Genomic DNA, 131,236 nt, shown 5'->3' with positions numbered 1-131,236 from the left:
AAATATGCTCCCCGGCCGTATAGATACTGTTACATATAAAATCACCTATATGTTTTTGTAGTCTCTGTATACATTTGTAAAATTGTGGAGATTCAAATAAATGATTGATCCGAAATCGAATAAGCAGAGAACATTGCAAGCTAGTAAGGCCAGCATTTTTTTATTTTTAGGTTTACAAACCCGCCGCTCAGGTTTTTGAATTTTCAGAAAAAAAATAAAATTGAGAAAAACAGAATTTTTTCTTTCCGATGTCAAATTTGAGTCGGGATCGAGATTTCAAATTTACGAACTCGTACTTCCGGTTTTAAAAGAACATGGCGGGTAATGAAGGGAGATTTGTGTCAAGTCCATAGCAGCACTAAAGCTTGGTTTAATGTAAATATTTATCGATATGAGTGCCATTCAAAACGTTTCACCCATTCAGAGAACAATAAAATGCTGACGACTTTGTTGCCAAGTGACATGTTGGTGAGATAATTATGTATCCGTATTCAAAAGTAACTGTCTTTAATTGTAAATTATTTTCCTCCCACAGGTTTAAAACTGCCCATGGTAGCTATTGTCAGAAACATTGTTTAGGTTTCTGTCATAACTTACAGTCTTAGCATCATTCTTCAGAAAAGGGTCGCTTATGCATCAGATGTAATGAATAAAACTATGAGAGAAGTGAAGTCCATTTGAGGAAGAAATAAACAATAGCCTAAAGAAATAAAATATTTCAACTATTTAAAAACAAGAATATACAAATATATACAGGCATGTAGTATCGTTTATGGCAGCCAGAAAAAATTATTTTACACTTAATTGAAAAAAATTCCACCCTACTCCCCAATACTCCTTGGGAATACTCCCTGTCTGTTTTATGAAAGGAATTATTACTTTTATAGGTCTCGAGTATATTAATATTTTAGAATAATTTCTACCTAACACACATTAAAAACAAAAATGAAGATATATCAAAAAAGATTTTAAAAAATTATTTTTTTTTTAAAAATCTGTATTTTGTCCAACATCAAAAGATTTATATCACTGCCCCCAACTGGTAGATGATGAAATAAACAATTAAAGGTTGTATTTTCCCCTTTGTAACCCTTATGTGTCCAGTGGCAAGAAGCCTGTTAGAAGAGCATAAAAAAAGAAGCAAAAATTAATGTAGAAAAGTCGATAATGTATCCAAAATATAAATTTTTTTTTTTTTATTTCCTCCTCCTACGGGACTTTTTCATTCTGATGTTCGTAAACCTAAAAATAAAAAAATGCTGGCCTAATTAACATAATGATTAATGGTCCTGATATTAATGACTTTGATTTTAATGAGGCTCTTGATGTGTGGAGAAAAATAAAAACAAGGGTTCTTTTTCATTAGAAGAAAATCCATGACTTCTTTTGAAAAAGAACTCCAATATTGGAATCCTGAATTAATAAATGAATTGAAAATGTCATTTTGTTTTTTGCTTTTAGCCTCTCAGTTGATTTTTGAGTTTATAAAAATTTAAGTCTTTATTTTGCTTGTAATTTTCATACAAAACCCCTCAGGAATGGCCAGAAAATCCTGCTGAAAAAGCCTAAAATCCATATTTTCACGGGGGGCTTCACCCCCCCAACCCCCCACCAGGGCGTTGGACCCAATGGGGGCCTAGGGCGGCCCCCATACCCCCGGCCCATTATGTTTGGGGTTGTTGGGCCATTGGCCCAACAACCCCAATTTCCAGATATATCCCTGTTCTCTGGTAGTGTATGACCCCTTGGGGAAGGGTAGGGCCACAATGGGGTTAACGTTTCGAAGTTAAACATAGGAATACATATGAATACTGTGTAGGGGGAAAATAACTCGCGGTGTTAATATTCGCTATATTCACGGTGTTAATAAATCCGTGAATTCAAGAAACTGTGAATAAATTTTCAATAATCTTGATGTTTTATTTGGAAATTTGAGAATAGATAACGATAGGGCTACATACATGTACGTGAAGTACATGGTCATTTCGGCCGGTAATTACGAGTAGTACTCGTCATTCAATTAATTTAATTATCACGTTTAACTTAAATTCAAATCAGCAGATAATAACCCGTATTTGTTAAACAAGCTGTTTCAATAGCCATGTTTAATAAATCGTCAATTTTTTTTATATCAAATCTAATTATTTTATTTAAACTTAGCCAGTTGTTCGTGAAATAAAGTCGTAACACTGATTATTAATATCATTTACATGTAGCTAGGATATAGACAAGGGAGGTAACTTTTATTATGTACCAATTCCGCGAATTCAAGAAACTGCGATCGTGTCAGATGAGAGAAAAACGTGAAAATTACAACCCATGAAATTAATCCCCTATACAGTAATCTTTTAAAATCTCTTACTGAAGAACAGCAAAGCCATGATTGGTGTAAGTTATATGGAAGCATCCTCTGATACTGTAGATTCAAGTTTAGCATATGAATACATATAAAAAAATCTGTTAAAATCTCCTACTGAAGAACAGCAAAGCCATGTTTGGTGTAAGTTATATGGAAGCATCTTCTGGTACTGTAGATTCAAGTTTGTTTAAAACATGACCCGGGGGGGGGGGGGGGGCACAATGGGGTTTCAAAGTTTAGCATAGGAATACATATAAAAAATCTTTAAAAAATCTTCTCAAGAACAGCAAAGCCATGATGGGTCTAAGTTTTATGGAACCATCCTCTAGTAGTGTACTTTTAAGTTTGTTCAAATCATAACCCCTTGGGCAAGGATATGGGTTAATATCAAAGTTTTAAGGTGACACTAAAAAACATCTTTAAAATTCTTCCCAAGAACAGTAAAGCAGTGATTGGTCTTATTTATATGGAAGCATCCATGGGAAGTGTAGATTCAAGTTTGTTCAAGTCATGACCCCCGGGGGTAGAGTGGGGCCAAGATGGGTGATCAAGGTTTTATGTAGGAATACATGGGAAAAACTGTTAAAATTCTTCACAAGAACAACATAGCCATAATTGATCATCAATATAAAAGCCTCAAAAAGGGAATGTAGATTTTAATTTGTTCAAATCATGACCAATCAGGAGAATAGAGGAGCCATTAGAGTGGATCATAGCTATACAGAGGAATACAACTTCTATATCAATAAAATTTATCATCTGATAAACAGCAAAGCCATGTGTCATATTAATTCAAAAGCATCCTTAGGAAGTGTAGATTTAAGTTTGTTCAAATGGAAACGTGCTTTTCAGTAAGGGGCGAAACGTTTGCACCTGTAAACGGCGACATTTCAATTAAATGCTCTAAACGTTTACAAACTGAGTAAACGTTTACACGAAGGTAAATATCAACGTCTATCTGGAAAAAAAAAATTCATCCAAACAGGTTGTTTTATTTCATATTTACCGAAGAAAACACACTCTCTGTCTGATACAAACATTTTTTCTGATATACCGGTAATACCGGTAGATACCGGAAAAGTAATATTAAACAAAACTATCTAGAAACCAATATGGTCTAACATATTTAATTCCGATTTCCGAGTAGTGAAAACTAGAGATGTATTATTTCATTTTTCCAAGTACTGTAAACCAACTATTATTCATGTCATCTTTTATACGTGGTTCGTCAGTTTCTTCAAATATTTTGCAAAATGAATGGCTCGCGGCAATTAATATTCGCGAGTTAAAGGAGGTCGCGGAAAACGCGGATATTTCTTGCACGCGAATAAAAGTTGGTTTACAGTATAATTATGTTCTAAAATGAATAACCTCTGTTGTTGCTTTTTATTGATTAATACAAAATAAAAAGTATCATGCTTATAACTTTATAATGTTGAATTACCTGAAAATAAAGCTTTGAAAAATTGAACTTAAACCGGAACCCTCAATGTTATCGTATTATTAGCTCACCTGAGCCAAAGGCTCAAGTGAGCTTTTCTGATCAAAATTTGTCAGTTGTCTGTTGTTGTCGTCGTCGTTGTTGTAAACTTTTCACATTTTCGACTTCTTCTCAAGAACCACTGGGCCAATTTCAACCAAACTTGCTACAAAGTATCCTTGGGTAAAGGGGATTCAAATTTGTTCATATGAATGGCAACGCCCTTTGCCAAGGGGAGATAATTATGAATTAGAGAAAAATTAATGGCATTTTTAGCTCTTCTGAGCCAAAGGCTCAAAGAGCTAATGCTATGGCCATTTGTGCGGTGTGCGTCGTGCGGTGTGCGTTAACTTTTTAGAATATGGGCCATAACTCAAGAACCCCTTGGCCAATTATTGTCAAATTTGTCACAGGGTATCCTTGGCCCAAGGGCTACCATTTATACTAAAACTAGGGATGGGACCCTAAAACAAGGGGAGATAATCATAAAAATAAAACAAAAAGTACTGGTTGCTAAAAAATCTTCTTCTCCAGAACCACCGGGCAGATTTTCACCAAACTTACATACAAGGGTAGGGATATGTTGAAGATTAAAAATTGTTCAAGGCATGACCCTGGGGCAAAGGACGTGGTCTCAAGATCACTTCAAAGTTGAACAAAATTTACACTTATTAAAAACGTTGATATTTTGCTTACTATAAAGACTAGGATCATCAAATCTTGTAAGTTGATGCATTTCAGAACTTGACATCATGTTAATACAAAAGTAGGTCATGGTGACCTACTTTTAAAATTTTACGGACTTTCTTTTTCAATTTGATTTGGAAGCATATTTTGGACACTTTAAGGCATATGATCATGACATTTTGTCAGTTGGTGCATCTTGGGTCCACAAAGAACATCAACGTGACCTACTTTTTGAATTTGATGGCTAATCTTTTCTAAAACATTTTATCCCATTATTTCAGACACCCAGAGGTATAGAATCACCAAATCTTGCAAGTTGATGCATCTTAGGGCCTTAAAACATATTTATTAAAAAGTAGGTCACTGTGACCTACTTTTTAAACTTTGCTGGCATTTGTTTTCAAATTGTTTAAAAGGCATATTTTGAATACTATTAGACCTATGATCATCACATTTTTGTGTGATTTTCTAAAACATGTCTGGTGTAAAAGTTGAAAACACATGCTTTTTAAATAATTGGAATTCAATGCAGAAAAATCATACAAGTCATTTTTCTCACATGTGTTTTATATGCTAATTAATGTCATTAAAATTTGCCATTGTTGCAGAAGACACCAATTTTCAATGGAATTTTCTTTCAGATAACATTGTCACAGGCATCGCCCTTTTGAAGATTTTATGTGATTTGTTATTGAATTTTGCACAAAATATCAAAAAATTAACGTACGGCTTATTGGCTTTTTCGAGAAAATCACCCTTGAAATGTGCCATTTTGAGGCTTTTCAGTTGAAAATAGAGAAATGCTTCACATTAATGACCTCATATTTGCAGAATGGTAAACTTCATGCCATATTCTTTCCTGATTTATCAGAGTCAATTTAACTAATATTTAAGCCAGTTTCAAAACTTTTTAATGTTTTTACATTTTTGCGCAGTAAAGCTAAAATCATACCTTATTCTTTTGTCAGTTGATGCATCTTTGGTCCTCAGCAAAAATGTTGACCAAAAAGTAGGTCATTGTGACCTACTTTTGACATTTTATGGCTAGATTTATATCTCAGGTACTTATTGGCTTAGAATCATCAAAATTTGTGAGTTGATGCATCTTGGGTTTTTGGAGATTAACCACCAAAAAGTAGGTCACGGTGACCTACTTTTGACATTTTATGGCTATATTTAAGCATCTCAGGTACTTATTGGCTTAGAATCATCAAACTTTGTCAGTAGATGCATCTTGGGTTTTTGGAGAATGTCAACCAAACAGTAGGTCATGGTGACCTACTTTTGACATTTTATGGAAATTTTTATGTATCTCAGTTACTATTTGGTTTAGAATCATCAAACTTTATCATTTGATGCATCTTAGGTTTTCGGAGCATGTTGACCAAAAAGTAGGTCACTGTGACCCCCTTTTGAATATCTCAAGTACTTATTGGCTTAGAATCACCAATCTTTGTAAATTAATGCATCTTGTGCTCTTAGAAAATTTCAATCAAAAAGTAGGTCACCATGACCTACTTATAGTATTTTATAGTTACATTTAAATATCTTCAGCCCTAACTGGCTAAGAATCATCAAACTTTGTCAGTTGTTGTATCTTAGGTCTTAGGATAGATTGTATAATTTATCAGAAGAGCGATTCAAGGCCCTTGGGCCTCTTGTTATGTTTAATATCAATTACCTTAATCTTAACATTAATATGGCAATTGCCAATATATTGATATTACAAAATTGTATTACGATTCAATATTTTTTGTCATTGTATCGCAATATAATGAAATATCAATATTTTTGCCCAGCCCTCTAATTTAGTGCATCAGTTTTTAGCTCACCTGAGCCGAAAGCTCAAGTGAGCTTTTCTGATCAAAATTTGTCCGTCGTCTGTCGTCATTGTAGTCGTTGTTGTCGTCGTTGTCGTAAACTTTTCACATTTCCATCTTCTCCTAAAGAACCACTGGGCCAATTAAACCAAATTTGGCACAAAGTATCCTTGGGTAAAGGGGATTCAAGTTTGTTCGAATGAAGGACCACGCCCTTTTCCAAGGGGAGATAATCATGATTTAGAGAAAAATTATTGGCATTTTTAAAATATCTTCTCCCCAAGAACCACTGGGCCAGGAAAGATGAAACACATGTGGAATCAACCTCAGGTAGTGTAAATACAAGTTTGTTCAAGTCATGACCTCCAGCATTTTTACATAAGAATATATAGGAAAAATCTTTTAAAATCTTCTTCTCAAGAACCATTGAAACAGGAAAGATGAAACTCATGTGGTATCATCCTCAGGTAGTGTAGATTCAAGTTTGTTCAAGTCATGACCCCCGGGGGTAGGGCGGGGTCAAAATGGCCGATCAAAGTTTTACATAGGAATATATAAGAAAAATCTTTATAAATCTTCTTCTCAAGAACCACTGGGCCAGGAAAGATGAAACTCATGTGGAATCATCCTCAGGTAGTGTAGATTCAAGTATGTACAAGTCATGACCCCGGGGTAAGGGTGTGGCCAAAATGGCCGATCAAAGTTTTACATAGAAATATATAGGGAAACCTATTTAAATCTTCTTTTCAAGTACTTCAACGCCAGGATTAGTTATATTTGTATGGAATCATCCTCAGGTAATGTAGATTCTAATTCGTTCAAATTATGATCCCCCTGGGGGTTAAAATTCAACCCCCCCAACTTAAATTAACTTTCAGTTCTGATCTGATATGTGTTTTTCCTAGCTGATGTGCTCAGGTGAGCGCTGTGGCCCTTGGGCCTCTTGTTTTAATTTTGATGATCGGTGTTGCCATGGTTACTAAAAATCAAAATTTTGGTGAAATTCCTTTAAAACGAACTCCTTCAATTTTGGTTTGATTTCAATATAATTTGGCACACAACATGCACAAGTACACTATACAAAGATACATAATTCTATTTATTTCTGCCTGTTGAAAAGTCAAACCCAAGTGCCACTTTTCCTTTTATATATACACAGACCAGTAGAGCTACAGTCTTATCAGAAACTTCTAGATTTTAAAAAAAAAAATTGATAAAAAAGCATGGCCAAATTGTAATATTTATACAAACCTGCACATTTTTGATAATATGTTATAAATAAAAAGTTATTCATGAAATCAACATTGAAATTTTGACTTAAGTTTGTGATGGTCTCCAGGCATGAAGTGAGCTTTTCTGATCACCTCTTGTTTGTTCGTCTCTCCATTCCTCTGTATGTAAACTTTTTCACATTCAACTTCTTCTTAAAAGATTCACTGAGCCAATTTTAACAAAACATCCTTGTGTAAAATGAAGTTAAAATTGTTGAACTAAAGGGCCAAGTACCCTTACAGGGAGAAATTATAAAAAAAAAAAAAAAAATTAAAAAAAAGACACGAATAGGGTGGGGTCATAAATAAAACCTTCTTTTCAAGAACCACTAAGCCAGACAAGCTGAAACTTATGTGAAAGAACTCTTGTGAAATCATGAACCCTGGGAAAAGGGCAGGGCCACAATAGGTATACTCTGTTGTGGAAATCTGATAAAGAACAGCTTCTTTGGGCCTCATTGATATCCATTGTTAGTCTGTTTCAGTATTCATAACCACTGTTTGATATAAAACGCTATTAATTTTAGCGATATTCAACTTTAGTGATATCAGCATTTCTGATGATTATTCCACAACTAAATACTTGATAAAGATTTTGCTTATACGGTATAACATATGAATAAATTCTGAATTCTTCATATAATGGTAACCAGGTGTAGCATATCCATAGAAGGGGATAAAACTTTTTCATGGGGAGACGGGGAATTTTTTTTTTAAGATCAAAGGTGCCAGTATTTAAAGTCTTTCTGAAAAAAAAAACAAAGATTTTCATCAAAATATTGCGCCGAGAAGATGATGAGGCTTAAAAAAAAAAGTCAGTTTCTAGTGGATTAATTGATTATTCCACAATGGGGAAAATACAGTAGTTTTACATAATTGCGAAATATATATAGGATCCCCACAAATTTCATGAGTTTTATATATGGTTATAACGGATATAGCGAAGTAATTTCATAGTTCCCAACAACCATGTTATGAACGAGTTTTGCTGTATGTGTTAGGACACATTTGGTAATGAAGTAAGATCAAATTTTTAAATAGGAATGAAAAAAGATAATGCCCAAGTATATATTTTTTTTTCTGAAGAAACTCATGCGAGCTTTGTGGCCCATGACATTTGCATTTTGAATGTGTATTATGTATATCTACCGGTATTCAAATCATTTTTATTTTCTTGGCATAAATAATGTAAATTAAAAATATTTTACTATTATTCTTCTCTCATTTTTTTTGTTTAGCTCTTTTGAGCGAAGTCTGTGGCCATTTGTGCTGTGTGCATAAACTTTTGGAATAAGAGCCATATCTCAAGGAACACTATATTGTCAAATTTGGCACAACATGCACAGATCTAGAGGGGTGTCTGGAAGTATATACTATACCAATTACAAGTGACCTTGGACCCCCGACCCCTAGAAATCACGAATCACTACTCGAAAACAGATCTACTAGAAATTGGAATAATTAGCCACTGATATGAAGTTATAAAAGGCAAATATGAATGCCCTGTCATATGTCTTTTAAAAGTTATCACCAATTGAAAGAGACCTAATTTAAAAATTAGGTCAATTTTTAAGGTCATGTGGTCAGAAATCATAGCGTACTCAGAAATACATTGTCACAAGTAGTGTCCATGTTAAATATGAAAGCCAGTTTTGATATCCCTTTTAACAATCATATGATTGAGTGTATATTTGTTTTATTGTTCCTCTCAAGAATTTTTCACTTATATGGAGATACCACAAGTTGCCAGTGGAGAGCTGCAAATTTTGTACAATACTGGGCAATCAGGGCTAGTGTGCAAGGACGGATCTTTATTGTGCCAGCACCTACTGCGACACAGGACCTGGGTTAATGCATAAGGTCTCTTCCTAAGGACAGGCACAGCATATGAAAACTAACTATTAATGCATTAAGAAAATTTGTATTTGACTAGTATATGAAGATGACAAAAAATATTTTGAAATGTTTTAATAAACTGACTTTAATATGCAGTAGATAATACACTTATATTCAAAGGACACTTGAAAGGTTAAGGTAAAAAAATGGACACAGTTGAAAATGTGTGCTTGCTTCAGCTTAAATAGGAAAAAAAGACAACCTGAAAGAGTTTCTTTGAATCTACACTATAACAAATATGAGAAATATGAGTTCAAAAAAGGTCAAGATAAAAAATAATTATGCAATATACATCAGCATAAAATTTTTGAAAAATATATATTGATTAAAAAAAATTAAAACTAACTAGAACTGTCCAATCATGACAAAATAACCCCCGCTGGGTTTTTCAGAAGTAAGTTTTTGCATAATAAAGAAATATATCAAACACGAATTAAAAAATTTTTCTTGTGACCTTGAACTTCCCCAAATGACCTTGGGTCAAGGTCATGACACACCCTTGGGTCATGGGCAATCTTTGAGTGAAATAAGAACCTACCAAGTTTATCAATAAGAAAGATATGGACCAGACACGAATTATGAAATTTTTCTTCCAGTGACCTTGAACTTCCCCAAATGACCTTGGGTCAAGGTCATGACACACCCTTGGGTCATGGGCAATCTTTGTGTGAAATGAGAACCTATCAAGTTTATCCATAAAAGATATGTGTCAAACATGAATTTTGAAATTTTTCTACCAGTGACCTTCAACTTCCCCAAATGACCTTGGGTCAAGGTCATGACACACCCTTATGGTTTTATGTGAAATGAGAACCTAATTTATCTAAGTGATCATGGACCGGACACAAATGATGAAATTTTTCTTCCAGTGACCTTGAACTTCCCCAAATGACCTTGGGTCTCTCTGTAAGAAAGATATGGACCGGACACGATTGCACAGACAGACGGACAGACAGCTAGACGGACAGACAGACAGACGGACAAGGTGATTCCTATATACTCCCCAAACATCGTTTGCGGGGGGTATAATTAAACTCAGATTGTTCTTCCAAGGCAATCCCTTGTTTTAATATGCAAGTGAATACTACAGTCTACAAAATGTCATCATTGCATTGCATCAAGCACCCAAGGCCATCCTTAAAAAATTGTTTGTTTGGAATTGCCGCCTGAAGGGTTTCAGACACAGGAGGGAGAGAGGTAAATTATTTTTTTTTAATTGAAAACCTAATTTTACATAGATCTGTCACTATATTTCAGTGTTTTGTATGGTGCATGTCATACATGTAATGGGCACAAAAATTGATTTTAAAAAAATCTTTCTACTTTTGGTAAATAAAATTTTTTCAGGAGGGGGCAATTTCAATGAGGCGGGAGGCAATTCCAAACAATCTATAATTTTATTTTGGCCCAATGGCCATCAATGTCCACATAATATCCACAGGAAATGAAATCACTGGCATTGCTAAACATCCAGGCTTCCACATCAATCCTGTAAAATATAAAAATTATCTTTTAGTGTAGTTAGCATTTCAAATGAAGGCTCTTGATAGCCTTTTATAGAATATGTACATATACATGTAATTATTGAAAAATAACATGAGGCCCATGGATCTTATAGGTCACCTGAGAATCTGCAACAATTTTCCAACAATTGAATTTGGTTCGTGTTTTAAACCAGAGGCAATGAAATTAACAATTTTGAAAGAGGCACCATTTCTTATCATAACTCTACACTTAGCATGCTTACTTTGGTTACTTAATACCCAGAGGAATATCAGAGTAACAAATAAAAATGCATCTCCACTTTATAACCAGTTGTGCATCCCACCCCACAGGAACCACTGATCCTGGGGCCACATGTTTTAAAATCTTTTAAAAGACATATCTTCACTCATCATAAATGGTTGATTAATACCAAAGAGCAGATTTTAAAGCATTGATTTATTTTCAGAATATGTACCCCCCTCCCCTCCTCCATTACCCCTAACATAAGGATTCTGACTTTTGGAAGAAACATCATTCTTCATCTAAAATATCTACTTAGATCACTTAGATTCCCAGGAGCAAAGGAATAGATTTTCAAAGAATTCATGCATTTATGTATATAATCATTAGACCCCCCCCCCCCTACACCAGCAAGCTTGACCCAGAGGCCATGAAGAGGCATCCTTCCTCATATCATAACAACATTATTGGTTTAATACCCAGGAGCAAAGGAATATTGTTTACAGAATTAGTGTTTTCTCATATATAATCAATAGAGCCAACCCCCTATTATACACCAGAACCCTTGCCCTGGGGCCATGAAATTCACATTTTTGGGAGACACGTTCTTGCTCATCATAACTTTGTGTTTGGTTAGTTTATTCAATATATGTGCCAAAGTGCAGGGAAGAAGATTTTCAATTGCAATTTCGCTATATAATCAATAGAGCCCTGCCATAACACCAGAACCCCTGACCCAGGGGCAATGAAATTTGCAATTTTGGAAGAGAAATCCCTATTCAACATAACAACTTACTTGTTTAGTTATTTAAAGATTTTTTAAAGAAATAAACGTTTTACTATGTAATCTATTTAGTTCTAGCATTAGAATCCCTGACCCTGGGGCCATGAATTTTTCAATTTTGGTATACTGATTCAATGCTCAGATTACAATCATGATAAGAGTTTGACTGCTTAATGTCTAGAAGTAAAGAAGAAGATTTTTAAAGATTGCATTAATTTTAGTGGCTTTGGCTCCACTCTTCAGGCCCCAAGGGGCAGGGATCATGAAATTCAGAATTTTTGTTTCCTTTTACCCATAGATACTTTGTGCCAAATGTGGTTGAAATTGGTGGAGTGGTTGCAGAGAAGAAGAAGCTGAAAATGTTTAAATGTTAACGCACAGCGCACGACAACGGACAAAAAAGAATAGCAATATATCACCTGAGTTTACTCAGGTGACCTAACAATGCAAGTTGTCAATTTATTACTAACCTTTGAACTTGAAACTGGTGCATTGATTAAATATCTTGCAAATCCAATACACAATGTGGTATCTTTCCAGCTGACATCAGTTCTGGCCTTTGATCTTTGACCTTGACATTGGAAACAAAATATATTTGTATTTTCACTATAAATGATTGTTTGTTTTGAATGTAGATAGACAAGTTGTAGATATGAAATGCTTATAAATGAATAGTTAATTGCATCTTCTCGAGCCTTTGTCAAGCTCGGAAAAACACCTTGAATGTACATGTATTAACATCACCGAGTGTGTGTAAATTAAAAATTACAAAAATGAAAAAAATCACTTATAAGCTAATAAAAAAGAGTATATTAAAATACAGTGTACGCTGAACTAGGACCTGGGGTCCCCCGCAAATAGTTCGTCATTTTGCGTAGAAATAAAACATTCTAGGAACTCTCCAGGCATTAAAGGCACAAAAGTAAATTCATCGGTATCAATACGGAGACCTCAGGTCACCTTATATATTAATTGAATTTTATATGATAGACAATTTTCTTTGTCTTACTCCAAAATAATCATATTTATAACTTTATATAGATCAACTTTCTTATATATATATATATATATTAGCAGAAACATGAAAGTAATGAAGGGTGACCAGAGGTAACCTCATATTTTACATCAATACGGGGACCAAAGATCACCTTACATTGTACATCAGTAGGGGGACCAGAGGCCACCTTATTTTTAACATCATTAGGGAGACCAGTGGTCACCTTATATTGTACATCATCAGAGGGATCATAGGTCACCTTACATTTTAAATCAATAAGGGTCCAAAGGTAATCTTTTATGGCACATAATAGGGGGACCTGGGGATACCTTATATCGTACATCATTTGGGGGACCAGAGGTCACCCTATATTGTACATCAGTAGGGGGACTACAGGTAACCTAATATTGTACTGTACATCAGTAGAGGGACCAGAGGAAACCTTATATTGTACATCAGTAGGGAGACCAGAGGGCACCTTATATTGTGCATCAGTGGTGGGGGGGGGGGGGGGGAGGACACCTTATACTATACATCTGTAGGGGGACCAGTGGACACCTTATATTATACATCAGTAGGATGACAGAGTTCACCTTATATTGTACATCAGTAGGGGGACGAGATGACACCTTATATTGTACATCAGTACGGGGACCAGAGGTCACCCGATATTTTACATTAGTACGGGGACTAGTGGTCACCTAATATTGTACTGTACATCAGTAGAGAGACCAGAGGTCACCTTATATTGTACATCAGTAGTAGGACCAGAAGTCATCGTATATTGTACATCAGCAGAAGGACCAGAGGTCACTTTATATTGTACGGGGACTAGTGGTCACCTTATTGTACTGTACATCTGTAGGGGACCAGAGGACACCTTATATTTTACATTAGTAGTAGGACCAGAGGTCATCTTATATTGTACATGAGTAGGGGGACCAGAGGACACGTTATATTGTACATCAGTAGGGAGAGTTGGGGTCACCTTATATTGTACATCAGTAGGGGGACCAGGGGTCACCTTATACTGTACATCAGTAGGGGGACCAGAGGACACCTTATTTTATACATCAGTACGGGGACCAGAGGTCACCCGGTATTAACATTAATACGGGGACTAGTGGTCACCTTATATTGTACTGTTGATCAGTAGAGGGGCAAGAGGTCACCTTATATTGTACACCAATAAAGGGACCAGAGGACACCTTCTACTATACATCTGTAGGGGACCAGAGGACACCTTATATTGTACATCAGTAGGAGGAACAGAGTTCACCTTATATTGTACATCAGTAGGAGGAACAGAGTTCACCTTATATTGAACATCAGTAGGGGGACCAGAGGTCACTTTATATTGTACATCAGTAGGGGGACCAGAGGTCACCTTATATTAAACATCAGAAGGATAACCAGAGGTCACATATGTACATCAGCAGGGGGACCAGAGGTCACCTTATATTGTGCAAAAGAAGGGGGACCAGAGGTCACCTTATATTTAACATCAGAAGGATGACCAGAGGTCACCTTATATTGTACGGGGACTAGTGGTCACCTAATATTGTACTGTACATCTCTAGCGGGACCAGAGGACACCTTATATTTAACACCAGTAAGGGGACTAGAGGTCACCTTATATTGTACATCAGTAAGGGGATGAGAGGTCACTTTATATTGATCATCATCAGCAGTTGTACCAGGGGTCACCTTATATTGTACATCAGTAGGGTGACCAGAGGACACCTTATATTGTACATCAGTAAGGGGACCAGGGGTCACCTTATATTGTACATCAGTGGGGGGACCAGAGGTCACCCGATATTTTACATTGATACAGGGACTAGTGGTCACCTAATATTGTACTGTACATCAGTAGAGGGACCAGAGGGTCACCTTATATTGTGCATCAGTAAGGGGACCAGAGGTCACCTTATATTGTACATCAGTAGGGGGACCAGAGGTCACCTAATATTGTACATCAGTAGTTGCCAGGGTCACCTTATATTGTACATCAGTAGGGGGACCAATTTTTACATCAGTTTATATTGTACATCAGTAGGGGGACATATTGTACATCATTATACATCAGTACAGAGGTCCCCCGATATTTTTCATAGGAGGGGGACCAGAGGTCACCTTATATTGTACATCAGTAGGGGGACCAGAGGTCACCTTATATTGTACATCAATAAGGAGACCAGAGGACACATATTTGTACATCAGTAGTAAGACCAGAGGTCACCTTATATTGTAACATCAGCAGGGGACCAGAGGTCACCTTATATTGTACATCAGTAGGGGGACCATCACCTTATATTGTACATCAGTAGGGGGACCAGAGGTCACCATATTTAATATCAGTAGGTCACCTTATATTGTACATCAGCAGGGGGACCAGAGGTCACCTTTAATTGAACATCAGAAGGGGGACCAGAGGTCACCTTATATTGTACATCAGTAGGGGGACCAGAGGTCACCTTATATTGTACATCAGTAGGGGGACCAGAGGTCACCTTATATTTAACATCAGTAGGGGGACAAGAGGTCATCTTATATTGTACATCAGTAGGGGGACCAGAGGTCATCAGTAGGGGGACCAGAGGTCACCTTAAACTGTACATCAGTTGGGGGACCAGAGGCAACCTTATATTGTACATCAGCAGGGGGACCAGGAGTCACCTTTTATTTTTCATCAGTAGGGGACCAGAGGTCACCTTATATTGTACATCAGTAGGGGGACCAGAGGTCACCTTATATTTTTAGATCAATAAGGGGGACCAGAGGTCACCTTATATTGTACATCAGTAACATCAGAATTGGGACTACTAGTATATCAGTAGTAGGGGGACCAGAGTTCACTTTATATTGTACATCAGTAGGGGGACCAGAGGTCATCTTATATTGTACATCAGAGGTCACCTTATATTGTACATCAAAAGGGGGACCAGAGGTCACCTTATATTGTACATCAGTAGGGGGACCAGAGGTCACCTTATATTGTACATCAGTAGGGGGACCAGAGGTCACCTTATATACATCAGTAGGGGACCAGAGGTCACTTTATATTGTACATCAGTAGGGGGACCAGAGGTCACCTTATATTTAACACCATCAAGGGGGACCAGAGGTCACCTTATATTGTACATCAGTAAGGGGATGAGAGGTCACTTATATTGTATCATCAGCAGGGGGACCAGGGGTCACCTTATATTGTACATCAGTAGGGGGACCAGAGGTCACCTTATTGTACATTGGTAGGGGACCAGGGGTCACCTTATATTGTACATCAGTAGGGGGACCTGAGGCCACTTTTTATTGTATATCAGTAGGGGGACCAGAGGTCACCTTTAATTGAACATCAGAAGGGGGACCAGAGGTCACCTTATATTGCACATCAGTAAGGAGATCAAAGGACACTTTATATTGTACATCAGCAGGGGGACCAGGGGTCACCTTATATTGTGAATCAGTAGGACCAGAGGCCACCTTATATTGTACACCAGTAGGGGGACCAGAGGTCACCTCATATTGTACATCAGTAGGGGACCAGTAAGGGGACCAGAGGTCACCTTATATTATACATCAGTAGGAGGACTAGTGGTCACCTCATATTGTACATCAGAAGGGGGACCAGATGTCACCTTGTATTGTACATCAGTAAGGGGATCAGAGGCCACTTTATATTGCACATCAGTAGGGGGACCAAAGGTCACCGTATATTGTACATCAGTAGGGGGACTAGAGGTCACCTCATATTGTACATCAGTAGGGGGACCAGAGGACACCTGATATTGTACATCGGTAGGTCACCTTATACAAGGGTCGTTTAATAATGTCTTCGGTGCTCGGAAAGAAACAAAAGTCGCTTTTCAATAATTTAGTTATAATGATTTAACCTAAAATTATCTTTTCATTAAAACACATGTAAGTAACATTTTTATCCAATTTCTGATTCATTTTCAATTGTTTTTCGAACTCATTTTCTGGTATGAACCTTTGTATACTGGATTATTGCAGATCCTATGATTTCCTGGACTTGTTTCTTCCTTCTGAAAGGCGTTTTCTCAAGTTTGGCAAATGGAACAAGTCAAAAGGCGAAAGATCTGGCGAATATTGTTAACGTGAATGAACATTAACTTTTGTTTATCCCCAAGACTCCTTTACTCTTCAGGGCTTTCGGGTTTGGACGCTGTCATGGAAAAAATCTTATGTTGTGGATTCCTTATTCTCATTAACCTTTTGATTTTTTTGCCAAAAAATTGCTTTCTAGATTCCTCCAGAAATTAAACTGCATCCCCGAATACGAATTTGAACAATAAGACCACTAATATTTAAGAAAATTGCCTATAAATCTATCTTTGTGCTCTTGCAATTCTCTGCTCTTCTCAGACCTTTGCTTTTTTTGTCAAGTACATCTTATTGTAAATTTTGTTTTGAGGGTTTTAAGCAATAGATTCAAGTTTCATTATCTGTTTGAAATTCAAATAAACGTGGATAACTACAATTACTGATATTTTTAATAATTGTTCATATATTCTTATACGCAGTCGTTTTCACTCATTTTTTTAAAGGGTTACTTTTGAGTAATAAGCTTTTTTTCTGTCAAACGTTTTTAAAACAGTGTGAACTACTCCCGAAATGATGTGTATTTTGAAAGAGGGCGTATAAGGCGTGTACAATCCCCCGCTCTGAGACAAAATGTTTTTCAATTTTCAAAATCCACAAAAAAAGCTATATTTTTCTAAAATCATGTTCTCAGTAATGTCATCTTCAAAATATTTTATCATTTTATTTTTCTGAACGACTTATCATTTGATAATATTTATTTCAAAGTTGACAGTTAAGCATATTTAGTGGAAAATGGGTTTAATAGAGCTATAAAAACGAATTTTGAACATGAATGGGTCAAGTCTCCATTCTTCGTGAACGCTTAAATGATGGAAATGTTACAAACCCGTCCATTTAAATCACACTGAAAGACGTCAATAGTGCATATACTTCGTAGCGTACCGGTAGTGGTTAAAGCGGTTGGTCTTGGACTAAACCTGAGCTATGAAGAGAGTTCGAATCATACATGAAGCTTTTTCTTTTTTTTTTTTTTTTTTTTTTTCAAATGTCATAAAAACATGAATAAAAAATAAATTATTCATAAATTATTAAAACAATGAAATACAGAATTTGATATGTAAAAGATGATATAAACCATAAAATTTTGAAAAAATACTACTTTTCGAATTGAGAAATATCTTTTTTCAGAGCGGGGGATTGTCCTCGCCTTGTACGCCTCCATTCTTTGCTATGTGTCGTATAGTCAATCATACACCATCAGTGATTATTTGTTGAAATTTGGCAAACAGTACATTATTTGTTTAATTTTTGTTTGCAAGTACGGTATCCATTTTTGATGCCCATTACTCAGTATATATATTTTATAAGTGAAATCCACCTGCTCAATTGTCTATAAAACAAACATTGATTGCAGTAAATTTTTACATATTTCAGTGAGTATTTCTTTGGGATTCTTAACAAATTTTACAGCAGCTTTAATGGACGGTTTAATTTTACTTTAGTTTACTGATTCTTTACAATTCATTTTTAATGCAGTGTCTCGAATACCCTTGTTTTCCAGCTTCTCACAGTTAAACTATGTGATGAAAAGTAGTCACATCAATTGTTATAAATTCATTAAAGATGCAATAATGCGAAAAATTCAAGCTTAGTATTGTATGTCATACAGTTCAGGACATTATTTATTGAACAGCCCTCGTAATTTGTACATCAGTAGGGGGACAAGAGGTCACATTATATTGTACATCATTAAAAACTAATGATAACACTATTTTGAACGACAATGAAGAAACCGGAAGACACTTTATATTTTACATCAATAAGAAGACCAGAGGTCATCTTATAATATTATATTGTAAGTCAACAGGGAGACCAAAAGACACCTAATATTTTATATAAATATTGAGACCAAAGGACTCCTTATTTGGTCACCTGAATCAACGCATGTGACTTATTGCTATCAGTTTTTTTTCTGGCGTCGTGCGCTGTGCATTGTGCGTTAACATTTGAACATTTTCAGCTTTTCTCTGTAATCCCTCAACCATTTACAACCAATTTTGGCATAAAGCATCTATGGGTGAAAGGGAGATTTTTTATTTCATGGTCCCTGCCCTCCACCCCTAAGGCAAGAATGTTTGGGCGAAATTACTACAATTGATGAAATCTTTAAAAATCTTCTTTACTCATTAACATCAAGCCGTCGAACTGTTGGCATAATTATTATAAGCATTGACTCCATACCAAAATTGTGAAATTCATTGTCCCAGGGTCAGGGGCCCTGGGGTTAGGACAGGGCTATAAAATTTATATTAATTTATAATCTCTCTCACTTCGTTTGTCCGAATATAAATTAATTATACTTTTTATTCTGTATTGAAAGAATAATCAACTCATATGTATGGAATGCTGCTCGTCAGAACGTTTATTACAAATTTAACACATTTGTATTCATTTCAACACACGTTATTTTTAATCATTAAATAATACTTATATACATACATATATATGTGTGTGTGTGTGTGTGCCTAATTTACTGGTTTCCATTCCTTACACGTTCTGTACGAGCGGTAGAGTAACTTTTTAAGCACGCACCTGCTATTTATATGACCATGTCACGTGACATAAAAAACCACACAGATCCACCACTCTGTTCACACAGGAAATACCCATAACGACAATAATAATAATTATGAAATGCATTTATTCTTTGAAAATATTTCCCTCTGCCCCTGGATATTAAACAAACTAACTACATGCAAAGTTGTGATGAGGAAGGGTATTCTCTCCAAAGTTTTGAAATTCGTGACCCAAAGGTCAGGGGTTCCGGTGTTACGGTGGGGCTATATAAACTGTAAAGTTTATATTCATTAAAGAGGCTGAGGGGTGGCAGCCATTTTCAGACTATTTTGATCTCCTTTAAAAGAAGAGCTCCATATAAAGATATACAAAAATGATCAAATTTTAAAACTAAAATGTATGAATTTTTTCTTTGCCAAATGATAGTTGACAGCTTATGATACCGTATCTAAAAAAATAAGTTAAAACTGATGGTTAATTTGTGGTTAATTTGTTGTCCCCCAGCCTCCTTAATTCTTTAAAAAAAATCTTCCTCTCTGCTCCTGGATATTAATTAAACTAACTACATATAGTTATGATAAGCAAGGGAGTGTCTTCCAGAATTATAAATTTCAAGGCCCCTGGCTCATGAGTACCATGTTATTTGTAGACAATACTGTAATTGAATTAATGCTTTGAAATTTGTTCTTTGGTATAAACCAATTTTTTTTTCAAAATGTGACAATGGTCCTTTTTTTGAAAATTGTGAAATGATGACCTAATTATTAAAAATTAGAGTTACCTTTTGATCTACAACATAAATTGACCTCTGACTAATTATGTATAATTGACCTCCGTTTCTTGATCTTATGATGTACTAATATAATCTGACGTTAAATTTTAAAGTTTTACAAAATAAAGATGACCAAAAGTCTATAAGATCCATAGGCCTCTTGTCGTGTTCTTATTAGTTTACCTCTAGCCATCTCGTTAATGAACAAGGCTCTGTCCCCCTACTTTACTCCCCTTGGTCCGCAAGTTGTTATCTCTAATTGTACAATATAAGGTTATTTGGTCCTCCTAATGTTGTAAAATTGACCCCTGGCCCCCTACTTTTGTACATATAAGACCCCTGGTCTTAATATCTGTAAAATATAAGGTGACCCCTGGTCCCAAATGTACATGTGTTATGGGGAAACTGTTCCCCCTACTGATGTACATAAAAATGACCTATGGTCCCACTGTGTGATGTAATATTATGAATATAAGGTGACCTCTGGTCACCATACTGTACAAATATAAGAAACCCCAGGTCCCCTTAGTACATCCTGGTCCCCCTTACTGATGTACAATAAAATTATGACGTCAATATGGGTGACCTCTGGTCCCCCTTTGATGTATATAAGGTGAGGTTGGTCAATGATCTACAATATAAGGTGACCTCTGGTCCCCCTATGAATATAGAACATCCCCAACTGATGTACAATATAAGGTGACCACAGGTCCCAATAAAATACTGATGATGTAAATATAAAGGTGATGTACTATAAGGTGACCTCTGGTCCCCCTACTGTAAGTATCTCCTGCATGATGTACAATATAAGGTGACCTTCTGGTCCACCCTAATGATGTACAATAAGGTTACCCCTGGTCCCCCTATATTGTAACTATTAAGGTGTCCTCTGGTCCCCCTACTGATGTAAAATATAAGGTGACCTCTGGTCCCCCTACTATCTCCTCTGCATGTACAATATAAGGTGAATCTTTTTACTGATGTACAAAATAAGGTGTCCTTTCCCCCTAAATGTACAATATAAGGTGACCTCTGGTCCCCTATATGATGTACAATATACGGTGACCTCTGGTCCCCCTACTGATGTACAATATAACATAACCTCTGGTCCCCCTACTGATGTACAATATAAGGTGACCTCTGGTCCCCCTATGATGTACAATATAAATGTGTCCTTTGGTCCCCCTACTGATGTACAATATAAATGTGTCCTTTGGTCTCCCTACTGATGTACAATATAAGATGACCCCTGGTCCCCCTGCTGATGTATAATATAAGGTGACCTCTGGTCTCCCTACTGATGTACAATATACGGTGACCCCTGGTCCCCCTACTGATGTACAATATAACCTGACCTCTGGTCCCCCACAGCATGTCCCCTACTGATGTACAATATAAGGTGTCCTCTAGTCCCCCTACTGATGTGCAATATAAGGTGACCTCTGGTCCCCCTACTGATGTACAATATAAGTGACCTCTGGCCCCCTACTGATGTACAATATAAGGTGTCCTCTGGTCCCCCTATTGATGTATAATATAAGGTGACCCCTGGTCGGTCCCCCTACTGATGTCCCCTACTTATGTACAATATAAGTGTCCTCTGGTCCCCCTACTGATGTACAATATAAGGTGTCCTCTGGTCCCCCTACTGATGTACAATATAAGGTGTCCTCTGGTCCCCCTACTGATGTACAATATAAGGTGACCTCTGGTCCCCCTACTGATGTACAATATAAGGTGACCTCTGGTCCCCCTACTGATGTACAATATAAGGTGACCCCTGGTCCCCCTACTGATGTACAATATAAGGTGTCCTCTGGTCCCGCTATTGATGCACAATATAAGGTGTCCTCTGGTCCCCCTACTAATGTACAATATAAGGTGACCTCTGGTCCCCCTTCTGATGTACAATATAAGGTGTCCTCTGGTCCCCCTACTGATGTACAATATAAGGTGACCTCTGGTCCCCTACTTATGTACAAGACAGGGTAACCTCTGGTCCCCCTATTGATGTAAAGTGTAAGGTGTCCCCTGGTCCCCCTACTGATGTACAATATAAGGTGTCCCTTGGTCCCCCTACTGATGTACAATATAAGGTGACCTCTGGTCCCCCTACTGATGTACCCCTACTACTGATGTACAATATAAGGTGACCCCTGGTCCCCCTACTGTACATATGTATATATGTCCCCCCCTACTGATGTACAATATAAGGTGACCTCTGGTCCCCCTATTGATGTACAATATAAGGTGACCCTAGTCCCCCTGATGTCCCCTACTGATGTACAATATAAGATGCCTTCTGGTCCCCCTATTGATCTAAAGTGTAGTATTAGGTGTCCTCTGGACCCCCTACTGATGTACAATGTAAGGTGCCCTCTGGTTCCCCTACTGATGTACAATATAAGGTGTCCTCTAGTCCCCCTACTGATGTACAATATAAGGTGACCTCTGGTCTCCCTACAGATTTGCAATACAGGGTTACCTCTGGTACCCCTATTGATGTAAAGTGTAATATTAAGTGTCCTCAGGTCCCCTACTGATGTTCAATATAAGGTGACCACAGGTCCCCTACTGATGTACAATAAAAGGTGACCTCTGGTCCCCCTACTGAAGTCCCCTACTGATGTTAAATATAAGGTGTCCTCTGGGTCCCCTACTGATGTCCCCCTACTGATGTACAATATAAGGTGACCCCTAGTCCCCCTACCAATGTACGATATATGGTGTCCTCTGGTCCCCCTACTGATGTACAATATAAGGTTACCTCTGGTCCTCTCTATTGATATACAATATAAGGTGACCTCTAGTCCCCCTACTGATGTCCCCTACTGATGTACAATATAAGGTGCCTTCTGGTCCCCCTACTGATGTACAATATAAGGTGTCCTCTGGTCCCCCTACTGATGTACAATATAAGGTGTCCTCTGGTCCCCCTACTGATGTACAATATAAGGTGTCCTCTGGTCCCCCTACTGATGTACAATATAAGGTGACCTCTGGTCCCCCTACTGATGTACAATATAAGGTGACCTCTATTGATGTATAAGGTGTCCTCTGGTCCTAAGATGTACAATATAAGGTGTCCTCTGGTCCCCTACTGATGTTCAATATAAGGTGACCACAAGTCCCCTACTGATGTACAAAAAAGGTGACCTCTGGTCCCCCTACTGAAGTCCCCTACTGATGTACAATATAAGGTGTCCTCTGGTCCCCCTACTGATGTACCCCCTGGTACAACTGATGTATCAATATAAGGTGACCTCTAGTCCCCTACTGATGTACAATATAAGGTGATCTAGTCCCCTTTCTCGTGTTATATAAGGTGTCCTCTGGTCCCCTACAGATGTACAGTACAATATTAGATGTACAATATAAGGTGACCTCTGGTCATCCTTCTGATGTTAAATATAAGGTTACCTCTGGTCCCCCTATTGATATACAATATAAGGTGACCTCTAGTCCCCCTACTGATGTCTCCTACTGATGTACAATATAAGGTGCCCTCTGGTCCCCCTATTGATCTAAAGTGTAATATTAGGTGTCCTCTGGTCCCCCTACTGATGTACAATATAAGGTGACCTCTGGTCCCCCTACTGATGTACAATACAGGGTTACCTCTGGTCCCCCTATTGATGTAAAGTGTAATATTAAGTGTCCTCTGGTCCCCTACTGATGTTCAATATAAGGTGACCACAGGTCCCCTACTGATGAACAATATAAGGTGACCTCTGGTCCCCCTACTGATGTCTCCTACTGATTTTAAATATAAGGTGTCTTCTGGGTCTCCTACTGATGTCCCCTCCTGATGTACAAATTAAGGTGCCCTCTGGTCCCCCTATTGATCTAAAGTATAATATTAGGTGTCCTCCGGTCCCCCACTGATGTTCAATATAAGATGACCACAGGTCCCCCTACTGATGTACAATATAAGGTGACCTCTGGTCCCCCTACTGATGTACAATATAAGGTGTCCTCTGGGCCCCCTACTGATGTACAAATAAGATGATTACTGGTCTCCCTACTGATTTAGAGTATAAGATAACTTTTGTTCCCCCTTCTTATATAAAGTGCATTATAAGGTTTCCTCTGGTCCCCCTACTGTTATTCAATTTAAGGTGACCTCTGGTCCCCCTACTTATGTACAATATAAGGTGATCCCTGGTCCCCCTACTGATGTACAATATAAGGTATCCTATGGTCCCCCTACTGATATACAATATAAGGTTACCTCTGGTCCCCCTACTGATGTACAAAATAAGGTGGCCTCTGGTCCCCCATATGATGTAGAACGGAAGATGACATCTGGTCTCCCTTTTGATGTACAATATAAGGTGACCTATGGTCGCCCTAAAGATGTGCGATATAAAGTGACTTCTGGTCTCATTAACTTTTTATTACCTGTGGTATTCGCATAAAGATTATGGAAACAAGCGGAAGTCTTATATTGTCCATCAATAAGGATTTCATACTTCACAAATTGTAGTATATGAATGAGACAAAGGTAATCTTATGTTGTACATTATTACGATGTTATTGAAAGTTGTAAGTAGGCAATAATTTAAAATCATGGTATGTGTAGAATTATTTTTCAAATCCTCTCAAAAAAAGAATTGCGACCCTAATTTTTTGACCGAGGAAAAAGTGCACAATTTCTCCGAATTCTCTAAATGTACATGTATGTAATTGGAATTTGGAGGATTAGTCAACTTGCTTGTCTTCAAATACAGTATATGTATCCCAAAGTCCAATAACAATTGGTGCATTTTTTAAATTTTATTTCCTTTTTTTAATGTAGTTTTGACGGGTTTGTGAATTTGATGTGTTAATTCCAGGGAAAGGGGAGGAGAACTCCACACAGCCCCAAACTTTGTAATACAGGGTGTACATCTTCTTTGTAAGATAAATAAAAATCAGGGATTTCCGGCAAAGAGTGTTAAAGTGATGATGTCGCCTATTTAAGCATGACCTCATAAGGAAGACAAAAGAGACATTAAATAATTTATTAACAAATAATTATTCCATTATGTTAAAGGATTGGTGAAAAGTCCGAGCGAAATGAAAAGGGGGTGGTAGGGGGCAAAATCTTCACCCCCCCCTTCGCTTGTTAGAGATCTGCGAATGCAGAGACTGGATGTACGTCGTTTACTCTGAGTCGCTCACTATTAGTAAGGAGATCAGAGGTTAGGCACTGTGTTATATAGATACTATAACCTTACATGGAATAATAAAACCATAGGGGAGACCACAGGTCACCCAACATAATCCATAAATGTTAAACTCTAATATATCATACATCTTATAATATTGAAGTTAATGTTGCTCAGCAACCCCCCTCCCCCTCTTTGTTTTCTAATACCCATCACAGATGGTTATTCCCGTGACAAAAATAAATTTTCTGTTTTTTTTACACTGAAAAGGCTTCACAGTATTACGATTTATTCTATTTTCACTTTACGTTTGCAACGCACTACATTTTGTAGCGGAGTAAACAGACCCGAGAGACGTGAACTGCGCGGGGGACCTAAGGTCCTAGTTCAGCAGTTTATTTGTTTATGTCTGACTTTTCAGATAGATATTTACTAAATTTATCCAAAACAATTAATTTAAATTGAAACAATCCTCCAACTATTACTTTTTATACGTTATGTCAAAAATCTTGACGTGAGCCCATTGCAGAGGTGTCTGAGAGAGGAACGAACGACAACTCTGCATAGGAGATTGCCTGACTTGGCCAGGATTGACGCTTGAAGAAATCTTGACTGCGTTTGGAAGTAATATATCCTGGCGCAATGCAATCATGACCGACCAAGATAGATGGTCATGTTGTCAATCCTGACTCGGTCAACATTGAATCATGACCCGGCCAAGATTGGATGGTCATGTTATCAATCTTGACTTGGCCATGTTCAATCTTGACTGAGCCATGTTATCAATCTTGACTTGGCCATGTTATCAATCTTGACTGAGCCATGTTATCAATCTTGACTGCGCCATGTTATCAATCCTGACCTGGCCAAGATAGCATGGCCATGTTGTCAATCTTGACTTGGCCATGTTATTAATCCTGACTACGCCATGTTATCAATCCTGACTTGGTCAAGATTGAATCATGACCTTGCCAAGATAGGATGGCCATGTTGTCAATCCTGACTTGGTCAGGATCTTGACTTGGTCAAGATTGAAACATGACTTGGTCAGGATAGGATGGTCATGTTATCAATCTTGACCTGGTCATGTTATCAATCCTGACCTGGTCAAGATGGTAAAAATCCTGACCTGGTCATGTTTAAATCTTGACATGGTCAGGATTGATAACATGACCAGGTCAAGATCGTTTTTCAATGAAATATATAGAACATGACATGGGGGTCCCCTGCTTTCCATACAACACACGTTTCGGTCGAACACGTGTTTACTCGGTGTTTATTTAGACCGTCAATTTCATTTATCAATTTCCAAAGAAATAAGTGTGTCATAAGATGACAATAAACGTTCTAAAGATTGCTCAAAACGTTCTATTCGAACGAAAAATTTTACCACTTCAATACGCTTCATTGAATTTGCATATTTTGGATCAGAGGTTGTGCTCTATATTGAAATATTGAAAAAAAAATCTTCAATTTTATGCCATTTTCGAAGGAGTTTACAGATTATGGGGGAAATTACGCATTTTACGACGTCATAATGCATTGCCTAAAGGGGAAATTACATCATGTTCAATAGATACATGGTCACCAAGAGTCCAAGTGAAAAATACTGCATTTTCAGCCTAAACTAAGCAGTCTTAAGCTATCAGATATTCTAAGGGCCAAAAAACCCAAGTGGCTCTTGCTTTTTATAGGAAAAATCTAAGTTCTTGACTTTTTACATTGTCCTTTTTAACTGTAGGCATAAGCAACAAATCGTCATTTTCATTCAGCAAGTGTCGCCCGCGTGGCGCAGTGGTTAAAGCGTCTGCTCTAGAGTGGCGAAGTAAGGAGTCAATCCTTATGTCGCGGGTTCGAATCCCACTGTGGGACGTGGACACCGGTCCCATGTCGCAGTAGGTGCTGGCACGAAAAACATCCCTCCCTGCTCAATGGGCCTGAGTGCCAAGTATACTAGGACAAAATTAGCAGCTCTCAACCGGCAAGTGGTGGCGTCTTCATATAAGTAAAAACTTCTAGAGAGGGACGATACACAATATACAATCAATCAATCACATTCAGCAAGCAATTTCCAAAGCACATATACCTGTCATTACCTTGGAGTATTCGTGACCCACTTTTACACAAAAATTCCAAAGTTTTACTTTGGCCATATCTTTTGAACAGTAGATAGGGCTTTCATACTTCAAATATGGCATCCTTGTAAGAAGATGCTTCATTGCATACCAGGCACTTTGACTCTTTGACAATGACCATGTATTTGGCCTACTTTTAAGAAGCAAACCTTGACCATAACTTTTTAAGGGTTAGGGCTAGTGCTTTCATACTTTATTTAATCCTTGTGATAAAGTCTTTCATTTGATAGCAAGACCTTTAACCTTGACTTTGAAGTTTGACCTACATTTTAAAATTTTGAACCTTGGCCATAACTCAGAACAGTAAGGCTAAGGCTTCCATACTTTACATATGTATTTTTTGTGGTTAGGCCTTTTCTTGGATACTAATGACTTTTACCTTGAAGATTTCCGTTCCTATGAAAAAACTACATTGGCCTACTTTCATATTTTATAATCGTATTTCCGGTGAGAATATCCTACTTTTGGAACCGATATATTAAATTGCATGTAAGAAAAGTTTAATCTTTGCTACTTGCCATACGGGGGCATCAGTTTTTCATAAACACATCTTGTTCTACGTGTATGACTTCGTAAAATTCAATGAATATATTTTTTTTTTTTACTTTTGAATATTTCTTACCGTAGTAACATGTATAATTATATTGATTTATCACACATGTTTATCAATAATTCAAGACACCAGGCCTTCAACGTTAGAAAACAATCATTACCAATTGTTTGCTTCGTTGCAATTGTAAACTATTGGGCTCTAAACGTGAAAACTTTAAAGAAAAAGTGCATTCTTCTAAATTTTAGGCATGTTGCCATGGTAACCCTAATACATAGCACAAATTTTTATCCGATTTTAGTTAAATGTATCAAAGACATTCACCATAAAGAGTTTGGAGGGTTTGGAGAAGTTCTGGCAGAGCTCTTTTACAAAAGTTCAAGTCATTACAGAGAATGGCTCTTAAGATTCATAACTGCATGGACAAAAATGACATTTCAACCTGGCAAATCTTGAAAGGAATAATAGACATTTACGTCATTAAGAGTTATCTCTCTTATCAGAGTATCGATCGATGAACCTTAAATATCAACAGATAAATAGCAAAAACATGTACGTGTACGTCTAATTATCTTTACACGTAAATGTACAGTGCTGTAATTCTTTCTGTTCAATATGCATGATGTTTCTTTTCCCTATAAGGGATAAATTTTAGTCTTCCATCTTCTATCTTTTTCTATGGATTAGTAATTATTCTTTGTTTAAACTTTTCGACATTTTTGAAGCAGAACCCTTTTCGCCTTTTTCTCTTCTCCCAGAAAACATTTTGAATATTTTGAGAATTCTCTAACAAATAACAAATTCATAATGGCATCAATAACTCTATTACCGGGTTATGAAATAGACAGGAAGGAAAAGGCTCTTTAGTATTATAATTCACATACATATGGTTGATTTAGTTAGAAACCTACAATTCATATGTTAATGAAACGATATGGAGCTTATTTCTTTTTTCTTTGTATTGACCTTGCAAGTTAGCTTTTCATTGACAACTGGGTTAATTAATGGACTTGGGATTTGCTTGTACAACGCGTAAGTAGATATATCAAGTGAATTTATTTAGTATATTAACTGTAACAGTCTATTGCATATTTGATGTTCAACTGCAGGAAAACACGAGGATGTTGCAAAAATTATAAAGAAGTGGATGGCTCTTGTGAGAGTAAGTTGAATTTTCTTTTTAAAATACAAGAAATATAAATATTATATTCATGTGAATTATTTCCATTATAGTATAGACATAATTTAAGAAAGGTAGGCAAGATTTGACTATAACTTTGCTTGTTTGTTTAACGTCCCTTCCAGAAGTGTTTACTCATATCTCGGCGCCAACACTTTTCGATGGAGGGTTGCAAAGTTTTAACCCGCACTCGGCTTTTACGGCTCTTTAGCAGTGAGAGATTTCTTTTGGAGCCAGCAACAATTGCAACACAAGTTCTCGGTTTATATAGTCTCAGATGCTGTCCTTCCCTTTCGACTCTGGAGCAACTGCTTTTGCCACTACGCTATGTGGGTTAATGCCATAAAATTGGATAATGTTTTCGGAATGAATAAATACCGAAATAAATACAATCCCATTTTCGTCTACATACATGTACCTCTGAATTTTAATAAATGTTATCAGAATTTTAATTTGAGTTTTATTAGGAATGCTGAATATAATACGAACGAGCAAGTATATGCTGACATCCGTCAATACCCTCACACATAAAAAATAATCTTCCAAGTAACATGATTAACATAATTTTAATTTAAGGGCGTATCAATGATCCAGTGATTGCGTTCGTTCAGCAGAGAGGTGGTGTTTAAGTCGACTCATCGTTGTGAACAACAATTTAAAGTTACTGATGTTATTAATTTATTAACCAATGAGAATCTATTCGCCATTTGAGAGATGTTAATTACGTAGTGTCAAGAAAGTCACGCCCCACTGAAAGTACAACGTTAACTGAGAATCGTACGAAGTTTTTGTTGCATAAAATAAGACTTCAAACAAAACTTCCTAGACCGATTGACTCAAACACACACTTACTAATATGAGCATGCATGTATTTGATCCATAATCTGGTTATGTACACCCTTATACAATATCATATAGTTATGGTGCCAGCAGAAATCGAAATATTTTATTATAATATCGAATCACATGCTTTAAACGGAAACTTACTATGAAAATAAAGGCCATACAAATGGATTGAATAATTATATTTTCCTGTTTATTTTAATTCACACGACTTTCATTAAAATGTCTTGACTATCCTGATACATGTATATGATCCATAATTCACGGAAAGAAGAGTTTTGCATTTAATTTTTTTTGGGGGGGGAGGGGTCTTCATCTGCTTATTTCTTTAAAAAGGTTTCACTAGCAGTTGCTAAAAGGTTGTTTTGTTTGCACATGGTTGGTAAATATATGAAGTTATAATCCATTATTAGTACATGCATGTTCTCTCTTTATTTCAGTAAATTGAATAAAAATTTGAATTGTTAAGTATTACACGGACCAAAAACAAAGGTGGTTCAATTTTCGTAGAACATTTTTAAATGGACACATTGGGTTCGAAAAGATATTGTCTGGAAAGCTTGATTTTACCACAATGAATATGATTCATGTGTGTGTATTTGCAATTCAGTTTGTTTTGCAGGGGAAACTGGACTCTATGATGGACAAGGAGTTTGCAAGGATTTCAGGTAATTGTGTTATACATACATCGGTGTTCCAAAATGACAGAAGTGAATAATATTAAATGAACGTAGTTACTTGTTTCATTTTATATTCATCTGAAGTGGAAATATGAGATGTTGCACAAACTATCAAGAAAAGGAAAATCACTGCAAACGTAAGTGGATTTTAGTTTTTGTAGTTAATGAAAAAGAAATAAAAAGTATTCTAAGTATTCCTATTATTTTTGTATGTTACTGATTTTTTAAACATAAAATCGAATTCAAAATGAAATCTTAAATTTAAGAGGTAAAATCAATGGATCTCGGCCAAATATTATTACTCATAAGACATTGTAAATTAAGTCACTGTTCATGCGTTTTCGTACATGCGTTTGCTTACAAAATTTAAAATCATACCAGGACACGTTAAATAATTTGACAATACATAATCCTCTAAAGGCCCAGTATTTCATTTTTGTACCATTTTTTAAATACAATTAGTGAGTTAGAACATTCTAATATCTAGTTATTGATTGCTCCCATGCATATGTCATTTTGTGAATAGTAAAATAAAGTAGTTCTCCAAAGGAAAAAAATCTGTCCATAAGTCCATGCATAAACACCACAATACAAGAAACACTGCTTTTACAAGTGGGAACATTAATCTGTTCCTTCTACCCTAGCAATACAATATCAGTAATACATTTGAAAGCAAAGAGCAAATGCTCTCTAAACGTTAAATGCTAATTTTACATTTTTAGAAAGAAGACATGTATTTAGTTCTACGGCAATATTTATACTCCAGAATTTTGAAGAAACACTTACGAAGGATGATCAAAAATTAAAGTTCGCGAACTAATTGAATAACTGCTATATAAGAAATGATATAGAGTTTCAACGTTGAATTTTTAGACTGGGTCACATGACCTCGTCAATTAGTTTACTTTCAGTTGAGGCCTCAAAACGGAAGCCATAGGGAGAACACACGAATTGAATCTACGCTAAGAAAAAGAGTGCAGAAATTGTTTCGATCAAAATACAAACACGCTAAATTAAACAAAAGCCAATGATTCGAAGATTGACGGACGGACAAACCGATTAAAGTATACTCTCCCATATATATTAACAAAGGCAATACAATATAATCCGCACAAATACGGGTCTCCATTTTACGCCAATACCCCGGACAATGATGCAGTCAGATGTAATAAATGCAAAGTGTAAAAATTATCTGGCATCTTCTTAGAATTTGAAAAGTCATATTTTCGTCTATAAATAAATAAAACGGAACCAAAGCCAACTTGGATTTTAGCCTATCAAGATAGACTCACCAAAATCAGGGGTGCGTTCAACAGCGTAGCTACTAACCTAGCAGCTAGGTTCTAGATATCTACCTCTATTGAACGGATAGCTAAATTTAGAGCTAAACAAACATGGCCGACAAAATGCGTATGGTTGTCTTTTACGTTTAATTTATTTATGGGAAATGGATTTTAATGTGCATTATGAATCCGGAAATTTCTGAATTTCAGTTCTGAATTTTTCAGACTAGGATAATATCCGGTTATACTCAGACGATAGAGATTCCTGCGTTACGGAAAAATCCACCGATAACATTGACTAAGAGTGAGATTTTATGTATCTGATATGCATTTCTGTTATATACACTAACATCTTAAGTGCTTTCAGATATGATAATTTCCACTTTTCTTAATTTTCTACAAACGGAAAGAGTTGTATAGTCTGCAAGGTAATAATTATACGTTACACACTGATCATGGCAAATGAACAATCTGCTAAGATGCTGGCACTCATACCATGCTTATTTGAAGCCTTAGACGACCCCCCTGAATTATTACATTTGTTAGGCTCCGACAGTCATGTCAGTGGAGCGTCTGGAGATGTGGTTTTAGCTGCTTCTTTACACCAGCCTGCATTAGAATTGTTCAATCACCGATTGATGGGTTTTGTAGAGCATGATGTGCCTCTGTATAATGACTTAACATTCAAAGCCCATTTTCGAATGGTCAGAAGCACATTTCAGGTGTGTATCTTAATCATTGCAATGTACATTAATTATTTTTAGTATTGCAGGACTCAACATCCATCCACCTGCCATCGACATGGTCTGAACTGCCTTTAGTTATCGCTAAACGGTGTCTAAGAATCAATGAAAATGATGGTCGCTGGAAAAGAGACAGACTACAATACTCCCAAAATACTTTTCATGTCAATCTCATTGAGATGTTATGTAAATTAGAACTATGTCATTGACAATAATATTATGTATTTATTATTAAAAGCTTTGAGAACTGTATAACATGTGTGTTTACTTAATCTATAAATTATATGTTCAACTATATATATGGTGACATTTTATGACCATGTTGAAGAAATATTAGATAATTTTGTTCCATAAAGCAAAATTGAAAAATGTTATATGACAGTGCTGTAGCTGAGGAAAAAAAGCAAAAATCAGTTCAGTATTAAGAGCTTAAGTGTTCCTGCCTATCCCTAACAAAAAAATACTATAGTTAACTATAGTTAACTATAGTTTACTATACTTAACTATAGTGATAATTTTGAGACTTTGAAAACTGATTTACTATAGTGATAACTTTGACACTTTGAAAAACTTTGACAAAAACTTTGACACTTTGAAAAACTTTGACAAAAACTTTGACACTTTGAAAAACTTTGACACTTTGAAAAACTTTGGCGAAAACTTTGATACTTTGAAAAACTTTGGCGAAAACTTTGACACTTTGAAAAACTTTGGCGAAAACTTTGACACTTTGAAAAAACTTTGGCGAAAACTTTTACACTTTGATAAACTTTGGCGAAAACTTTGACACTTTGAAAAACTTTGGCGAAAACTTTGACACTTTGAAAAACTTTGGCGAAAACTTTGACACTTTGAAAAACTTTGACGAAAACTTTGACACTTTGAAAAACTTTGGCGAAAACTTTGACACTTTGAAAAACTTTGATGAAAACTTTGACACTTTGAAAAACTTTGGCGAAAACTTTGATTTACTATAGTTAACTATAGTAAACTATATTTAACTATAGTATTTTTTTGTTAGGGATATCCCTAAAAGGAGGGGTGAGGGTATGATCTAACAATCTTCAATGATTCTACACTCTTCTAATGACTATCTGAGAATGATTCAAAACGAGTTTTATCTTTCCCTGTCTAAGGGTTCTTAAAAAGAAGACTTAAAAAATGCTATTATTTTTTCGCTAACTTGTTTAAATTATTTCCCCTTAGAAGAGGATGTGGACATTAATTTGAAAGGAATAAAAAAGCTTGAAACCCCTTTAGCCAATACTTTGTAATAATCTTGGTTTAAATTAGCTCCTTTGTTCTGGAGGAGAAAGTGTGTGAAAAACAATATAAAAAGACAAGTACAGTGTAGATGCATACTCTGATAAACAGAAAAAAATGGTTAAAAAAACCATCTAAATTGAGCCTTCCAGCCATGTGCTCTGAAAACTTTTCTTAATATATGGATAAAGATTGGAGGTCTTTAAATACAGATATACAAATCGTTATTTTACAGATTGCGAGGCATTTGGACAGTACCAAAATTGCAAAAAATTTATGCTTTGAAATATCTTTTTTAAGAAGAAGTCTCATATTTGCAATGATGTGTGAACACAAATTTTCATAACAATTTCTGACTCAATTTGTTTGCACATTAGAATATTGACATTTTGGCTCCTCCCTACCATGGCGGTCATTACTTAAAAAACACTTGAACATACACTATATGAGGATCCTTCTATATGAGTTATAAAAAATATTTTTCATATAACCATATAGAAGGATCCTCATATAGTAGTCACATACACTTTACTTGACTTTTTATATTGTTGTTCACGTTTAATTAAACTTTCACAAAGGAGCTAATTTATTAACCCCGGTATATTATATATAGCGTTATGGTTTTATATATTTGTCTTTGACCATAACGCTAAAGATCCAGTAATGCAAAAAAGTTGCAATTTACAGCGCATTTAGACCCCCTAATTCTAGTGACATTTTGTAGCCAATTAATATAAATTATCCACCTCTCAAGCATTTATAGTTCTCTCTACAGACAAACAAGATGCCCATGGGCCACATCACTTACCTGAGCACTGTGGCTAGGAAAAAGTAGAAACTGGTTTATTATTGAAAAGTTTAAATCCAAAAGTAGTCCCATGACCAATCATAGCTTTGCAATTCTTGAAGAGATAATTTTTAAAGAATTTTCTTATATATGTCTATGTAAAACTTTGATCAGCCATTGTGGCCCCGACCTACCCCTGGGGGTCATGATTTGAACAAACTTGAATCTACACTACCTGATGCTTCCGTATAAATATGATCAACTATGACTTTGTTATTCTTGAGAATAAGATTTTTAAAACAGGCCACCAAATTTTCATTAATTCCCAATTATCTCCCCTTGAATGAGGGCATGACCCTTCATTTGAACAAACTTTAATCCCCTTCACCCAAGGATGCTTTGTGGCAAGTTTGGTTGTAATTGGCCCAACGGTTCTTGAGAAGAAGTCAAAAATGTGAAAAGTTTACAGACAGACAGACAGACGCGTAAAAAATTTGATCAGATCACGATTAAATTTTTTTTTGTTAGAATGCTGAAAATTCACTTCAAGTGAGTTTTTAGATCACCTGAGCCGAAGGTTCATGTGAGCTAAAAAATCACTTGAAGTGAATTTTCAGCAATCTAACAAAAAAAAATTTAATTACGCGAGTTTTTCACTTGAAGAGACGACTATAAAGAATGTGCTTAGAATTAGGGTGGTTGATTAACCTTTTTTTGAATTACGGGATCTGTAGCGTTATGGTCTGCAGCTATAAATGAACAGCTGTATGCATTTCTCCATCAAATTATAATTAAGATACATGTGTATAACTTGAAAGAATATATGCAAAAAAGAAATACATATATAGTTGAAAAATATATGCTTAAAATGACTTTACATGCAGATCACGAGTCATGAAACAGTTATATAACTACACAAAATCCAATTTTTCAGAGCTTGCTTGAGGCTGTGGCTCCATATTTGGATTGCAGATCCAACACACTGGAAACAAAAGTTCTCTCTACCGTGTGGCTCCTCAGCAATGCCGAGTCCTTCCGTGGTGTAGCTGACCGCTTCGGACTGTCAAAAGGAAGCCTGCTCCACATTTTTCTTTCCGTCTGTGAAGCCATGAGACATTTGGATAGTGTTGAGTGGCCAAGTGAGCAACTGATGAAGGTCTCAGCTGGCACTTTTCTGGCAAGGCATGGCTTTCCAGGAGCGATCGACTGCATCGACGGATGCCACATTCCTATCAAAGGACGCTCCGAGGATCGCTCCAGTTTTATCAATAGAAAAGGTTACAGTTCCATTGTTCTCCAGGGAATTTGTAACGAGAACATGCAGTTCATTGACGCCTTTGCTGGTTGGCCAGGATCAGTCCATGATTCTAGAGTTCTCAGGAACAGCCCTATTACTGCTGAGTTGGAGAAGATGCCTGGTAATCTCCATATCCTGGGTGACTCAGCTTACCCCCTTTCTACCTTTCTGATGACCCCATTCAAGGAGACAGGCAACCTGGGTGACCAAGAAAGAAGGTTTAATGTCCTACACAGCACCACCAGATCAATCATCGAACGATCATTTGCGCTTCTGAAAGGGAAACTCAGAAGACTCAAATCCCTAGACATGAGCCTTGAACAGGAGATCCCAGGTGTTGTTATGTCTTGTGTGTACTTGCATAACTTTATCATCAGCAAAGAGAGGGAGGATAATGAGATCATCCCAATCAGAGACATGAACTTCAACTTCAGTACGGCATCCCAGAAACGTGCAGCCATTGCAGCCTGGATTTAAGTCCTACATAGAAAGAGTAAAGAGCCCATATATAGCTTCAGATTTGAAATTAATTTTAAAATTGTGAATTAAGCATTCATTTTCAAGTTCTCATTATTGATATCACCAAAATTATGATAAACAAAACTTCTATGATGAAAATGTTCTCATAAAAAATTGTTGTTTTATAATAAAAAATGGTATTCATTGGGTTCGAACCCTAGCAATAAAAATTCTGAGTAACATTTTTTTTTGAGATAAACACAATAACCACTAGACTACACAAGTCCTAATGATTAAAGCAAAACATATGGAGATAATGAGCAGTATTCAAATGGTATTTAAATCATGTTTGTTATATGACCCTTATTTTAGTAGACTTCAAGTATTTCTGGAAAAGAGAATTTTATGTGATTAAAGTATATGTTTAAGGTACATGGGTCTCTGCTCCAAATTTGGTAATTAAAAAATATATATTTATGAAGATTAACTTTCAAAGAAAAAATGGAGCAAAAACCCACTTATCAAAAAATAGAGTTTATACTGTTATAGTGTGAGAAAATGACTGTTTTTGCCTTCTTTTGTGTGTGTGTATAATATTTCATAGGCATATAACTTCATGAGATTTTTTCAAGTTGTAGATTTTACATAAAGTATACTTTCATGTTAAAGAAATATTTAATATGTAGAATTAAATTTTGGTGTATCTGAGATTTGATTTTTTACCTTCATTTTGTCACGCAAAAGGCTCTATGATCTTCGTGTTCACCCATCCCTTTTATTGGAAAAGTTTTAAATGAAATTTCTTTTACTCTGCAAAGACAAAAAGCTCAACTTATTAAAGAAATATCAAAAAGGCAAACATTTGTTGTACATGAATGAATGAAAAGATTTAAACTTACCAGTGAATTATAATGCATTGTACAGTAAATTCAGTTTAGCAGCCCAGAAATGAACAGCAATTGCAGCTTGGTTATAAATCCTAATAAATAGAAAGAGTAATTTGTTGGAAAAAGAAATCTCCAGTACATGTACATTGCAAAGATAAAGAGCTCAACTTATTTCAGAAATATAAAAAAGACAAACATTTGTTGTACCTGAATGAATGAAAAAGGTTAGAACTGAAAAAGGTTAGAACTTACCAGTGAATAATATGACAGTAAATTTAGTTTTGAGTAAATCAGCTGTTTGCAAGATATTTCTCTAGGAAATGATTATTTTCTTTCTGAATGAAATGAGCTAAGTTCTAAATTGGCAGAAGAGGTAGCTAGCATATCAGTGTTTTGATGTTTACATAGTTTAATAAACCAGAGAAATTAAATTTAAAAGGGCTACTCGATTGCGTGTTTGAGATATTACAAGGTATAACTCATATGTGTGATTTAGATTTACATTCATCGAAATTTCATTTTCTCAATGGGACCAAGAAAACAAGGAAGTGATATCTGAGGGTTCAAGATACTAAATTAGAGGTCACAGTTAACCTGCTGTAAAAGCCACCACACCTGCCCATGTAATTGTTTAACTGATAAACAAAATTTAATAAAACTAAAAAAAAATTATGCCCAAGTAATCAAAGACTTGGGGGCATATAGTTTTTATCCCTGTCTGTCGGACTGTCTGTCTGTTTGTCTGCAGAAAGTTTAACCTTGTCTTTAACTTTTGAGTGGGTAGGGCTATGGATTTTATGTATTTCACATACATATAACTTTTGTCAAGACCTTCCTTTTGATACCAAAAATTTTCCCTTTTGACCATGAGCTTGGAGTAAATCTGACCCTTGCCATAAGCTTGCCATAAGCTGCCCTACATGGGCATCAGCGTTTCTTAAACACATCCTGTCTTCACTGTAAAATCATCAACATTAGAGAGCAAGATCAATTTTTATCAGACAGACAAGTAAACAATTAGGAATGTTTCATTTCAAAGTGCATTACTAGTAGATCTATGTTAATTGATTAAGAGTCAAAGTTTACATAGCTCTAAAGTTGAAATGATTTAAATCATCATCTAATTATTTCAGAGATTTTGATAAGATTTCTGTAAGATTTCTTAGAATTGAATTTTTTTCTCCCATGTTTTTCACAATGTCCTCTCGAAATTTCCTCATTTCCTCCCGCTCCTTATCCCGGTCCTCCTTCTGTTCCTTCAGATAATCTTCAAACCAACCCGGCATCTGCTTGTTTGTCTTCTTCTGTTTCTTGGTGCAGGTTTCTGTTTGTGATTTGTCCTCCTTTCTCTTAGGAGTAGCTGATTGACCATTATTATCTGAATAGAGTAAACAATAAGTGGCATGTTCTCTACTACATGTGTAATTTAACTAATATAACTTTTTAGAGTTTCATTGGGATAGGATATGACATGGAGTTGGTCACATGATCAAATATTATAATGTCTAAAGTACTCTGTAAAACAGTAGGAAAAACAATTAAATCCTTGACAAAATGATAAAACAAAGTTTTCACATGAACTGCTGGTAGCTGCAGGTTCGGTAGATCTGTCCTGGTGGAGAATTTCATTCATTTTGTCGAAGTAAACCCAGGTTGTCCTGCCCGCCCCAGATTTCCCCATGTTGTCCTTGATAGACCTGTAGCTAAAACACAATAGCTTTTATGATAACAAATAAGGAGTAAAAGTAACTTTACAGCATTTCAAAAATTTCTTTTAAAACTGGATATAAAGCTTAGTATACATGTATATACATATTAACAATTGTGTTAAATTTGCATAACTGTATTTAATTGTTCTAGCTTTTACATGCTTTAATTGAAACCTTAAAATTATGTTACATTTTTAAATTATCTCTATATGCACAACTTTAGCAAAAAAAATCTTGATTTATATTAGACATTACTTTCTTTTGTTCATTTTCATTTAAATGCCAATACATGAAGTAACTTTAAAATCAATGTTCCGCCACCAGAAAATCATAAGAAAAGGAAAAAAAAAAGAGAAACCACCACCAGGATTACAATCATTTGGGTAGTGATGGGAATCGAACCCATGTCACTGACTATCCTTACACTACCTACTTGGATTTTTAAGCTATATTAGTATTATATGTAGAATGAAAATGTGGATCTGCATGGGATATTTTCCCATTCAACATAAATTAAAATAAAAAAAAAATCTCTTCCTTCCTGGGAAGACTTTTTTAAAAATATCATCTAAGCAATCAAATGACTCTGAAAAAAACTTAGATACAGTATAAAGAAATTAATACAATATTTAAATAAATAACTATCATTTAGGCAGGATCCTCAAAACAGTGAACCTAAATCTAAGAAATCCAATAGAAGTGTTATGTTCTTCATAGTGACAAAATGTTATTTAAACTTCAGTATTTATCAGTTAGATAGCATGTGTAACCATCAAAATACATGTAGTTATAACATATTTCAAAAATGATATTATGTTTATAGTTATTGACTTAATACATGTAAATGTAAAATGAATTATGGCCATAATCATTAAATGTTTATAATGAATGCCTCAATATAATGCATATACATGCCCAGTGTACATGAAATTGCACCTAGACTTTCAACAACCTATATCTTAACTAATTATAATACTGAGTATACCGAATTTTCAAGTTGTTCCACTTCTTTTGGCATGCAGTGGGCGATTTGTTATATCCAGCAGCGCTCATCTCCTCCCCAACCTTCCCCCAGATCTCATACTTCCTCACAATTGGATTGTCAAAATCCTCCTTTCTCACTTGTACCTCTGAGAGAAGAGCCAAGATCTCCGCTTGGCTCCACTGCAACTGAACTTCTGAAAACATATAAAACACTCAAAACAAAATAAATAAGAGTTTATGATTTTGGTTAAAGACACTTACTTGATTTTTCCTCCGCTATGTCTGCTTTTTCTGGAAAACTGCTGCTGCTTTTAACTAGATTAAAAAGAATTTAATATTCTAAGTTTTCCATACTTAATAAGTTACCTTTGATGTTTCATGTGCCGTAGTAAAGAGATACTTGCCTGTGCTTTCCTTTTCTCCAGAGGGTGTCTCATCTATGTTTTAACAAAATCAAGCATATTATTATTATTTAATCTACATCTTTTTTCAGAGCTCACTTTATATCAAAAAGAATCAATTATTATCTTTATTGGTATGAATCAAAATATATATGTGACAATTTTAGATAAAAAATACATGAGTAAAAGGACTGTTTTAAATTCTATACTAAGGATAAAAAAACTAAAAAGTAATGTATGAAAAATCCCCCCCACCCACCCCCCGGTTTTATTTTGTCCATTTTCTTAAACATAACTATCTATGACTGGGCAAATCATAAATGGAGCAAAAGTTTGCGAGCGTGAAAGGGCAAAAATAACACAGGACGAAAATTAACCCTGTATAAATAGTTTTAAATAAGAGGATACCTTAAATGTAAAATGGAACAAACAATAAACCTCGAACTTATAATGCACTACAAGTAAATACATGTATACCCATCCTGATATATACTTTCTCATAACAATAATAAATCATATGCAGATAATGACTTAACACATGAAAGGACTGAAAACTATAAAGAGATGAAGTGAATTTAAGTAATCATCTAATGTGAATTTCACATAGCTTAGCATTAAACAATGAAATTTTTATTTGAATTTTAATCTGTTTATAATATTTAAAAATTCACACAAATAAATATTACCCGGTATCTCAGTCTCTTCGATGACTTTGGCCTCTATAAGCGAGTCCCTAATTTTATCAATGAATTCCTGATCTGAAACATCAGTTAATATCATGATTACATAAAAACATAATGGAAGCAAAGTGAACTAAAAAATATTAAATAAATGGTGCTTATATAGAAGGTTAGGTAATAATTGAAATTGACACCCCAAGGAAAAACAGCCGATGTGTCAGATGTCAGATGTGACCAGTAAAAAATAAGACTATACAAGTTCAACACAAATACATAGATCTACAGGCTCTGTAAAATAGGAGCAATATAAATTTTGAAACCTCCTGCCCTTATCCTCTCAGCATCATATTTATTCACGACAATCTTTTCATCTTGGTGTTTCCCATCTATAAACTGAACTGTAAACTCCTCATAGAATCTGAAATAGGTGCAAGAAGGTAGCCAGTGCAGTGGCTTTCAATTATCAAAATCACACATCGCATTCAAACATTAATATAAAATATGTATATCGATTAAACATTTAAATAGATTAAACATATTAAAGTTAAGTCTATTCCTTTATCAAGACTACAATCAGAAATTGGGATGTATTATTCCTTCAAATTGGAAACTTCTTTGAAACAGACAACATGGACATGGCCCGGCCCTGGGACAAACGTGTAAATGTTTGTCCAAATATTGAGAATTAGGCCTAATGCACTTCATTTTAAAATTATCAGTATAGAAAACCCTTTATACCTAATATGTATGTACAACACTTAAACAGTATCATACTGAAATAGGTACATATGGTGATAACTGTACAGGAGGACACTGCCCTTACGGTTCCTATGGATTTGGCTGTTTAGAAAAATGTCACTGTACCACTGACCAGTTCTGTGACAGGAAGACAGGATGTAGATACAATTCCACTTCTAGATCAACAAACGGTAAGAATTTCCGAAAATAGTAGGATAAGAGTTAATGTTTTAAAGATAGCTGACAAAAGGTCATGCATGGAAATCATAACATGAACTTTCTACTTTTCTTGAACGCAAATATATATTTATTGATATATATTTTATTTATATACGGTTCTTTATTTCTGTTAAAATGAAGCATCATTACTTAAAAATAGTGTTGGCAAATCGGACGATTTTTAGTAACCGGTTACTCGCTTAATCTTCCGATCGAGTACCCGGTTACTCGGATGATTTTTTGCCATAGTTTCCGTACTTATTATTAATCTCATCCTTTTACTTATTGGTAAAAATAAACCACAAATGCAACATATATAAATTTTAATTTATTTACAAATACAAACTCTAAAAAACACACAACATTTTCGAAGAATATTGATTTTAAATGTCACCTGAAACGATCTGTTTGTTTTCATTTAAGAAAAAAAATCAACACATGAAGAAGATACGTGTCGTGATCGAGGAGAATCAACATAAGTCACTGGATTCCGAATTTTGTTTCAATCTAAGGTGATTTAGCATATTTATATTTCCACCCGTATATGACAACTCCGATTCAGTTCACATAATTTGCATTTGACAGATTCAGTCTTTCTTTTAAAATATATCCACGCTTTAGATGTTTGCGGCGGCATTTTGTAAAAGTATGTTCCTCTGACTATCATTGGTCTAAATTAGGTAATTATAAATCAGGTCTTCAAAGCATGTATCCCTCCTGGTAATCAAAACCCTTAATTATATACGCTGTTAAAACTTATCAAAACAAATCGATCCCAATTTTGCACCAGTAGAGAAAGCCTAACGGTAATTAATTTAGGGAAATGTGTCAATATACAATTACAAATAGCATAAAAATCATTTTATACGTATTTACTATGAAAAATGTATTTTTATCCGAGTAACCGAATAGCAGTTTTACTAACCGATACTCGCATCGTTCGACGGTTAACCGGTTAACCGGGTGCTCGTTGCCAACACTACTTAAAAAATATAATGGAAGCTTTTTTTCAAGCATCATTATCATTGTCATTTCTTATAGAATTTGCAACTTGGAATTTAAATTTACTTATGTGTATAAGTCCCGATTTTTTTGGTTAAAAATGCGAAGAGGGAGAGTCATCAAAAAGAGAAAGCCAAAGGGAGAAAAGGGAAAAAAAGTGAGAGACGGCGAAAGTGATAGAATCATATCTTTGCAGCTTTAGTTTCACTTTCACAGACGGCGGTCAATCGTATAAAATCGCATGCTACCGAGTATATAGACAGCAGCATATCATCCAACGTACAATGTAGATTTGTGTGAGAAGTTTGCCAAGATAATGAATTTTCTTTAAAATTACGGTACCTGCAAAATGCATGGTCGATTTTATAACTAACAGTTACGAAGTCTTACTGACTTCACAAGTTCTTTTTCGCTGTCAAGTAATTTTGATCAACTCTACTGTAATAGCCATTTACATAAAAAAAATCCAAAATGTAATTTTAGAGCTTAATAAAGTAGTTCAGAAGAACTCAGTTCCGTATTCAATGCTTAGGGCATTGATTCATTTGATCCTTTAGACATAACATTGTGTTAAGGGGGGACCTATATCGATCTACGTCAAAGCAGCGTTATGTGACGTCACAATAGCGACGTTTGTGTTTTTTTTCCTGTTGACTATTGCAACTGTGATTATAGCCATAACACTGCTATAAATCAATAACGTACACAATTTACAAAAAGAAAATTATTTCATCATTTAATAACAGTTTATTTGATTTATGGAGTTTGTTAATATTAGAATTCTCTTCCTTTAGTTGATAATTCATTGCAATTTCAGTTGTGAAGAAATACCTCAATGATATATATGCTGATATAAAAATTCAAAAATTATAAGTTAAAATTCAGCAAAGACAGCGGCTTTAATCAGGAAAATATGTTTAATTTTATGATTACCATTACTTTTATTTTCTGGATAAAACTAAGAAAAAATTAAGAAATGTACTTGTACCTATATTTACTTGTTGATTTATAGTGTATGTCGATTTTATTGTATAAAGTCATTCATAGGTTCTATTAGGTGTTGGTTGTTGACGGGGAAAGGGGGGGCAGAATGATTAGAATGAAGAAGAAAAGAATTTATCTATTCAAATTATTTCTAATCAAAACAAAATACTCGTTTTTTTTTTTACAAAATAGTTTTATATACAGATGTTTGTCAGTGCTAACTTACCTTTTTTAGTGCAGAAAGGTCAATATTTATGACAAAAGAGTACGAAAATAAAAGAAAACGTCATATTTCTCGTTTATTTTATCATAAAGGTATACTTTTTTCTTTGTTAAAATAAGGAAAGGGGTCATTTCTTTCAAAAATTAAAAATTACAACATTTTCACACAAAGACTTCTTAAGATATTATTTGTTATGCATGTCGGAATTGTAAAAAATACGACAAGAAAAACGGGGTGATACTTACATTGTGCTCCTTTATAATTTTTCATGGGAGATGAATTACAATGAATTTGCCTTCATTTTAAAGATACAAGTCATATAAATCAAATACATGTTGATTTCGAATGTGATTTGACATTTTTGGTTCTTTTTAGCGCATATTTGGAGTAAAACAATAATGTCTGAAAATAATCTATTTTTAGCATTTTACACTGTTTTTGCACGTGCTCCTGTGTAAAGATAAGCATATAAAGGTATTGTTTTTAATACCTAAAAATTAAGAGCAAGTGGTCAGGAAAGAAATGTCAAAGTTTTGAAAATTTCACACAAAGACTTTTCGGACATAGGTCCCCCTTAACATTTAACTGCTTTATTTAAGGGGTGTTAAGAAAGTTCGTTCCATCATATTTTTTTTTTTCGAAAATAAAAGAAAAATTTAGAACGAACTTTCTTAACACCCTTTAGATCTTTTGAAACAAACGGTACATGTTTGTGTTTTTCATTGGTATGAATATGTTTGGTAACAAGAGTAATAAAACTGGAAATAAAAATAAACAGTTCTATTTGTTTTTCTTGCAATAACTCTTCCAAAGTAAGGTGAGTTGATTTCTTGATAATTTAACCTGAATGTAAATTTTGCCAAATGTTCAAGTCCCTTATATATACATGGCAATTTCATGCAGTTGTCTTTATGTGAAACATTTAAGGAATGAAGCTTATTTCAACTTATGTTATACGATATAACATAACTTGGGGCAATTTACGCTTTATAAACCGCGAAGCGGTTTATAAAAAAGCTACCTCAAGTTATGTTATATCGTATAACATAAGTTGAAATAAGTTTAATTCCTTATAATTTAATTTCAGTGTAGACAATGAGACAATTTTCTCCGGAAAAAAGCTTCAAATATAGCATATACTTTAAAAGTAACGTCAAGCGGAGTGATACGTTTTTAACGTAACTCATTGTGACGTAGGCAAGTTATGTTATACAAAATATTAAGTTCCTCCGAATGATTCAGCCAATGAAATTACTTGATACAAGTGAAATTAAATTATATGGAGATAACGAACAGTATTCAAGCTCAAAAGTCAATTCAAACAATACAAAACAGGAGCAGAGCAAACACGGACCTCTGAAACATCAGAGGTGGGATCAGGTGCCATGGAGGATTTTCTAAAGACTGTGGGCGGAAATCTATCGGAATGGACAGAGGATACCTTGTGTATTTAAGTCGTAATATTTACATTTCCAATGTCTTTGTTCAAGATAAAATTACAACTAATTAATGTACTTTATTTCTACATAAATGTAATGGTTCATCAATAGGCGCGGCTAAAAAAAATCACGTGCGGAGCGGGCCAAATAGAGACAGAATCGGGCCTTAGAGCGCTTGGATTATCGGAATCAAGAGCATGTAAATATAAAGAATAATTGTCAGATTTTTTTTATTTCATGACGATGATATGTTATTAGTGACTATCTTGTTATATTTCGTTTTTATTTAGTTTGACAATCATTATATAGACAGGACCAAGGAAAAAGTATATACAATGAATTCAAGTCAGTTGATCGCCATTGCTATTGATGTTTGCTTTGATTTGATATTATAAACGTGATTCTTAGGAAGGAAACCTAAGCGGACCCAATTGATAATTATTTGTACTTTGTAAGAACATTACAGAAGGAATCACTGTCTCCTTTGTTGGGTGTGTGCCAGGGACATCATTGATACCGCTAGTTAGAAACGCGGGATATTTTAATCCATTAATATACATAAAAGGCTTGAAAATAAATGCTATTTTTGCTAGTTTTTCACATTTCTGTGCTCTTCAAAATACCAAAGCCAAGTGGTATGTAGCAGAAATTTATTTCTGTACACGTTCAAATAAGAGAGCTTTCAACGTGTTGTGAACTTGAGATATTTACAATATAAACTAAGGTTCACCAACAGAAATATTTATATTTTTTAATAGAGTTCTCATTTCTTTTGCAAGTGTTAAAAACGGAATTCAGTTCGTTCAATACTTCGTATGATTTTATAAATGTTTTGTTCCCAGGTACAGAGAGTTTCGACAGAGATGAGCAGTCATACATTATAAGTACGGTTAGCGCTGTTGCTATTGCAGTATTTCTTGGTGTTGGGTTTATCCTTGTCATTATTGTCTTTCTTTACAATGAAAGGTAAGTTTCAAAGTCACTTATAAATGTGCAAGCATGATCTTAGCAAATACACATTTCTTAAGGCGGACAGAAACTGTATGATGTGATCTGTTAATAAAGGCAAAATTAAATAAGGTTAATTGATGAATGTCATCATTTTAACTTACTGTATTGGTTATATACATGTATGCATCTTTTTTTTAAAAAAGAAAAATGTATTTTACGTCAGATAAAATAAGTTATTATTTTTAAGTGAATTTATGTGCTTTAATAAAATAAAGATTGTCTCCTTCTGAATCTTGATATATCTGACATTACAGATTGAAGTTTCTACGCCAGTATTTGACAAGTAAGTAAATGTTCGCTTAGGAATAAAACTAAGCAAATAGGTGTTGGTTTTTAGGTCACCTGAGTCACTCAGGTGACCTATTGTTATCTGTTTTCGTCCGTCATTGTACGTCGTTCGTAAACTTTTGAACATTTTCAGCTTTCAATTTCAACCAAATTTGGTATACAACATGCCAGGCTTGGGGCGAATTACATTATAAAGTAATGCATTACATTACCATTACTTCAACAACTTGGGCATTAAATTACCATTGCCTTTACACTATTTTCTTAAAGTAATGCATTACATTACCATTACTTCAGTAAAGTAATGCATTACCATTACCATTACTTTTGGGTGTTTTTAAACATAGAGATTTATACAAAACTTTGTGGGTTTTCTTTTTCATAAGAATGTATCCACCCCCTTCAAAACTAAACATGATAAATAAAAATTCAAATTTGATTTCAATTAAGTTTTTGCATAAATTACATTGTTGATAACTTACTTTCACAGAAAGTTCAAACTTTTAAAAATAAATATATAAAGTTTTTGCATAAATTACATTGTTGATAACTTACTTTCACAGAAAGTTCAAACTTTTAAATTGTCAGTTATATAACATATGTACAATATCCACTTTTAACTTTTAACTATTGATGTCATGAAGCAATTTAACTTTTGGGGCACTTTAAACCCTAGCTGCCTAAAATATCTAATAATAAAGCTTATAGCTATTTTGATTAGTGCCTTTATTAATTATGAAAAAAATAAATGCAATGACAAACTTTTTGAAAAAGTAGACAGGATGTATATTTTGATCTGCTAATCATATAATGCCTGCATGTCTTCTATTTTCTTTGGTACAATGGATTTTTCATGGTCAGTACAAGCTAGACCAGCTTAAATAATGGTTAATAAACACAGTCAGGGGAAAGGGACTGGTGATTTGGAGCATTCGTCCAAACAATGTTACATAAGCCAGAGGCGTAGTGTGTTTTGATGGCACTCTAGCTATTCAAAAGGTGGCAATTATCAGTTTACACTGTACATTAATTAGTGTACCTCATATGTGAATTAAAAGAAAAAAGATCTTTTAAAACTATTTATATAATTATTTGAAAGCAATTCTTATCTGAAATAAGTTTGAAAACTTAAATTTAAGGTAAGTGTTCTTTTAACAGAATTAAAAGAGTATTTAAATAGGTAGTGAAATTTTATTTAAATAGGTTAACTTTTTATTCAATTTTATCATTTGCAAAAAAAATAAAAAAAAAAAAAAATAATAATAATCTGAACACTAATTTCGATCATCCATGTCCATTTTAATTTCTTAAAATAGGTACATACAAAATAATGCTTTGTAATGCTATGTAATGCAAGCATTACACTTGATTTTATGAAGTAATGCATTACCATTACCATTATATGTAATGCAAAATTTTGGGCATTACACATTAGTAGCATTACTTTGAGATCATGTAATGCATTGCAATGCATTACCATTACAATTAGCATTACCCCAAGCCTGCAACATGCATGGGTGCAGGAGAACAAAAATTGTGAAATTCATGGCCCCTGCCCCCCTCCCCCCCCCATTTGCAAATCTTTAAAAAAAATTCTTTTTTACTCCTGGACAACTAGCAGTCAAACTGTTGGCATGATGATTATCAGCATTAAGTCCTCTACCAAAATCGTGAAATTCATGGCCCCAGGGACAGGGGTTCTGGGGTTAGGGTGGGGCTATAGATCATATAGTTAAAGTGCATTATTTGTTTGAAAATCTTCTTCTCTGCTCCTGTGTATTAAATAAACTAACTTAGTATATAGTTATGATTAGCAAGATTGCCTCTTCAAAAAATTGTGAATTTTATTACCTCAGGGTCAGGGGTTCTGGGGTTAGGGCGGGACTCTATTGATTATATAGTGAAAATACATTAATTGTTTGCAAATCTTCTTCTCTGCTCCTGGATATTAAATAAACTAACTAAGAACATAGCTACATGTATAATGAGCAAGAGTGCCTCAACTAAATTTGTGAATTTCATGCCCCCTGTGTCAGGGGTTTTGCCATTTGCCATTTGCACGGAGGGGGGATCTTTTGATTATAATGTGAAAACAAATTAATTCTTTGAAAATCTTTTCCTCTGCTCCAGAATATTATGCCAATTATGCAAATGTATATAATTTTGATGGAAAGAATGTACATCTAGCAAAATGGTTAATTTCATACTCCTGGGTCAGGGGGTATTCGGGGGGGGGGGGGGGTGTACATATTTGAAAATATATCAATGCTTTGAAATCTGCTCTTTAGTATTAATTTACCATTTATGATAAAATAAAATTTACGATAAAATTTCGAAAATATTGAAATAAGTGGCCCAAGGGTCAGTGGTTCCTTTGGGTTGGGGTGCATAACTGGTTTAAAAGTGGAAGTGCATTTTCTCTTTATTAATCTGATCTAGCCTCGTTATTATATAAGTAACTATAGTAAGCATACAAAGTGTATAATTATGATAAACAATGGTGCCTCTTTCAAAATTGTGAATTTCAGGCCCTCTGGTTTAAAAACACGAACCAAATTCAATTGTTCGAAAGTTGTTGCATGATACTCAGGTGATCTATAAGGCCCGTGGGCCTCTTTTTATAAATGAATATAAACAAAAATTTATGTTTTCTTGAGAATTGAAAATAAATTTTCTCCAAATTCAGTTTTGTTATGCCACTCATGATTTTTTATCTAAAAGATACAATCTTTTAAAAGTGCTTTAGATGGATTAATATTGTTTAGACTTTACATTCGAAACATTTCCGCCTATGATTATGTATTAACAATAAAAAAAAATATCTAAAATAACATGATTTAAATGTTATATCCTCAAAAAAATGTTTGATTAGATATAATATTTTTTATTTTAATGCAATAAGTATTTTGATACCCCGGTTACCCATCAACTGGTTAATTTCTTTCCATAATCCTTTCAAAGCTAGAACACCTTATCTTATCCTCCTTCAATGAGTAAAAAGTCTGTAAAACAGTTTGTCGTGTGTTGCCACCTTTGTGACGTTTAATAATTTGTTTGAAATTCTCAAAAGTATTATTAATAATGACATATAATTTTTAGCAGACACAAGATATCAAGATGAGAAATAAAACCAATTTTGTAAAGGGAGATAATCCAAATTTACAGTAATTACCACTTAGATTTAACAGAAAAATCATGAAAATGGGTCTGAAAACGCTAAAACATAAATTTAAACAACAAAGAAATGGCGGAGGCGGGGCGGGGCGGCAGGAGGTAAATAACAAACTTTGAAACAACGTCCGTCCTCCAAGGATGTAGATGGGAGAAAAGGCAGAGTAACGCACCGCATGGTCAGAATTTCATTTGTTAGATTTTAATTGGTCAGATTTTGATTGGTCAATCTCTGCCTCTCCTACCACGGTAAGACATGGAACAAAATTAACATTACAAAGCACAGCTATACAGTATTTCAGACTTTCACATTCAAGGAGGACACTTATTGATTACAATAAAAATTTTTAAGTAAACTTAAATTTATTTATTTTAATGCAATAAGTATTTTGATACCCCGGTTACCCATCAACTGGTTAATTTCTTTCCATAATCCTTTCAAAGCTAGAACACCTTATCTTATCCTCCTTCAATGAGTAAAAAGTCTGTAAAACAGTTTGTCGTGTGTTGCCACCTTTGTGACGTTTAATAATTTGTTTGAAATTCTCAAAAGTATTATTAATAATGACATATAATTTTTAGCAGACACAAGATATCAAGATGAGAAATAAAACCAATTTTGTAAAGGGAGATAATCCAAATTTACAGTAATTACCACTTAGATTTAACAGAAAAATCATGAAAATGGGTCTGAAAACGCCACTGACTTGACCGAATTAGGGAAAGTTCAGACCCATAAAGGAAAAATAAATGGCAACACACCTCAAACATAAATCATACCAAAAGTGAGTAAAATTTACAAACATGGGAATAAACATATGTCCCGTAATGCAATAAAACAACAATTTGAATTCACAAGTGTCTTATGAGGGATAAACATATGCCCCCATCACAACCAAATGAGTTTACTATTCCTAGTGTATTATGTCTGTGGGTCCCAAGTATTAACGAATCACTATGTAGAATGTCCGATAAGGGATAAACATATAGCCCTTATAGTCGCAAATCATCATCTTATTCGCTGTTTTTTACTAAGTTCACATGTATGTGGTATTCATTTAAGGACTGTCTCGAGCAATGTTTTAGATGAGGGATAGACATATGCCCCCATATTGGAAAATATTTCACACTGTAAGCTTCCGCACCATTTTAAATGTTTATATGCACGCGATCTTGTCACCTACCAGCCTAAGTATTAACAAATGACTTAGGCACTATTGTTCTGGATGAGGGATAAACATATGCCCCCATACGTTAATACTCTTGAAAATCACTTCAAAGTCGAGATCCTACACAAATAACAAAACAAATCTGCTCCGAGGATCCACTTCAACTCAAGCATATATCAACATGGTGTCACATGTCCTATGTAATATTTAAATGCATCCGATTTCCATCTACCCAGGAATCTAATCTGACTATCGCTCATCCCTCGTGATGCACAGTAAGAGGCCATTCCGATTCGAAAGGAATGTTCTTTGAATCTATTGACATCCAAATTACAAAACATGAGGCTTTGCTTTAATATGTTTGAAAATTCTTGCCTTGTGACTGCAGTGTTTTGGGGGTAGCAAAAAAGGGGCCCATCGGTCCTCCCTCTCATCTTAATGTAGTGTTCTAATGCCCCCACTGGACAATATTTTAAAGAGTTGCAAGAATTAATTGTAAGAGTAAAAACTTTACCATCAGAATGTTTATAATTTTGAAAGTGAATCAAAACTTTACTTTTTTGAAAAGTAATCTGTGAAACTTGTAAAACCTTATTAGCAGTGCCAACTGATGTTATCTCTCCTATTCTGAGGAAGCCATGAAAAGCCAATAAAAACATTGTTTGAAATAATGCCCTTTTATATATGTTCGATATTGTATGTTCTAAAGCATCACAAATTTTAGGCAGAACTACTATGGTTATGGGTAAACGAATATCCATTGAAGGTCTTGATTTGCGACAGGAACTTAATAGTTTCTGAATGAGAAAGCATGATGTATTGTCAGGCAAATTATTAATTTTATGTATATATGCTATTGATGAAATAAATGACACGATAGAGGAGGCTGCATAACCTTCAGCAAATAAATAAGAGATAAACAAAGCCAAAGTTTCCTGAGACAACGGAAGATCATTACTCATATCAAATTTGTTTGCAAAATTTCTATAAATAGACCATGCCCGTTTATATGCTTGAGTGGAAGCTGGTGCCAATGTTGAAGTCAACAGGTTCCTCAAGACTGGTTCTAAGGAGGTAATGTTGGCAGATTGGGAATCACCGTTGGTTCTTTGTCCATCCAAGGAGCAAGTTGATGGAACTGCTGCACCTTCAAACGAGACAAGCAGTCACATAGAATATTTTCCTTGGTACCCAGATGCCTAGCTTTAAACAAAATGTTAGACTGCAAACAAATTAGCACTAACTCTCTAACCAAATACATTATACTTTTTATAGGTACACCTATGTCGGCGCAAACTGTTAAAAATGCCACAAGTTTTTTGTGGCACTCTGTCGCAGATTTGTCAACAATTAGAAAATCATCTAATACATGAGTCATAAATTTAATTCCTAATTTTTCTTGTGCAATCCACTGAAGTGCTGTACTAAACCTTTCAAATATACAACAGGAAGAACTGCAACCCATCTGAAGACATGTGTCAAAATACCAATGACCTTGCCAAGTGAAACCAAAGTATTCAAACTGTGATGCATGTAAGTTGATAATTCGAAATGCATTAGAAATATCTGTTTTGCAACAATATGATCCTTTCCCACACTGCTTAATGTTTTGAATAGCATCCTCTACAGAAGAGTATTGAACAAATGACTCTTCCTCGGGTATGCCATCATTGACAGACTCACCTTCCGGATATGACAAATGATGGATCATACGGTACTCACCCTCTGTTTTCTTACTAACTAGACCTAAAGGGGAACAATTTAAAATTGGCAGTGGTTTCTCTTTGAAAGGACCCATAATTCTACCCAAATTTATCTCCTTTTCTAACTTTTTGCTAATAACTTCTGGTAAGTCCAGTGCCGATTTTAAATTTTTTGAAAGAGTATTTCTACTTTCCCCTGTGTAACCAATGTGGAACCCATATCAAAAAACCATTAACTAAAAATTCTGTTTCTACCTTGTCATACCCCACCAACCAGTACTCTAATCTACTGGGATTTACTGGAGTTGGACCCTTTTGTGGGATAGGTTGGCTTTGAGAATTTAGCATTACCTGTGTTGGTTGATGTGCCATTTCCTTGAAATGGTTTTTGGGTTCTGGATTTGTCCAAGAAACGAAATGGCCGTTGAATTGGTTTTTTACATATGTAGATTGGATGGAAGCCACCACAGTTATAACATCTGTGCTGGAATTTGCATGATGAACCAAGCCTACAATACCTTCCAGCTTTGTGATAGGCAAAGCATGACCCCTGAGGGACTTCCTCATACGCACCAAATGACGAACGGTCTGGTGTTATTTTGCTTGACTTCTTTTCTGATTGTTTGAGGCGAGCATTAACATATATCTCCATATGGACATCACCCCATTCTACCTCACCTTGTTCTATGAGTTCCCTGAACTCCTTATCATATTTTCTCCAGTCCCCCTTTTCCTCTGCAATTTGCCTTACTGATTCCATGTGTTTTGCAAGCTTTGGCTGTGCAAGTGTATCTTTAATGCAATATATTGTCACATACCTATTCCACGCAGTTACCAGAGTTTCCGAAAAGCAAATTTTTCTATCAGTCATTCGGACTGATGCAGTGTTCTATCAGTCCATCCCTACAGTGTATTTCTCATGTCAGATGTAATTCAAAGAAAATGTTGAATATGTATTGTGGCACAAACACTGATTGTGATACCAGAATATAAAATGCCTATAATTAATTCAAACATGGCACCAGGTCACACAGGCTTGTGGCTAAAGTCACTAGCCCCAAGTCAACTAATTACAAAAAGTTAATTCTTGAAAAAGAAAACTCTCAAGGTTTCCTTTTTAAAATCTAAAGTTTAATCTCAATTGTGCCTTACTTACTTTTCCCACCTCTTGACCTATATACTTTTGCAAGTAGAACTGCAAAATGGATAAGATAATGGATATTTACGAAGAATAGGAGCTTGCTGCATAAATTTTTCATTTATGAAGATATTGCAAAAGATTATATCATCGGTCACACGGACCGATACTGTAGTCACAATTTCATCGGACATTTCGATTTTCTATCGGTTTTGCCGGTAGGACCGATAGTTTTCGGAAACTCTGAGTTACCCAGTCATGCAGGGATAACGAACCATCCCTAACTTCGTCGTCATCTGTGGATCGCATATTGTGGATTACCACCTTACCTGTCTGATCCTGTTCCTCTACCTTGATAGAATACTTACTTTTCCCCTTTTCCTTTTTTAACAACAGAGCCATATCAACATATTGTTTTGACCAAATTTTAGATTTTATTTTGTCAGAAACAGTTGCCTCTATCGGTACTGATGAGCTTACAAAACCTGATTTCTTACCGACATTTGCTGCAGGTGGAAGTTCAGTACCTACAATCTGTGAACTGTGTTCGATTACAGCGCCTGATACCAATCCTGAGATACTTGCATCTACTGACTTATTTGTTATTTGACAAACTGACCCAGAAGGACCTGCTGTTAAGCTATTGCTTGATGTAGTGGAAGCATTATTTCCCCTTTCTCCCCCCATATTATGAACAGAGATACTCCCCTGATGTTGCAGTAATGGTTTTATCTCTGCTAACACCTTCTCCGTGACTGCCTTTGTTATGGTTTGGGTTAATGCAGCCAAGGTTTCAGGAGGAACATCAAGGGGTTGAGTGCTTGTATCGACAGCCACAGCATCATTGGTAGTGGACTCTCCAGTTCCGTTATGTGCACGTCGTGGTCTTTTCACCTGACTTGTTTTGGACTGTTGGGCTTTATTCCTTTTGCCTGGCATAATGCTGGTAAATATATACCTATATAAATTTAAAATTAAGGAAGAAGTATGTGTCCAATATATTATGTTATGTATAAATATAAACTGTAAAAGGCTTCGGCCTTAATTGACAATGAACAAGAATTGTAAGACCTCACTGTAGCCAGTGTAGGCCCCAACGTCAGAGTCAGTTAGCCTACATGACAACGTATTTGAGCATATTGATATTTAACATTACATTATATAACCACTTTCATCGCTCAGTACAATGTGTAAATCTAATACAACAAACTAGAAAGTGATGAACCTTTTCTTACAATTAATTTTTTACTTCATTGATTCTGCCGCTTTTCGATAAAACACCCTGTATCACCTACAGTTGTTGACAAAAATTTTCCGGAAATAGAGTAAATAGTAGAACCAAAAGTGTTTTGGAACAGATCTGTATTTCCCGAATTGCCGTAAGCCAATAAAAGCACCCATTGTGCGACTGCAAAAGCCATTAGTCAACATCACTAAGCCGATGCTGATCAGTAAGAACTATCAGCCACATAAAACGAAAAGTTGACATAAGTTATAAATCACCACCTTTGAAGCCGACAACCCTCGCACCGTGTCAAATTCCCAAGAAGGCTGTAGTGCCTTTCCCACAGATAACAACCTGTTCGGCTGTTGTTAATTGTTTTCATCACTACTACAAACGAGGTACTTGAAGGGCTTGTAATGTATCTAAGCGCAGTTGCAGAACAATAAAACCTTAATAAATGAATAATGAAAAACAACTATTTGTACAAGACTCAATATCATATAAAGGGGATAGCAAATACAAACAGTAAACTTGTACCTTCAAAAATGAAATGCGGATTTTTTTTTTTTTTTTTTTTTTTATTTTTTTTTTTTTTTTTTTTATTTTTTTTTTTTTTTTTAATTCTTTCATAATCTGGACCATTGAATCGAACATGATTAGGTAAATCAACTTGAAGTGAAATCGATATAAAAATCATCAAGGTAAAAGTGGGCCTAACATGAATTAAAAAACCAAAACGGCTAAATGTCAAGTACAAAATACTGCCTGAAACTTGTACCTAGGACTTGCCTAAAGTACTGTAAAAATTCACAATATTTTAGTAATCAACTAATACCAAAACAAACAAATTGGCAGATATTTTTCCAACAAATTGTTTTCTTTTTATACAGAAAAAGGATAAATCTGGAAGGCATCAACATGCACTTCTAGACTTATCAAATAAACAAGCGATGGAAAATAAATCGCCGGGGTAAAAGTTGAAACTAAAATGAAAAGACCCGCATGGGTACAAACTTGGCAAGTACAAAAGACTGCCTGAAACTTGTACTTAGGACTTGCCTAAAGTACTGTAGAATTTCACAATATTTTAGTAATCAACTCATACCGAAACAAACGAATTGGCAGACAATTTCCAACGATTTTCCTTCACAGAAAAAGGATAAGTCAATCTGGAATGCATTGAAATACATTCATAGACATCAAATAAAAACCGATGGAAAAAATCGCCATATGCATGGTAAAAGCTGAAACTAAAATGAAAAAACCCGAAAGGGTTTAAACTTGGCAAGTACAAAAGACTGCCTGAAACTTGTACTTAGGACTTGAATTGCCTAAAGTACTGTAAAAATTCACAATATTTTAGTAATCAACTAATACCGAAACAAACGAATTGGCAGACAATTTCGAACGATTTTCCTTCACAGAAAAAGGATAAGTCGATCTGGAATGCATTGAAATACATTCATAGACATCAAATAAAAACCGATGGAAAAAATCGCCATATGCATGGTAAAAGCTGAAACTAAAATGAAAAAACCCGAAAGGGTTTAAACTTGGCAAGTACAAAAGACTGCCTGAAACTTGTACTTAGGACTTGAATTGCCTAAAGTACTGTAAAAATTCACAATATTTTAGTAATCAACGAATACCGAAACAAACGAATTGGCAGACAATTTCCAACGATTTTCCTTCACAGAAAAAGGATAAGTCGATCTGGAATGCATTGAAATACATTCATAGACATCAAATAAAAACCGATGGAAAAAATCGCCATATGCATGGTAAAAGCTGAAACTAAAATGAAAAAACCCGAAAGGGTTTAAACTTGGCAAGTACAAAAGACTGCCTGAAACTTGTACTTAGGACTTGCCTAAAGTACTGTAAAAATTCACAATATTTTAGTAATCAACTAATACCGAAACAAACTAATTGGCAGACATTCTTCCAACGAATTTACTTCACAGAAAAAGGATAAATCTGGAATGCTTTAAAATACATTCCTAGATATCAAATAGAAAAACGATGGAAAAAATCGCCATCTGCATGGTAAAAGCCGAAACCAAAATGAAAAAACCCAAATGGGTTGAAACTTGGCAAGTACCAAAAAACTGCCTGAAACTTGTACTTAGTATCTGCCTAAAGTACTGTAAAAATTAAACCAACAACGAAACAATCAAATTTGCTGATACTTTTTCCAACCGAATTTTCTTCACAGAAAAAGGATAAATCCGTTTTACATTATTAGACATCCTAAATGCCTATCGTACTGTTAAAATAACAAAATGTTGTATAATTTCAAAGAATATCTATCTGAAAAATTGACGAACAATAAAAGTAACAAAATGGTGACAAACTTTTATGACTTAGATGTATATCTATTTTCTCGCTGAAATTAAAGCTCCCCTTATACTCCTATATAAATGAACATTCCCCTGACTGTTCAGATGAACTCCGTCGTGAACAAATTTACGACTGCAGTCTCCTTCACGGGGAGAAACGAAATAATTCCCATGTTCCCAAAATACTCAGTAACCCAGTGCTGGCAATGCATCTCTCAATATTGCGTTTACTTTGTCTGCAATATTATTGTACCCAAAACGAACACCAAATCGTGGCAATAATTTACAAACAATTATTTTTGCAACTTTATAGCGGCGATGCATTACCGATACCACAGATTCAATTTCTGCAGCTAACAAAGTAGCGTCGGTACTAGGACTAATATCGTTCTCCCCAATCATTAGAACAACTACATCTGGACCTAAAGCAAATACGCTCTCCATATCCTTAGATATTACATCACGAACCTTTCTTCCACCCACACCCCTGTACAGAACGGAATGCGTCTCTCCCAGACCAAGGCTCGCAGAATACCTAATGTCACCATATTTCAAGAATTCATGAAAACGACGCACAATTGAGTGTCCAAGAATGACAACTGAAGTTTTACTCATAGAAGACATAATGAAATAAATTTACTCACCAAAATCTTGATAAAATAAATAACAAACTTTGAAACAACGTCCGTCCTCCAAGGATGTAGATGGGAGAAAAGGCAGAGTAACGCACCGCATGGTCAGAATTTCATTTGTTAGATTTTAATTGGTCAGATTTTGATTGGTCAATCTCTGCCTCTCCTACCACGGTAAGACATGGAACAAAATTAACATTACAAAGCACAGCTATACAGTATTTCAGACTTTCACATTCAAGGAGGACACTTATTGATTACAATAAAAATTTTTAAGTAAACTTAAATTTATAAAAAGAATTAGGAACAAATCGAGTTGATAGCAATGATGCAAGACATGATTCAGAGGAGGATCAAGAAGACTACTCTCAGATGAAAAGGGCCTCAAACAACTACAACATACTGAGTTTCAACAGATTTAATGCTGTCTCCAGAGTCAATGTCACAGAGGAAGAAGAAATCTACGATCAAGGTGGCGCTGTTATCCCTAGCCAGGCGAAAGACTCTCAGGACAGTTACGTGTCCTTAGCTCTCAGACAAAACCACGTGATTCCTTCATCTAATGGTATCAAGGAAGTTATTTGCGATGTAGAGGAAGAGGGTGTATCTGATAAGACGTATGCTCCTAGAGATAGCTACATTACACTTGCACTTAATCCAAGCGCTTCTCCAAAAACTACAGGAAACACTAAAGGAAACACCGGAATGTGTTCAAAACAAAAGACACAGGCAGGATATTCAAATAAAAACGATCAGGATATATATGCAAATACTCTACCAAGATTTCCTTTAAACTATTACGTACTTGAAAATGACAAAATTGGTTCAAAGGGAAAAAAGAGAAATATGAATGATAAATTATGATCAAAGAATTGAAAGTAATCATTAGTAAATCTTATACAGAGAGGGAGTGGTTGAGATGGGGGGGGGGGGTGTAATTACATAAAAAAAATTAATCATTAAATCATCAATTTCATTACTGTTTTAATATACGAGTAATACTTATTTTAAATGATGTTCCTTTTGTGTGTTAAAGAAGGCTAGTGATAAGAAATCATTATTTCTTTGGGATGAATATGTTTATGTTAAACTGGCAGACCAAGGCAACATAGCTGTTCTATTTGTTCCCAAACTTCAAAACAGAAGACATGTTAAGTGTAAAAATCTCCAATTGCCAACAAAATCAATTGATAAAATAACGCGAAATGTGTAAGGAAATTCGTATTCCTTACTAGAATTGAAGCTTTCATAATTATAATTCTTGAAATATATAGAAATTGAGTTTTCTTTGATGTCCAGATATGCAATTTTGTGCAATTTTCTTTATAGATACGGCATTTTATGCATACAATTATAAGCATTTATACAAAATATTACAACTCCAAGACTTACTTTCTTTGGCCAATACTATATGTTAAATTATCTACATATATGAATTGTCAAATAAAACAGGGAAGTCAATGTGATTGGTCCTTGTTTACTAATTCCATTCAGGAAAAAACCAAGTCACTGTAGTTTTTTTCTTATAACAAGATGAAAACTATCAGAGTTAATCGACAGAATTTTCTAGAAAGTTAATATGGGGAAGGGTTACATGTAACTACATTCTGTCAAGATTTCTATATTTGGAGGAAAGAGGAAAAGACCCATATTGAAAAAAAGTAGTCAGACTAAACAAATAACACATTTCGGGGAAAATACTGCTAATGTGAATGAATAGTATGCAGGCTTTAAACTACTGTTCAATTACAGGTGAAACGGATGTACTGGGATAAATATTTATATATAATGGTTCCGAATTAAATGAAATTCCGAATAAAAGTTTTGCTATATAATCCTATCTTCTATTGCAGATTGGGTTTCTTCGCCGATCAAGCATTTTGATACAAATTCGGCATACATGTAGAACATGTAAATTAAAACATACTTGATTAAGCTTCCAGAAAATGACAGATTTACACAAAGAAAGAATATTTTAATAAGGCACATTTGAAATGGACATCAAGTACAGATAAGATAAGATAAGATAAGATTTATTAATACCAATTTGGGGCACATCAGGGCATACAAGTAATAAGAAAAATATACACAAAATTCAAAATTGATAATAGCAACTTGAAGTTTCTTTCAGCATTTTTATTTAATGATACAATCCTACAAGAAATGAAGGTTTCCTGGCATGTTCTTTCAAATTCAGGTTAAATTCGTCGACACTAGGGTTCTATCACATTGTGGCATCCCATGTCGTCATCAAAATCTGAGCTTAGCAAAGACCTTCTTCAGAACTACACAAAGGAGTTGCCACGTAACGATAAGTTGTCTGTTGTCAACGTATCTTTCAGTGCCTTTCATTTAATAGGCTTTAGTGACATTGAAGGTAAATTTATAATTAATGGATGTTTCAAAATATCTTGGATAGATCCAAGAATCGCCATAAATTGGGCTTCCTCAAATGTCTCTTCCCATACGAAATTATACCATGTATTTTAAAGATTCAGAGGTTTGGACTCCTGAAATTCGTCAGTTGAATCATTATAATAGGCCAGATTTCGAAATTATGATCGAAGAAGCAGTAGCATTTATAGAGAGGGTTCGGCTTTGATGATGAAAATGGATATTTTTACATCTGAATGCAAAGCATATGTTCCCCCTTTTTCATTTGATTTGCAGAATTGTTCCATTGACGTAGTGGTGTGGGGTTTCTTAAATGAAGAAATTGCCTTACAAGCACCTAAAAACGAAGTCAATATGAACTTGTATGAAGAAGGCAACATTTGGTTGATAACAGACACTAGAATCATCGTTGACAGTGTTGTTGGTCTTGGTAAGAACGAAACCTCTGCAATTCCACGGACAAGGATTGAGTTTCTCCTAGTACGTAGCCAATCTTATTTTGTATGTTTTATGATAATCCTTCTGATGCTGATGCAGTTCCTTCAACTGTTTGTTTTATGGATGTCATGGGATTGTGGGGAAAGACCCAGTTTCTCTATTACAGTTTTTCTAGCAAATAGCTGTATATCTCACTCTAGTCGTTGAAAACATCCCAAGATCAATAGGTACTGAATTCGCATATTTTGGAATAAAGGTCACAATGGACCTTTGCATAGCAGTTTTCATCCAAATATGCGTAATCCAACTCCATCGTATCTACAGTAAAAGTAGTCACCCAGATCTTAACGTTTGTAGAGTTTGTAATACCTTTAGCATCTGTGGGGCCTTTGAAGCTACTAAAAACTCTGAGGATATTTACCCAAGTCCAGATAGGGATATTGATATTCAACAATACACTTTTTGGATAGATCGCGGACAGAAAATGGACAAATTTTTTTTTTTTTGATGTCATTTCTGTTAACATTCATGTCTGGTTTGTTTACCCTCCAGGTGTTTGTTGAAGCAAGAGCATCAAAAAATTTCCTTTAAAGTCGGCTCCCAAAAACACGCTGCTTTATGAGTACATGTATATTAAATGAGCTTTAGAATTAATTTCTATATATTTGTTTAATGTAATGCAATCTGTTGGAATTCGACTACTGCTCTGAGAGGGCCATTTTTTCTATGAATTAAGTATGGAAAATCGCAGATACTCTATGGCTTCAAAATTTAATTTTCCTACATATATCCTGAACATCAAACATCCTGGAAACGGGTGTTTTCCAGCAAGGAAAATCGATTTTATTTAATTAAATTTAAAAATAGTTTTAGATAACGTTTAAAGCTAACTGAGATCAAAGAGTATTTTATCAAATTTTTGTTCTGGAATGGACCTTGTAAAAGATACCGAATTTCAATTTTTTTGTTTTAATTTTGATTTATTCAATTGTTTTATATTTACTAAAATTGGTTCTTAAAATTATTCAGGGACATTCATGACAGTGAGATAATGCAAACAGTAGTCTCATGGTTATATAAATGATATTATTTAATCCCAGACATGTAATTACTGTGGATCTTCATTTATCCAAACTATTCATGTATTATTGTTTTTTAGCATTCAAAATGCTTCGTTAATACAAACAGATTTCATGGAATACAAAGAGACGGATTTACTCGACTGTACATCATAAAAATCAAAACATAATGAATGAAAATTTCATTTTGAAAACGTTTGAAATCGTAATTTTTAATTCAAAATAAAAAGAATAAAATATTATATAAATATTGCATGTAGTTGAATGTAACATTAAAAATTTTCACCCCAAGAAAACTATTGTCAACCAAGGCGCAACCGAGGTTGACAATGGTTTTCGAGGGGTGAAAATTTTAAATGTTACACTCAACTACATGCAATATTTATCATATTATACTGAATTTTTATACGAATACATATAACAGTGAACCGTGTGCGCATAAATTCTGCGCAGTCGCTATTTTTTGGAATACTACCCGTCCTCAAGCAATGTTGACTGTTGCTACGCAGCAAAGCGTGGCTTCATTATCCAGCGGGTAATAGTGCTTTTTAACAAATGTTTCTCGACGAATCAGATTCAAGTAATTTACATGAAAGTATAATATATATACTTATTCCCTGATTTCAGGAAATACATGTATCCTTTATTTGTAAAACTCTGTTCAAATTTGGCAGTGAATACTTATTTCCTGATTTCGGCTTTATCAGTGTGAAAGCATTGAATTTTTAATGGTATATTTAACATATTCAGCATAAAGTAAAAATTACTATGCCGTATATATTTTCATTTTTCTTTAAATGTTGACTATTGAAAAAAAAGTGGGGGGGGGGGGTATTATTATATTTTGGTTTCATTTATTGCTCTTAAAATTAGATTTTTATCTAATTTTTGGAAGCACAAATTGAGATCACATATCAATATTGTTAGTTGTGTCATACCCATAGCTCTAATAATCTATCTAGAAGAATATGGAGATACCGAACAGTATTCAATATCAAAGTCCATAAAACAATTTAAAATAGGAGCAGAGCAAACACGGATCTCTGAAACATCAGAGGTGGAATCAGGTGCCATGGAGGAGTGAGCATCCCCTGCTGACCGGTCTCACCCCCGTGTGCTCCTTCTCATAATCGGGAAATAACGGAAAAAATCTGTCGTCAATTTAGTGTATAAATAATAGACTGACAATCAGTATAAAAAACGTTAGTCAGCATCTGACTGCATGATAAATTGTATTTGCTGACAAGGACATTGTACCTCCAGAACAAAGGTAAGAAATCATTATCTCTATTCATACAGGCAACCTAAGAATACAGCATTGTTTTTCAAAGCTTATTCTGTCTTTGGATTTGAAGGTATGTTCAAAATATTAAACTCGAACTCAAAGAAAGGAGTCTTAGCATGATGCCAGATTACGCTGGCAAAAATAGCCACTTATCGTCAACTTCCCTTATTTTGTAGCAGTATAATCTTATTTTCTGCATATGGGGTTTACGTTTCTCAGCAAATTCAATGCGCAAGAGTATGGCCTACGAACGGACAATTTCTAAAACGAAACAAGATACTGACAATTAAGCTGATTAAGCAAAGATATCAATAATTCCGTTTTAAATCATCATTTTGCAAGTTTTAGGTCGATACAATGACTTAATCAGTAAACACAAGACTGAAGTTGTACATTTAAAATTGTTGGGCCATTACTTAAACATTGGATTGTCTTCTGTTTTTTCCCGTTTATGAAAAGTGGCACGCGTTTAATAGTATTGGTATTGTCAATTATACTATGTGTTGACCACCATAGGAGGTATCCGTAGAGGCTTTATCTAATGAAATCTCAATATTGTCAAAATATAACTACACATTTCAGAGAATATTCTTTGTTTCTGGCAATTTTCCATACAATGTGCATATTGGGACAATTTAGTTAATTTTAAACATAGGTATCTGACTTTTTCCGCCAGGAACATGTTCAAAGACAATAGACTATTCGTGAGCAGAAATCAGTGTGGATTTTTGTGGAAATTAGATAGAAAAAAAATCATTTACTTATTCTTGGTCGCGCACACACATCGAGTATCGTCCTGACCAGTTTCAAAATATACCATTAATCTCCGTGTACTAGATTTTAAGTTTACAATATATTTCAATAAAATAATTATATATTTTCAAATCCCCGAACCCCGAGGGAATCCGGGTTAGAATAGGTCCTCAGTACCCCTTTGTTTGTCGTTAAAGGCGACTAAATGGGGCGGTCCTTCGGATTAGACCGTATAAACTGAGGCCCCGTGTCACAGCAGGTGTGGCACGATAAAGATCCCTCCCTGCTCAAAGGCCGTAAGTGCCGAGCATAGGCCTAAATTTGCAGCCCTTCACCGGCAATGGTGACGTCTCAATATCAGTGAAATATTCTGGACAGGGACGTTAAACAGTATACAATCAATCAATCAAATCCCCGAATTTCACACCCATATTACGAAACAGGAAAAAACTATTAACTTAATCAAACAGATCAAGCTGACAATCCAAATATAGATATCGATTATATAAACAAAGTTTGCTTATCAAGTCTCAAAAGTTTCATTTCACTCACCAAATCTATCCATTGCAGTTAGATGGTTTTTATACCCCTCGCTTCAGAAGTGGCAGGGTTTTAAGTAATCGGACAGTCTGTCCCTCTGTCCGCTACGTTTTGGGTTACCAATGTTTATCTGCAACTACTTTTATACCAAATGATGCTTTCCAGATTCTTTATTACATTGTGTCACATAATGTCAATTTGCACTTCCTATTTTACTTCTTGATCTGAAACATATTTCGGGTCTTCAAGAGATGGATTTTTCAATTATAATCTTAGGGGAGGCGGGGATGGGGATTATATAAATAAATACATTTATTTTTTATTTCATTTAAAATTTGAAAGAACGTATTCTAACGAAAATGTGCATTAGATGTAGCATTCTTTTTAGCACGGTAGAAAAGTACATTAAGGTCAGACGACACGTTCCTCAAAAATATATATTTTTCCTAATAATTTGCCATTGAAGTAATGGTACTTAAGCAAGTTTCCTCACAAAAAATAGGGTACCTTACCAGGCATTTGGCCATGATACCATAGGGATATATTTATGGGTAATGTTCTAAATGACTTATAATATAATTTTTTGTGTATTATATTTAAAAACATTTTTTAAAAAACAATGTAGAAATCAGAAGAGAATAACAACTATGAATTATTTTTCATATATATAATACCAAGAGATACCAAGAGATACAAAACATATATTTGAGGAACGTGTCATCTGACCTTAAAAGGATTCAAAGTATTGTGCAATGCTTTGTATTATAAATCTTGAAATTATAATGATATTAAATAACTAAAACGTGGACCTTTTACCCTTTGATGACTTTTAAAAGTGAATGACAAACTCTCTTAAAAACCTGTCCAACGATGTGTATCAAACCTTGAAGAGTTTTGTGGTAATGTTACATGTATCAAGAACATTAGGGCAATTTATTATTTTTAAATTGGAGAATTGTATGAAAAGGTCTAGAAAAGGTAAGCATTTTATATCCATACACATCCCGATGAAAAGAAGTATGTAAAAAAGGGAATTGGTGATTTGTCGAAAAATTAGTGTCTTGATTTTAAAGCAAATGGGAAATAATATTAGTTTTGAAAAGAACTTTCAAAATCTATTTCAATGTTTATAACTTTTTAATAAATATTCATTAATTTATATAAAATATTTAGGACAATAATACGAATTACCAACCGTGTTTTGATTTTTTTTTCTATTAACAACTTTATCTGACATGTAAACATACAATATATTCGGTTCTTTTTTCAGCTAATAAAATGTGTTATCAACTCTTGCTATCTATTGTCGTGATGGCATTGTGTGATGTTACATTTTCATCGAGATACGAACTTCGGAAAGATCTCCTTAATAATTACGAAAAAGGCTTACTTCCTAATGACACCGCTACAGTTGTGACAGTTAACTTCAATGCATTTCGCTTAATAGAATTTGACGATAAAAATGGAAAGTTTACTATAAGCGGGTATCTTGAGGTGCATTGGATAGATTTACGGATCGCCGAAAACTGGAACCTCTCTTCACATCAGTCACCAGATATTCTATCGATGTACTTCAAAGAATCGGAAGTCTGGACACCAAATGTTCTCCAGATTAATCCGTACAGCAGATCTGATTCCGAAAAACTGAAAGATGAATCCATCATGTTTTTCCCGACAGGATCAGCATTAATGTTGAAGGGGGACATCTTCTCCTCAGAATGCAAAGCAGATTTCACCTATTTTCCACATGACACACAAAATTGCTCGATTTACCTTGTTGTATGGGGATACTATATGGAGGAAGTTATCCTAAATCCTTACCACAACAAGGTTAATATGGATAATTATGAGAAAAACAACCTTTGGGATATGGGAGACACAAGAATAAGTATAAATATCCTTAACGAAAAGAAGGATTCATCGAAAATCCGAGTACTTAAAATTGAGTTTGAAATCAACCGCCGTTCAACATATTATGTACTATTTTTAATTATGCCAATTGTCCTAATGGAAATTCTCCAGGTTTTTGTTTTCATGTTACCATGGGATTGTGGTGAAAGAGCGAGTTATTCTATCACTGTTCTTCTATCAATAGCTGTATATTTGACAATCATCACCGAACAAATTCCAAAATCGTCCGAACCCAACATCTCTGTCGTAGCCAAGAAACTTTTCACAGATCTTTGCATTGGGTGTGTTGTTCAAATATTTGTTATCATCAGTCTGCATATATACAATTTTAGTCAACTGAAACATCAAGCAATTACACAAACATGTTGTCGGGATATATTGATCTGGGCACAGAAGAAAGATTGGATAGCTATTGGACATCGCTTGGATATAATATTTGTTGTCATAACGTTTGCTGCAATATTTGCTACCAATGCTTACCTGTTGTCAAACATAGTAATAATGAAAAACCTTTCCTTGTAGGAAACAAAACACAAACCCTGAAGTGGAAATAAAGTAGCTGTATAAATTTATCAGACTTTGAAAGCTTTTGAAATTCCAGAAATGTTACAAAATTTAATTTTGAACAATTTACTTTTATACAAGTTAAACTCTAATTTCATTGCTATTTTGTTAACAGGTAATAAATCAAAATATTTAAAAAAAAAACAAATTTCAGCATGATATTCATTAAAACAAGGTTGACTGATCAAGACAAATAAACTATGCTTTTTATGTGTGGGCCGCAAGTGTTAATGTGTGTTATGCCGAAATGATTGATACAACCAAATATTTACTTTTTTAAAAATATTTTTCCTACATGGATGAACCTTATTATTGAAGAGAAAATATGTTCCATTCTGTATGAATAAGGAGGGGATCAGAGGTCATAACATGACTGATTCACATGGCGGGAAGATTTTTTTTCTGTCACTGAAACTGCTTTCGAAAAGTTGTTCTAACTTTGTGGCAACGAAAAAGATAAAATAATTCAAAAATTTGAATTCTTTTTAATCACCAGATGTCCATTAATTCTTTTTTCGGTGTGAAGAATGTTTTAAATAACATTATTAGTCTAAAATCGCGCTTACCTTTTTTAAACCCGAAATTCCTTTGAAAGCATGTTAACGGAAACAGATGATACCATCGCTTTTGATATACCATATATGAAGAACTAGTATAATATTAAGATCATTCTCAGAAGCGATCATTGTTCTTTTTTTCTGTACAGAGATTTCCTATACTGGATTCTGAACATCAGTGTAAATAAATATTCAAATGTTGAAGCGATTAGAATTTTCAAGACCAATCAATTTCTACCTAGGCTTTAAATCCTCACAGGATTTGATCACATAACCAACCAAATTCATTTACTTTCTTAAATACATGTACATGTTAAAATATTTTAGAATGTTCGAATTGACTATGTTCGCTTAACGTGAGGTATAGGAAAACTCAGCTAATCGGGGTGGGGAGTGGTTGGGAATAATACCTCTTATTGTTTTTATTCATTCAAATGGTTTTTATCAACATCAAACAGAAAAATTAAATTTTTGTAAAGCATTGAAATAGACAGATTTCCGCTCCTTGGACGTAGAAAAATTTCGATTTATTTAGAGTTTCTGTTCATTTTCTTTGCTGAGCTTGCACATACTGAAATAAAACTCAGTATACAGATTTGTTAAAAAAAAATCTAGGCCCTGATTTTGGTACGATCGAGTCATTTTTGCTAGAGAAACTACTTTTGAACTTAAAAAAAATTAAAATATTTGCGGGGATAGGGGATGTGTTCTAGAGGCATATCTTGTTAGAGACGTACGTCTCTAAAAAAAATGCATCAAACCGCATTATTGTAGGTCTCAAACTCCTCTCAAACACTCCTAAAGCAGCTCATATTATCGGTTTTTCGATTGACCGTGGAAATTAAATATGATCTATTATCAATAAATCATTAATAACGACAAGGTATAGTAGGATGTGTCCTCTCAAAAGACTTCATTTTTATAATCTACTTAAACTTTAACCATAAATAGCTTTCAGAGGCTTCACCCTTAGGGGAATCTCAAGGTGCCCCGGACCCAGCTCGCCTCACTCTTCTTTAAAACCTCTATCAACCCTTGGCTGTTTAAGGTAACCTTATTTAACTTATAAAATGTTTCAAATGTTAACAAGCCCATAGTAATGCTCGACGACATCTCACCCTAGGTATAAAAAAAAACGTAAAAAAAATACTATGCAACATTTTTGATGCATAATGTGCTCTATATTGAAGATCCGTAGTCGCTATTTTGTAAAAATTCACCCAACAGAAAATGCTGGAAATTTAATAAAAAACGACTTCTAGATGGGCAGTAGCAATACGTCGTCGATATATCTAAACGTCGAGTTGAAGACAATAACAAGTGTTTTCTTTTCACGTATAAAATTTTGAAAAAAATCTGCATTCATAATGTACAATTGGAAAATAATTTACAGTGTAGAAATGACCAATTACAGGGTTAGTGAATTTACGAGTTCCATTTTTATTGAAAAAGCAGCTGGTATTTATGATGACAAAAAGTCTGAACCTTAATTTAACGTTGGGAATGATTGTATTTTTAAGTTTAAATATTGTTGGTACAGGTAAAATTTTGTGATTTACATTTTCAAAAGGTTCTTTTAATTTTTTTAAGTTTCAATCAAAGGACCAGTCTCCACGTCCCACAGTAGGAATCGATCCTGTTACCTAAGAACAACATATATAACTCATTTCTAGGTGTGTCAGAACAAACGCTGAACATTACCTCTTTTCCACGCCGGTGACCGAGGCATAAATATGTGCATACAAAATGTATTTAAAGAACAAAAATAATCTCTTGTTTTCCGTTATCAAAAATACATACAAATACAGTGTACAGTTATTTTATCTTGTGGTATTTAATCGACAGGTTTTTGCTACTATTCGTTCATTCTACTTTCAACATTTTTTCAAACATTCCACAAAAGCGTTATAGCGTTTGAGTACACACTCCGGGTAGGAAGGACTTGTTTTTCTGATGTCGCAGATTCTCTTGGTGATGGTGTAAATATCGTAGCAGAGACATCTGCAAAAGTTATCTTTATATTCTGTGTGACAACCATAGGCAAGCGATACCTAGACAAACATCAGAGCAATGCGGTAAAACATCGTAAATTCCTGAAAAAAATATAACAAATGAAAAAGGTGAAGATAACAAACAGTGGTTGATTTTAATTTTTTTTTAATTGCATGATAAATAACTACATATAATAAGAAATCTATCTGTAAGTGCATGGATACAAGGCAAAATCAAAGCATGTGTAAGACTGGATGAAACTACAATGACATTTTTGAAGAAAGATGTTTATAGAAACGAGTCTATGTCACTTAAGGTCATAGGTCGGTGAGAAAAGTATAAAACGCCCATTAAAGGCCTTGAGGATCAGCTTGGTCCTGGACCGCTCGAACGCCAAGTTGTCAATGTTATTTATACTTGCCAAAATTACCAATATCCTTATTAATGATTGTTAATAGAGTATTAAACTGATCATATAGCAAATTCAGTAGGTGTTATATCAGGGACTTCGTTTTAAAATCTCGAAAAAGTCGTTGATCAATAGAAACTTCATCGTTTAACGGGCAAACAAGATAGATAAATGTCTATGAAATTATTAGAATCTAAAACAAATCGATGACATCGTTTGTCCAAAATAAGTATACATGTAAGTGATAAAAGCATTTTGCTACATCATTTTTAACATAAAAAATCGTCTGTGAAGACACAACCCACTGTTGCAAAAAGACGTCATAGTTGTTAACATATGCATGTATAGGCAATTTTCTATCACAGTGAATGTCATAAAGTATAGGTTAATATTCCAAAAAGGGCCAATCAATCAGTGTTCAGGTAGCATAAAAGAAAGTTTTAAAGATATTGAGACTTAAGTCTAGAATCGGCAAGAATAAAATTCCTTATGACAATGCTCTAGCAAATTAATCCCACATAGATAGATTTTTTTTTAAATAAGAAAGGTCCATTTTCACCCTGCCCTCCTAACTCTACATTCATGTATTCCTGTGACTTCTAATAATTAACTAAAAGTTACATTAGTAACCTTAAAATATTATTTGATGAATAAAACGATTAAAATCATATGTGTCAGTCAAAAAAGTTAAAAATATTTTCCTAAGCTGCATGTAAACATTTATAACTAAAAGTTTTTATTTAGAGAACTATAAAAGTTTTATATTTTATGGCTATTATAGAAAAATGGGAGGTTCGTATAATTATTATTATTCCAGATAATAAAAGAATTTTTAAAAAATAAAAGTTCATTTATATAAATGTAGATTTCTATTTTGTACGAAAAGAGAATTCTATAATTATAAGAATGAAATAAAAACATTTGTAAATTAAAATAATAAAAACATAATACAAATATATATATTACATCAATTAATCAATTGACATAAAACAAAAAAATATATATATAAAATGATCTGAATGGTCACATTATTCATTAAAAGATATCTGTTAAGTAAATACAGAAATTGTTAATAGTTAGAATGGAAGCAATTTACCTGAATATCTGCACAATATATTTTGGTAACAAGAAGCGTGTAATTAAAATGAGACGTCAGCACGATACTTTATATACCATGTTAATTTTATCATGTTTGAAGAGTATTTACATATAAATAATATCCGGGAGAATACTGTTACATCAATTGTTTAGAGTACAACAGTCAAAAATACAGAAGGTAATTTGGCAACCGTACAAATTTCTCAAAAAAAAAAATCCGTATGAAACATAATTGTTTTAATTCATATCTAATGCGCAGTTATGATTTGTATGAGGATGTTTGCTGGTTTGATCTGTATAATATTATGTTTTTACTTTTCAAGTAGTATATAGTGATCACATCATTGCACTTCCATCTGCAATCTTGCGTGTACTCGTCTCCAGCTTGCGATTAACTTGAGATCAAATGAAAACATATTTTTAAAATTAAAAGAAAACTTTTTTAATTGACAGTTCATGCATTTTTAAAAAGGAAATTCTAAACTTATTTTGAATCTATATGAATCAAAGCTAAAAATAACTTTTGTAATTTCAACACTGCAAGGTTTTTTTGTAGGTGATTTTCTTCTCACAATTTTTCAAACAAAGTCCAAAATCACTGACGCAGATTTTATGAACTTTGCAACCGGGTGAAGAAGTTTATGAAAAAAATAATGTTTGAAATGACCGGGTAAATAAATTTGCATTTGGTAACATTAACAGTGTTTGTATCATAATATTTCTCTTGCCTTTTTTCATGTTCATAACAGATTACGTTTGACGCTCACAGGTTTACGTTACATATATATACAGTACTAGATCATGTGCACGAATGTACTTAAGTCACAAGTTGACATAATGCATGCTGATAAAATCTAAAGAAAAATAACTTCCACTTTAAGATAATATTGACACATTTCAAGTATTTAGCTTTTATTTTTTTATTAATATGGAAAAGGTTTTTCTGTTCATGCTTTTCTAACTTTGTTTCATTATGTCAACTTGAATAGTAATAATAATGGCATTAAAAGCAATAAAATAAGTCAGGACTGAAAAATGAAAAATGCCTTAGAAAATAACTTATGAAATGTAAAATCGATATGGTAAAAATATACTTAATTTCCTTATCTGATAATGCGTCGGAAGGAAATGAATTTTCGGTATTGTACATCATGCAATTGCAGATAGAACTTGAAAATAATTCTATCTTTAAATCACAATGAATCTCTTTCAGCATTATTATGTGTTTGTCGTAATTTTTTATTTCGCCAACGGAATAATTCAGCTCAAAGATGGACCCGGCGTTTGCAAAAATAATGAGTAAGTGTGCATTACAAAATTCAATAATAAATTGATTTAAAGACAGTTTAACTTTTTAACACTATAGTTACACATTGCATAATTTTTTTTTTACATATATATAATTTTTATTTAATTTAAACCATAGTGAAACAAACCTAAAATGTTGTACAAATTATCGACAAAAGGATGATTTCTGCGAACGTAAGTATTTTTTTTTTTTGGGAGGGGGGTATTAAAACTAAAAATAAACTTTTCTTTTTAATATCTCTGGGCGTTTACTTTTGAAAAGAACCTCGATACATGAATTCAAAAATATAAAAAAAAAAAAAAAAAAAAGAAATACATATATTCTTCATAAAAAAGTATTTTACTTGAAAAAGACAGAAATGATAATTTAACGACCAAGCTCTATGATAAACGTGATGACTTTAACTTTTCTATCGTCAACTTTCCTTACTTATGCAGCAATACACCTTCATCACCTGCATGCAGAGTTTATATAATCTCAGTTGATTCGATACTCAAGAGCATGCTCTACGTATGAACAATTTCTTAAACGAGGTAATTTATTGACAAACAAGTTGAGAAAACAAGAATTTCATCAGTCTCGGTTAGAGTCATCATTTCGTAAGTTCTATGGTCGATACAATTTATCATCGAGTCAAATGCCGACTGACGTTTTTCACAGCTATTTTTAGACCATTATTTATACACTGAATTGACGACGGCCTTTTCCGATTAAGACAAGGAGCACACGGCGGGTGTGACCGGTCAGCAGGGGATGCTCACTCCTCCATGGCGCCTGATCCCACCTCCAATGTTTTGGAGGCCCGTGTTTTCTCTGCTCCTATTTTGTATTGTTTTATGGACTTTGATCTTGAATACTGCTCGATATCTCCCTATGTTTCCTTTTATTTACATTTTCCATCTATGAAAGCATAACAAATATACTTAATGTTTGAAATTAGTTGCCCTATATCCTTTTATTTTATCCACGTTAGCGCACGTTTCTCCATGCATGTTTCTATGTGTGGGTATACACGAAAATGGTATTCAAATCAATTTTACAGTTGGCTTACTAGAAAAACACAGCAAATGTAGATATCAAAGCATACAGAAGTTTTTTTTCTTACACTTCATCGGTGTGTTTGCAATTGATAAAAAGTGTTAAGTCAGAATAAGGTATGAAGTAAAATATTTTTTACTAAAACCTGCTTAATTTTCTTAATTAAGTTCAATTTCAGCTAAATTCATTTCTTATTGTTTGCATAATAAACATATATATTTGTTCTTTTTACAACAATTTATTTTCATTCTTTTATTGTAACAAAGTGTGATATCATTTGAATCACGGATGCAGAGCTTTCACTATATGTATATAATAATTTAAAACCGTTAGTTTTTAATTTTTTCATTGTTAGATATTCAAGCAATATGTTAGAAAAAGTTTACTAAAATAATTTGAATCCCATAAGAATATTTAAACGTATTCGTTGATATGACATTATTACTGAATATATTTTTTAAACAAATGAAGGACATAGTGTAAAAAAATTTTAAAAATTTTTCATTGGTCATGTTGTTCAAGCCTGTGAAGTAGGCACGTATGGAGACAGCTGTACGGGAGGACCCTGTGTCTATGGATACTATGGGTTTGGTTGTCAGAGTAAATGTAACTGTACGTCCGACCAGTACTGTGACAGGAAGATAGGATGTTTTCATAATGCTACAAAAGGTAGGAACTGTTTGTGGTTGAAACGAAACTAATCTCGTTTTCAGAGATTTATATTAATTCATTTTGTATTCGGAATGCTTACATTAAACACCACAATGTCGATTGTTATCTTTCCTGACCTGTTAGAGGAGTTTGTGAATTTATTTCTTTAGATACTAAGAACTATCAATCAAATGATTTATATCTGTCACATGTAGCTGTTGATGATTGACAGTTTTGAATTCAAATATGAATATGGAACACAAATAAAATAATTGAGACATACCAGTGCCTGATGTATTAAAAAGAATTCTTTTGAGTTTTTGTTGAAAATTTGATGTTGAGAAGTACAGAGAGAGAATAAAATCATTTAATGCTTTTTTTGTTAGAAGTTTCTTTAAACTTAAGATTATAATGTTATATTTGAATTTTTAATCAGACCTAGAGGGCGCAGTATTGGAGGACAAATCAAACAATAGTATTGTCCTTACTGTTACAATAACGGTGGCAGTTCTCAGTTTGATTTCCATAATAGTCGCTAGTGTCTTCATTTATGATAAAAAGTAAGTTATTTTGATGCTATTGTGTGTATGGATATTTTATAAAAATATCTAAATTTGATTTATTTTTCTTTGCTTCTTCGGAGGCAAAATCTAAATTTCATAAAGAGGTAACCTGATGAATGAAACGTTTAAAAAAAAATAAATAAATAAGCGAATGAATCCTCTAGCTTTATGCATCATTTCATGTCCATCGATGTGTTGCTATTTCCAGATAAATCAAATGACAATTCTTTAAAACATAAATTCATCTTTGTGTTATGATAATTTTTATTCTTGAAAAGTTGGAAACCGATGATCTTTCTATTAATAAGGATAAATCTTGCTTTATAGATTAAAGTTCATACGCCAGTATTTGACAAGTAAGTACATGTATGAGAACATAAAATGATTTAAAATTATGATATAAATAAAACAGATATGTCGGTAATAACATTAACAATAATAATATTATTCTTTAATTTTCTAAAAATATAAATAAATATTAATATTAAATATAAAATATTCTAATGCAATTGTTTTGTAAAACACTCTGTGATTGGCTAATGCACTGATGTTTGAAGCAGTAAAACGAGCATTAACGAGCGTGAAAGCTTTTTCATTGTGACGTCATAATAGAGCGACGCAAAAATATAATGCTCCGTGACGTACTTCATGTAACAAAATTCATCAAAATAAGACGTAAACAACAAACAAAATGCATGGATTGCATTAGAATGGGAATAACTGATCTTCTAATTTGGTATTTGCGACCGTTAATGCTGATTTAACGTTTTACCGGCTCCGCTTACGCGTTGCCTGTAAAACTCAGTTTGTGACCGTTAAATCAGCATTAACGGTCGCAAATACCAAATTAGAAGATAGTTATTCCCTAATTCATGATCATTGATTGCGTTTACAATTTTTATAAAAATTAAATACCGGTACTTATTATACTTTAAAAAAAAATTATTTGTGAATTTTCCTTTTCAAGATAAAGATAATTCTATAATTTTGTTTAGTAAGTAAATTAAAATCAATCTTTTATGAAGGACGGGGGGCAACCCGGCCTGAAAACGCAGATTCAGTGAGAGCACAGGAGAATTACTCTCAGTGGACAAGGGGCTCAAACAATTACAACATGCTTAGCAACAGAAGATTCAATTTAGATTTCAAAGTGAACGCAATGGACGAGGTAGACATCTACGATCATGTTGACGAAGTAATATCCAGCCGCAATAGTACATCTCAGGAGGAGTACGACACCACAGTTCTCAGCAAGAACTATGTAATGGCTGAAATTCATGGCAATAAGGAAAATATTCATGATAAAAGGAACAATGTTAATGATGACACAGGTGGTATATTAAGAGAATGCTATTCACTTGCTTTAAATCCGGACAATTTATCAGAATCTGCAATGGAGAATGTAAAATGTTCTTGAAATGCAAACAGGAAGACTTTAAAAAGAAAATCATGATCATTTTATCTTGGTGCAAATTTAAGTGTTTCATTTTTTGTTGCCATTTAAATGCTTCCTTAACCACAGCTGTTATAAAATCTCACGTCTTTGTGTTAGGAAATTAAACTATCTAAACCCCCCTCCCGTGATGCATATAGCTAAAGAGTTGTGTACAAAAAATTACCAGTCTATCTTTGTATCTTTTTTCACAAAATCCCAGATCCATCAATCCCACCTGCTGTTAATATAGAGCGAACGGACGAGTCGCACATGTATGTTATGATGGTTCCCTCTTTCTTTAAAAAAAATTAGAAGAACGCTGAAATAAATCCATAGAAACATTTTTTAAAGATTAGAGTCACATTATTTAATAATAATATTTAAAACAAATTAAATGTTTAAATATTCTATTTAACGCTCTTTGCAAAGAAAATTATGTTTCATCTTCTTTAAATTTGATCGTTATGCTGATTTAAAAAATCTGTTATGAAATATATGGAAATAACAAATGAAATATTTGGAAAATTAATAACAAACTGTATTTGGGCTCTGAATTCCATGCAAACAATACAAATCAGGAGAAGAGCAGGTGAAACCAGGTGCAATGGAGGAGTGAGCATCCTCTACAGACCGGTCATTTCCGGCATGTGCTTCTTCTCATGATCAGAAAAATCCACCAGCTATTCAGTATTTAAGGATATCCGATCCTCAGCCAGGAAGGATAACTCCAAAAATTTATATTTAATTTGAAATGCATCAAAGCGAAGCTTGGAAATGATTTTTTTTTCAAGCAACAATTTTCATTTTATTCATCTTTAAAAGATTCAAGGTCTTATGAAGTTTTAGAAAAGTTCTTATAAAAATTGACATTTGTACCCTATAAAAGGAAAAAAAAATCAATACAGCTTTAGAGAAATAAGATTTTTTTAATTTACTCTTAGATGCCAATGCTTATTGGAATGATGTGAAATCAGAAGTGAAGTGATTTGTGGTGTCTTGCAATGATAGCAAAAGCCTTTTACACTATGTATTATAGAATACACGACGGAAACAGAAGACATAAAATACCAAATTAGTATAAAAATCATGACAATTTCTTTGAATGCCTGGATACCTATCGTTTTTTAACCTAAAATATATTTGTTGATGAATTTGCAATTAGAAAATGCATTGCTGATATTCCAATTCACTGCAAAATAAATGGAATTTTGACTATTTTCCCTATATAAAATGATTAAATTTAATTTTTGAATTTAAAGAAATACTGTGGATAAATTTACATATCTTTGTGGATCAGAGATGCTTTTTTGAGTAGTTTAGATTACTTAACTGCTAATTTTATAAACCTGAGGATCAGACTACCTTGAAGCAGTATGAAAAATGTCCGTTAACCTTGGTATTTGACATTATGATACACTGTTTTTGCTGACAAGGTCACCATACATCTTACGAAATGATGAATTTGATCTAGATTTTTGATACTCTTTTTTATAAACGTATTTGTCAATAAATCACCTTGTCTTTGAAATCGTTTATATGAAAGCATGCTCTTGTTTATCGATTCAACTGAGAGATATCAAGAAGGTAGCAAAAACTAAAAAAAATAATCGATAGTGGATGTGATCGAACGATAGCCGAGCCTTAATTTTTTCGTTTATATCACAAGTATTAATTTACTTATATATCCACATTTTTTTCCTGTAATGATAGGAGACAATTCTAGCTATTCGCATTTTGCTACACTCCTTGTACATGGTATTTTAAGAAAAAAAACTGAGTGAACATGGTATTCATTGAAATTAACGAATGATTAAATATATATTTTATTTATTGCATAAATTTATATAACAATGAAATGGCTGGGCTGAAAAACAAAATATATAGTAAATAACAAAACTAGTATATAAATATTGCATGTAGTTGAGTGAAATTTTCCTAGCACTCAACTACATACAAAATTTATCATATATTACTAGTATACTGAATGTATGCAAATACATATTACAATGAACTTTGCGCACATAAATTCTGCGCAATCAACAGTTTTTGGAATATCACCCGTCGTAAAGCGATGTTGAATGTTGCTACATTGGTGGGTGTGGCTTCATTATTCACCGGGTAACAGTGTTTTTTAACAAATGTTTCTCAACGAATCAGATTCAACCAGTTTACATGAAAGTAAAATATTCAAAACATGCTGACTAGTCACATGACACAATTCTTAATAATAACAAAATAAGCCCAGTCAATAAAATAAATATTAAGAACTCTGGATGAACTTCGAAATTTAGGTGCTCTCTGTTTAATCTTTTCTCTGCATTGTGGTAATGGCATTAAAAAGGCTAGGGGGACAACAAATTAACCACTAGATTTAACTTAATTTTTACATAGGATAACTTAATCCGTTAACTATCATTTGCCAAAGAAAAATTTCATATATTTTGTTTTAAAATTTGATCATTTTTGTATAGGTTTCTATCGAGCTCTTCTCTTCATTTAAAGGAGGTCAAAATAGTCTGAAAATAGCAACACACCTCGGCCCCTTTAATGGAAAAAAGTCATGATTAAAGGGTGAAAAAATCACTCAGAAAATAAAAGCTTATTGGACTATATACATATGTATTTATGTATGTAAGTAGGCATTTATATTGATATGTGTATTTTTTGTCAGACTGATTATATTTTCTGTCATAAGTTTAATTTATTAGCTGTCTTGCTTTACAGTATTCATTGCAGGTTTGTGAGTATTTTATGGTTTTCTATATTGACAAAATTAAAATACCTAAATAATAATTAAATTGTTTACAAAATGTGTAAATTAATATATCTTTCAAATTAGTTAAGAAATGAAGCTTATTTCAAAAAGTCAAAAATGTCAGTCTGTAATTTGCTTTAATATATTTGAATTTATTGTTTTTCATTTTATACTGAAATTAAACATACAAAAAACAATGATATTTATATAATGTACTGAAACGGAAAGCTGTTTTCCTATATTTCTATTATAGCGAAAGTTATCGCCCTTGTCGTTATTAATTACTTATTGTATACATCGAAAATAAATACTTAATTAGTGTTGAATTTGGATTAAAGTGATCAATAATAATCTTTGTATGTTACCTTAGTTGGATTATTAAAGGTTTGTTAATTGGAAGCTTGATTAGTATTTTAATTAGTTTGTAAATATATAATCACTAAGTATTATAGATGGTACTTAGGATATATAGGGTTTTTACTGCCAATTTTTCAAGAGACGTTAGAGAGGTAAAACTCGACAAATCTTGTTAGTACATGAAAGTGTGCGGACTTCCCTGCTTCTATTGTGATAAGTAATAAGTGTGCGGTCATCCCTGCTCATTGCTTGACAGAGTGTGTGGTCATCCCTGCTCTGTAATTGGCATCTAATAGTAACAAGTGTGAGGACATCCCTGCTTGTTGCTGCGCAAGATCAGGTGTGTGGACATTCCTGCCTGCATCTTGTGGTAGAGCATTGATGTGCGGACATCCCTGCCAGTGTCTCTAGGCTAGAACCGTATAAGTGTCAAGTGCGCGGTCATCCCTGCTTGTCACTGCGCAAGGGCAAGTGTGCGGTCATCCCTGCTTGTCTGTTGTGGAAGTGAGCTGGTGTGTGGACTTCCCTGCCAGTGTCACTTGTTCGCTACCAGTAAAGACCTTATATACGCAGTACCAAGTGATTAAGACTGCGCATTGTACATATTTGCAGCATCTCAAGGCTATCCGTTTTTATCACAGGTACGAGCCTGCGGGGGTTCACAGGCAGTGACCTCCCTTGCACGTTACAGTACAGTAGCTTATTACGTAGAAAATGATCACAGATGTTTGCATCTCTGCTATTATGTATAGGATTTTTACAATTTTGTGTTTTTTAAAATTTTGAATTATGTATGTTGTTAAAATACTCTCTTTATGCAATGTATTGTATGATACTGTATCTATATAAATAAATGAAAAAAAAGCTAATTTCAACTTATATAACCTGGGGCAGTTTTCGCTTTATAAACCGCGAGGCGGTTTATAAAAAACTTAAACTGCCCCAAATTTTGTGATATCGTGTAATATAAGTTGAAATTAGCTTCATTGTTTATAATTTGATTTCAGTGCACACAATGGGATAATTTTCCCACCAGAATAAACTTCACATTGATTTAATATTAAAAGTAACGTCAAGAAGATTAATACATTTTTTGACGTAACTCATTGTGACGTAGGCAAGTTATGTTATACAAAATGGATAAAATCTTTTATTCAATCAAATGACTTGTTAAAAGTTAAATTAAATTATTTCCAAATATTCATTTTCTTTATCGTTGCACACAGGACTTTTTCCGGTTTCTTTGATTTTCGACCGAGTATAAACAGCTTCATAGTCTGCATTTGAATCTCCTTCTCTTTCACGAACAGGAACCGCATAAAACTGTGGTAGGAACATCGATCCTATGTACCTTGACTCTCTTTGAGATTTCATTCTGAAGGAAAACAAACAATGAAAATATCTGAATTTCTCTTTTGTGCATAAAATGATGAAATTCGTTTCATTTAGCGATATGACGACTTTTTACTTTGGCGCTTGCAAATAATTGACCAGTCTATACATGTATCTAAATTCGAGCTCAATTTACGCATCATGCCTTATGTGTTATTTTTTTTTTGTATTAATTTGAACAAAAATTATAATATTTAATATTCAAATACCGGTATATGAAATAAATGTAAGTTTGATTTCGCAAACATTCTTCATAAATCATGTGTTTGTTCTACCGAGACTTCAATTTTATAGGAAGATAAGAAGGAGTAGGAGAAGAATAGAGGAAAATGTACCTCTTACGGATGATGATAATGGTCGAAAAAATTCCAGCAGTTAGGAAGACCCCTAGGACCACGTATAACATTTTTTCACCAATTGGAATCGTTCTATCCGTTTCAGCTTTATCCGAAAACAAAATATTTAAATTAATAAATATGCAGAAAAGATAAGAAGCTAAAAAATACAACCACATGACCCTCCCACCCCACCCCAAAAATTAAAATAAATTTGTATTTTTTATAGGAATTCATAGTTTGATTCAATTAACAAATTCTCTCTTAAAAAACAACGTTGCGAATTGAGTACAGAGTATAAAACACGGGCCCATGGAAACTCTAGATCCAAGGTGGGATCACAGGTGTCCAGAAGGAGTAAGCGTTACCTGTCAAAGGAACAAGCCCTCAGTTTTAAACAGTACCAGATAGTAATATCAAATCAATAAGTTGCCCAACCCACTTTCAAAAAAGATCTTTTGGTTGCAAAATGTAAGTGAAATGAATATCCAACGACCACGCCAAAATGAATATTTCACTATTGTTACAACTTGTATGTAATAAAATGTACATGTAATAAACATTGTTTTAAGTGTGAACACCAAGGTTTTGCATACTTTTTAAACACCAGCTTGAAATGCAAAGGTTATAATGTATAGTAACCGGGGTGTCTGTCCGTCCGTCTGTCTGTACATCCATTTGTTACGCTTTGCGGTACACATCATTTATCTGCAATTTAATGAGACTTTTAAAGAATCTTTGTTATATATTATAAGGTCATTATACACCTCATATTTCAATTTTTGATCGGAGAAATATTTTGGGTTTCTCAGACAAGGGCACGACCATTCTTTTTATGATATTAAAGGGTACCCATCTCTTATCCATAATTCATCCTATTGCACTGAATAAAATTTAATGATACCTTTACAGATTTTTTATTACATTGTGCCATTGTGAACCTCCTATTTTACTTTTTGATCTAACATTTATTTAGGGTGTCCCAGTGCTAAACATGGACTTAGCCATCATAACCATATTGGAGGCGGGGTATCATTTAGTGAGCTCATTGCTCACAATACCTCTAGTTACATTCATTAAAGCTAGAAATAGTTTTTCTTAAATTGCCATCTGTACCCATTGGTAATATTTACATATAGGGCACAACCTGTCTCTCTGTCAAAGTACTGGGCAGTGGCACTTATTTTACTATATTTATTGAAATTCTTAGAATTTATAAGATTGGGATTGTACGTTTTGTTACTACATCCTGTCTTCCTGTCAAAGTACTGGTCAGTGGTACTTATTTTACAATATTTTGGAAAATCTTACCGTTTGTAGAAGTAGAATGGTATCTACATCCTGTCTTCCTGTCACAGTACTGGTCATTTGTACAATGACACTTTTGTAAACAGCCAAATCCATAGTATCCATATGGACAGTATCCTCCTGTACAGTTGGCGCCATATGTACCTACTTCACAAGCTGTAACACCAATGGTGTATATTTAAGGTATTTTGAACGACTTATTAAATCCTTCAGCTTTATTTCTGAATCTCATACATTAACATATTTGTGGCATGCATAATGTTTCATGCAGAAATTCAATAAGTTAACACTTTAATAAAAAAAATCGCGCAACTTGAATCATACAGAATATTAAACATTATACATGTATTTTCAATATTTAGACACTTTATAAAGACGTATTACGTCAAACTTGTGTATCTTTAACAAATTATATGGAAATGCAAGAATAGACAACGCACAATCTGAAAGGCGGAAATATTTATAGCAAATAGCTACAGCAAGTGGGAATTATTTTCTTTCAAATTATTTAGCTACGAATTCCACCAATACGTTAGAATTTGTATGTTTTTCTCTCTGTATGCTAGTCTATCGTACTTACTTTTCCACACTTTTTAAACTTTTGTAAAAATTAAACAGGATTTTGTGAGCTACATTGATAAGTAATAAACTACGGTGGTAAAACACTAACATGGTTTTTTTTTATTTTAAAGGGAAAACTGGGATTACTATTCCTGGTAAAGGACTAGTATTACTTCTGTTTTACTCTCAAAATGATTGCTATAACAATGCTCTATCTAATATACAGGTATACTCGTATTTCTACTACTTTGCAATACATTCATTAAATGCAAGGAATGAATGTGACCCTTTTGGCTAGCATGCCTAGGCATGAAAATAGTACAATTCTACATCCATAGTTCTTCATTGTGACATTTGTGACTAAAATTTTTGTAAGACGTCTTTTCAACTTGATTAAAATCGTCTACTTGTCAAATACAGTTAAACAGCTCGAAGCTTCTACGTATAAAATACTTTCTTGCGTTACATGTATTTCTTTGTATTTCTCTCTTTACTTTTACTAGGACACGTATTATAGGCAATTCACTGACTTCATTTAAAACAATAAAGGTTCGAAGTTGACAAAATTATAGGATGATATATGTATATTTGCATCGAAAAGAAATTTACTTCTGAAATCAATCCACCGCCTGGATAATAGAATGTTTGCATAAATATTTATTCAATTAAGGTTATTCCACCCTCCTATGGTGTCATAGGTTTTTGCAAAAACTGTAATTAGTTTAAATTCATACATGTACCTAACAGAACAATATCTTTTGGAAGAATGTTTTACAATAGGTGTAATGAAAAATATTATTATGTAAAAGAATTTTAAAAATGCATGTTTTCTTTATATAATCAATTATTCAATCGATAAAAAATATTAACAAGGGCAATTACTCCTTCTAAGGGTTCTTCATTCGGGCAATTGCTTTATTGTTATTGTAGAAAGTAAGTAATTAGGAACATTCAGTATCAGAATAATGCATTTTAAACAGTTTTTACATATTTTTCATAATACTGTTTTCCAAAAATGTGCGATTTTCTTATGTGGGCGCATACACTTCTGTTTATTTAAGCTTCTCATATTAAATAATATGGTGATCTATACATTTTTTGCAATAATTAGACAATTTAAAGTACTTAAGTCATTCTTCAGAACTGAATTCAGATGTGTGACCAAAGGGCTATTTTTTTTTTAAATAATCAATTTAATAATTTATGTATATTAGTTGAGTCAGTACCCTTCCTGCTTCTGAAAAAAATTGATGGGAAGATAATCTGAAGTCTTAAAGAAGAGACAGGCGTCCAAATGTACAAGCATGTCTGAAATTTTATGTACGTAACTTGGTGTCCACAGTGACTGTTTTTTACATGTAAATCAATAAGCTATTCTTTTCTGGTGAATCCTTTTTGAAGTATATAAACAGTAGTTTGCATGTTTTATTGCATGAATTATTTCTGCCTTATTCCATTATAATCAGAAAATATATCCAAGATTACCAATGGACACCGTTACTTACATAAGCACTAAACAATTAACATATTACTAGAGATTAACAAGTTGTTAAAATATGAAAATAATCATCTTCGCTAGCCAAGGGTTTCTGATACGCTCCTCTCCTCATAAACCCTTGGCATACGGTGAAGTCAAAAGACGGGATTGTTTTCCGTCACGTGATCTCGAATCTATCAAGTACGCACAGATTGCGTTATCGCCAGAAATAAAATAAAGACACATGTTAAAAAAAATTAAATCAAAGTTTTTTCAAGAATAATTAAGAAGCAATAATTCATTATTTATAGAACAATTCTGAAGCTTCAATATAGATTCTTAATCACATATTTAGAAGATATTGGATGACACCATGGCTATTCATAGAATTGAATGTTATCTTACGGACCGGATCGTTGTTTACTTGCGTTTTTCATTTCCGAGATTAAAGATGAAGATGTATCCCGAACGCAAATATCGTCATTTACAAAAAACAATTGCTGACTGGTCGACCTGGGTGTACTGAAATCCAATCAGAACTCTGGAAAAATATCCCGATTTCTATGAACACCGTAGGCCAAGGGTTTATGAGGAGAGTAGCGTATCAGAAACCATTGGCTAGCGAAGTAATCAATAAGGTATGATAAAATCATGTTTTAAGTTATATTAAATGGAATTTATTTAAAAAGTCACAATTTTTATTTCTAGTTTCAAAAAAGGAGAAATTATGTAAGTAACATGGACACCTAACTCCGAATCAGGCTTCAAAAAGGAACAAAAATTATCAAGACAATCGAGCACTTGTCTTTAATACTTTTAATATTTCATCTCAAAGCTTAATAATAGACTAGCTTTCAAAGAGAATTAATGCAGACAAGTAAATTGTCAAATGGATTGCTAAATAATTTTGAGTCTTGTGGATCTTTGTGTCATTGTTACGAACATAATTCAGTCTTTTCTTGTAAATCTGAAAGAATAAAAAAGATATAAAACAAAATACACCATGATGTAATCAATACATTTGCTATTATTTATTATTACTATAACTATATCTATTATATATCTTTAAAAAAAAACAGAAACAAGACAATTAAAGCACAAATTATGTCACTACTGAAAGTTTTCGTGTCTCTTTTACGAACGTAATTGCGTAAACGATATGGCAATATTGAAAAAATATTCAATAAGTATTTATCCGTTGATAAGAACAGAACAAAGCTAAGAAATATAGAATAAAATATAGAAAATGTAACTTTACCATCAATAGATTATATAAATAATGTAAAAACACTTATGTTCGTAACAAAAGACGCGAATCAAAAGTCAAATGTTAAACCGAAAGTAATTGACTCGGACCGATTTATGCATTTTGTATGGTCATAATCGACATTTTTTAGTTTCTGATTAATAGCTACAAAGTATAAAGATACAATGACTGTATTTATGCGTTAAACGTTCACTAAAATTGATACAATTCATGTATAAATATACTTACCGAATTTATTATGTACGTAACTTTTTTTTCCACATGGACACAATGAGTACTGCCATGTTTTCTAGCAGACACCTTTCTACTTTCGTTTTCAATTTATAATTATACCACTGCTACGGACTTTCTGAGCCAGTCTTAATGATTCATTGGCTGTTATTTTAGCAATCATTCTGAAGGCCATTATGTTCGTTACGGTCAAGACACCAAAGGTTTTACAATAAGAGATAATTTTAAAATTAAAAAATAATATATCACAATACTCATTAATTAAACAAAGAAATTTAACTTGACTAATTTTTTAGTGTTTGTACAGAGGTGTCAAAAACTTCAATACATATGGACACAATGCGTTATGAACATAAACCATTTATTTTTAAGTTCAGAAAAAAATAATTAGGATAATTTAAGCATGTTTGACAAAATAAATATATTATTTCATTTATAATATATGAATCCTTTATAAAGAGGGGTATCAGTCGATATTTTTATAACTCTACTAACGTAAAGACAGTAATGCAGACGTCTTGAGCGAGAGTACTAGACTGTTGCTTTTTGATTGTTCAGAGGTATGCCAATAATTAAGAGCTGAATTGTTATTTTTTGGATGCCGTCAGTTCTATAGCACACCTGCACCTAACCGTGCCGACAAATTGAATCACGCGCGTTAGCGTAGTTTTATAATTTGTCGGCTGGGCTAGGTGTGTTATAAGACCGACGGCATCCAAAAATTGGAATTCAATGCTTATATTAACATTTTCTTATTTTTGTCTTTCATAATTATTTATCATGAATTTAGCGCCTTTCAGAACTGGTGTGCTCCTTCAGAAGCAGTTTGTGATGTTGGAAAGTTAAGTAACGCAAATTAATAAAACAATATACATTTTGGTGTTCCTATATATTAAAAATGCATATAGTTCCTACATATAAGTACTGTGGTGAGCGGCGACAAGGTTTCCCGTGTATTATAGAGATTCAAATGTCGTAGAGTTTTAATAGATCTCATTAAGAAAATTACACTAAATCTTTTTGATTGAACACTATTGGCGGGCACATATAATACCATAATGTTGAAAGGAATTGCGCGTTATATTTTGTAGGTTAGGTTACAGAATGCTTAATTTTGTCTGGGTACCAGGAGTTAGACTTTATAAATGTTTATCAACAAAATTAACCCTTTCGCTGCCAACGTAAATTTTTGAATTGCCAAAAAACGTAACGTCACACGTTAATGACGTTACAATAGCTGTGACGTTATCAAAAATTGCGGGTTAACGTTGTATCAATGATTAAATCGCACCTGCGTTATGTTTAAATTTTTAAATTAATAATATGATTTAACCGCTAGCCCGCTCGTACTTTTTTCATCAAATGTGCGACGAAAAAGAAATTAAATTGGTGTGGCCTTATACAATATATTTTTCTCAATGTCCAAAAAAATGTTTTCACTTGTGTAGAGAGGGTCCTTAAGAAGTATGCATAAAAATTCATAAAAAGGAGTATGCATAAGAAAAAAATCCCTCTTCTTATATTTTAATATATTGAGATATTTTAATGAATGAAGAGAATCGTTTAAATTGTCCCCGCATGAATCCCTTTTTCTGAGAATTATCTTTTGCTGTAGTTTTAAAATGTAGGTTTGATTGGGGGGGGGGGCCCGCCCCTATTGTTGCCGGAAGGTCAAAATATGCAAATTCAGGTATTTAAAAGAAAAAAGTGCCAAAAAGTTAGAGACCCCCCTTCTCCCCAAAATGAATGTTAGAGTGCGATGCACAGGTTTGTTTTGTTTTGTTTAATGTATTTCATTTAATTTTTTGTCAACTTAGTTCGGAGGTTGTCCCATTGAAAAAATGTCACTACGGACTTGAATTGTCTGTGGGGTGATTCTATGTTTGAGTGTTTCTTATTTAAAAACAAGGAAGAACTTGTTTTACCTCAATGAATTTTTTTTGGGGGGGGGGGGTTATTGGCCACTGTTAAAATGGATGTTACCAACCCCCCCCCCCCCCTCCCTCCAATTCTATCTCACAGGAAATATTAAGCCTATCAGAGAATACCGTGATACAAGATTCATTGTGCCAGAAAGGAAAGTCTAGATATTATAATGAATTCAATCAAAGTTTGGAAAAGGTACAGAAGAATCATGTCCATCTGTGCAAACGTGTCCAGTCCATGTCTACTTCACGGAGGGACATTAGAAACTACTACTTCACGCAAAGATTGTTCATGACCATAGATTGTGTCACGATCTTGATCCAGGGTCGTTTGAGCAACTTTAAGGTCACTGTAAGAAAAATGTCATAATTCGTGTCCATATCTTTCTCAAGGATAAAGTTGGTGAGTTCCCATTTTGAATAAAGGTTGCTATGACCTGAGGGTGTTTTATTTCCTTGATTTAAGGTCGTTTGTGCAAGTTAAAGGTAACTGAAAGAAAAAGTTTGAAATATGTGTCCAGTTCAGATTTTTCTTATTAATAAACTTGAATCAAGTACATGTATACTTCATACAAATATTGTTTATGACGGTAGGGTGTGTCATGTCCTTCACCCATGGTCATTTTGTAAGTTCACTAAAAGAAAAAATCAGAATTCGTATCTGGTCCATTTCCTTTTTATGAACAAACTTATTTTACAAAACTTAAATCTAAATTATAAATTAAATGTAAGTTAGTGTCGGATGTTGGAAAAGGGGGAGGTTCTTAATTAGATGGGCAAACAAAACGATCTTGAAAAGACCTATGACTAAATTAAAAATGCTGATTCTTTTACAACTCGGCTATAAGTATGCAAGCATACCAACAATGTAAACTTTTAGCGGGATCTTTTAATATATATCATTATCTATTAATTTATTACTATTTACTTCAAAACTAGATTTGATTTGATCGTATGTTGTTTTACCCCCCTCTCGAGAATTTTTCACTCATATGTAGACGCCACCACTTGCCGGTGGAGGGCTACAAATTTTGTCCTATGCTCGGCTCTCAGAGCCTTTGAGCAGTGAGGGATCTTTTCGTGTCAGCACCTACTGCAACACGGGGCCTCGGTTTTTGCGGTTTCATCTTAAGGACCGGTCTCCACGTCCCGCAGCTCAAAACTAGATCCTATGTCTTTGACAATTAAATTGAATGGATCAAATAAATACTTTTAAAAGTTTTCATTGTTTAAAATCATATATGTTGGATCAATAGATCTTAGATTGCAATCTCACTATCACATACTGTTTAGTTGGCTATGACAACAAAAATCGCACTATGATATACAAATGTAATCATATGAACCTCGTCAAGGCATTTGCCAGGTTTTTGATTTAATAAATCTTTTATCATCGTTCAAATGAAGTATATTTTTAACAACAACATTTAGATTATAAAATATTTAAACAAGAGGCCCCAGAACCACAAGTTCTTCGGCTCAGGTGAGCTAATTAAAATTTTGAATTTATTTCTTTAATAAATTGCCGATTAAAATGATATAAACAAAAATGTTTATACCCATTACCATGGTAACATTCTTAGTTTTGATTTAATTTATAATTTGATGCATTTTTTCTACCTGCAAATATTTTACATGTCAATCATGAATGTCTCGTAATCTTGATTCTGTGTACCAATATTACTGAAATGTTCATAAAGTATGATTCTCAAATTTTCATAGAGAACTGAGTATTTTGGCTTTCATGTGCTCAAAATTGTTGCTATGGGTTAATCAAGTAAACAAAAATTTAAAGAATCTAATTGCATTCTTATATATGCCTGATTAAATTTTAAAACAATGGATTGAAGAATCTTTTACAATTGTACGTGTTATGTACAAGATGACTGACAGATTTTTCATTCTCGGCCATGTTGTGAAGAAATCAACACAGGTTAAACGATTTAAAGCTAGTCAAAAATTCTTGAAAGGCATGGATATTTACACCTGTTTCCATGGCAATCTTTTTGGTTAGGGTTTTTAAAGCTTGATTGCATAATAAAATTATATACATTTACATGTACATATATTTTGTACCTGCAATCATTTAAATGCCAATGTTCTGTGACGTAGATTCTGTATACAAATACTGTTAAAGTTCTTTTATATTGATTATATTGGTTGCTATGTGCTCAAAATCGTTGCCATGGCATTATCCAATAATAAAAAGAATTGAATAAGATGCTAATTGCTTTCTTTAAATCTGCCTGATTCATTTTTTACAAAATGATTGAAGAATCTTTAACAGTTGTGCATGAATGTGCTAAAATTATCATTCTATGATGTGTTGCTAAGGAGAAATTCCTGTTTCCATGGAGATATGAAATTGTAAAATGGTCCTTCATTTGCAGAAAAGTCTCAAAAATTTAATTTCTTGTAAAATTTGATTTCAGAATTTAAAAATAAGAAGTTATGTTGCCTACAAATTTTGTCCTATGCTCGGCTCTTAGGGCCTTTGAGCAGTGAGGGATCTTTTCGTGCCAGCACCTACTGCGACACGGGGCCTCGGTTTTTACGGTTTCATCTTAAGGACCGGTCTCCACGTCCCGCAGCTCAAAACTAGATCCTATGTCTTTGACAATTAAATTGAATGGATCAAATAAATACTTTTAAAAGTTTTCATTGTTTAAAATCACATATGTTGGATCAATAGATCTTAGATTGCAATCTCACTATCACATACTGTTTAGTTGGCTATGACAACAAAAATCGCACTATGATATACAAATGTAATCATATGAAACTCGTCAAGGCATTTGCCAGGTTTTTGATTTAATAAATCTTTTATCATCGTTCAAATGAAGTATATTTTTAACAACAACATTTAGATTATAAAATATTTAAACAAGAGGCCCCAGAACCACAAGTTCTTCGGCTCAGGTGAGCTAATTAAAATTTTGAATTTATTTCTTTAATAAATTGCCGATTAAAAATGATATAAACAAAAATGTTTATACCCATTACCATGGTAACATTCTTAGTTTTGATTTAATTTATAATTTGATGCATTTTTTCTACCTGCAAATATTTTACATGTCAATCATGAATGTCTCGTAATCTTGATTCTGTGTACCAATATTACTGAAATGTTCATAAAGTATGATTCTCAAATTTTCATAGAGAACTGAGTATTTTGGCTTTCATGTGCTCAGAATTGTTGCTATGGGTTAATCAAGTAAACAAAAATTTAAAGAATCTAATTGCATTCTTATATATGCCTGATTAAATTTTAAAACAATGGATTGAAGAATCTTTTACAATTGTACGTGTTATGTACAAGATGACTGACAGATTTTTCATTCTCGGCCATGTTGTGAAGAAATCAACACAGGTTAAACGATTTAAAGCTAGTCAAAAATTCTTGAAACGCATGGATATTTACACCTGTTTCCATGGCAATCTTTTTGGTTAGGGTTTTTAAAGCTTGATTGCATAATAAAATTATATACATTTACATGTACATATATTTTGTACCTGCAATCATTTAAATGCCAATGTTCTGTGACGTAGATTCTGTATACAAATACTGTTAAAGTTCTTTTATATTGATTATATTGGTTGCTATGTGCTCAAAATCGTTGCCATGGCATTATCCAATAATAAAAAGAATTGAATAAGATACTTATTGCTTTCTTTAAATCTGCCTGATTCATTTTTTACAAAATGATTGAAGAATCTTTAACATTTGTGCATGAATGTGCTAAAATTATCATTCTATGATGTGTTGCTAAGGAGAAATTCCTGTTTCCATGGAGATATGAAATTGTAAAATGGTCCTTCATTTGCAGAAAAGTCTCAAAAATTTAATTTCTTGTAAAATTTGATTTCAGAATTTAAAAATAAGAAGTTATGTTGCCTACAAATTTTGTCCTATGCTCGGCTCTCAGGGCCTTTGAGCAGTGAGGGATCTTTTCGTGCCAGCACCTACTGCGACACGGGGCCTCGGTTTTTGCGGTTTCATCTTAAGGACCGGTCTCCACGTCCCGCAGCTCAAAACTAGATCCTATGTCTTTGACAATTAAATTGAATGGATCAAATAAATACTTTTAAAAGTTTTCATTGTTTAAAATCATATATGTTGGATCAATAGATCTTAGATTGCAATCTCACTATCACATACTGTTTAGTTGGGTATGACAACAAAAATCGCACTATGATATACAAATGTATTCATATGAACCTCGTCAAGGCATTTGCCAGGTTTTTGATTTAATAAATCTTTTATCATCGTTCAAATGAAGTATATTTTTAACAACAACATTTAGATTATAAAATATTTAAACAAGAGGCCCCAGAACCACAAGTTCTTCGGCTCAGGTGAGCTAATTAAAATTTTGAATTTATTTCTTTAATAAATTGCCGATTAAAAATGATATAAACAAAAATGTTTATACCCATTACCATGGTAACATTCTTAGTTTTGATTTAATTTATAATTTGATGCATTTTTTCTACCTGCAAATATTTTACATGTCAATCATGAATGTCTCGTAATCTTGATTCTGTGTACCAATATTATTGAAATGTTCATAAAGTATGATTCTCAAATTTTCATAGAGAACTGAGTATTTTGGCTTTCATGTGCTCAAAATTGTTGCTATGGGTTAATCAAGTAAACAAAAAGAGGTTAAGCCACGAAATACAAAATACGGCCTAGTTACCAAAATAAATGAAACTCTCTCAAATAGAACTCAAGGGTTTGTAGGTTATATTGCAATTTACCTTTTAACAATATCTTTTCTAGTTTTCATTTTAGAGTCCTTTAAAGTTGGTATTGTATTCCAAGTGAATACCACAGAACGTCATATAACGTTAACGTTTTATATTATGTTGTAACGTCATGACGTTTTATATTATAACGCCATGACGTTACATTATCTATATAAGGTAAAATTAATGTTCATGGTTGATAATCCATCAAACTACGCTTTAATTCAACTATTTAGGAAAAAATTTACCATATTTCCTGTGATTTTCTATTTGAGATGACTAGTAATTGCTTTCTAAGTCACCGTCGTCCAATAACTAAAGGTGTCCGAGTGGCAACCAAGCCATTTTCATTTTTTTTTTTTAAATCGGTTTCTCATCGTATATCACATCGCTGGATAATGTGACTGATACTTAATTTAATGCTATTTTTGTGCCAAACATTTGTTTAAAAAAAAATTAGTAAAGTAAGACATAAAGGACGCTATAGATTTATACATGGAAAAGAATCGACTCATCATAATTGTAGATGAGTGAAAGAAGTATTGGCTTTAAATTACATATATTGATTATTATCCAGTTCCCATTATTTTATTTTACATATACTCAGTACTTATGGTTGCAGAATTATATGCATCTCTGACATAAAGCATGAACTAATATGTTGAATGTATCAGTTCAATGTTTTTTTTATAATAATGAGATTAAAGTCTTATTTCAATAAATTCTTTTACAAATAGTACATTCTATAAACCTCAATACCTCATGTATTTGCTTTTATAAATGACATCTTTGTTTGCACAATAATTCATGTAAATGTTCAATGTTGTCATTTTTGATATCCAGTAATTTGCACTCTTTGCTTTAAGACAATATACACTCTTTGATTATCAGTCACCCTCTGTTGTATGCTCTCTGTAGCTTTTAACACAACTGCATGGTAAGCAGTTGGTAGTGCATTATGCATTGCATGGATCATTATGATTAACCAGTCACTTTTAGCAAAGAAACTGAGGTTTCTATATAGTGTGACACTTTGTAATGGATATACATGTAATATCTTAGCATAATGAAGAACTCTCTCTCTCTGTCTGTATTTGTTTTCCTTTAATTCTCTTATCTTTTTTTTAAATGAGGAAAGTCTGCAATATCACCGTTTTAAAAGAAAACAAAGCACTCTCGCAAAGAGTGCATCTATAAATCAAAGCAGAATTTTATGTCAATTTTGATGCAAATTACGTCGCTCCTTTTCGCACAGCACAAAACTCACTCACCCATAAACAAACAAACCCACACACACTTGTGTTACTTTATCCCCTCGGCTCCAACTCCATTAAGAGGGGGTATTAATGAAAGAGGTTGCAATATATCAGTGTTTTAAAAGAAAAGAATATCAGAAGGTTTTGCTGAAATAAAAAAAAACCAAATTTTTTAATCAATGTAACTAAAAAGAATTTCTCTCTCTCTCTCTCTCTCTCTTGGAGTTTGTGTGTGTTTAGGGGGATGTTTGTTTTCTAGCTTTCTCTTAAAAAGGGTTTAAAATACTTCATTTAAAAAAAACAAAATCAAATCTTTATATATACATATATTAAAAAATATTTATTCAATATTAAGAATTTGAGATACAATGTTACACACATATTGGTATTATACTGTCTGTGCAATAAGTTGCCTATTATCATGCATACATCTTACTTACTCAGAGTATTGAAACTGCATACATCTTACTTACTCAGAGTATTGAAGCAGCTGCTTCTTCTCAGAATTAAAATTCTTTTTATGATGTGATTTATTTCCACATTTGCCAAATACAATTGCAAACATTTTACATAAAAGTTGAAATAAATATAGGCTACATCTGGAGGGGCTAATGTGTATGTTAAATTAATGGGAAAAAATTATACGTGAAGATGCCCACTGTACCAATACCGTATCTAACATAACACTAACACAGTAAATCAAATATGAGAAAAGAAACAAAACATTTACATGTTCGTATACCCGACATAACACTCACATTGTATATATGGAGCGGCCAATTACCGAACCTACAAAACACTCACATGGTAAATCAAATGTGAAAAAAGAAATTATTTTACATAAGGAGCAGCCAATTACTACATCCAACATAACACTCACATAGTAAATCAAATGTGAAAAGGAAAATTATTTACATATAGAGCGGCCAATTACCACACCCGACAAAAACCTCATAAAGTAAATCAAACATGACAATCAAAAGAAATCATTTACTTATGGATTTACTTATGGATTTTTTCCGTTATTTCCTGATTATGACAACGAGCACAAGGCGGGTGTGACCGGTCGGCAGGGGATGCTCACTCCTCCATGGGACCTGATCTCACCTCTGATGTTTCAGAGGTCCGTGTTTGCTCTGCTCTTATTTTGTATATTTGTTTAATGGACGTTGAGATTGAATACTGTTCGTTATTTCCATATCCTTCCTTATGGAGCAATTACCTCACCCAACAAAACACTCACATAGTAAATCAAACATGAAAATAAAAAAAATATTTACACATGGAGCGGCCAATTACCGCATCCGACATAACACTCACATAGTAAATCAAACATGAAAATAAAAAAAAATATTTTCATATGGAGCAGCCAATTACCGCATCCGATATAACACTCACATAGTAAATCAAACATGAAAATAAAAAAAAAATATTTTCATATGGAGCGGCCAATTACCGCACCCAACATAACACTCACATAGTAAATCAAACATGAAAATAAAAAAAAAATATTTACATATGGAGCGGCCAATTACCGCATCCGACATAACACTCACATAGTAAATCAAACATGAAAATAAAAAAAAATATTTTCATATGGAGCGGCCAATTACCGCATCCGAAATAACACTCACATAGTAAATCAAACATGAAAATAAAAAAAAATATTTACACATGGAGCGGCCAATTACCGCATCCGATATAACACTCACATAGTAAATCAAACATGAAAGTAAAAAAAAAATATTAACATAAGAGCGGTCAATTACCGCATCCGACAGAACACTCACATAGTAAATCAAACATGAAAATAAAATAAATATTTACATATGGAGCGGCCAATTACCGCATCCGATATAACACTCACATAGTAAATCAAACATGAAAATAAAAAAAAATATTTACATATGGAGCGGCCAATTACCGCATCCGACATAACACTCACATATTAAATCAAACATGAAAATAAAAAAATATTTACATATGGAGCGGCCAATTACCGCATCCGAAATAACACTCACATAGTAAATCAAACATGAAAATAAAAAAAAATATTTTCATATGGAGCGGCCAATTACCGCATCCGAAATAACACTCACATAGTAAATCAAACATGAAAATTAAAAAAATATTTACATATGGAGCGGCCAATTACCGCATCCGACATAACACTCACATAGTAAATCAAATATGAAAATAAAAAAAAATATTTACATATGGAGCGGCCAATTACCGCATCCGACATAACACTCACATATTAAATCAAACATGAAAATAAAAAAAAATATTTTCATATGGAGCGGCCAATTACCGCATCCGACATAACACTCACATAGTAAATCAAACATGAAAATAAAAAAATATTTACACATGGAGCGGCTAATTACCGCATCCGATATAACACTCACATAGTAAATTAAACACAAATATGAAATAAAAATTTTTTTTCATATGGAGCAGCCCATAATTTCTTTTTTTTTTTTTTTTACATAACAGTCATGCAGTAAATCTTTAACAAGAAAATTAAATCTAAGAAACTATTTACACATTAAGTGACACATTGCCAAATCTGACATAACACTCACAGAGTAATCAAATGGGAAATCTGAATGAAATAAAATATTTACATATTTAGCAACCCATTGTAAATGGCTGTCAATTTATCTGAAGTTTATTCTTCTGTTTCACTACCTCCTTCATCTGAAGATTCACTTTCATCAACTGGTGTTGGAATGCTGTTTGCATCCTCAACAAAGTCTCCCCAGTTTCGAACACCAAATCCAGTCTGGATATTGTGTCGGGCATTTCCAAGATACCACGGAATGGCAGCAATGTGGGAGCACATTCCAACTACCCTTGCTCCAGCCCTGCATTTACAGTACCATGCAATAATATTTCCTTCATCATACTTGATCCATAACTGATATGTTCTTGATGCGACATGCCGACTCTGTAACCGAACCCTGACAAGACCTGGGTCCGCCGTCATAAAACTTTGAGAATTCTCAAAAAAATTCTCAACTCAAGTCTTGAGAATTACTCAGCTAAGAATTTTCTTAAATCGGCCGTCATAAAACGATTTGAGACTATTCTCAGCTGAGTAATTCTCAAGACTTGAGTTGAGAATTTTCTCAAGATTTTTTTCTCGCGAGACTGTTTTCGCGGATTTTTTTCGCTGATTGAAGCGGCCCAGCGGAGCTCTTTTTTGTCAAAAGGTAAGAAACAACTTTGGTTACATGTAAATAAATAAATAAATTACGTATACCTAAATATTTATTGTCGTCTGCTTTGTGTATTGATAACAATGGAAGAGAGAAAAGGGAAACGCTCTCAAAACTGGAGCAGTGGGGAAGAGGTGGCCCTAATAGAGAGCGTCAAACAACGTGCGGATACGTTGTTTGGGCCTTTTAAAGGAAGTGGGGCGAGGGGAAAACAGAGGGAAATACGGGAGAGGGAGTGGCAATGCATTGCCGACGCTCTGAACTCGTAAGAATGATTATAAGCTGTCGCAAATTTCTATCAAGCATGCATTAATGCTGTATTGCACATGTGTTGTATATTTATTTTTATACCTTGGGTTTCTTAAAATCTATTTTTGGAACAATAGTAAACATGGTAAACAAAAACACGTAATTCAGATGTCTGTCTGAATTCACAACTGATAAAAAAAATTCATGTAGTTCTGGAAAAAATATTCAATTTTACGAATCAATGGTGAGAACTCATTACCTTGGAAGCTTTTTTCCATTAATTGTGTCTATCCACTATGGGTAGACACAATTAAGGGAAAAAAGCTTATGGGCCATAGATGCAGGAAGGGACGCTAAAGCTCTACAACCAGGGTATTTTTTTCAAAATGTACTGATTTGTGTGACAGATTAAAGTATAACATTAGGCCCTATATAAATGTGAGGGAGAAAACATGATTTTGACCAAAAATTAAGTATTCATGAAAAAACTTCAAAGTACTTACTAATTGGCATAATGATATATGCTCAGAAAAGAAAGTCTGCCCCCTTGTCCTACACTACATATATTGTCACTGCATGTTTATGTAAGAGTGATGATTTATTAATTAATTTCTAATTAATTAATAAATATCAAATTATTTTGTATTCTATTTGTATATATTTTTATTTCAGCTTATTAGATAAGTGTATGGCCATTCAGGTGTAACAGACTGCTACCCTGTTATTTGCCTTTAGGGATATAATTAAGGCCCTGGCCATAAGTTATATAAGTCATTTGTTTCTATTGGGTTTTAGTTTTGTGTTCTTGTGTTTTATTGGTTTGTCAAATTCCCTCCAAAGTGTTCTTGGTTCTTTCTGGTCACTCTTTGTCCAGATTCTGTTGATAGAGAGGTTCCATTTTGTTGTGACAGAATTTGACCAATTGACTATTGACCTAGACTATGTTCATCTTCTGTTATCATCTGGACTCCCAGCTATATACTGTAGTGGTGTGATAAACCATATGGGTGCTTGCCTATTCCCTCACAATAGGCAATAGTGAATATACTTATATCTACAACCATTAATAAACAGTGTGTCGAACCCTGACAGGTGTTTTCGTTATAACGATTCCATAACCCTGTTACATTCAGTTTTTTCATCACCCTTTATTTTAACATATTTATACATTTTTCACCTCATGGAGCATTAATCAGAAATTTTAAATGAAAATAATTTAAACATATGGAAGTAAACCATAATAGCTCGCATTCATTTTACTCAATTTTTCATTATTTATGTTTCCATTTACATGCACTTTTTGTGCTTTAATTTGATAGCCTGGATGAATGTCTAGTTCATAAGGAGTTACATTATTAAAAATATTAAAATACTTCATACCACTGCATACATTTAGTACTTCTTTTTTTTTTTTTTTTTTTTTTTTTAGACAATTTGATAGCAAGAGAAGGGATACACAAGAGGTGAAGAAGAAGTATTACAACATCAAATCAAGAAGTAAGAATTTCATAATAAATACATAATATATACTTTTAATTCTGTGCATTGACTCTGGTAAATATTTAAATGTTTTGAATTCTGAAAATTATCCAGAAAAATATTTTTGTTTACATTTATTTTTTTTTTATTTATTTTCTATTTATTTTGTTAATTTTCTATGATCCTGGAGTTTTATCGGGTAAACTTGATGAAAATTAGTACAATACTGCAGTAAGGTTTCAATAATGAAAAAAAAGAATGTGAAAACTAGGTTAGTCTACAGTGAGTTTTATGCACAATGGTTTCTTTAGGAAAGAAAATACATGTATGACTATAAGTTAAGTTTCATGCCTGCCAGAGCCTCATATTCACAGATACTGGCCTATATCTACAATGAAAATCAAAAAACTTTAAGATGTCTTTTTATTAAACAGGCAAAGAGAAATTAGATGGGATGAAGAGACCCAAAACTGGTGGAGGTCCACCACCCCCACCATTTACTCCTGGAGAGGAGACATTTCTTCAGCTCTCTAGTGGTGAACCACATTTGGAAGGCTTGGAGGGAGGGATAGACACAGATGGTAATAAAAAAAAATTAGCATTGAATCATTATTTTTGCAAGATATATTAAATAACTATAGTCTCATAACTACAACGGTGTGTGTGCAAACAAATTGAATAACACACATTAGCTTTTACTGTGACCCATTTCACACACAGGGAAACCTAAAAAACAAATTCATTTATTATTGAATGTATAGTATAGTGCTACAGTGGAATCTCATTTATCCAGATGCTTTGGTTCCTAGTCAATTTGTCTGGATATGTGAAGCATCCAAATTCCTGAATCACCAGTTAAACAGGACAAAATAACATTTAAAAATTCTGTCCTGATGAAAAATTGTCTGGATACTGAAGCATCCAGATATATTGGTGTCCGGATATCTGAAGGTCCACTGTATATTCAACTGTTTACTTTAATTGCCAAAGCTATAGCTTCGGACACTAATTATAAGGGTTGATGCCCTATAAGATTTTTAATTCGTTTGTTTCTTCAATTATGGTAAGTTTTTTTTTTAATCAATTTTTGTTTTTACAGCTCCAACAGTCAGTTCCATCACAGTCCAACTCCCTGAAAATGCCAATAAGGAAAATGTGGAAAGAAATGCACAAGGTATTGATTTGTCCTTAATTACACAGATTTTAATATATGGAGTGTAAAATTAGGACAAAAAATTTATTTAACTAGACAATGCAAAATGATGTTGATTTAATTTGTTCAGTATCTGTTTATTTTTGAAATTCTTAATTATTAATGAGAAGAAAAAAAATTGATTAACAAAGTTCAAGATAAATTTATAAAAAAAAAAAATTTATAAAAAAAAAAAAGAGGAACTTTTGAGACACATTTGATGAATAATTTTGCAGATTTAGATTCTTTGTTTAACACCCAAACAAGACAAGAAGCTGGCACATCATCTGTTAGCCACAAGATAAAAGAAAAGAAAGGTTTGTTTGCAAAATGTAGCCCCCCCCCTCTCTCTCTCTCTCTCTCTCTCTCTCTCTCTCTCTCTCTCTCTCATATCAAATAAAAAGAGAAAATAATATTCATTCACATAATTCATATATTTATTTGATTATATTGATATGAATTATTGATAAAAATAATTGTAGTTAAATTAATAGACAGTTCAATATATTTTTGAGTGTGACATACTGTACAATATTTTTATTATAAAAAAATTAAATAGTGTAATTTCTTTTCAATTAGGCTGACAATTACCAAAAACTTAAGAAAATAGCACAAAGCAGAATTCAAGTGATTTTTTTCGGCAAATAGAACACATATATTGAATCATTTCAATATGATCTGACAATAAATTAGATGAAAAAAATGTTAATACAGTACACAGTACATTTAATATGTAAAACCAATTTGACATAAATAAAATATAAAAAAGGACAATTTTTATAAACTTTTAGATTTAATGCATTTGAAATTTAATTTGATAGGTGAAAACAACAGAAGAAAGCGTGAAGAGCTAGAAGAGGAATATTTGAAGCTTGATAACGAAAGATTACAGCAGGTGATCCTAAACGCCAAGAAAGAGAGGGAAATTCTGGACCTCCAGAAGGAAGTTCTCGAGCTGAAGAAGCAGAAGCTTATGTTGGATATTCAAACTAATTACCCTGAAATGTTGGTTAACATCTCATCAGAACTTTAATTATGCTTTTATTTTATCTTTAACTCATATGAACCAACAGTTCTGATCACTGTTGTCTGTCTGTCAAGCTGTCTGTCCTTCAGTCTGTTCTTATTGGGTGTTGTCATGGTTACTAAAATAGAAACTTGTGTGATTTTTTTTTCAAAACAATTATAACTCTTCTAATACAGTTTAATCCTGATCTTAACAAGACTGTAAACACGAGTAGACAATACATACTATTTAATGAATATCAGACTTCTGGGTTTTACATATCAAGCTTTTATAAAAGGCGTTTCCACCATCACAATTTTAATGGTTGAAAGTCAGAAAAATGGGTTTATTTTCACACAATATAGTTTAATTAACAAATGAATTGCAAAAGAAATCATAGGTTGCCTTATTTTTTAAAAATAGAAACCCTAAACAAGCAGAAGTATATTTCAGTATAAAAAAATCGAGCCAGACAATTCTTACATTTTAATTACTTTATAAATAATTTTGAATTGTGAATGTCAGGAAACTATTTTACATTAGAAGTACAATAAAGTAGTTACTGAATGAAACAAGATGTGTTTGTGAAACACTATGCGCCCGGCGGCAACAAAGTTCAAAAAATCTATTTTTAGCATATTGGTCACAGTCAAGGTCACAAGGTCATTGACCGTGGTGTATTATTAACTTAATTTTTCAGTAAAATGAATAAATAAAAATAATTGAAATAATAACATTTTTAGCTAGACCTCTGACATCACACAAGGATGTAAATACCTTAAATTGTGCAAATTCAAGTTAGCTTAGATCTTAATTTACCAAGGCGAAACAATGTGAATTATGTGAGTATTGTAGCTCATAGGCCTATTATATTTTAAAAACCTTTGAAAACATGTTGTATATGTGTGAGAAAGAGAAATTAAGAGAGAGAGAGAGAGAGAGAGAGAGAGAGAGAGAGAGAGCAAATCTGATTCATTTTCATGAAAAATTAAGTTAATAAAATTAAATATATGAATGTTTTATCTGACTTGGCTTTATTGTTTACTTCTCTGGATAATCTCAAGTAAACTAGGGACACTTATCAATCTAAAGTTTGCATTAATATTTCTTTCAAAAAAATCCCTGTGTTATCGCTGCCCTCTTCAACACTCCATCATTGCGGACTTGTCCTGGTTCCATGATATGCTGCTGGATGCAGGCGGCAACATCAATGTTTGTCAAATTCTGCTGCACACAAATGTCCCCCCTGTCAATTCCCAGATTATGCAGTACCACACAAGCTGTAATGAACTGTACTGCTTGGTCTGGGGATACCCTGAACCCGGTTTGGAGAGCTTGGAATCGCCTCTTCATGATGCCAAAGGTCTGCTCAATCAAGACACGGGTCTGACATAGGCTGGCATTATACCTCTCCTCAGATCGTGTCACTGGTGCTAAGTAGGGCGTCATCAGATATCTTGTGAGGGGGTATCCAGAATCACCGAGCAGAATCCCATCATGCAACCCTGAAAAGAGTATTAAAAAAGGCTATATAAATGCATGCTTAAGTCAAGCTAGAACATATGATTAATGGCTTTAAAGAATGACTGCACTTAAGCTATGAGAGTTGGAACCTTTTTGTCTACCCATTTTAAGCTTAACATTACAATATATCAATAAATTAATCTATGATTAATGTGCAAGCACATGCTTGTGATATTTATTTCTAGAATTTTTTGTCATACATATTTCTATAATTACAGAAAATGTAATTGAAAAGAACATGTAAAAGCCTTAAATTCCGGAAATTTGAACGGGACCAATTTCGAATCTAAGGTATCCGCAAATAGGCGGAGTCATTTAAACCGCATGGTTGTCGAATGTAAACATTAGCACATATGATTTTTTTTCGCACTACGAATTTAAATGGAGAAGAGAGAGATCTTGTCGATTTTATGGTGCACAATTATGAAATGATTCTGATGATAAGGGATGGGGTAGATGTCTCGCTCTACAGACCATAATACAGAGGCGACATAAGCCTATAGATACACGTACTTACTATTGACACTGTCAATGCCAGATTTCTTTCCAAACACCCCTAATGTAAAACATAAAGTTTAATAAGAGACATTTTATCTTCAAACCCTATTAAAATTTGCGCAAAAATATCCCATAGTTTGAAGTACAATAGATACTATCACAACAGAGACTTACACACAACGAAATGTTCAATGAAAGCATAAGCGTATCGAACAGCAGAATGTCACGTGACTAAGGTGATTATCATATCAATCGTTGATGCACGGTGACCGTTTAATTTAGTAGTTATCTCGACCCTAGTTTTGGGATATTTTTTTTAAAATTAGATATGAGCCGCAACTTGACCAACATTGTCCTTTGGATATGTATAAATTTAAGTTAAAATACACATTCTGTGCAAATAAGAAAAATGGACAAGTTGCGGCTCGATGTAAACAAAGTCGTTGAAAACTGGTATGCATAGAGAATAATACATACCCTTTTCCATATCACATCCTGTATCAGCCCGAGACACCAATATCAGCCAGAGGGCCGAAGGCCCGAGGGCTGATATTGGTCGAGGGCTGATACAGGATGTGATGTGGAAAAGGGTATGTTTTATTATATTTATTACATACTTAGTAATAAAATACAGAACACATTCAGTTGAGAAGAAAGTAAGTAAATAATCATGCATGGACTTCTTACATACATGTACATAGTCTAATGTCTCATAAGATTTGGGTTTGTTTCTACTGTTATTTCAATGCACTTGATCCGTCATTTGAAAATATTCTATAGTATTGCATGTATTTGTAAATTAAGATTAACCTTATTTTCAAAAAGTTAAAATTAAGAGAATATGAACGCACCAACAATTGTGTATGATCACAAGTACTGTTTTGTGGTTTAATTTACTAAGGGTGTGATATTGACGTCACAATAGCCGTATCAGCCCTGCAGGGCTGATATGGATTTGCAGGGCTGATACGGATATCAGCCCCGCAAATCCATATCAGCCCTGCAGGGTTGATACGGCTACTGTGACGTCAGCCATATCGCATATGCAAAAAACCTGTATTTATTACTAAGTGTGTAATAAATATGAATAACAATAGAAATGAGAGAAAACTACTAGACCACCGTCTCAAAAGCTGGTGTCGCTCGTCATTGTTTAATACTTTCATGTTATATAATATACCAAAACCTGCTCTAAAGAAATTGTTTAATATCTATAAAACATAAATTGAATGAATTTTGGAATTTTATTTTGCGCAAAACACCGGGTTCCAACTCTCATAGCTTAAGTGCAGTCATTCTTTAATGCAATCCAGGAGAAGGATACATATATATATATATATATATATATGGAGAACATTCTACATTTACATTATAGAATTTTAATAATTAGTACCATTTTCAAACTGTTGACAAAGATGTGAGTTCCTCCAAATTCTGGAATCATGACATGATCCAGGCCAACGGGCACAAAGTGAGGTCACCTTGAAAGTGGGATCACATACCATCTGAAAAAATAAATATGTTTATTATTTAAAAATGTTATATTTTAATAATTATTTATCATTTTCATTTATGCAGAGTTTATCACTATTAAGTATGGTCAAACCAACTTTTGTATCATAAAAAATAGTATATGTTTTGATAACAATAATATATATAATAATATATTTACTTAAAAAAATCAGTATTAACAGACTATATGATTTTTTTTTTAAATAATTTAATTAATTTACCTGAACATTGAGGCTATGGAATCCCTTCCTGTTTACATAGTCAGGTTCATTTACTGATGGGGCTTGAATTCTTATCTGGGTCCCGTCAATGCAGCCCACAACTTTGGGAAAACCTGTCCATGAAATATAAGACTTAGTATAATTGACTTTTAAAGAAGATATTATATTATATGGGGGCATTGAAAGAATGAAGGTAATTGCTTCACTTGTATAATACTGTGGGGGAAACCCAAAACATGTGTACTTTTTAACAACAGGCTGGGCACCTTAAATTCATTTAAACTCTATTCTAGGTATTCTAAAAATATTTATTTAATTTTTTTTTCTTTTTTTTTTCTTGAATTGTCATTATTGATGATTTTCTGGCAAACAAAATTCAACAGTCAATTAAGTTTCTTTTTAAAAACACAGTAATAAAAACATGAAGAGGATATAAAATGCTGGAAATATGAAAAAAAGTATTTTATATTATAAATAAATAAACAGTTTATACACTGTAAGTCCTAGTTAAATGTGTTTCATGAGTTTTATGTTGTTTTGTTTTTTCTTGCTTTGTTTTTTTTTTTTTGTTTGTTTTGTTTTGTTTTTGTTTTTGCACTATTAAAGTATTGTCAATATACCGTAACTAATATTTCACAATATTTTTATTGACAATATTAACAAACAGAACAACTTTGCTTTGAAACTTTGTGTTGGAACTTGGATCCACCACCTTTTTAGAGAATTGCACTAAATACAGTTGTGGCCCTTAGCGGAACTCTTTAATAACTTCCGTACATGTCAGTGGGACTAAAGCATGCAGTTTGTTGCAAGGGATTTTTCATGAATTTACAGAAATGTAAGATTTCTTTCCAGTGCATTTATTGAAATAATTGTTTGTTTTGAACAATCTTTCAGTCATGTTTATGCAGAGTATTTAAAAACTTGCACATATCAGATTATCTCGCTAAAAATATGCACTGACTATTTTGTTTACAACTGATTATAGGGCTTACCAGCAACTCTTCTGAAGCCTTCCTTGACTTTGGTAGCGAGTTCACCTGAAGGGAATTTAATCAGATTCATGAAAACTGTGATGATGGCCCTCGCTACTGCTTTAACAACCCTCCCAGTCGTGCATTCCGATACGTTGAGACTGTCCCCGATCAGTCTTAAGTGGGCTCCTGTGGCAACAAAACGTAGGAATAGCAGCACCTGGATCAACGGAGGAATAGGACGGTTCCTGGCAGTGTCTCTCTGAAGGTGATCATGGACGCCATTCACAATAAAAAGGATGCTGGTTGGGGAAAAACGATATCTCTGGAAAATCTCTTCTTCCTCCAAAGACTCTAAGGGGTTACTGAGATCCCGAAATACCCTTGGGCGCCTCAAAACAGCTCGATTCAGCCTCCTACGACGTCGACGGAAGATAATGGAAGCCATTTTCAATGCTTGAGAATGGACTTAAGTTTGCTTTGTAGTAAACTCAAATATTTGAGAATAAAACAGATTTTGAGAATTTTTATTTTACTCAACTCTTTTATGACGGCCGCTGAGTCTGAGAATTTAGGATTTGAGAAAATTCTCAGACTTGAGAACATTCTCAGACTTAAGTATGGTTTATGACGGCGGACCCTGGTTCCTCTTTATGCACTTGTATGTGACAGTCACCTTCCAAGTGTTCCTGGGCATAATTGGGTGAGAGTCGAAGCTGATAAGTTCCACAAGTCAGGTTACGCAGTTGCTCTTCATCAAGATATGGAAAACCTAATGAACAAATTCGAAACATCATGGCTCTGCAAATATAACCTGTACATAATTGGGATGAAAATCCCAAACAATTTTCATTTAAGATAAATGTAACAATGTATATTTTTATCATTCTTTAAGTATACAAAATTTCATATATTGTATCAATAACAACTGGAGAATAGAATGCATACTATAACAGTACATAGTACATATACCATAAATACCTCTTAGATCTTCAACTGGTTCCCAACATCCAGAACGCCGATCTAAGTGTTGCTCCTCCACCTGCTGTTGTAGGACATTGACCTGCTTGGAGAGATGAAGCATCTTCAATCCAAGACTTTCTTCTTCATCAGCATTTCCACTGGAGAGGGGTTTCAGATATCTGTTAATATACATACATTTAACATTGAAATACATAATGCATTGATATTTATTACAGATTATCATGATTCAATAAAAATATTAACATAAATATTTCTTACCTATTGCATATAGAACACACAATCTTTATGAAATCTCCTATGTATGGAATCTGGCTTGTTGGTAAAACATGCCCTAGGTACTTCCACTGCTTTATCCTTGAGTTGGCAGATTCAACAACCCAACGGATCTAAAAAAAAAGATAAACATGTTTATTGTAAACCCAAAATTGCTAGTAATAACATACAGTGTACTACATTCATCAAAGGGAACTTTCATTTAATTTTATATTATTTCTCTCAATCCCTTCCTGACCTTTTTTCTTTATCCCTGACAATACACATACCTTCGTGACAAGACGACTTGTATTGGCACTCTCTGTGGACATCTGCTTTTCTCCTTTGGACATGAAACAAGGCATATGGGCTTGGATACCAAGTTCCTCCAAATAATCCATCGAGTCACGGAATCCACGATCAACGATAAAAATATCGTCCTCTTGTACCCAGTTACGAATGTCCTCAATGTTGGACTTCATGATGTGTTTGATGATACTGGCATCATTGTTTCGGGCAAGATATGGACCCATCACTGAGATAAATTGGCCAGTTGTTGACACTATGATCATGGGCTTCAGTAAAGGGCGTCCCTTATGTAAGCTGAAGGACTGTCGTTGGAAATGAAAATTTCCACTCTTGTTTATATAGATATATGTCCCATCCAAAACCAAAATCACCTGATTACCAGCTGGACTGCTTCCAAAAAGAGTTTGGGCAATCTGTCTTGTGTGATGCTGTATGACATCAGAACGTGTGATGTGCTGGAAACCCAGATTCTCTGACACAAATCTTCCTCCAAGAGCTGATCGTACAGAACTAATACATCTTCTGACACTGGATTTAGACACATTGAAGAGTGTGGACAAAACTCGATTAGATTCTCCTCTTCTGATTTTCATTAAAAATATTGCTAAACTTGTCCTCAGAGATCTTGCTGGAGTGAGCCGAACTTTTCCTTCGATGTATTGTAACAAGTCTTTAAATGAGTCCTTCGAAATCCCCATGAGATTCACATATTCAGCATCACTAAGACTTTCATCATTATTAAAATTTAGTCTAGTTTTCTCTTGCCTCTGAATCTCTGACCTCAGAAACTTGACCAGTTGAGCTATTGTTGTTCTATTAACAGTTGTTGTTTCAGAAATGGGTTGAAGATCCCCTATGTTTCCCTGTAAGTGATTAGGACAACATCTAGCTCCAGCAGGGATAATGATTTCCTTAGAAATGAATATCTGATGCCTAATGTTCACCGGAACAACGAGTTTTGGTCCAGGTCTCTTACAAATACAGCAAGAAGAGTGGCCTCTCGATGTGCTGGGAAATGGCAGCTGTACAGAAGGAGGACTAGCAGGCGTTGAAGACGATGGCTGAGATGTAGATGTCAGATTATTATAGACACTAGAACTCTGAAGTTTGTTTTTTCCTTTCCTAGTTCCCTTCACATGAGACTTACATATATGGCGGCACTTGTTGCACAGAAAATCTTCCTCGCTTGGTGTTCTTCCCGATAATCTGGTAACCACCGATCTTCGACTCTTCGAAATGGCATATCTGTCTGATTGTTTTGTTCTCCGAGGACAGATGAAGCACTTGTAAGTCTTTTTCCAGGCATCTATGAAGCAATGATAAAAATATTAAAAACAATTATGATGGGATATTTTTTTTGCATCATGTTTGAAATTTCATATGTTTTTCAGTGCGTAATAAATTGATTAACATGAAAAACACAATTTCTTTCCAATTTTAAATTCATGTGTTATTTTATTCCTTAGTGTCCACCCACAGACAGGTGTATGGACAAGGCAAAAACTAATTATACCCCCAAATCTTCAACTACAGGGGCATAAAAATCAATGCATTTAATCCTGCAACTTGCATTGACCTAATAAAGGTAACCTAATAAACTAAAACTTTGTCCAAACAATGCCTTAATAATGCCTAAAAGCATTGTAATGTCATGTATATTCAGCAGTGTTTACTCCATGGCGTCATACTTTCAACTGCAGAGCTGTGCCTTATTTTGTTGAAAATAGCTTGTCTTGGACATTCAAATGTAAATATTTTATTGCAGGATAAAAAAAAATAATAACTCTCTTGAAATATAAGCTATATATAGGCTTGGGTCAAAAATCTTCTCAAGAACCACTGGGTCAAAAACAAGAAAGGGCTCATCAAGCCACTCCCTCTATTACATTTTCTTACCTTCACCATAATATCGCTTACTAAATATTTTAAGACAGTAACCATGTTATTTATATATAAAAGCCTAAAAACAAAGGGGAGGGGGGGGCTTACCTTTCAACTAAATTAAGTCATCATAAAGGGTAGTCTGTTTAAATGTCTAGTTCAATTCCAAAGAACCATCACAAAGGAATCTCAAACTATAGTCATGAAGAATTTCACCTGCAGGGAAATGTAATGCAAATTAATTGTTGATCTAAAATCAGTACAAAAATAACAGTATAAGGCCATGCAAAATTATTTTTTCGGTTCTCAGGCCTTTTTTCAAGAAATATGTTAAGGGAGGGAGGCTTTTTTCTTTTTTTTTTACTTTTTATTGCCCCCAAAACATGATGAGGCAGCTTTTTACATTGTACAAAACCTCAAAAAATGATGAGGGAGGTGATTTGTTGTTTTTATTTTATTGATTTAGCAATTAAAAGGGTCAATGAGGTGCCCTTCGAAGAGATGAGGGAGGGCCTGAGAACCATGAAATTAATTTTTATTTGCCTAATATATTATCAAATGTTGAATAACGCTGTAATTCTTCCTAAATTTTCTTTTAATTATTAACAATAGTAATGTTTAAGTAATTAGGATTATAGGGTCCTAGTTTATGTAAATTATATATACTTTGTATGTAATTCCAAAATCATTTTTTTAATTCAATGTTAGATCCGCTCGCATACTCATTACACTAAATTCTAACAACATCCCATTGAGGGTCATGTCAAAGGTCGAATTTAGAACAGCTCTAGACTTATTCACTTCAACAATATAGGATGATTTTGAAGGCAAAGATTTGATTGGTTGATAGAATTTGACCATTGACATGACCCTCAATAGAATGTCATTAGTGTAGCAAAGATGCGAGCAGATCTAAGATCTAATTTTTAATTGGATTGTAAAAGAAATCAATGTATTATTATAAATGCCTTAAAACGAGGTGGGGGGGGGGGGGGGCATACCTCTCAACTAAATTCAGTCTTCATTAAGGGGTTCAATTCCAAACAACCATCACAAAGGAATCTCACACTATAGTCTTGAAGAGTTTCACCTGCAGGGAAATGTAATGCAAATTAATTGTTGATCTAAAATAAGTATGAAAATAACAGTATAATATATTATCAAATGTTGTCAGTTGAAATTATTAACAATAGTAATGTTTAAGTAATTAAGATTATAGGGTCCTAGTATATGTAAATTATATATACTTTGTATGTAATTCCAAAATCATTTTTTTAATTCAATGTTAGATCCGCTCGCATACTCATTACACTAAATTCTAACAACATCCCATTGAGGGTCATGTCAAAGGTCGAATTCAGAACAGCTCTAGACTTATTCACTTCAACAATATAGGATGATTTTGAAGGCAAAGATTTGATTGGTTGATAGAATTTGACCATTGACATGACCCTCAATGGAATGTCATTAGTGTAGCAAAGATGCGAGCAGATCTAAGATCTAATTTTTAATTGGATTGTAAAAGAAATCAATGTATTATTATAAATGCCTTAAAACGAGGTGGGGGGGGGGGGGGGGGCATACCACACAAAAAAATTAAGTCTTCATTAAGGGTGGTCTGTTTAAATGTCTTGTTCAATTCCAGACAACCATCACAAAGGAATCTCACACTATAGTCTTGAAGAGTTTCACCTGCAGGGAAATGTAATGCAAATTAATTGTTGATCTAAAATAAGTATGAAAATAACAGTATAATATATTATCAAATGTTGTCAGTTGAAATTATTAACAATAGTAATGTTTAAGTAATTAAGATTATAGGGTCCTAGTATATGTAAATTATATATACTTTGTATGTAATTCCAAAATCATTTTTTTAATTCAATGTTAGATCCGCTCGCATACTCATTACACTAAATTCTAACAACATCCCATTGAGGGTCATGTCAAAGGTCGAATTTAGAACAGCTCTAGACTTATTCATTTCAACAATATAGGATGATTTTGAAGGCAAAGATTTGATTGGTTGATAGAATTTGACCTCTGACATGACCCTCAATGGGATGTCATTAGTGTAGCAAAGATACGAGCAGATCTAACATCTAATTTTCAATTTGATTGTAAAAAAAAAATCAATGAATTATTATAAATGCCTTAAAATGATGTGGGTAGGGGCATACCTTTCAACTAAATTCAGTCTTCATTAAGGGGTTCAATTCCAGACAACCATCACAAAGGAATCTCACACTATAGTCATGAAGAGTTTCACCTGCAGGGAAATGTAATGCAAATTAATTGTTGATCTAAAATAAGTATGAAAATAACAGTATAATATATTATCAAATGTTGAATAACACCGTAATTCTTTCTAATTAATTTTCTTTTAATTTATAATTAATTATCATCCATAGTAATGTTTAAGTAATTTAGATCAGGGTATTATTATAAAAACTGTATATTTATTGCACACAAAAAAGTGTGCTGTTTCTCAATTTATTCCTCCATGTTTTTAAAATGTCACATCAAAATATTAACTAACTGTATGTTCCTCACATATATTCTTTCACCGTTTCCGCAAGAAGACATTTTTGTTGTTGCTGTTAAATGTTAAAAGCCCTCCTGGCCATGATTTGAACAAACTTGAATTTAGACCACATGAGGATGCTTCCAATCGTTAAAAAAAGACCAATCATAGCTTTTCTGTTCTTGAGAAGATGTTTCCTGTATATTCTTATTTAAAACGTAAACCTATAATTGTTGGCCCACCCTATCACCCAGGGTCATGATTTGAACGAACTTGAATTTACACCACCTACAGATGCTTCTATATTTCATGTTATATGACATGTCATGGCTTTGCTGCTCTTAAAAAAAAATAAAGATTTTTTTCTATATATTAATTAACTTATGTAAAACTTTGATCTACCATTGTAGCCCCACCCTACACCCAGGGGTCATGATTTGAACAAACTCAAACCTAAACTACCAGGGGATGCTTCTATATTAATTATGACCACTCATATGGCTTTGCTGTTCATAAGAAGATGACTTGAAGATTTTTCCTATACAATGTAAAACTTTGACCTTCCATTGATGCCCCATCCCACCCCCAGGGGTCATTATTTGAAAAAGAAAATTGAATCTACACCACCTGAGGATGCTTTCAGATAAATATGACTATTTGCTATTTGAGAAAAAGAATTTTAAAGATTTTCCCTTTATATTCTAATATATGTAAACTAATTAGACTGTCCATTGCAGCCCCACCCTTACCCCCAAGGATCATGATTTGAACAAACTTGAATCTACACTACCTGAGGATGCTTTCACCTGAGTTTCATCATTTCTGAACCAGTGGTTCTTGAGATTTTTTTAAAATACCTTTTTAAAAAATTCCAATAATTTTTCAATATTAAGACATTATGTATGTATTCTAAATGTGTAAAAAAAGGGGTGGACTTTTCAGATTACTTCTTAGAGATATAATCTTTAAGTTTTGAAAGTGACATATAATATATATTAGCAATTCACTCAAATCATATTATTTTATTTTTTTTTTGAAAAAAAAAATCTTTAATCAATAGGAGTGACTTCCCTTGCAAAAAAATAAAAAAAAGAACTAAAGTCAACAATTTACAATTATATACATTTTCTGACTTCATCTCCTTAACAACATAGTTAAAACTATATAATTAAACAACAAAATGCCTTTTTTATGGTCCATTTTGATTTTCTTGTTATGTTTGCAATTACTGCACAGTTATACACATAAAGATATAATATTTTCATTTTTTGGCACCGTTTCGCGGCCTCTGTAAACAAACTCCGATTCTCAATGTAAACAAGAACATCAGTAAAGTAAAAGTAACTATAGTCTGTCCCACCAAGTTACTGTAAGCACTTTTCGCATAAAATCTCAAAATATATAAATACCTTGGCTTTCAACCCAGTTCCGATTGATAGATCATTTTTTTTCCAACCTTCCACCGTTTATCCGAACCCTCGAGGTCAACCAGTGTATACACACGGCGGCAAATTCAAAGTCTACGGAGATTTAACATTGTCAAAATGGCCACCACTTCGGAAGGGGATCATCCATTGTTCGTAATTTTCCGTACGTCGTCGTCAGTAAGGAAATGACGTCACACACGTTCGGGAGTGCTCTATGGTTATCGACGTCCGAAAAACCTATAACGCCCGAGACTTCCAAGTATATTTTTATACTACAAGAAATATTACTTTTTCAACAAACTTTCATACCCAGACTGAGACCCAAGGGACCAAAGATTCATAAAAGGGTTAGTCACTGCATAAAGGCAAAGAGGTATGACTCAATTCATACATAACATTTCGATAGAATAATCGAGGCTAGGCTACTGCAAATTTAGCTCAAGTAAAATTAGTTTTATAATTTATAGCCAACACGTATAACATTAGAGATCAATCAAAGAAATATCACTAGGATTAAGATTTTTAAAAATTATAATTGCTGCCTTACCTTAACGTTTCACCTTGGCTTTCCTTATAAATCCAACTCCTTTACGTTTGTTAAAAAACTGTAACACACGGTCAAAATAAGTCATATTGTCGTTTCTATATGTCACAGTATGTGAACAAGTGATGTCCTCACATGCACGTGCCACAGTATTTCTTGACTTTGTCATACTTCCAACTCTTTGAACACATAAATCCTTCGTTGATATTTTATTTTTAATCTCGGTGCAAAACAACGTTTGTTGTCTGCATCAATTAAACTACGTCACCAATGAATTTTGACCTTGCCCTTCCAAACCTTCCTGTAATGTATCGGTGTTAGGTAAATTCAGACCCAGGATATACATTTTTGTTTACCTTAAATATAACAGAATGCCAAAATTTAAAATATTCCTATACACATAAAATTAAAATACATAACGCACGTGTGAAGGATTATGATTTTAAAAAATATATTATAATTTTTTTCCTTTCCCTATTTCAATAAAAAAAATTTAACAGAAAGCCTTTTAATTTTTATGAGTTTTCAGAACAAAAATTTTCATTGCAGGAATCTGAATAGCTGCCTGGTGCAACTACAAGACAGAAAAGCACAAACATGTACATTATACATATAAAGCCATAAGTACCTGCAGATACATATATATTGAAGGTATGAAATAATGCAGGTTTCTTGAGTTTGATTTTTGAGTCCCAGCAATTTTTTTTCCTTTTGTATTTGTAAATTTTCAAAGTAAGTTTATTCATTGACAGTTCCCTAGTACGCAAACATGCATATATGTCTATATCATATACCTAGTAGTGTATCAGCTCTGATACAGATGTTTTGGACTAGGTGAGACAGTGCCTTGTAAGGCCAAAAAAATAATTATCTTGTTTCCTGCTACCAGCCTGAAAAAAAATTGGGTATAGGTAGGCAGGAAAATTATTTTATTTTCTAATTTCTTTTTATTTTCGATATGAACTAATATAAAACCAAATTAAACATGCCATAGACCAATATATTCATTACAAATTAAAATTTGTCTTTTGATGCATGACTCAAGTGGTATGTTATGAAAGTCTATATTTAAAACATATACATGTAGTATCATAAAATATCACTTGAATATACATTATTTTTTCCAGTTTTGGAACATGAAATTACAGAAATTCCAGATTTTTTCCGAAACCTAAAAAACTTTAGGGTCAGGTGCAAGGTAACAGGAAACAAGACTATTATTTTTTTGGGCCTAAGTAGAGCTGTCTCGCCCTCGAGGCTGAGATATCTCTGTCTTGGCCCATTGTCAAGGGGCTGTCTCACCCACAAATGTCAAATCATTATTTCTGTTTATTTGAGTAAATTAAGAATAAAATTCATATTTAAGTATAATATAAGTAAGAGATTTTATATCAAAAATTTGATATAAAATCTTTAAAAATTATTTATTCATGGTAGAATATTGAGAAAATTGTTTTTAAAATTGTAAAATACTTTGGAATCATTTTATGATACCTGTCTAAAATAGGCAAAGTAATTTTGAAATACTTTTACAGTAAAACTCGTTTAGTACGAACACAGATATTGCGAATTCACAGATATAGCAAGGTAACCTTGGATCCCCAGCTATGTAAATGTAATGAATTCCTTATACGGATAAACAAATTATGGTCATAGAAAAGTATTTTCATAGGTCCCATTGACTTTTCATAAACATGTTAAACAGAGTTTTACTATATCAGGTAAACATTTTGACTTTTTACAAGACCTTTCTGAGAACTTCAAACAACCTTAAAGGACATTGAGAAGTTATAAACATTATCATGATAAAATGAAAACTTTTGCATGAAGAGATTTAATTTTTCAAAATTCATTTTGAGATTCTGAATTAAATTATAAATTAAAGAGTTATCCTTCTTGGCTGAGGATCCAAGTACCTTAAACATTAAGTCTTGTAAAATTATAATTGCTTGAAACATAAAACAGTTTTAGATTATAGGATAACCAGTTTGTTTGAACTGTTTTCATTGTTTTATTAAGTAAAATTTAAAAATATTTTAAAAGATAAATGAATTGTTTGTACTATATTTAAGGATATTAGATCAAAATCAGAAGAATAAATGTCTATAAAAGTCAAGCGCCCACTGATGCTGGAGTCCATGCTGTAGAAAAGACATGAAACAGAAGTGAGAAAATGTCGACATCAGTCATCTATGACTGAAGATGGAGATTGTCTCTTTTCTAAAATTTCCGAGGAAATGGTGTTGTCTGGCTCATCCAATGATCACTCCATTTGCAGACTACCAGGTAATCTTTGGTTTTGTCAATACTTTGTGCCTGAAAAAAAAAATTGATAAAACATTTTAATTCGTCATAAAGATTTCACTTTTCAGTGCATAAAAAATACTTTTTAAATTGTGCAAAGTGAAATTTAAAGATACAATACAAATTCAGATTGGCTCATCATATTAATATGAAATGTTTACTTATTAAAAATACCTATACTTGGTCAATTCTCATTTTCAGGTTCCAATCTGAAGTATACATAGGAAGAGCAAAATCTTTCTCATTCATGTAAACACTTACTACCTGTGATCCAGAAGGATGTCCTGATTGTTTAGTCCAACATAAGATGGATTTCAATGCGACAAGTTATTCTGAAAATTGAGTGAACAGTTCTCTTAATGCAGGCATGTCTTTGTTACAACATCTCTGAGCTCTGTATGGTCATCAAAACTTTGGACTCTTGTGAATTATTCAACCTATAAAAACATAATTTTAGAAGTAATAAAAGTATAATCAAATATTCTATGCTTCAGTTATAATTACATTTTTTTATTATAAATATGTGTTTATTCCTTCAAATGGTGAGATTGTGCAGTATTAAAGGTGCTTAGACACAGATTTGCAGTTATTATTTTCTCAAATTTTCTGTAAAATATCACGACTTATATAACAAGAGGCTCATGAGCCACATAACTTATAATTACCTGGATAGCTTTGATCATGCAGTTCTTTACCAGATTTCCCCCTTGTTATACCTTTTGTGACCCAACCTAACCCCTGTGGTCATAATTTGAACAATTTAAATCTACACTACCCCACAATGATTTTGCCTAAGTTTCAGCTTTGCTTGCCTAGTACCGGTAATTCCCAAGAAGATTTTTTTTATAGATTTTCTAGCTAGCTTGTATATTTCAATGTAAAACTTGGGTTCCCTATTGTGGTCCCACCCTACCCCCAGAGTCATAATTTAAATAATTCAGAATCTACACCACCCCATGATGCTTCTACATAAGTTTCAACTTTTCTGGCCCAGTGGTTCTCTGGAAGAAGATTACGAATGCTGAGGGAAAAATATACACTTGAAAGATTAGAGGGAAAATTGTAACATGTATACACATCTGACAGGTGCTCAGAGCTTCAACAAGAGGCCCATGGGCCACATCGCTCACCTGAGCACTGTGGCTACGAAAAAGTAGAATTGGTTTATTATTGAAAAGCTTAAATCCAAAAGTAGTCCCATGACCAATCACGGCTTTGCTATTCTCAAGAAGAAGATTTTTAAGGAATTTTCCTATATATTTCTATGTTAAACTTTGGTCGGCCATTGTGGCCCCGCCCTACCCCCGGGGTCATGATTTGAACAAACTTGAATCTACACGACCTGAAGATGTTTCCCCATAAGTTTCATCTTTCCTGGCACAGTGGTTCTTGAGAAGAAGATTTTTTAAACATGCCAACAAATTTTCATTAATTCCAAATTATCTCCCCTTGAATGAGGACGTGGCTCTTCATTTGAACAAATGTGAATCCCTTTTACCCAAGGATACTTTGTGAAAAGTTTGGTTGAAATTGGCCCAGCGGTTCTTGAGAAGATGTTGAAAATGTGAAAAGTTTACGGACAGACAGACGGACAGACAGCTAGACAGCTAGACAGACGGACGCCGGACAAAATGTGATCAGAAAAGCTCACTTGAGCCTTCGGCTCAGGTGAGCTAAAAATCATTCGCAATACATGTATTTAAAAAAGACAGGATATTTTGAAGATCTTGAACATTATAGTAAACTTACTGCTTTTGTTATGCATATCATCTTTACTTTAGCCAAAGGTTTCTGGTCTGCTTCTCTCCTTATACCTGTATACTGCAGTGGCTAAACCAAGCTTAACATTGCTGAAAGAAGAGAAAGTGTCATAAAGAGTACAGGACATCAATTTCGTTATAAACTATCGTGTTCCAAGAAACACATATGTCACCTGCTTTAAGTTGAAATCATCATAAATAATTACCGTATAAGCAGAATTTTTAGCGAGGATTTAATTTTGGCATTATTAGCGAGGGTGCTGAGATCGCTAAAATTGAAAATCGCAAAAATTAATTGCGTTCTATTTGCAATTGCTTATTTAGTGGGCATTTTGAAATCGCTAAAATTACATCTCACTAAAAATAAAATACCATTTTTTTAGGTAAAATCGCTAAATTTGCGTCTCACTAAAATTTCCACTTATACGGTATTTATCATTTTACATGTGTTACATGTTTCAAAGCAATTGTCACATTGCACGATCCACTTTGTGGGATTCCAACCCAACGTATTTTCATAATATTTAAGATATCAGTTTGTGTGGCTTACGGAATATCATACAGTTTAAAAGAACAGTTTTATGAGCTCATAAACATGTATATAATTAATGTAAATTATCAACACCCGTCACTGAATATTCAAAAGTCTTTTTTTTTCTGGGGTATCTTTGTAAAGTAGGTCAAAGTTCAAGTCAACCAAATACAGTACTAGCAAATAAGGACAACAATATAAACAAATTTCTTTGATGTACTCAGACTGACCCATCACAACTGTCCCAACCCTGTCCCAATCATTTTTTCAGCACTTTGAATTTTTGATTTTTTTAAAAAAAATTGTTTATTTATTAAAAATGGATACGGTTTCCTTTTAAAATTGTGGACTCTTTTAGATTATTTTTTTTTTAATGATAAATATTTCATCTGTCTGGATATCCAGTGTGTATTGAAAATATTAATAAATTTCTGAGTCTGAAATTTTTTAATGACACTTTGATATCAATTTGATCAATACCATTAAGCCAGAAAAAAAGATACCTACCTACCCATCTTGAAAAATGTGTGTCAGAGTACATCAAACAAAAATAATTTAATTATGGCCTACGGTTTTTAAAAACAAGTACTTTAAATAAAAATCTAGGAATTAAGGAAATAGAAATTTTCAAATTAAGTTCACATTTGAGCAGTACAGGACTTTACAGAAAAAATGATGCTGTTGAGGCCATGTGCAGCTTTAAAATAGTCTTGCCCTCTCCCAACTCAGGATTAGGTAAGGTAGGTAGATGAGAAAATTATTCTCAGAAAAAGTAATTATAAATTTTAAATAATTTATTCTCCAGAATACAAAAAAAGTTAATTGCTTCCTGGAGATTTAAAAAAAAGAAGTTTTGAGTCATTTTAGCCAGTTGGTTGGGACAGGGCAATCAAAATTTTTTTTTGAGATGACCATGAGACTGAGAATTTGAACTCTGAATATGTGCATGACAGCTAGTATTAATGGAAATTTCCCTCTGATGTTACATGTATATCAATTTTATTTTAAAGTCTGTACTCAGATGAAATGATTCAGCCTATCTAAACTTCTTATGCTGATCAAATTATACAGACATCTTTTATTTATTTTTTTCTGATTCCTTTCATGAATATGCTACATATATAATTACTTTCTCATTTTCTGAAACAGTTCATACATATTCATCTACCTTATGCCTGGTTCTGCTAATTAATTCATCAATAGGCATGCATGTACATAAATGACCATTAAAGAACTCGATCAATCCAAAGACTTGATGAAAAAATACATGCACATTTTAATATTATAAAAAGTTTTGAAAAATATTCCAAAATGTGTTATCTGTTGAAAACTCTGTTTTGATGTCCCCAGGGTGTTGACACTACACATAAATGAAAAAATGAAAATGCACTTTTGATCTCTAGCTTGTTATTTATTTGCCAAATGCATGTATACTCATGAAATGATATAAATTGAAAATGAAAGTAGGAACAATTTTTTTTTAAACTTTAGTTACTATGTTAACTAGCTGTTATTTTCTTTTTTGTTATCATTTAACCTAATTGTTTAACCATATCCGTGTTCTTTTATAATCATAGAAACACCCCTTAACATTTTTCACACATGGGCTTACATACAGACCGTTACGGAACACTAACCATGCTAACGGTAAACCATTGAGCACTAACAAGAGAGCTGTTGTTCTAATCAGACTAATGTCAGCAATATCACGCGTTTTGAAATATATATATTCTTAGCATTTGTAGACACTTCTTTCTTGTGTGTATATAAGCTAGTAAAACAACAACAGCTGCAAAAAAAAAAAACCCATAGAATAAATAAACAACTTACGTTTAAAACACTGGGCCTGGCGAGCTTGCATCATCATGTCAACAGCCATTATCCACAAGTTGTACTTCGTTAGATTCGGATTATTTTCTCGTAGTTTATAATTAAATTTGTTAAATGCTGTTAAAATTTATTTTAATTCAAAGTAAAAGTTAAATTATCAATAAAAGCAATTTAAATTAATTCCTTTAATTTTTAACGATTTTTTGGAAATTTACTTTGCAAAGAACGACTACTCCCTTCGAAAACTGGTTCCCGGCCCCGTAATCTAGACGCTAATGGACGAGTTTACCATGTTAAATCTCCGTAGACTTTGAATTTGCCGCCGTGTGTATACACTGGTTGACCTCGAGGGTTCGGATAAATGGAGGAAGGTTGGAAAAAAAATGATCTATCAATCGGAACTGGGTTGATGGCCAAGGTATTTATATATTTTGAGATTTTATGCGAAAAGTGCTTACAGTAACTTGGTGGGACAGACTAGTATTGAATTTGGAAGCCAAGGAACTATATAAATTGTGTAGAATTAATTGAAATCGTGTATACAGTTCTTACATGCCCTCCAGCCAATAGGAAATGTAGCTTAGGCCTATAGCTGACGATAGGTAGATATACTGAGCTAGCTCCGATTGTTGTTAAAATATTGCTGTAAAAATCTTTAAATCAGAGTATGCAACAGCTGTTCAGTGGGTAAATTGTACTAAACTTTATGTTTTTCATATACTTACAGTCTTGTCTTATGATTTAAAGCTCAGGAAACATCTATAGCAGGCACAGACATCAACCGTGTATTTTACTCTGTTCATAAACGGAACAGACGACAATTTCTCTTCTTCCCGCTAAATGTCAAACGGTTTAATTTCGATAACAGCGCATACGTCGCTGATAACTTTTTTGTCGGAAATTTGTTTTGGGGAATTTCATTATTTATTTAAACTTTAAAAATCTATCAGCGAGGAATGCGCTATATTAGAAATATCTCCCCAAAGTTCAAAAGGGAGGCGAAATTCCGGAAAAAATCAAATACATGCATAGGTTTGACTTTTATTGTGCAATACCAGTATCCTGTTTGATCAAAATTGTATAACATGTGAATCGAGTATGTGGTAGGGATGAAACGGAAACACAGAAAAATTCAATTAACAACACTTGATTTTTCACTAATTAACTAGGCCGTATTTGGTGGAAAGCGAATTTAATTCTTTAAAGAATCTAATTGCATTCTTATATATGCCTGATTAAATTTTAAAACAATGGATTGAAGAATCTTTTACAATTGTACGTGTTATGTACAAGATGACTGACAGATTTTTCATTCTCGGCCATGTTGTAAAGAAATCAACACAGGTTAAACGATTTAAAGCCAGTCAAAAATTCTTGAAACGCATGGATATTTACACCTGTTTCCATGGCAATATTTTTGGTTAGGGTTTTTAAAGCTTGATTGCATAATATATACATTTACATGTACATATATTTTGTACCTGCAATCATTTAAATGCCAATGTTCTGTGACGTAGATTCTGTATACAAATACTGTTAAAGTTCTTTTATATTGATTATATTGGTTGCTATGTGCTCAAAATCGTTGCCATGGCATTATCCAATAATAAAAAGAATTGAATAAGATGCTAATTGCTTTCTTTTTATCTGCCTGATTCATTTTTTACAAAATGATTGAAGAATCTTTAACATTTGTGCATGAATGTGCTAAAATTATCATTCTATGATGTGTTGCTAAGGAGAAATTCCTGTTTCCATGGAGATATGAAATTGTAAAATGGTCCCTCATTTGCAGAAAAGTCTCAAAAATTTAATTTCTTGTAAAATTTGATTTCAGAATTTAAAAATAAGAAGTTATGTTGCGTATGATTTCAGGATTTTACATATTTTCTCTTTTTATTCATAAAAACATCCATTTTTGTTGCTAGGCAACGGATAGGAAGTTAAAAAAATTATACGCTTCTGAATTCAAATTCAAAAAGAACAAATCCTCTGCTTTTACATTATATACACAAGATGTCTGTATCAGGTCCATCATTTGAGTAATTCGACACCGAAAACTTCCAAAATCAAGGAAATTGCTGAGTCAGCAAAACAGGAAAAACATGTATATATACCCATATCTATCATACAAATATCTTAAATCTTATTTCTATTTTTTTTATTGTGAGAGCACTTAAGATGTTTATCTCGAGAATAAAAGCAATAAAAAAGAAATTTCTTTATTAATTACATTTAATTAGTGCCTCAAAGATAAGGAATTTTTTCGTCCATCCAAGCCGAAAATTGGCTAGTTGCTAAGGAAATTTCTTTACCCTCGTTTCCATAGTAACCACGAACCAAAACATTTTTTATTTTACATACATGGTTCATAGTGCAAGAGAAAACTATGTGTGGAAAATCATCAAATTCTGAGAACCCTCATATATCACCCTTTGCGTGATTTTTACACGGAGCTGTACTTAACATAGGAAGATCCTGTTTCAGCGCATGATCTGAGAAAAAGTATTTTTTTTTTATTTAAAGAAGAGACATTTAAAAAAAATGTGTTGTCTGAACATAACGTCATCTCCAACACGTACACGGCTGCACGGTCGATTCCTTATTTTTTAAATTAAATTACGCATTGATTGATAATTTGGTTAATATACTGTGAAGTATAAAAAGTTGAAAATGGTTGTATTATAGCCATCAAAATTATTTCGGAATATGAATTAGTAAACTTTCCATTTTGCATACTGGTATGTACATGTATTTACATTGTACGGAAGATAAATACATTGTTTAAAATATAAAAGTACTCTGAACGCATTCTGTATGAAATTTTATTATTTTTTCTAAAGAAAATAGAAATGATATACCCCAACAAAAACCAGCTAGTCTGAAACTCTACCCTGATAAGAAGACCGTGTAATATAGAAGTTAACGCCTTTATCAAGAAATTAAAAACCTAACACAAATCGCGTGTATTTTATTGCTATAATCTTGTTGTTTAGAGAATTCAAATCCTTTTAGAATATTTTTGTCTTCCTGACACGCAAAACCTTTATGCCATTAAATACATGAAATAAAAAAACTAAATGTGTCAAAAGCATTTTTCATTGCCTATTTTTTTGAAAATAATTGTTTTCTAGTACATGAACGAATTTTGAAAACTGAGAGTCGGAAATAGAATTATAGTGTTCACTTTGAATGCCTCCATCCTTTTCCCATGTAAATTGTGAATGATTTACCTCAACCCCTATAAACAGCGTTATTTTATTTTCGGTCGGTATAGAGTACATATTAAACGTAAATGAAATACATGTACATTGCGTTTTGCTAGAATTGAAGCATTATACAAGTGGATGCATCTTCTAGATTTAACGTGTGCAGTGACAAATGTTCTTTCGTAATAAATTGAAAAAAAAATGAATAATGGGCTGGGAAAGCGGTTTTTTTTCATTTTTAAAACATTTAACGCCCTCTCCGGCCTCAAACAGCGGTCTGTCCTTGTACATACTATATTTTCAATATTTTTAGAAATCGATGGAGAGTTCAGTTCTTTTTTTAGTGGGATACGAGTCAGAAGCAACCAGCTCAAACTTGAAAAACATATATTGTGTACCGTGTATAAACATGTATATGAATGGAGGGGAAAAGGGGCGGGGGTCTTGGTTAAGGTTTTTTTTCCAAATACACGACTCTCTCCTCCTACCTCTTAAAAGCGGCCCCCGGTTTGCACAATGTATTTCCTAAGGTTGGGTTTTCGTTACTTTTATACATATAGATATTTAATAACTCAAATGGAACATTTCAAAATGAGGGGACACCCCCCCCCCAAAAAAAAATAAAAAAAACTCGACTGATGAATCGTAAATAGTTTATAACACTTAACATCTCAGGTTACCTGCATGCAGTCTATCAGCTTTGTATCCTATTTCATGCTTCTTTTGATACAAGATTAAACGAAAACTAAAACTGCATTTTTGACAGATGGTCTACTCAAGCATAGATCAACCACAAATTTAGCTGCAGAACTGTAGATATCCGAAAAAATATATGTTGACAGACCGGAGAGCTACAGTGCCATCCATTTAAAAAACTATATATTTATTGCCCACAAAAAAGTGCGCTGTTTGATTTATTTCTCCATGTTTTTAAAACTGTCATCTCAAAAAATTACTAACTGTGTGTTTCTAACATACTCTTTCACTGTTTCCATAAGATTATCGAAAATTTAGCCCATTTATACTGCCATTTTGGTTTGCAAGATAATTCGGTCCAACACGCTTCTTACAAGTATCAACCACGAGAGTACTTGATAGAGGAGTAAGGACTTTTTTTTTCAATTTAATTTTTTTTGCATCTGAATTTGAAGAATTAATATAGAGCCGAGCGCACTTTTTTGTGCACAATAGATATACAGTTTTTTTCAATGGAAGGCACTGTAGCTCTCCAGTCCATCAATATATTTTTCAGAGAGCTACAGTTCTGCAGATACCACAAATTATGAAAATCGCCCTCCATTAGATCACTAAAGTTAAAGATTCATATGCTAGTACATCGCATTCATTTCTGATAATTAATCCTTCCTATATATTGACAATACTCGAACGAAGCCCAATTATCTTTAATATATTTTTCAGTTACACCAGTCCACTTGCGATCTTTTAATAGGAAAAAAATATATACAGTGTTAATTTTTTAGACCCGGTTCTTTGCGGCTCACCCCTTTCCGTGTGTACGGATATCAGGCGTTAACAAAATTTTAATTAAATGTACCGATCGTATTATGATTTGAAATAAATATTTTAAACATACATAAACTCACCCTAGAAAAATTTAAAAGAAGCTTCACAAAATTCCAAATTTTTTCGTATTTTGTATCTTAAAAATATTCATGGTAACATAATTAAAAAGAATTGGTGGTTTAATAAAACAGTGTAGCTGCAATAATGTAGCCACCCAGGGAGGGTACCGGGTGGGGGGGGGTACCCTCTCCAAAAAATATCAGATAAAAAAATCGGAGAGTGTTACATTATTGCAGCTATAACAATAAAACATGAACAGTTATTCAATAATTTGAGATTGAACACCCCCCCCCCCCCCCCCTGAATTAAAGAAAAATACACCCACCCATCCACCCATCCCCACCCCCCCCCCCCCCCCCCCCCCCCCCCCCAAGAAAAAAATAAAAATAAATAAAAATAAAAATGCTCAATCACTTTATGCTATACTAAATTAACTGAGGAAACCAACACTTGAGAAATACTAAAAAAAAGTCAATCAATAAGTTGAAAGCATTATAATAATGTATTCAAAACAATTCAAAATAATAGCATTTTTTAGTTCTGTGTTTTTATTCTCTCTCTCTCTCTCTGAAATTGTATTTGTCTATATAATGTTTTAAAAGGTACAACTACACACATGTAAAGTTTATCAGAACATTATACTAAAAATAAAAATATAGATTAAATATATTACTGTGTAAAAAATATATAGGGAATATGTCCCACCGCAGGATTACCATAATTGAAGAAAAAAACTCCTAAAACGTCAAACTAGGATCTCAAAAAAGTTTCAGAAACAACTTTTTTTCTTTAATTGGTTTCAAAAACAGATGCCAACTTACCTATACACTTAAAGTCCTCCTGTCGATAGTTAGTGCAACATTTCAGATTTCCCCTACAGATAAACATTATAATACAAGATTTTTTGTTAAATACGATACATATTATTTACGTAATGGATGTTTTATTAATGATATCATTATTTTGTAAAATACCCTGACTTGCAAACTCCTAGTCCTTCAGTAAGTCCAAACGCTGCAAAATATATTTGTAATGTTAAAGTTATCAAACAGGGAAATCATCATTATTCTTTTTAGGGGGGATTTCGTCCTTTTAAATTGTTTTTTACATTGTTTGAGATATTGACGGATTTTAGTATGTGACTTAATCTTTATTGTTAAAGATAAACTTTGCACTTTGATCATTGGATGGTCAAACTTTTTTGATTTTTCGTTTGTTTGTTTGCTTTCTCTAAATTTGACAACGGAATGTTTCGTCTACCTGATCAACACATGTGGTCTATTGCAAGTGTGACTAGTCAATACAGGATTATTATTATACCCAAAGGTTCGGAATCCCATTTTTGGAATTTCCCAGGTTTATGTTTAATGCCCTGTTTGCAGATTTTAATAATTCTTAGCTTGTTTACTAAATCAATAATCACATTTCGCTATTTGTCTCAATTCAGCATATCAAAATAAATGTGGAAATGTGGTTGTATTGAGCTGTAAAGTTATAACATTCAACGCTTACATATTTTCAATTTATCTTTTACTTTACAAGTATATTCACTGTACAATCAATTTAATTTTAGACGTACGTTGCATTTACTTAGTAGGTTATTTTTTCGCAAGGTAATCCCCTTGCAAGTAAAAAGCATAGTTCAAGGTGAGGATACATAGATTATGTTATTTTTATTTCTTCCAAAAACGTTAACTTACATAATATGCATTTATCGTCTTTTTGTTCATATTTTCCGCAACATCTCAGTCTTCCACTATGGATGAACAATAAAAAGCATTTAATATAATTGCTTTTTCCAGAAAATTTAATTCGCATTATAAATGCAATATTTTATAAGTGAACTATTTGTTATGCGACTTACTAGGTAGTCTTGCAAACCCCAGGTTTTCCCTCCGTGAGCCCAGTTATCACTGAGAAACGCAATTGTAAGACAAAGACGTAACAGAGAGGTATCAGCTTCATGGTGGTTCTAGACACATACCTTATATAGTGTTTGTCTCTTGATTTCTGTTAATAACTCGCACGAGAACAATTCTAAACAGATATTTTATATAAGTATGTATGTGAAAACAAGGAAATTATTAAAGATTGGTACTGTCACTTATTTCACTATTTCACAATCTTATTATTCCAATGTTTTGTTGTTTTTTTCATAAAACTATGCTTGTTAATGAGAATTCAAAATTTAGGAAAAAAGAATAAGGGGGGAGGGGGTATGGAGTAATATTCTGATTAATATAAACATGTCTCTTCGATCAACATAGCTCCTTCAAAAAAAGAATTTAAAATTTATTCAAAATGAACATAGCATAAAGGGCAACAAGGTGTTATATGTGTTTATGTGAGAAAGCTATGACAGTTTGTAAACTTTGTATTACATTTATGGGGTAAACATCTTTTACATTTTTATGAAAGTGACGAAGAATACTTGATTGTAAATTTATTATTTGCAATTTTTTTTTATCGTTTATAAGTATTGGACTTTTGCAAGAAGCACCGACTTTTTGAGTTGACAATTTACTTTGACATTTTTTAACCTGCGCTATGTGCGGAAGGAAGGAAAGCTTGGCAAGAGTTTGACAAGGGGGGAGGAATGTGGTTGTGGGCAGGATTGTTGCAGTTCCTTTCCTAGACAACGTAATACTGGCTTTGAAATGGCCCATTTTTATCGTAAATTATTAACTGTTAAGGTAATTATTTATATCAAAATGAACGTTCTTATATCTAATTGCATTTATCACCATATTTTGATAAATGCATTTTTAAATGCCCTTAAACGAGACTATGGGTTTTAAATAGATGACGTAATAGTATCAAGCACCTTATGACGCTGATTGTCATAATCTACCGAAAAAGCTAGAAGGGTAGACATGTTGCAAAATTTCATGTTATAATAATATCACAAATATCCACTGCCATCGGGCCGTAATGTCACACAAACCAAGGAAGATGGGGAAAGAACAATTTAGACTGATACAGCAAAGCGTATAAGGATACCAAGTGAAAGGATCAGGATGGCCGAGATAGCAGTGAAGAGGGGATAAGAAGATGACACACACGCCGCTCCGGATTCTAGATGGGTCGGGTCTGGAGATCGAGTAGCAAGGCTGTTCGGCAGGGTCGGGATCACTGATCTACCCAATCATCCATAGATAAAAGAAGCGCCAGTGGCAGATTTCATGGGGTAAGGTTATATGTATATCACGGATTAACGGATATGTTTACATGCATTTGTAATTTAGCAACAATTAAAAAAAATGGAGTAATTAATATACGGAATGTCAATGTTTGCGTGGCTTGGGTCTCTAGATTGGGGTCGGGGTGCGTGTTGGTGGCTCGCTGTGCGGCCATGATGATAATGCGTGTACGTAATGATAATCGAGAGTACCTCGCTCTACCTTACTACTGCATTTTCGTGGGGGAGTCCAGAAAGTTCTATTATATACATTTCAGGGGCATGGCATTGTTTATAGTGGTGACAATCGAATGATTCGAACAATCAATATTCAATCGTGACAATCATCAGCCAAAAGTACGAGGCTGCCAAGAAGTGAACCTCGAATTGATTGTCAAAAAATAAATAAATAAATGAATAAAAAAATAATTGGAGTATTTCACTACTTATTTAAAGGGACTATTTTCAGTGGAAATTGAATGAGAAGAGTCCGCTCATTATCGTAAAATGTAACATTCGAGCATAAGCTCATCTTAAAATATATAAGGCTGGGTCAGAGAATGTTTAGCAAGATATACCACAAGTTTCCTTTCTTATCTGTGCATAAAAATTCGCAATGATCCTTTTCATATATAAACGCTATATATTATTCATGCTAGTGTGTGCTAGTTTTTGGTTTGGTGAAAATACTCCGGATCACTCCGGATCTGAACTAGGAGCAGTAAGAAGAAAATAGTAACTAACTAAATAAATTAATAAATACATTGTCAATGGGAGAGGATTGAGTTTGGGTTGTATGGGTAATGTTACTTTCACCATGGCTACAATCCGAATAATGATATCTCGATGGTCATTTCATGGGAAATTATATTGTAGTATTACATTTAAAGCTTATGCCAAAAGGGCATGGATACACCCCCTCCCCAGCAAGGTTCTCTCTCTGACTGGTAAAAGGCCAATAGCAGGTATCCATAGATTGTGTGTAGTCTTGGATATTTGGATATGGCATTCATAGGATACGGAGATACCAAGCGTGAGACCATTTGTCCATCAGGGGAAAAAAAACATCAATTCGATTTTTAAAAAATATAAAAAAAAGGGAATTTAATTGATTCTTTGTTTTACAATAAATTGAATTGCACTTGGATTGTACATGTACATGTTGGTTTCAATGACCCGGGCATCTCGCCTGGATCATTATGGTTTCAAAGTATTGAGAGAGCCAGCTTTTCCTGCAAGTTATAAGTCCAAATTTAATTAATTGCTCTGATAGAAGTTTGATCAAAGATGAGCCTTGATTATATGGAGACCCTAGCTTACAAGTGTCTCTTATACAGGTACATTTATAAAATTTGATATTTAAAGGTCAGGTGGGTGAAATGCTGAACTAAAACTTCCATACATACACCTTACGCGTTATTGGCGGTTGAACTTGTATAGACAAGTTCATTTGGCGGAGTTCGGGGATTACCACGAATGATGATTTCTACCATGTCTGGCTCAAAACTCTGGGTAATCTATCCTCAGTACTGGGGAAGATTTGGGGGTTACTTCACCGTTCCTGAGGGACCGGCTTGATCCTTGAGGTACCAAGGGCAGGTTTTGGGGGTCTACGGTACCCAGCTACCCCTGGGGGTGTTATCCCCATGTTGTTGTTGTATTCCAGGGGAGACAAGTATAGAGTGAGGACCTGGGTCAGAACTTGAATTCATTCATTCCATGTGGCATTCACTCTTGTGGGTTCCAAGAGGTCTGTTCCCACCACAGTCACCTGTGGGTGCGCTATCGCGCCAGGTCAGTCGGCAGGTAGTGAGTCCCTGGATTCTGCCGGGGTATTTACGTCTATGTATAAATAGATTGTGACAAATACTTGCCATAAAATTTAATCATTGTTTTATAATAAATGTGATAAAAATTAATATTTGTTTTTTTTCATTGCATCTGGAATTAATTGCATTTATCACCCTATTTTGATAAATGCATTTAATGCCAGTGCAAGGGCGATAAATCGTGCGTTCTTATTGTAGCAGTTAAACATTATCGAGACTATGGGTTTTAAATAGATGACGTAATAGTATCAAGCACCTTATGACGCTGATTGTCATACTCTATCGAAAAAGCTAGAAGGGTAGACATGTTGCAAAATTTCACCCACCCACCCTTCCCTAAAATTTGAGTACATGATTTTGCTGTTTTCTCTTCTGTAATTTCAGTGACAGAAGCATATTCCTAAATGGAAAGTGTTGTGTAGGTGGAACACCCAAGCGGTTGGAATCGGAATCAAAGGAAGGATGTGGTCATTATGTATATGCTGGTCCGTTTGGTGTTCATCGGACATGTTCTGGTGTAACAAATGATTCAATAATGAGTTTTATTGGACATTTCTAAGGTGTGACACATAATCAGTAAGTCAGTGTCATTGGTGATAGTTGATGATTATGTGATATGTACAGTGTTACTGTACAGTGTTATTTTTTTTTTCAAAGTATCGCAAGCAACATAGCTTGTATACATATTATGTTGGGATTATGGAAACGTTCTTTAAGTCACAATCTGGGTTGGGGGCGGCGGAGTTCGGGGACTACCAGGAATGTTGACTTCAACCATGTCTGGCTCAAAACTCTGGGTAATCTATCCTCAGTACTGGGGAAGATTTTGGGGTAAC

At 33.7% G+C, this 131,236-nt stretch overlaps 10 protein-coding genes and 2 long non-coding RNA genes across 13 annotated transcripts; 6 read left to right on the top strand and 6 right to left on the bottom strand.

Annotated features, from left to right (window-relative positions):
• Positions 1–29,146: 29,146 nt before the first annotated feature.
• Positions 29,147–31,337, top strand: LOC134262566 (uncharacterized). The gene is made up of 4 exons (XM_062744958.1): positions 29,147–29,303; positions 29,381–29,433; positions 30,917–30,962; positions 31,059–31,337. Exons 1-4 carry the CDS (start codon positions 29,206–29,208, stop codon positions 31,192–31,194), a joined length of 333 nt encoding a protein of 110 aa, XP_062600942.1. The 5' UTR covers positions 29,147–29,205; the 3' UTR covers positions 31,195–31,337.
• Positions 31,338–32,712: 1,375 nt separating this feature from the next.
• Positions 32,713–36,824, top strand: LOC134262570 (putative nuclease HARBI1). Its single transcript, XM_062744961.1, has 2 exons — positions 32,713–32,979; positions 35,985–36,824. The coding sequence occupies exons 1-2, from the start codon at positions 32,713–32,715 to the stop codon at positions 36,822–36,824; spliced, it is 1,107 nt and encodes a 368-aa protein (XP_062600945.1).
• Positions 36,825–38,674: 1,850 nt separating this feature from the next.
• LOC134262565 (uncharacterized) lies at positions 38,675–40,697 on the bottom strand. Its single transcript, XM_062744957.1, has 4 exons — positions 40,648–40,697; positions 40,388–40,580; positions 39,269–39,396; positions 38,675–39,071 (listed from the first exon to the last, which is right to left on the bottom strand). The coding sequence occupies exons 2-4, from the start codon at positions 40,453–40,455 to the stop codon at positions 38,818–38,820; spliced, it is 450 nt and encodes a 149-aa protein (XP_062600941.1). The 5' UTR covers positions 40,456–40,580; positions 40,648–40,697; the 3' UTR covers positions 38,675–38,817.
• A 6,134-nt stretch (positions 40,698–46,831) lies between these two features.
• On the top strand, positions 46,832–60,738 carry LOC134262576 (uncharacterized). Its single transcript, XM_062744967.1, has 3 exons — positions 46,832–47,038; positions 47,338–47,366; positions 59,047–60,738. The coding sequence occupies exon 3, from the start codon at positions 59,121–59,123 to the stop codon at positions 59,610–59,612; it is 492 nt and encodes a 163-aa protein (XP_062600951.1). The 5' UTR covers positions 46,832–47,038; positions 47,338–47,366; positions 59,047–59,120; the 3' UTR covers positions 59,613–60,738.
• Positions 60,739–66,548: 5,810 nt separating this feature from the next.
• LOC134262569 (ligand-gated ion channel 4-like) lies at positions 66,549–67,670 on the top strand. Its single transcript, XM_062744960.1, has one exon. It carries the CDS (start codon positions 66,549–66,551, stop codon positions 67,668–67,670), a length of 1,122 nt encoding a protein of 373 aa, XP_062600944.1.
• Positions 67,671–72,927: 5,257 nt separating this feature from the next.
• On the top strand, positions 72,928–78,397 carry LOC134262575 (uncharacterized). The gene is made up of 6 exons (XM_062744966.1): positions 72,928–73,067; positions 73,195–73,250; positions 74,638–74,784; positions 75,203–75,326; positions 75,657–75,685; positions 76,355–78,397. The coding sequence occupies exons 1-6, from the start codon at positions 72,967–72,969 to the stop codon at positions 76,744–76,746; spliced, it is 849 nt and encodes a 282-aa protein (XP_062600950.1). The 5' UTR covers positions 72,928–72,966; the 3' UTR covers positions 76,747–78,397.
• Positions 78,398–97,362: 18,965 nt separating this feature from the next.
• LOC134262573 (myb/SANT-like DNA-binding domain-containing protein 4) lies at positions 97,363–101,750 on the top strand. Its single transcript, XM_062744964.1, has 6 exons — positions 97,363–97,863; positions 99,277–99,344; positions 99,761–99,907; positions 100,426–100,500; positions 100,755–100,835; positions 101,340–101,750. Exons 1-6 carry the CDS (start codon positions 97,682–97,684, stop codon positions 101,549–101,551), a joined length of 765 nt encoding a protein of 254 aa, XP_062600948.1. The 5' UTR covers positions 97,363–97,681; the 3' UTR covers positions 101,552–101,750.
• A 502-nt stretch (positions 101,751–102,252) lies between these two features.
• On the bottom strand, positions 102,253–106,090 carry LOC134262574 (putative nuclease HARBI1). Its single transcript, XM_062744965.1, has 4 exons — positions 105,953–106,090; positions 105,280–105,392; positions 104,940–105,051; positions 102,253–103,029 (listed from the first exon to the last, which is right to left on the bottom strand). The coding sequence occupies exons 3-4, from the start codon at positions 105,049–105,051 to the stop codon at positions 102,635–102,637; spliced, it is 507 nt and encodes a 168-aa protein (XP_062600949.1). The 5' UTR covers positions 105,280–105,392; positions 105,953–106,090; the 3' UTR covers positions 102,253–102,634.
• Positions 106,091–106,251: 161 nt separating this feature from the next.
• Positions 106,252–106,842, bottom strand: LOC134262567 (uncharacterized). The gene has a single exon (XM_062744959.1). The coding sequence runs from the start codon at positions 106,699–106,701 to the stop codon at positions 106,252–106,254; it is 450 nt and encodes a 149-aa protein (XP_062600943.1). The 5' UTR covers positions 106,702–106,842.
• Positions 106,843–106,865: 23 nt separating this feature from the next.
• LOC134262562 (uncharacterized) lies at positions 106,866–109,703 on the bottom strand. The gene is made up of 6 exons (XM_062744956.1): positions 109,695–109,703; positions 108,946–109,104; positions 107,780–108,859; positions 107,496–107,623; positions 107,235–107,395; positions 106,866–107,025 (listed from the first exon to the last, which is right to left on the bottom strand). The coding sequence occupies exons 1-6, from the start codon at positions 109,701–109,703 to the stop codon at positions 106,868–106,870; spliced, it is 1,695 nt and encodes a 564-aa protein (XP_062600940.1). The 3' UTR covers positions 106,866–106,867.
• Positions 109,704–109,784: 81 nt separating this feature from the next.
• LOC134262564 (uncharacterized) lies at positions 109,785–121,806 on the bottom strand. The gene is made up of 5 exons (XR_009991033.1): positions 121,326–121,806; positions 111,860–111,948; positions 111,264–111,371; positions 110,681–110,769; positions 109,785–109,895 (listed from the first exon to the last, which is right to left on the bottom strand). It is a non-coding gene; the product is annotated as an uncharacterized LOC134262564 (long non-coding RNA).
• Positions 116,128–120,653, bottom strand: LOC134262563 (uncharacterized). 2 transcript variants are annotated; one of them, XR_009991031.1, is made up of 4 exons: positions 120,601–120,653; positions 118,228–118,328; positions 116,740–116,915; positions 116,128–116,490 (listed from the first exon to the last, which is right to left on the bottom strand). It is a non-coding gene; the product is annotated as an uncharacterized LOC134262563 (long non-coding RNA). The 2 variants fall into 2 exon arrangements; XR_009991032.1 differs by having other exon boundaries at positions 116,743–116,915.
• Positions 121,807–131,236: the final 9,430 nt, after the last annotated feature.

Source organism: Saccostrea cucullata, unplaced genomic scaffold (assembly GCF_032062105.1).
Source record: "Saccostrea cucullata isolate Sc308-1 unplaced genomic scaffold, CSIRO_AGI_Scuc_v1 ctg2199, whole genome shotgun sequence".
In the NCBI taxonomy this organism is placed as follows: domain Eukaryota; kingdom Metazoa; phylum Mollusca; class Bivalvia; order Ostreida; family Ostreidae; genus Saccostrea; species Saccostrea cuccullata.
Note: the sequence above shows the minus strand (reverse complement) of the source record. Positions and strands in the feature narration are given on the sequence as shown.

Excerpts from the sequence above, each read along its gene's own strand:
- LOC134262570 (XM_062744961.1), top strand. The coding sequence starts at position 32,713 with ATGGCAAATGAACAATCTGCTAAGATGCTGGCACTCATACCATGCTTA. Across the intron at positions 32,980-35,984 it reads TGGTCAGAAGCACATTTCAG|AGCTTGCTTGAGGCTGTGGC; the intron begins GTGTGTATCTTA and ends CCAATTTTTCAG.
- LOC134262569 (XM_062744960.1), top strand. The coding sequence starts at position 66,549 with ATGGCATTGTGTGATGTTACATTTTCATCGAGATACGAACTTCGGAAA.
- LOC134262565 (XM_062744957.1), bottom strand. The coding sequence starts at position 40,455 with ATGAGCGCTGCTGGATATAACAAATCGCCCACTGCATGCCAAAAGAAG. Across the intron at positions 39,397-40,387 it reads TGGAACAACTTGAAAATTCG|CTACAGGTCTATCAAGGACA; the intron begins GTATACTCAGTA and ends ATTGTGTTTTAG. Across the intron at positions 39,072-39,268 it reads TGCAGCTACCAGCAGTTCAT|ATAATAATGGTCAATCAGCT; the intron begins GTGAAAACTTTG and ends TACTCTATTCAG.
- LOC134262573 (XM_062744964.1), top strand. The coding sequence starts at position 97,682 with ATGGAAGAGAGAAAAGGGAAACGCTCTCAAAACTGGAGCAGTGGGGAA. Across the intron at positions 100,501-100,754 it reads TGTGGAAAGAAATGCACAAG|ATTTAGATTCTTTGTTTAAC; the intron begins GTATTGATTTGT and ends ATAATTTTGCAG. Across the intron at positions 100,836-101,339 it reads CAAGATAAAAGAAAAGAAAG|GTGAAAACAACAGAAGAAAG; the intron begins GTTTGTTTGCAA and ends TTAATTTGATAG.
- LOC134262567 (XM_062744959.1), bottom strand. The coding sequence starts at position 106,701 with ATGGCTTCCATTATCTTCCGTCGACGTCGTAGGAGGCTGAATCGAGCT.
- LOC134262575 (XM_062744966.1), top strand. The coding sequence starts at position 72,967 with ATGAATCTCTTTCAGCATTATTATGTGTTTGTCGTAATTTTTTATTTC. Across the intron at positions 73,068-73,194 it reads GGCGTTTGCAAAAATAATGA|TGAAACAAACCTAAAATGTT; the intron begins GTAAGTGTGCAT and ends TTTAAACCATAG. Across the intron at positions 75,686-76,354 it reads CATACGCCAGTATTTGACAA|GACGGGGGGCAACCCGGCCT; the intron begins GTAAGTACATGT and ends TCTTTTATGAAG.
- LOC134262574 (XM_062744965.1), bottom strand. The coding sequence starts at position 105,051 with ATGGTATGTGATCCCACTTTCAAGGTGACCTCACTTTGTGCCCGTTGG. Across the intron at positions 103,030-104,939 it reads TTGTCAACAGTTTGAAAATG|GGTTGCATGATGGGATTCTG; the intron begins GTACTAATTATT and ends TACTCTTTTCAG.
- LOC134262576 (XM_062744967.1), top strand. The coding sequence starts at position 59,121 with ATGAAAAGGGCCTCAAACAACTACAACATACTGAGTTTCAACAGATTT.
- LOC134262562 (XM_062744956.1), bottom strand. Across the intron at positions 107,396-107,495 it reads GTGTGTTCTATATGCAATAG|ATATCTGAAACCCCTCTCCA; the intron begins GTAAGAAATATT and ends GTATATTAACAG. Across the intron at positions 107,026-107,234 it reads ACCAGTTGAAGATCTAAGAG|GTTTTCCATATCTTGATGAA; the intron begins GTATTTATGGTA and ends TTTGTTCATTAG.
- LOC134262566 (XM_062744958.1), top strand. The coding sequence starts at position 29,206 with ATGGAGCTTATTTCTTTTTTCTTTGTATTGACCTTGCAAGTTAGCTTT. Across the intron at positions 29,304-29,380 it reads GGGATTTGCTTGTACAACGC|GAAAACACGAGGATGTTGCA; the intron begins GTAAGTAGATAT and ends GTTCAACTGCAG. Across the intron at positions 30,963-31,058 it reads GGAGTTTGCAAGGATTTCAG|TGGAAATATGAGATGTTGCA; the intron begins GTAATTGTGTTA and ends ATTCATCTGAAG.